The 143,782-nt window shown below is 37.4% G+C and overlaps 10 protein-coding genes and 1 long non-coding RNA gene across 12 annotated transcripts; 3 read left to right on the top strand and 8 right to left on the bottom strand.

The window, feature by feature from the left end:
- Positions 1-5,153: 5,153 nt before the first annotated feature.
- On the bottom strand, positions 5,154-6,125 carry LOC109064001 (odorant receptor 131-2-like). The gene has a single exon (XM_042711539.1). It carries the CDS (start codon positions 6,123-6,125, stop codon positions 5,154-5,156), a length of 972 nt encoding a protein of 323 aa, XP_042567473.1.
- A 30,005-nt stretch (positions 6,126-36,130) lies between these two features.
- Positions 36,131-45,414, top strand: st14b (ST14 transmembrane serine protease matriptase b). The gene is given in 20 exon segments (XM_042710898.1): positions 36,131-36,473; positions 37,424-37,583; positions 37,689-37,819; positions 37,917-37,987; positions 38,831-38,844; positions 39,978-40,148; positions 40,301-40,336; positions 40,421-40,655; positions 40,755-40,897; positions 41,615-41,712; positions 41,823-41,929; positions 42,512-42,645; positions 42,725-42,829; positions 42,942-43,049; positions 43,140-43,256; positions 43,478-43,600; positions 44,071-44,257; positions 44,332-44,612; positions 45,008-45,129; positions 45,226-45,414. Coding segments are annotated over 20 exon segments (2,601 nt in total). The 5' UTR covers positions 36,131-36,377; the 3' UTR covers positions 45,388-45,414.
- A 1,680-nt stretch (positions 45,415-47,094) lies between these two features.
- On the top strand, positions 47,095-60,345 carry nfrkb (nuclear factor related to kappaB binding protein). Its single transcript, XM_042710897.1, has 26 exons — positions 47,095-47,218; positions 47,726-47,886; positions 47,988-48,189; positions 48,272-48,399; positions 49,041-49,212; positions 49,295-49,399; positions 49,467-49,540; positions 50,472-50,556; positions 50,659-50,833; positions 50,923-51,034; positions 52,171-52,297; positions 52,441-52,518; positions 53,150-53,229; positions 53,309-53,355; positions 53,471-53,531; positions 53,643-53,817; positions 54,224-54,330; positions 54,407-54,530; positions 55,288-55,371; positions 55,522-55,726; positions 56,161-56,465; positions 56,593-56,801; positions 57,849-58,598; positions 59,315-59,421; positions 59,531-59,666; positions 59,771-60,345. The coding sequence occupies exons 2-26, from the start codon at positions 47,761-47,763 to the stop codon at positions 59,894-59,896; spliced, it is 3,900 nt and encodes a 1,299-aa protein (XP_042566831.1). The 5' UTR covers positions 47,095-47,218; positions 47,726-47,760; the 3' UTR covers positions 59,897-60,345.
- A 218-nt stretch (positions 60,346-60,563) lies between these two features.
- On the bottom strand, positions 60,564-62,207 carry tmem45b (transmembrane protein 45B). Its single transcript, XM_042710896.1, has 5 exons — positions 61,949-62,207; positions 61,522-61,725; positions 61,247-61,431; positions 61,018-61,160; positions 60,564-60,938 (listed from the first exon to the last, which is right to left on the bottom strand). Exons 1-5 carry the CDS (start codon positions 62,148-62,150, stop codon positions 60,821-60,823), a joined length of 852 nt encoding a protein of 283 aa, XP_042566830.1. The 5' UTR covers positions 62,151-62,207; the 3' UTR covers positions 60,564-60,820.
- A 2,354-nt stretch (positions 62,208-64,561) lies between these two features.
- On the bottom strand, positions 64,562-66,342 carry gng8 (guanine nucleotide binding protein (G protein), gamma 8). Its single transcript, XM_042711537.1, has 3 exons — positions 65,883-66,342; positions 65,102-65,215; positions 64,562-64,962 (listed from the first exon to the last, which is right to left on the bottom strand). Exons 2-3 carry the CDS (start codon positions 65,183-65,185, stop codon positions 64,834-64,836), a joined length of 213 nt encoding a protein of 70 aa, XP_042567471.1. The 5' UTR covers positions 65,186-65,215; positions 65,883-66,342; the 3' UTR covers positions 64,562-64,833.
- A 3,520-nt stretch (positions 66,343-69,862) lies between these two features.
- Positions 69,863-72,762, top strand: rfc2 (replication factor C (activator 1) 2). The gene is made up of 11 exons (XM_042710895.1): positions 69,863-70,002; positions 70,179-70,248; positions 70,340-70,381; positions 70,472-70,578; positions 70,717-70,818; positions 70,996-71,096; positions 71,253-71,410; positions 71,682-71,747; positions 71,842-71,922; positions 72,015-72,128; positions 72,483-72,762. The coding sequence occupies exons 1-11, from the start codon at positions 69,893-69,895 to the stop codon at positions 72,591-72,593; spliced, it is 1,062 nt and encodes a 353-aa protein (XP_042566829.1). The 5' UTR covers positions 69,863-69,892; the 3' UTR covers positions 72,594-72,762.
- A 1,447-nt stretch (positions 72,763-74,209) lies between these two features.
- On the bottom strand, positions 74,210-76,501 carry LOC109108253. Of its 2 annotated transcripts, none has more exons than XR_006153089.1 (9): positions 76,316-76,501; positions 76,133-76,175; positions 75,760-76,034; positions 75,478-75,506; positions 75,304-75,342; positions 75,173-75,203; positions 74,940-74,983; positions 74,613-74,672; positions 74,210-74,315 (listed from the first exon to the last, which is right to left on the bottom strand). It is a non-coding gene; the product is annotated as an uncharacterized LOC109108253 (long non-coding RNA). The 2 variants fall into 2 exon arrangements; XR_006153088.1 differs by having other exon boundaries at positions 75,304-75,339; positions 76,316-76,498.
- A 2,174-nt stretch (positions 76,502-78,675) lies between these two features.
- Positions 78,676-83,078, bottom strand: si:dkey-183i3.5 (uncharacterized protein LOC566445 homolog). The gene is made up of 10 exons (XM_042710894.1): positions 82,470-83,078; positions 82,140-82,351; positions 81,381-81,441; positions 81,210-81,305; positions 80,904-81,080; positions 80,158-80,283; positions 79,958-80,071; positions 79,721-79,827; positions 79,364-79,647; positions 78,676-78,959 (listed from the first exon to the last, which is right to left on the bottom strand). Exons 1-10 carry the CDS (start codon positions 82,998-83,000, stop codon positions 78,940-78,942), a joined length of 1,728 nt encoding a protein of 575 aa, XP_042566828.1. The 5' UTR covers positions 83,001-83,078; the 3' UTR covers positions 78,676-78,939.
- Positions 83,079-92,232: 9,154 nt separating this feature from the next.
- On the bottom strand, positions 92,233-112,665 carry ddx10 (DEAD (Asp-Glu-Ala-Asp) box polypeptide 10; the record flags this gene model as incomplete). The annotated part of the gene is given in 13 exon segments (XM_042711463.1): positions 92,233-92,456; positions 97,033-97,148; positions 101,891-101,947; positions 104,270-104,434; positions 104,509-104,619; positions 105,639-105,981; positions 106,749-106,837; positions 107,140-107,227; positions 108,932-109,033; positions 110,131-110,216; positions 110,426-110,587; positions 111,923-112,049; positions 112,469-112,665. Coding segments are annotated over 13 exon segments (1,845 nt in total), but the record flags the coding sequence as incomplete, so codon positions are not given.
- A 1,683-nt stretch (positions 112,666-114,348) lies between these two features.
- On the bottom strand, positions 114,349-136,461 carry dixdc1b (DIX domain containing 1b). The gene is made up of 21 exons (XM_042710893.1): positions 136,196-136,461; positions 129,893-130,022; positions 129,683-129,808; positions 129,349-129,598; positions 128,440-128,559; positions 121,171-121,277; positions 120,931-121,085; positions 120,751-120,840; positions 120,313-120,366; positions 119,365-119,415; positions 119,108-119,212; positions 118,949-119,002; positions 118,321-118,422; positions 117,600-117,671; positions 117,412-117,477; positions 117,172-117,333; positions 117,009-117,075; positions 115,573-115,681; positions 115,346-115,454; positions 115,010-115,089; positions 114,349-114,930 (listed from the first exon to the last, which is right to left on the bottom strand). The coding sequence occupies exons 1-21, from the start codon at positions 136,253-136,255 to the stop codon at positions 114,924-114,926; spliced, it is 2,076 nt and encodes a 691-aa protein (XP_042566827.1). The 5' UTR covers positions 136,256-136,461; the 3' UTR covers positions 114,349-114,923.
- A 1,819-nt stretch (positions 136,462-138,280) lies between these two features.
- On the bottom strand, positions 138,281-143,299 carry zgc:171740 (uncharacterized protein LOC795694 homolog). The gene is made up of 4 exons (XM_042710891.1): positions 142,849-143,299; positions 142,552-142,762; positions 141,465-141,488; positions 138,281-141,361 (listed from the first exon to the last, which is right to left on the bottom strand). Exons 1-4 carry the CDS (start codon positions 143,194-143,196, stop codon positions 141,177-141,179), a joined length of 768 nt encoding a protein of 255 aa, XP_042566825.1. The 5' UTR covers positions 143,197-143,299; the 3' UTR covers positions 138,281-141,176.
- Positions 143,300-143,782: the final 483 nt, after the last annotated feature.

The raw sequence follows: 143,782 nt of genomic DNA, 5'->3' as shown, positions 1-143,782 counted from the left end.
GGGTTGAGTAGGAATGTTGAATTTGTTAATGGTGTCCTTGTGGACATTCAGATTCAGGTCAGCTCCATAGTCGATCAGTGCTGTTAAATCGATGAAAGTACTTTCAGTAGCTAGCTGAATAGGAAGAGTCATTGATTTGGTTGGAAGAAGAGAAAATTGTTCAACACTCACCCGGGTAGTAATTTTGGTGTTCCTCCGGGCCTTGTGTGTTGAAGTCGTCGAGTTCTCTCCTCTTCAGTAAGTCTTGAGAAATCCAGTTGCATGGGCTCCTGGCTAGGCATTAACATGGGTATAGGAACATGGCAGAGCTGGTGTGTGGTAGGAGCCTGTGATGATTGGACAGTTTTCCCTTTAGGAGCATTCCTCATGAGGTAATCGATCTTAATAGCAAGAGTTATATATTCAGTAAATGAACAGTTCTCACCCTTGCAAGCCAGTTCAGTCTGTAGATCGATGTTCAAGCTTTGTCGGAACACAACCTTTAAAGAGATGTCATTCCAGCCACTTTGAGCAGCAAGCGTTCTTAACTGGATAGCATAATCTGCAGCTGTGCGGTTGCCTTGAGACAAATGAAGCAATTGTGTAGATATATCCTTACCCCCAGCAGGATACTTAAACACCTCTTGTAACTGTTTGACAAAGTAATCATAGGAGGTACACAACAAAGGGTCTGTCTCCCAGACTTCTGCAGCCCAATTGATCGCTTTACCAGAAAGAAGTGATATCAGAAAAGCACATTTCTTTTCATCTGAATAAAACTGTTCTTCCTGGCTAACAAAAAAAATCTCCACTTGACGAATAAAGCCCCAGCATTGCTCAGCTGAACCATCAAATTTTTCAGGCATAGCAAGTCTTACCGTCTGTGGTGTAGGAGAAGGAAGCGATCGAATGTATTGGGTCACATGCTCATTTGCACACTGAAGCTTGTTGAGCTGTTCTTGGTAACCCTTGAGCATTTCGCTTGGATAAGCGAAAGCCGCTTGACGCTGGGAAACTTCCGTTGGATTCAATGGAGGCGAAGTATTTTGTAATGAGGGTGAGGCAAAGGCTGTGTTAGAATCCATCTGCAGAAGTTTAATAAGCAAACAGTTCAACAATCCATAATGGGGGCAGAAATCAGAGTCGTGGTCACAGGCCAAGAAGTCAAAATCACAGTAATCAGTTCAACCAGCAAACAAGTACGAGGGAAATCCAAAAGGCAAAATCCAGAGAAACAGGCAATAAATCATACATGAAGCAATCAAAACAAGACAATGGAAACGCTCTGTAAGGCAGTGATACTGGCAATACTTCGCATAGGCCTGTTTGGCCTGACCATGCTTAAATGGCTGCCAAACAGGAAGTCAGAAACAGTCAGAACTCGAGCGAGGGCTCCCTCTGCTGGCGTGGTGTTACAATATGCTAGAATCATTATGACAAGATTTTTAGAGTTGTTGTTAAAATGTTTGATCACAAAGATGACTGCAGACTGCTTACTGCAGACTGTTAAAGGGGAAAGTAGAAAATAGCACAGTTGAAGCATTACGCTGAACTAAAGTTGAGTGGGAAAAAAATGAAGAAAATAAAAGATTAAAAAATTAAAAGATGCTTATTTCCACATTCCAATTTGTCCAGAGCACAGGCCTTTTCTCTGGAATCTTTCCTCTCTAACTTTCGGCCTGTCCTTGGCGCCAAGAGTTTTCACTCAGGTGGTCTCAGCCACCCTAGCTTCCCTTTCAGTGTGGGGTATCAAGATCCTGCCATTTCTGGACAACTGGTTAATCTGCGCTCCTTCTCTATATCAGGTGATCAGGAACAAAGAGGAGGTACTAGCCCATATTCAGCCCCTGTAGTTCACAGTGAACTGGAAGAAGAGCAGTATCCAGCCTCAACAGTAGGTAGACCTCCCAGAGAATAGTCATTTTGGAGAAGGCATTAAGTCACTTACAAACAAGCTGGTGACAGCTCATAGAGTTCAGAAACTGCTAGGAATAATGGCTGCAGCATCAATGGTGATTCCCTTAGGCATACTGAGGATACGCCAAATACAAAGATGGTTCAACTATTTTCATCTACACCCAAGAAAGGACAGAAAGATGAAACTATTGGTGACACAGGCCTGCATACGCGCCTTACTCCATTGGAGGGACAAGGATTTTCTTCGCAGAGGATCCCCTCTGGGCACTGGGCAGTCTTCCTCACAGAAGATCAGTGATAATGACAGATGCATAACTGACAGGGTGGGAAGCCATTTGGGAGGGCAGGTCCGTAAGTGGAACATGGGACCCCCCTTTGTCATCAGAACACATAAATTTGCTCAAACTGAGGGCTGTACATTTGGCTCTCAAGGGTCTGCTGCCGTTTTTACGCCACAAACATGTGCTAGTAAGAACAGACAGTACCTACGCAGTTTACTACGCAAGTCACCAGGGTGGGATGAGATCAATACGCTGCCTCCAAGTGGCAACAGATCTGCTGACATGGGCATGGCCACCCCTGTCTACATACCAGGTGTGGCAAACAGAGCGACCAAAATTCTGGCCAGAGTGGGGCCTCTCCCAGGAGAGTCACGTTTACACACAGTGGTGGTAGCCCAAATATAGGCCCAATATGGGACAGCCCAGATAGATCTTTATGCTTCCAGGGAAATGACCCATTGTACGGTATGGTACTCCCTCATGATGCAAAAGGGCTCTAATTTATCTACTCGCTCTAATTACTCCATAAAGTGGAGAATTTTTTCAGAATGGTGTTTAGGCATGAATTTCAATCCAACAACCTGCTCTGTGCCACTTGATCTTTGATTCTTACAGATTCAGTTGGATCAGGGCAAAGCAGCTAGTACAATCAGGGTTTATAGCTCATCTGTTTCTGCATTTCATAGGGGAATTTATGGCCAGCCAGTAGGTCCACATCCCTTAGTAGGTCAGTTTCTGAAGGGAGTTTGTTGCTTGTGTCCAAGTCGCACTTTGTTGATGGCAAACTAGGATTTGCCATTTGTACTAGACTCTCTCACTAAGCCCCCATATTAGCCAATGGCTGAGGAAGATTTAAAGGCTTTGTCACTCAAGACTTCTTTTGGCTCTCTGCTCTACTAAAAGGGTAGGAGAATTGCATGCTTTTTCCATCAGTAATGATTGTTTACAATGGAGGCCAGATGGTGCAGGGGTGTGACTCTGGCCTAACCCTGACTTTTTGCCTAAGGCAATTAATCCTCAGTTTAGAAATCAGGTACTGGAGGTGGTTCAGTTTTAACCCCTATCTTCCTTACAGACGGAGCAGGAGGGTTTGATCACATTATGTCCAGTAAGGGCACTACACACCTATATCAATTTTACTCAGAATATGAGGAAGTCTCATTATCAGCTTTTTGTTAGCTATAAAAATGGCAGAGTAGGGTTGCCTCTTTCTGAGCAACATTTGTAACATTGGTTAGTTGAGGTTATCTCCCATGCTTATATAAGGAAATAGTTGCTAGTTCCTCCAGGAATATGAGCCCATTCAACCAGAGGTGTAGCTACTTCTTGGGCTGCACTAAAGGGAGTTCCCATGGAGGAGATTTGTGTGGCAGCATCATGGTCTATACCATGTACCATGCTACAAAATATTACAGAATTGACAGTATAACTGACTAGTATAACACCTGTCAGCACTGGTGTTTTAATGTCTGTTGCCCAGCGAGGTTTGAATAGTAGTATGAATAGGAGTGACAGTCAGAGAGTGGTCGAAACAGATCATAAGTTATGGATATACCTATATATCTGTGAGACTGAAGGTTGATTGTCACTATCCTTGTCACTCAAAACACTGGGGCTTTCAAGGTAAAGAGAACGAGCCGTAAGTCAAATCCGCTTTTATAGCATGGCATGTTCCGCCTCTGGGGTCATGGGGACGAATTTGTTTACATTAGGTCTCGAGAGAAGGTGGAATGAAGGCTATCATTCTATTTAGACTGTATTGACAGTCATCCTACGGTCTCACAGATCCATAGTTACATCCATAACTTACGTAGTCTACTTTTTTTTTAAGCTTTTGTTGCTGCTTTGACCGAGTGTTTTACATTTTAATGGATTCGTTTTTTTCTTAGTGGAAGGTAAAATTATTAAAGTTTTATTTTTAGTGTTATTTTATACATCTTAAGTTTCAGGCAGATAAACACGCAGGTGAGAATTAACCTAAATTTTGGAAGCTTTTTTATAGTTACTGTACTGTAGAATGAACAAGTGAAAATTGCCCAGATTACACGAAAATTTATATTAAGAAGAAAAATACATTAATAGGGCAACAAAAGGTCATTATACAAGGTTACAGAGAATATATTGTGAGTAAGCTCAACTCTACAGACAAAATTGAAATATTAAACAAATCAGTGCGGAACTGTTTTTAGGATCATTCTATATATGTTAATTATATAACACACTGCTTTTAAGACATAAGCTCAGATAAGAGTGGGTTATTTATACATGAATATATGTAGTTTGTAGATACAAAAAGCCTAAAAGAGTCCTGGTTTAACTTTGTACAAGTGCATAAAATAAACTGTGTGCATGTTTTATAAAAATTATATTGAATATATGGCACTACTATATCTGTTTTCTTTTCTTTTTTTTCTCTAGTTTTTCTTGTGCTGCCAGGCATGTTGAAACTTGTGAACATCTGCTTTTATATGATAGAAAAAAGAAATTCAACATAAATAAAAAATAGTATGTTAAATTATGCACATATGTGTACATCACTGACACTTTTAACAATCTTAAAATATGTTTTGGCAGAGAGTAAGTTAATCTGAGAATTTGCTATGAATTGCTTGAGGGCATTAACAGGTTTAATCATTTAGTTATTGTAAAACTCCAACAATGCATTTGTATGCACCACTAGTCCTTCTGCAACATTTAAAAACCACAGTCAATAAACCAAACAAACACACATGAGTACAACATTTGATCATTTCTTATTTTTTTAAGATTAACATGGTGAAATAATTTAAAATGATGTATTTACATAACAATATTATATTAAATAATATATAATATATATATAATAAATAAAAACAATAATAATATAAATAAGATTTGTATTTATATATAAAACAACAGAACTATAATTTAATAAACATCCTTTCGATATTACCATTTGCATACCAAATTATTATTTCATATCCTTTAACAATACAATTAATGTATGATAACAGAGGGCCTTACTTTGCCTGAACAATAGCACAAAAAATATTTAAATAAGGGCCACACAGCTTCATCTCTCATACCATAGATCAGAGGACTCAGGCAACGTGGCAGAATAAGAACAATAAGATAATTTACATATCTCAGATTTATAAAGAGAGAAGAGCCACTTCCAATCACTGTGTATAGTGTTCTCTCTATTGTTGCATACAGGAAAGAGGTGAGACACAGTCCCAGCTGAATCAAGTGCAAGAGCACCGTTTTGAGGGCTTTCTTAGCAGAATCTTTATCAGAGGAAACAGACCTGGCTGTGATCATTATGCTAATGTATGTGAAAATTATGATCACTGCAACTGACACAAAATAAAGAACATCAAACCCTTGAGATTTATCTATCTGCCATTTGGCTATAAACAATTTCTCTAGTGTGCAGAATGCAATATCTGCTAAATAATTGGGGTTGACGACCAAAGCAAGAATAATGTCGGCTATAATATTTATAGAACTAAGAAGCCAGATGAATCCTATGGCAATTCCTGTCCTTTTTGGTGTGGCGATGTTGCAGTGCCTCAGAGGGAAGCAGATAGCCACGTACCGCTCCAGAGACATTAGTGCTAGTGTCAGAGGAGCATTAAAGAAAGTACAGTATGATATAAAGACTAACAGGGTGCAAATAGATTTGGGTATTGGAAAAAAGCAAAGAGCCAATGTGTACATAATAGTTGTGACCAGCAAAAGCACAGAGTCATTCATAAGCATGTGGCCAAAAAGAATGTAACGTGGCGTCTCATGGAATATGCGCTTGCTTCTTAGAGCAAAGAGCATCACACAGTTTACAAAACAGAAGAACAGAGATGTTAACACAGCCACTGCAGTTTCAGTGCTGGTGGCAGCATCCATGTCCAGCTTAAAGACTTGCTGATGAGTGAAAGACTCATCTCCAATTGTGCCATTGGACCCCGCCATAAACTGAAAGACAAGAAATAGAGAAATAATACTGATGAGAACAGTATACAGTGTAAATCATGCAGTTAGACTCTTGATTCTGCCCAAAGAATGTTTTCTATTATTCATTTTCATGAATTGAATTAAATGAATTAAAAGTTTGCAAGACATGACAGACCTCAGACACAAATGTGTTGCAGTCAGACATCAACCTTCTTTCTGCTCCAGATTCTGAACTTATATAGCTGTAATAGTATGAGAGGGATGGAGTGAAAGAGAGCTTGAAAAAAAAAGTGTTTGTGGGTGGAGGTTGTAATTCTAATGCATGCAATTGAATACAAAATTATTCATTAAAATTACTTTGTCATCAAATCAATTGGAGTGAATTGCAAATTTACATGAATTTTGGAATGTCTTAGTATTTGGTCTGTGTAAAACCTGATGGTCATGTTCTATAAAATGTAAATGTAAAAGAATAGCAGAGTCCACACCACAACAATAACAGCACAGAAGAATGATATTGGAATCACTTTCAGAACTTTTTTTTTTCAGCTGATGCACAATAAAAAAAAATTAAAGCCAGTCAGAATTCATACTGCTTTAAAGGTCTAAAGTGGCAGAGGACAGAACTGCAGCACGCTTACAATAACAAAACTTTGTCATGAGCCTGAAGAGTCCTAAAGATCAATATCACAAATTTGCTTATTAAATAGTGACAGAAATAGTGCAAACTGTTTATAATAAAAATTGACATCTTTGATAAATTATACAATTTTTATTTAAAGCTTTCTGTTCATTTACATACCATATATATATATATATATATATATGCTGTAACCTTGCTGCAACCTGACTATAATACACTGGGCACTAATACAGGATTGATGTAAATAGTGTACTACCTGACATCACATCACATCACAGACAACACAGCTGCTACTGACTGGAGAGAGAAGCAGAACGGAGGATTTATGCAAGTAAGGTAAGTTAATTTGCTTATTATATGTTTTTATTCTAGCGTATATGATTTTTAGTGTGGTATGAAAATGCAAGTTTAGGCAGTGAACTGAATGTTATAATCTCTTCCCTCAAAGCTGTAGTCGAAACTCGGTGAGTTAACCTCATCTTCTGGTACTTGGAGGGAGTTTATATGGAAAAACATTGTACATTTCTTTATTTCCCCATATGTTAAGAGTAAACAATGTAAAGATCCAGACAAAGCTGTGTGTTGGAGAAACTGCGGTGACATCAAAGTAAACCATTTTCATGTTTTTTGGAGCTGTACCAAAATTACACCCTTCTGGTCAATGGTGGTAAAAGAAATAAAAAGCATAACTGGACTGGACTTGCTATACGATTTCACAATAGTCTATTTAGGTAATCTACCTCAAGAGTTAACAAAATCAGAGAAGTATCTTCTGTCAATACTATTAGCTGGTGCAAAGAAAGCCATAACACGCAAGTGGCTGTGTGAAGATGTTCCCTCCAAAACAGACTGGTTCCAGATCATCACAGACATTCGCGAAATGGAAAGACTCACATTCTCAATAAGGTTGGCCTCGGACAAATGTAAACATTATTGGAAAAAATGGGACAATTATATGAAAACGAAACTCTGCCTTTAGATATTGACAAGTATTACTCTATTTTGTTATGCTGAAATATCAAGTGTAATAGTCTAATGGTATTGTGTGTGTGCAAACTAGATGCTCTGTGATTTTGTTTTTGTTTTGTGGTCTGCTGTTTTGTTATTTTTGTAAAATAACATTTGTGAAAAATAAAGTAAAAAAAAAAAAAAAGAAACTCTGTGAGTTACACTGTTTCACTGCTGCTCTCCTGACATTTTCACATCTAGTGAATTAGCTTAGGGTTTATTTAGACGAAACTAGAGTCGATGATTGTTGGAACTGTGACAAACCCAGATCGTTTTGGTGAGTTTTATTTTGTTTCTATCGAGAATGAAACTTGCTTTACTATGGTATGCGAAGTAAAATTACCCTGTTTGTCAATGGAGTCTGCTTTGAGGAGATTGATAAACAGCAGTTTGGGTTTAAAAAAAATTATATGTATACTGACACTGACAAAATTAGCACTTTTTTAGACATTTACCGTGCGCATAAATATATGGTGTGTCTCAATAAATTAGAATGTTGTGGAAAAGTTCATTTATTTCAGTAATTCAACTCAAATTGTGAAAGTTGTGTATTAAATAAGTTCATTGCACACAGACTGAAGTAGTTTAAGTCTTTGGTTCTTTTAATTGTGATGATTTTGGCTCACATTTAACAAAAACCCACCAATTCACCAATTCCAATTCATCTCAACAAATTAGAATACTTCCTAAGACCAAAAAAAAAAAAAAAAAAACATTTAAAGTGGATTGTTGGCCTTCTGGCAAGTATGTTCATGTACTGTACATGTGCTCAATACTTGGAAGGGGCTCCTTTTGCTTAAATTACTGCCTCAATTCGGCGTGGCATGGAGGTGACCAGTTTGTGGCACTGCTGAGGTGGTATGGAAGCCCAGGTTTCTTTGACAGTGGCCTTCAGCTCATCTGCATTTTTTTGGTCTCTTGTCTCTTTTTGTTTAGTTGATTTGTTTTTATCTCGTCACTTGTGTTCTCAGGTCTGGTGAGTTTGCTGGCCAGTCAAGCACACCAACACCATGGTCATTTAACCAGCATTTGGTGCTTTTGGCAGTGTGGGCAAGTGCCAAATCCTGCTGGAAAATGAAATCAGCATCTTCAAAAAGTTGGTCAGCAGAAGGAAGCATGAAGTGCTCCAAGATTTCTTGGTAAACGGGTGCAATGACTTTGGTTTTCAAAAAACATAATGGACCAACACCAGCTGATGACATTGCACCCCAAATCATCACAGACTGTGGAAACTTTACACTGGACTTCAAGCAACTTGGGCTATGAGCTTCTCCAACCTTCCTCCAGACTCTAGGACCTTGGTTTCCAAATGAAATACAAAACTTGCTCTCATCTCAAAAGAGGACTTTGGATCACTGGGCAACAGTCCAGTTCCTCTTCTCCTTAGCCCAGGTAAGACACCTCTGATGCTGTCTGTGGTTCAGGAGTGGCTTAACAAGAGGAATACGACAACTGTAGCCAAATTCCTTGACATGTCTGTGTGTGGTGGCTCCTGATGCCTTAACCCCAGCCTCAGTCCATTCCTTGTGAAGTTCACTCAAATTCTTGAATCGATTTTGCTTGACAATCCTCATAAGGCTGCGGTTCTCTCGTTTGGTTGTGCATCTTTCTCTTCCACACTTTTTCTTTCTACTCAACTTTCTGTTAACATGCTTGGATACAGCACTCTGTGAACAGCCAACTTATTTGGCGATGAATGTTTGTGGCTTACCCTCCTTGTGAAGGGTGTCAATGATTGTCTTCTGGACAACTGTCAGATCAGCAGTCTTCCCCATGATTCGACTGTAGAGTACTTAAACTGCTTGTTCACTGTCATAAATTGGGACAAGTGATTAGTCGACAGAAGAGACAGACGGCTGCACGTGAGTGTTTTGCGTACTACTTGTTTATAGATCTGCTGTTTGAATTATTACTTGCTGCTAGGAAGGAATATTTTGTTTTCTGCCTATTTCTACGTTTTGCATTTCCATGGGCGTTTGTATTCTTGATTGCACTTACTGGTAATTTTAATAATAATTGCCCTCAGCGCCCTTCCAGCATTAAAGTGTGAACTGTAGTTTTGATTTGAGGAATTGCCCTCCTATAAGCTATTGGCTGTGATAATTAGAAGGTGGCCACAGCTGTTTTCACTTTAGTGTATTAGACTGTGGATTTATCTGATGTCTGTGTGCTGATGTGGAAGCATCAGCGGAAGCGTTCAGCCCTCCTTGTGTTAAGACCAACGAGTGTAAAGACCTGCGACAAATTCACCGAGCAACGAAACCATCAAGGCACTTAAGTATATTTTTGATTTTCCCTATACTAACTATCCTTTTCTGTCCTCTCTTTTTCACCTCTATCATGTGTTTCCAAAACATCCCGGTTGTCTCTTGACAACGCTCTAACGTCACACGCAGATGGCAATGGAATGTTGCTGACCTGCATCCTATCTCTACATCCTTTACTGTACCTCTTTCTTTCTTTGTGGGTCTCTGGAATTGTCAGTATGGATTCGTCCAGAAGACTCAGCAACCCGAGCTGCTCTCTCTAACAATTTCTATTTCTCTCACATCCCCCGTCAGGTTGGCTGGGGTAGGGGCACTGGTCTGCTCAATTCTAACAATTGGAAATACTCAACCCACTCTCCCCTATGCAATTATAACTCATTTGAATCTCATATGATCACTTTCCCCCTCCCATCTTTCCTCCATAGTATCCTCCTCTCTTCCCTCACCTACCCATTTCTCATCTCTGGATGTGAATGCAGCAACTGACACTTTATGCTCTACTTTAACCTCTTGTCTAGATGACATTTGTCCTCTCTCCTCCAGGCCAGTATGGGCTGCCCCTTCTAACTCCTGGTTATCCAATGTTCTTCGTGAGCATCGGACCAAACTCAGGGCAGCAGAGAGAAAATGGTGCAAATCAAAAGATCCGTCAGACCTGAGGATGTATCAGTCTTTGCTTTCATCTTTCTCTGCTGAAGTCCATACTGACAAATCCAAATCCACAACAAGATCAACAGCACCCCAGGCACACATAATCTCTTAAAAACATTTAATTCTCTCCTCTGTCCCCCTCCACCACCTTCCACCACTTCTATAACAGCTGATGATTTTGCCACATTCTTCACAGACAAAACAGAACAGTCAGTAGTCAATTCTCATCCCAACACACACAGGACCTCAAACCAACCACACCCACCACTAAAACTCCCATCTTCTCCTTTTGTCCCCTCACTGAGGCAGAAGTATCAAAACTTTTTGTTTCTCCTCTCCAGCCACCCTACAACATGCCCTCTAAGACCCTCCTCGGGACTCGGGTAACCCCCCCACCTCACTGAGGCAGAAGTATCAAACTTATTATTTCCTCTCCAGCCAACCCTACAACATGCCTCTAGACATAACCTCGGGTCTTGGAAAAAGTAACCCACTAGCTCAAGAAACCTACATAATGTCTTGACATTAAACATTTCCTAGAAGATAATGAAGGGAGACGTGAAAAACGTAACATCGCGCTAGTTCATATGGATTGACTTTCTCACAGAAATTGTTTTTCGGCTTAGAGCACTGTTTAGTTAAAAGTAGAAATGTATACATCACTTTCTACAGATCATGTCTCTGTGTTGAGTCTTCACTGAGTTACCTTTCTCTCTCCTTCCATAAATAGCGAAAACCCTTGAAAGAGTTGTTTTCAACTAGATATCATTGTTTCTCTCACAAAACAACAAACTGGATGCTAACCAGTCTGGTTTCAGGAGTGGCCATTCAACTGAGACTTCGCTTCTGTCAGACACGGAAGCCCTGCGGATTGCAAAAGCTGATTCCAAATCATCAGTTCTTATTCTGCTGGATCTATCTGCTGCTTTTGACACTGTCAATCATCAGATCCTTCTGTCTGCCTTCTCATCATTGGTAGGTCTTTCAGGGTGGCTTGGGGAGGGGAGGTATCCAAAGCACATCAACTTGTCACTGGGTTTCCTCAGGGATCAGTTCTTGGACCCCTCCTCTTCTCCATTTACATGACATCGCTGGGTCCCATCATACAGGCACATGGCTTCTCCTACCGTTGCTATGCTGATGATACACAGCTCTATCTTTCATTTCAACCAGATGATCCAACAGTAGCTGCATGGATCTCAGGCTGCCTGGTAGATATCTAGGCATGGATGAAAGAATATCACCTACAGCTCAACCTGGCAAAGACTGAGCTTCTTGTCTTCCCTGCCACTCCAACTCCAACTCCATTTCTCCATCCAGCTAGGTTCTTCTACAATTACCCCATCAACTTCAGTCAGAAATCTTGGTGTAACCTTTGATGACCTGCTGACCTTCAAAGACCACATTGCAAAGACTGCTCGAGCTTGCAGGTTTTCATTGCACAACATCAGAAAGATCAGGCCCTTTCTAACAGAGTATGCGGCCCTTGTCATGTATAGGCTGGACTACTGCAATGCTCTTCTGGCTGGACTTCCATCAAGCACAATCAAACCTCTACAAATGATTCAGAACCAAAGACTACTTCAATCTGTGTGCATTGAATTTATTTAATACATGAGTTTCACAGTTTGAAGTGAATTACTGAAATAAATGAACTTTTCCACCACATTCTAATTTATTGAGATGCACCTGTAAATAACATATTTGCAGTCCACTTCACAAAATACGGCAACAGCGGCCACAGTCAGTAACTGAACTGGACATCTTTAATTAGTCAATTACTTAGACATGGTTGAGAAATACAGTTTCACTTGCGATGTAAATGGCTGGTTTGGGGTCAGAGATATTGGTACTGTCATGGCTCGAAAGAACAGTCAAGGATCCAATAGCAAGTGCCAGTAATGTTTATTAACATCCAAGAACAGAGGTAGTGTCGGTCCAAATGCAGCAAACAAAGTCAATACTTGGCTCGGCAACGCAGGACTCAGGGGCAGACAGCTAGCAGGAAACCAGAACACGATCCTCCTAACAAGGCAGACATCCAACCGGACACCGGAACTGGAGCAAGGGGAAAAGACGGCCAGTGCTGACCCGGGAACCTCCACAACCATCTGACAAAGACAAGACGGAGTGACAAACAATATATAGGACATTCTCATTCAAAACAGCTGGCGCTGATCAGCTCATCAGCGGAACACGAGCCGCGCTGATGAGCCGCACCCATTCAACCCACGTGCACCCACATAGCGAGGGCGAGTCAATGAATCCATGAACCGTGACAGTAAGCCTCCCTCCTAGGAACGCTGCCTGGCATTCCCCGACACCCTTACCTGTCGATTGTAATCATCGATAAGGGAGTGATCCAGGATGTCCCTAGCAGGAACCCAACTCCTCTCCTCCGGACCGTAACCTTCCCAGTCCACCAGGTACTGGAGTCCGCGTCCCCTCCGTCTCGAGTCCAGTAATCGATTAACCGAATAAGTAGGTTCCCCATCTACGAGTCGCGGCAGGGGGGGAACTGGGGCAGGCGGATTAAGGTGAGAATGAAATACAGGCTTTATCTTTGACACATGAAAAACGGGATGAACTCTCCTGTACGCTGGAGGAAGGTTGAGGCGGACTGCCACCGGACTAATAATCTTGGTGACAGTAAACGGGCCAATGAATTTGGGAGCAAGTTTATTAGAAACGGAGCGGAGAGGAATGTTCTTGGTTGAAAGCCACACTTTTTGACCAGCGACGTATGCGGGAGGCTTAGACCGGTGGCGATCGGCTTTAGCCTTGGTGCGCGCCCCCACTTGGAGTAAAGTCTCACGGGCTCTAGTCCATGTGCGGTGTGACACCTCTGGACGAAGGCGTGGGCGGAGGGGACCGCGACTTCGGATTCCAGACTAGGATAAATTGGTGGCTGGTAACCTAAACTACATTCAAACGGAGAAAGGCCCGTGGATGACACTGGTAATGTATTGTGAGCGTACTCCACCATTGAAAGTTGTTGACTCCATGAGGAAGGATTCCTGGAGACCAGACATCGCAACACCCTCTCCAAATCCTGGTTGGCTCTCTCGGTTTGGCCATTACTCTGGGGGTGAAACCCTGAGGACAGACTGACAGTCGCTCCCAGTAATTTACAAAACTCTCGCCAAAATTTGGACACAAACTGGGGTCCTCTGTCAGAGACCACGTCCATCGGGAGGCCATGTAAACGAAAGACGTGGTCTACAACGGTCAACGCTGTCTCCTTGGCTGAGGGTAATTTGGGCAAGGGGATGAAATGAGCCGCCTTCGAGAACCGGTCCACCACGGTCAAAACGACCCTATTGCCCTGGGAGGGCGGGAGGGCGGTGATAAAATCTAGCGCTATGTGGGACCAGGGTCTCGAAAGGGACAGACAGCGGTTGGAGTAGCCCATCTGGGGGTTGATTGGAAGTCTTACCAGTGGCACAAACCGAACAAGCCAAAACAAAATTGTGAATGTCCCGAGCAAGAAATCTACACCAGAATCGTTGCTTGACCAAAAAAGTAGTTCGATTAACTCCTGGATGACAAGCCACGTTGGAACAATGCCCCCACTGAATGACGTCTGACCGTAATCCCTCCGGCACAAATAACCGATTCGGTGGGCACCCGGGCGGAGGCGTTACCCCTTCTAAGGCTGTCTTGACCTTTGATTCAACCTCCCAATGTGAGTGTGGAGATAATTAGGGTCTTGGGTAAAATGCACTCGGGAGTAGACGGGCGTTCGGAACGGTCAAAAATACGCGATAAAGAGTCAGGTTTGATGTTTTTGGAACCTGGGCAGTACGAGAGCGAAAAATCAAAACGACCGAAAAAAAGTGCCCACCGAGCCTGCCTGGAGTTCAATCTTTTAGCGGTTCTGATATATTCTAGGTTCTTGTGAGTCGGTCCAGACAATAAAAGGTACCCCCGACCCTTCTAACCAGTGACGCCACTCCTCCAACGATAACTTAACTGCCAACAACTCCCTATTTCCAATGTCGTAGTTACGTTCGGCAGGCGATAAGCGACGGGACAAAAACGCGCAGGGATGCATCTTGTCGTCTGTGGGAGAACCCTGGGACAGCACTGCTCCTACCCCCACCTCTGATGCATCGACCTCCACCACGAACTGACGTAATGGATCAGGGGCTATAAGGATGGGGGCTGAAACGAAACGGCCTTTCAGTTTAGCAAACACAGCCTCAGCTGTGTCTGACCACCTGAACGTCGTTCTGGGGGAGGTCAAGGCAGTCAGAGGCGCGACTAGTTGGCTGACATCAGAGGTGTGGCTAGCTGGCTGAAGTTGCGAATAAAACGCCAGTAGAAGTTGGCGAATCCCAGAAACCTCTGTAGGGCCTTATGGGAATCTTGGCTTGGCCACTCCACATCAGTATTAACTTTGTCGGGACGATGTACCTTAGGAAAGTAACAGACTGTGCATGAAAAGCGCATTTCTCCGCCTTAACAAAAAGCCCATTCTCTAGCATCCTCTGAAGCACAGTCTGACGTGTTGAATGTGCTCCTGAAGAGATGAAGAAAAAATCAATATGTCATCCAGGTAAACATATATGAACTGATCTACCATGTCTCTCAACACATCATTGACGAGTGCCTGGAAGACCGCTGGGGAGTTGGAAAGCCCAAACGGCATAACCAAATATTCAAAGTGCCCCCTGGGGGTGTTGAACGCGGTCTTCCATTCATCCCCCTTCCGGATGCGAACCAAATGATATGCATTACGTAAATCCAATTTTGTGAAGATTGATGCTCCCTGCAACCTCTCGAAGGCTGAAGACATCAACGGCAAAGGATAGGTATTCTTGACCGTGATGCTGTTCAATCCCCGGTAATTAATACAAGGTCGCAGGGAACCATCCTTCTTACCCACAAAAAATAATCCCGCCCCGCTGGAGAAGAGGAAGGCCGGATGAACTCAGTTGCTAGAGAATCAGAAATATATTTCTCCATAGCCTCCCTTTCTGGAACAGAAAGTGAATATAACTTGCCCTTAGGCGGAGACGTACCTGGCAGTAAGTCTATAGCACAGTCATAGGGACGATGCGGAGGAAGAGAAGCAGCCCGGGACTTACTGAACACTTCCTGCAGGTCGAGATACTCAGGTGGCACGTTGGACAGATTCACTGAATTGTTGTAGGGTTGCTGCAGATGAAGATAATCAGGCGGCAGGTTGGAGAGATTAGGCATAACATGAATTACTCCAGCTGGACACAGAGTTCTGACCCCACTCTATCCTGGGTCCGTGTTTAGCCAACCACGGATGACCCAGGACAATGGGGGCGTGAGGTGACCGGGTGAGGTAGAGTGAAGTCCTCTCCGTGTGGTTACCCGAGGTAATGAGTGTGATGAGTCCAGTGATGTGAGTAATACCCGGGAGTTCCTGTCCATTAAGAGCGTGGATAGTGATAGGGCGTTCCAGCGCTGTGATCGGGAGGTGAAGTTTGTGAGCCAAAGAAAAGTCCATCAAGTTACCCTCCGCTCCTGAATCCACCAGCGCCTGGCCGTTGAAGGAACTGCCTGCCCACTGGAGTCTCACCGGGAGGAGGGTGGCGTTCGAGGGTCTGGTCATGGAAAGGCCGCCCGACAGTATTCCCCCTCCTACCGCCGGGCTTGGTCTTTTAACGGACAGGTAGAAACGAAATGGCCGGCCTCTCCACAGTAGAGACACAGACCCCTCGAGCGATGATGTTCTCTCTTTCCTCCCGGGAGAGCCGAGCTCGACCCACCTGCATGGGTTCAGGATCGTTAGGGGGGCTGACCGTGTTCACTCTCCTGTAACCCGAGAACTCAGCGAAATCACCCACAGGAGCTTGGTATGGTCGAGTCTCTCTCTGTTGCAGACGTGCATCGACTCGTAGTGCAAGTTCGACCAGTCCATCAAGTGTCTTGGGTAGTTCCAACGTATAAATCTCCCTTTGAACACGGTCAGCCAACCCATGCAGGAACATGTCCCACTGCGCCTCCTCGTTCCATTTGCACTCGGCAGCCAACGTCCGAAACTCGATGGAATAGTCCGAAACCGAGTTGTTGTTCTGTCGGAGATCGGCCAGTTGGCGGGCTGCCTCGCGTCCGGCGACTCCGCGGTCGAATACGCGGCTCATCTCCTGCTTGAGTGCTTGGAACGAGGAGCAGCACTTGTGTGTTGATTCTGCCACACCGCTGTTCCCCACAGAGCCGCACGTCCAGACAGCAGCGTCATAACTAGTGCCACCTTATTCTCCTCAGAAGAAAATGTCATGGGCTGCAGAGAGAAGTAAATCGAACACTTGGTTAAAAAGGCTCTGCATAAATTTGGTTCACCTGAATACCTCTCAGGCGTGGGAATGCGCGGCTCCAGCCGGTTAATGTTGAGATTCTCCGGGGAAAGGAGTGGGCGGGGGCGGTGCTGGCGCAGTGGGACCTCTCAGACGTTGTAATTGAGAGGTGAGCTCGGACACCTGCGTTACCAGAGCCTGTATCGCCCGACCCGAGGCTCCGATCTGTTCATCCTGATGATTCATGCGGGCGTGGTTACCGGCGAACATCTGTTCAAACCTTGCTGCACTCGCTGAATCCATGGTGTGGTCAGATGGTTCTGTCATGGCTCGAAAGAACAGTCAAGGATCCAATAGCAAGTGCCAGTAATGTTTATTAACATCCAAGAACAGAGATAGTGTCGGTCCAAAGGCAGCAGACAAAGTCAATACTTGGCTCGGCAACGCAGGACTCAGGGGCAGACAGCTAGCAGGAAACCAGAACACGATCCTCCTAACAAGGCAGACATCCAACCGGGACACCGGAACTGGAGCAAGGGGGAAAAGACGGCCAGTGCCGACCCGGGAACCTCCACAACCATCTGACAAAGACAAGACGGAGTGACAAACAATATATAGGACATTCTCATTCAAAACAGCTGGCGCTGATCAGCTCATCAGCGGAACATGAGCCGCGCTGATGAGCCGCACCCATTCAACCCACGTGCACCCACATAGCGAGGGCGAGTCAATGAATCCATGAACCGTGACAGGTACCATTTAGGTAACTATTTAGGCAGGAGACCAGTTGGTAGCTTGGTAAATGGCGATTGATAAAAATGATTATGATAATAAAAATAGGATTAGTGGTCAATTACTTTTATCAGTTACTAATGATCTATCAGGCAACAAAGACAAGTAAAATGCATGCCAAAATCTTCAGCAATGTCAAGCATAATATGATTTTTTTAAAGGGGTCATATGATGCCATTTCAATTTTTCCTTTCTCTTTGAAGTGTTATAAGCTCTGGGTGCATAAAGAGGATCTGTAAAGTTGCAAAGACTAAAGTCTCAAATCCAAAGAAATATTCTTTATAAAAGTTAACACTCGTCCACACCCCCCTAAAACATCTCTACGTCACTATGTGGGAAGATTTGCATAACGCCCGCCCAGATGTTCACACAGAGAAAGAAGGCCTACTTTTTATTCTCGTTGTAGTATTGTTGTTGCCGCTGCCATGTCGTATAGACACTGTGTGTTTCACTGTGAAAGCAAAACTACTTTGTTTGGCCTTCCAAAAGAGGACAATTTCCACTTCGTCATGCCTGGAGCTGATCCCTGCTGGTCGCTGAGGAAATACATCAACTTTGCACCGTGTTTCACCATGGGCGAAGCGGAGTCCAGCCGAGGTCATCACATGTGGTTGCCGCAAGCCCAACGGACGCTCCTCGTAGAATTCATCGGCCGCGCCATTCTCAAGCCGCCCGCCTTTGCTCACTCAAGCCAGCCTCCGCTCACTCTTGGCCGTGGTGTGTGACGCTGTTTCGTTGAGAAAGCGAAACTACTTTGTTTGGCCTTCCAAAATAGGACATGACTAGAAATCATGTTTATATCACATTTATAATGGGTTTTATGTTTATGTCTCGTTACTCCGGCCAGACAGGGCATCACAATATGTTAAGGGGCGTAACATTTCCGTCTCAAGCTTGAGGTATTCGGCCAATCACAATGCACTGGATAGCTGGCCGATCAGAGCACACCTTGATTTTCAGAGTGATGAGCCTTTTAAAAATTGACGCGTTTCAGAAGGCGGGGCATAGAGTAAAAACTATAATGTACAGTATGTGGAAAATAATGTGTTTTTTGAACCTTAAACCACATAAACACATTTCATAACACCAAATACACAAAATAATGTTCTTTTTAGCAGCATCATATGACCCCTTTAAATGACTTTGATTAAAAATGATGTTTTATTGGAGTGTATGAAATACACATGTTACATTATAGGCAACAGTATATTTGATTTTAGCCCATACATCATCAACAAGTAGGTTAACTTGATTTCTTGCAGCTCTGCAATGTGGTCCACTTGTCTTGGCACCCTGGGAAAGGCACTGCTGTCACAAGGCAGTTTTTTGTAAGTATTATTTAAATAATTATAAATATATAGTTATTTAAATATTTAATTTACAGTTGAAGTCAAAAGTTTACATGCACCTTGCAGAATCTGCAAAATGTTAATTATTTTTCCAAAATAAGAGGGATTATCATACAAAATGCATGTTATTTTTTTTATTTAGAACTGACCTGAATAAGATATTTATTTACATATAGTTCACAAGAGAAAATAATAGTTTTATTTTATAAAAATGACCCTGTTCAAAAGTTTACATACACTTGATTCTTAATAAAAACTTAAAAACTTTTGAATTCAGCTGTATTTATTTATTTTTCATCTATGCTACAAAACTTTCATTCACTATTTTCCCCATGCTGTCTGTTCATCTTTATTGGTGATGTGGATAACAGGTTTTGTCTTTGTTTGTTTCATAACTGTGTTTCAGTTTGACTAATGATGAAAAGAAATGTACTGGCAGACAGCGAGTTAGCAGAAGATTGGGATGGTTGTTAAGAGTGATGGCCATCAACCCTGCATGTCAACAACTTCATTCAGTCCAAAATGATGTTTAAATGGAGGACTTCACAGAGAGGGTCAGTGGCCTCTTTGCCACCACGCACATGACCTACATTTAGGGGCGACAGTTGTGAGACACTTCTTGTTGGTTTTGCTCATTTTTAAGATAGCTTTAATATCAAGCATGTGTTTATTTCATATATATTCTTTCACACTTAAAATGCTTTCATGGCTGTAAATTGTTTATGCATTGTACTCTGGGTAGCAAACACAGCACTAAAATATTTTGAAATGTTTTAATAAAAATACTTTTGTAAATATGTTTGGATTGCCTTTTAATTTGTAATGTTATTCTGAAGTATATAAGTATCACACCTCTCCGGGGGATTGCCACCTTGTCATGGTGGAGAGGCTTGCATGGTCCTGTAATCCCAAGAGCGATGCGGTGTGGAGCTATGCTCCTGGAAAGGTCACCCATTGCGGTAAGGTCAAGGGGAGGTTCCTTGATAAGGAGCAATCCAACTAAGACCTCAACGATGGTCCAGGCAAAGATGATGGCTGGCCTTACGGAAGCATCACAACAGCTGGGAAGGTGGACAAAGGCTGCAGCAGAAAAGGGCCCCCAGTCATTTTTGAACCATTTCTGTCAAGGACCGTGTGGTGACTGTCTGTAAACCAGTCTCTCCACGTTAAACAAAATCACGCACAGGGGTCCTCCTTGGAAACCACCTTAACATCCTGGTTAATGTCCTTTGGCGACCAGAGAGTGGTGATGGGCAGGATTGTGTGATCTGGAACCCCCTAGTCATAAACTGGCACATTAGGCGGTAAGACTCAGACGTCATGCTCTTGGAACGAGGCAGAAAGAGTCCTTCGGCAGCTGCAGCCATGACTGAGCAGCCCTTTTTAGGATCCACTCTTCTCACCCCACATGGGGAAGGGGCTTGAAAAGGTGTCCTAAAAATAGCCTGCCTCAAACCTCCTGACTGGATTACTGCGTCCATGGGGGATCACCATTTGTGGTCAGAAACACAAAACTATGAACTTTCGAGCCTGGAATGTGCACATACTGATGGATAGTGCGACCAGTGATAGACCGGAGAGCAGAAACGCAATTATTGCTAGAGAACTGAGAAGATACTGGATTGACCTCTCTGAAACCCATCTAGCAGACGAAGGACACCTGAAAGAGGAGAGAACTGTGTGGATGCTGTTTAGATTACTTTGGATAACATCTGTAAGGATGTGGGCACCTGAAAGAGGAGAAGGGGCTGTTTTAACGGGGTTCCCTTTGTTGTCGCTGAAAAGGGGGTTTCCCGAAGTTGCTGATTGGCTGGAAGTTCAGTAGTCGTTGAAGTGACGTCTTGGGAAGCCCGTGGTTGGGCGTTGGCTGAAGATGCGGAGTTGTGGGCTGGCTGAAGTTGAACGGGCACTCGAGGTCAGACTCGGAGACACGGCGTTACAAAACTTAACTCAGAACACGAACTCTCAAACGGAAAAGAAAAGAAGTAAAGTTTGACGAGACTAGGTGGTGTTTCTTCTCATCGTGGCTAAGTAGCAGCAGGCGTGCAGGCCGAAGCACGCTGGAACGGCGCTCGAAGAACGCTAAAAGTGATGACAAAGCATGACTAAAAGCTAAAGCTAAAAGCAAAGCTAAAAGCCGGCATGACTGATAGCAAAAGCTTGACAAAAGCTAAAAGCTAAAAGCAAAATTTGATGGTGTCCTGAGTATTTAAACTGGCCTTTTGGCCACACCTCAAATGTTGTCTTGACCAATTAGATACTGTCTTTTCTCAGGGTGTTGCATTGTCTGTCCCACCCATTCATAAATCATATGTTATCTTATCAAGCTCGTGGTCCGAATTTTCCCGCTCTTGCAGGGTATAATTTGGACATGATTCCTATAACAAGAATATGATACATTTGACAAATAACTAATGGTCAGAAACGTTTCAAGCAAGAATATTCGAACACACACATACTAAACATGAATATGATCCCTTAAGCTATTCAAGAGTTATTTAAAAAGACATACACAATAAGTGATTAGAAACATTAAAATCAAATGTGTCGGTTACATAAATGATATGGAGTTAAGCAATGGACTGATATCCATTTAGAAGTCTTTTTTGAGTTCATTTTGGTGCATATATGCATTGGAAGGCATTCTCTGTGCCATTCTGGGGAGTAAGGATATGTCCTGTGGAGACCAGAGGGGTTAACAGGTCTCCTTAGGAATTTCAGTCTGGTTTTGCTAGGTGGGGGGAAGTCAATCCAACGATCTTGTTTTCTCTGTCATGGCTTTACATGTGAGTCTCAGACTGTCCATCTCTTCGATTACTTGCCCCAAATTAGACAATCTCTTCTTCGAATTGAAATTGTCAATAATTGTTCTAATGGTGTTAATGTTGAAAGCTGTTCTGTGAAAGAGTTGGTTAGTTATCTTGGTTCAGACTGTGGTGCTAGGAGTTGATTTACAACATCCTGCCTTTCTGTGGAATTCGGCTCATGTTTCAACCAGGCTCCCGATCGAATCTTTAATTGGTCTGGTTCACGCTACATACCCCCCTTCGATCGGCGAGGTGTTTAGCTGAAGACATCGTCGATCGCTGGAGAAACAAAGGCAGAAGAAGCAGAGAAAAACACAGCAAACAACAAGACAACACCTCCATGACAGTTACTGTACTGGTGCAGGCATCAGGTTATTTAGGTACACGTGGTTAAGTTCAATTAGTCAGTGTAGTTTAGTACATTGAGGATAATTTAGATCATTTTGGAAATCGTTGTGTTTTATTTTGATTCGCCAATCAAATTTGTGGTTAATTTTGTTTGGTTCTTCTAGGTTGTCTTAATTTAAAAACGTTTACCGTTAATTTTCTAGTAACATCATTTGCAATGAAATGAGTTGACCTATCGTGCATGGAGCTCTCTGGCTTCCATTCAGTTTAGAGTGGCTGGGGGATATTAGGTGTGGTGAGTCAATCCTAATATCAGACCTTCGACCCTTGCAGGGTGTCTAGGTGTTTCACCTACTCAGGAAAGAGGGGAAGGAGAAGGATAGGTAAAAGAAGAACAAAAACAAAACAAAACAAACAAAGCTGCTGTGGGTTTTCCTAGCATGGCTTACAACAGCTGTTGAGCTAGGATGTCATGTGCAGCTAGTGTGTCATGTACCGTAACTTAGTGTCAGATGTTATAACCTATTGTGAGGATGGCTGCATGTTTCTTCATGGAGGGTATATGTAACTTTGTTACACTAAAATTTGTACATTCTACCTGTGGGAAGAATATGTTTGTTGAATGTGTTATCAGTAGATGTGGTTACCTCTGGGTGTAGGTAATGTTGTGTGTGTTAAAGGTGTAGTGTATGTGTGGTCAGATCTGTTTCAGTCTGTGTTGTCTCCCCCCTTTGCTTGTATGTCACTGAAGACTGGCTCTCTGCATCCTTGGCTTGGATGAGGGCGTGTCCATGGTCTAATGGGGGTCAGTCCAGCAAGGCAGGAAGTTCTTTAGCAGACAGTCGGAGGTAGTTTGGCATGGCTGTGTGAAGCTGTGTTGCAAAACTTTGTCTCCTATGTTGCACTCTTCTTGTGATGCCTTCTGGCTGTGGCAGACTTTCTGACCTTCTGTGCTCTGGTGGTTGCTGTTGCACAGACAGGAATGTGGTTCTTGGAGTTGGAGTTCATCATGACAGTTTGTTAGTGAGCGTTGGGTGACTGAGGTGATGTTCTTTAGTACCTCAGATTTTTCATCAACGGTTGGCCGTGAAAGACTTGTTCGTTCCGGGTGGTTGTTGAACAGGTGCTTGTCATCTCTGATGTGGTGTACCAGGTGATCAACGGCCTTCCGTTCTGTCGCTGGTCACAGCAAGCATGACTCAACTTTGTGGTCATAAGTGTGAAACTGGTCTTGAAGGAACTCTTTCAGTTGTCTCATGACTTGTTCCATGTCTTCTGATGGTAAGCTGTCATGTTCTTGTGAATACTCAGCACTGTGCATGTCTGAGTGGTGCTGAGGTGGGTTTCGTTGTCGCTTACCCACATGACTTGCTCTTGGATGAGTCAGGTGATTACCTTTGGATGTCTGGTTAGGTTTCCAGTTGTTCTTATCCTTTTGGTTTCTTGAGAAGCGTGGCTGGTCCCATGGATTTTTCCAGCGGTTGGGCTGAAAGCGGTTGTGGACATGGGTGTCATGTTCTCTGTGCTCTTGACGGAAGACTCTGGTGTTGTGATGCCACTGGGTGTCGTCCATTGCAAGGCTTGAGTCTTTGTTTACAGAGTTCAAGAGTGTGGATGTTTTGTTACCTTTCTTTGAGGCCATCTTCTGCTTGTTATAGGCCTTCTGTGTTAGGTCACGCAACTGTTGGATGGTCATGGAGTGTGGACAGGCCATGACGCCTAGATGGTGGCTGACTCCAGGGTGCAGATTCTTTAGGAAGAGGCTTTTGAAGTTCACATCCTTCAAGGTCAGGCTTGTTGTGTGCACCAAAGTAGGCTTGTCGGAGTCGGTTGTAGTAAGCTTGTGGAGTCTCTTGTCGACCTTGTTTGGTTTCCAAGGCAGTCAACAGTCCATGTTCAGACTCTGGGTCTGTAAACTCTTTAATTAGGACCTCACGAAGTCGCTGGTAGTTTGACTTTGTTTGACTGGGCTGTCGATCTAGGAAGTTTCGTACCTCTGGACTGGACGTGGCTCTAAGGATGTATAACCTGTCTCTGTCAGTCACATGAGGTCTCATTTCCAGATGAAATTCGATATCTTGCAGGTAAGCCTGGATGTCGTGGCCCTCTGTGGAGTTCGGGTTGAACCTTCTGATGTTTTCAGACAGCTTGTTGAGGTCTTTGATGGTCATCCCGTGTGCGGCTCTAAGGTCTTGGACGGGAGGTTTTCTTTCGTTGGCAGGAAAGGTTTGTGTGGTGAAGGCAGGTGAGGTTTTAGGTTGTGGCCCTTCGCTCGTTTCGTCATATGCCAGTTCTTGGATGTGGGACTCTGCTCTGCTCAGCAGTGATGAGGCTAAGAGAAGTTTCTCTTTCCTTGGCTCTTGTTTCTGCTTGTAAGCATATTGGAGTTCTTTTATGACCATGTAGAGCTCATCGTTGGTATCGTCTAGTTGTTGGGTCAGATTATCCATTTCAGTTCTGTACCTTTCAAGGTGGTCTTTCAAAGTACTGATTTTAGAATTCTTGTCTCTGATGTCATTCTTGGCTTTCTCTAGTAGCTGTTCGGCATACTGGAGTCTGTTTACCAGGTCTCTCTGGGCAGCTGTTGCATGTTGCTGGTTGAGCTGAGCTGCTGCCAGGGATGCTTGGAGCTTCTTAAATTGTTTCGTTGTTTCCTGCTCCCTCTCGTTGGGTGCTTTGAGTTGATCTTGAACTTTCACTTCCAGCTTGTCTATGCGACGTTGAGCACGTGTCAGCTCCTCTTGAAGGTGGGTGATGTGCTTGTCGCTCAGTTTCAGCTGGGTTGTGAAGGCATAGCTTAGGGAGCTGGTGATCTTGACTAGCTCCTCGTGGTTGTTGTTCTGGCTTGAATCTTGTGTCAGGAATCTTCTCAGGATTAGGATTATTATTAAAAATAATAACAGTTCAAATGTCTTGGGGGTGAGGCTGTCTGTCATGCCTCTTAGCCAAGTGTTCACATCTTCCCCATGGGTGATGGGGTCTGCAGTCTGCGGCATGTTGGCACGCTGGGGAGAAGAGAGACTGACACAGATCTGTGTGGAGTAAAAGCCTATGTGTGGTGGGACAACTAAGTGTTGTGTCAGTGATTGTGAACCACTAGTGAAGTGTGGTTATGACTGTGCTGGTCTCAGGGTGTCTAAGTAGACTAGAGATGCGAAGACTTTGTCACTCTAATGAGGAAGAGGAAAAGAGAGAAAGAGGTGAAAAACAAATTCAATGACAAGCAACAATTTCTGTTTTTCAAATGAGGAAAATTAATTTTTCCCAATTAAATGTTATCAAGAAGGTAAACAATATTATTAAATCTCTTGTTTTGGACAAAAGAATACAATAATAATGCTGATATCTCTTTCCTTAGTCTGACAGGATTGACACCGTACACCTTACAGTTGGACCGCTCACCAGGGAGGCTGCGAAGGCGACAGTTGTTCAACACGTATCTCTATTAAATTGATCTCAGCGTTGGATGAGATGCTAAAACTTGGATTGCGTTTCCAAATGTAGGGAGGTTAGGAAGAACAAAAGGAGAGGTTGATTACAATCAAATTCATAAGGGTGATTCGTCTTCTTTGACAAGATTGCGTATTTCATTGACTTAGAATTGATTGATGGTTCTTACATGTCCCTACAAATGTTAAAAGTGAAGAGGAAAGGAAAGGAGAGAGAGGACGGAGATGGTAAGTCTCAGTAGAGGTTATCTCAACTACGAGGAGAGAGCGTTGTTTTAGTTGCTGCACAACTAATCAAACAAAATAAAATTTAAGTGAAAGAGAGTTGTCTTTCTAATTTATTTGAACTCGTAGTGAGGGATAACAATGTCTCCTTTTAGGGCTCAGGTGTGTCGTTCCCAAGCTAGGATACACAGGAAAAGAAAAAGTAATAAATCAAATTAAAAATAAGCAAAATGGGCAAAATAAGCAAAAATTAATTAAATAAAGAGAAAATCTATAAATAAAACAATAGTGGCTAAGTGTATAACCAAAACAGGAAGAAAGAGGGGTAAAACGCAATAAAATAAGTACAAGTCTGAATAGAATATATTCAGATGGGTAATAAATAAATTAGGAAGAATAAGTTTAAACTTTCAAAGTTCAAGTCTTATTCGTACCTAAAATAATAAGGCCCAAAAAGAATACTAGAAGTAATGAGCATATGAAATGATCTAAGAGGGAAATCTGAATGATTCAAAATCAATTTAATGTTTCAATTAAATTTGGATTTGACACAATTAATAATTGTGAGTTAGTATTTCCCTTTCTAGTAAAATGCCAATAAATGGTATCGTGAGAAAAGAGAGAAATAAAAGAGAGAAAGAGACCAACAAGTGTTAGTTGAGATGTTTAAAGGGTTAAATCACTTTAGCGTTGCCCAAACAGACACTATTCAACTACTGGATGTTAATGCTAACGGCTAACCTTTGAGGCTAGTGGCTTTAGCATAGACTTCAATGTAAATACAACTGTTTCGTTGGCTTAGCAACACCGTGGAGTTTGTTTACACTAGCGTCGATGCACTGCGCGTGCGCAGTTCAAAGTTGCTCCGGAGGTAGGTTAAGACTTCCGTGTCACGGTCATAACTGTGGCAACCAAAACAAACTCTAGTGGACTAGCACATGAATCATTGCATTGCAAGTACAGTTAAGCATGTTACATGAAATGTCGGTGCATTTCAACACTGTACAAATAACAGCACCGCGTTTAGTTGGTTTTGCGATGTGGCGTTTAAACTCTCAGTTCGTATAGAGTTAACTTTAACTTAATTCGAATAGCAGCTTCTTGCTGTAGTTAAGGGAAAAGTGAGGGCGATCTCGGCGGATCTGATCCTCCGTGCCAGTTTCTCTGGACACACAAACACAACATGGTTTTTCTTCGCTGTTGGTACAAACTTAAAATTTACTTGATCAAGCTTTTAAAAGCACTCCCGTCACACTCGGACACACGCAGTGTTAAGCGAGATTGCATTCACCTTGTGAACAGGGAAACATTATTCTCTAATATTAACCCAGGGAGTTGAATAGCATTTGATTCGGCAGTGGAACACGCACTGGCAATCGAGCTATGAATAACGAGGCTTTGATAAATAGATTGAGGAACACGCTCAACACTATTCTTTATTCACCGATTTATTTCCCTTTGAATTAACGTTACAGCAGTTTAGCTCCGTTCAGCGAACGGTGACTGAGATTCCCTGCCGGGAGTATAGCTTTTGAGAGGCACTGGAACACGCAGTGAAATCAATTTAGCTATAAACAAGGCATTACAAAAATGAGGAACACGCTCAATTTCTACCTTATTGTACGATCTCAGACGTTAACTTTAAGTTCACTTACTGCCGTTTAACAATGAAGAGGCGGACTTGAGTTACAGCCTCCTCTGCGTTCATTCTATTCAAGCGGTCGCGCGCTGCTTACGTCACGGGTCACACACACACACACACACACACACGTCTCGAATCAGCTTCTCATCTTTCATCCGCAGAAACAGAAAAGATTAAATAACTTGGTTTATGCTCACAATTTAGATTAAACTGCCCGCAATTCTCTCCACCATAATACTGTAAGGGAAACAGGTCAATTTAGCTCAAAGGGAATCATTTAAGATTTTAAAGGGAATTTGAACAGAATCACTGTTTCACGGCTGATCACTGAAACGGCCAGCGATTCACTGAACGAGCCGTTTAACATCAAATCTGCGCTGGATATTAATATCCAAAGTATAGTGAAAACACTATTAATTAGCACAGTAACAAGATCGGCAGTTTAAGACATTAACTTGTGGGCACAAAACACAAGATACTTCTCTTTTCAATATAAATAAGGCTTTATTAGATAAATCTAAGACATATAAACTAATCTAACACATAAGCACACGCACTCACACATTCACACAAGTTGCAGGAGGATAGAACGTTAGGAAAGAGTGAGTTTAAGAGAATGAAAATGTGAAATCCCAAGTTTACAGCAATACGTGAAATTGCATAGACATGAACAACCATTTAATCACTTAATTAACCCTCGCACTGAGTTCCTCAATGAGGTTAAAATTATATTAGATAACACCAGTACAGATGTGTGTCTGGAGGTTACTTGCGTTGCCTGTTTAACGGGGTTCCCTTTGTTGTCGCTGAAAAGGGGGTTTCCCGAAGTTGCTGATTGGCTGGAAGTTCAGTAGTCGTTGAAGTGACGTCTTGGGAAGCCCGTGGTTGGGCGTTGGCTGAAGATGCGGAGTTGTGGGCTGGCTGAAGTTGAACGGGCACTCGAGGTCAGACTCGGAGACACGGCGTTACAAAACTTAACTCAGAACACGAACTCTCAAACGGAAAAGAAAAAGAAGTAAAGTTTGACGAGACTAGGTGGTGTTTCTTCTCATCGTGGCTAAGTAGCAGCAGGCGTGCAGGACGAAGAGCAGCAGGCGTGCAGGCCGAAGCACGCTGGAACGCGCTCAAAGAACTCTAAAAGTGATGACAAAGCATGACTTAAAGCTAAACTACAAGCAAAGCTAAAAGCCGGCATGACTGATAGCAAAAGCTTGACAAAAGCTAAAAGCTTAAACTTAAGCAAAATTTGATGGTGTCCTGAGTATTTAAACTGGCCTTTTGGCCACACCTCAAATGTTGTCTTGACCAATTAGATACTGTCTTTTCTCAGGGTGTTGCATTGTCTGTCCCACCCATTCATAAATCATATGTTATCTTATCAAGCTCGTGGTCCGAATTTTCCCGCTCTTGCAGGGTATAATTTGGACAATGATTCCTATAACAAGAATATGATACATTTGACAAATAACTAATGGTCAGAAACGTTTCAAGCAAGAATATTCGAACACACACATACTACTAAACATGAATATGATCCCTTAAGCTATTCAAGAGTTATTTAAAAAGACATACACAATAAGTGATTAGAAACATTAAAATCAAATGTGTCGGTTACATAAATGATATGGAGTTAAGCAATGGACTGATATCCATTTAGAAGTCTTTTTTGAGTTCATTTTGGTGCATATATGCATTGGAAGGCATTCTCTGTGCCATTCTGGGGAGTAAGGATATGTCCTGTGGAGACCAGAGGGGTTAACAGGTCTCCTTAGGAATTTCAGTCTGGTTTTGCTAGGTGGGGGGGAAGTCAATCCAACGATCTTGTTTTCTCTGTCATGGCTTTACATGTGAGTCTCAGACTGTCCATCTCTTCGATTACTTGCCCCAAATTAGACAATCTCTTCTTCGAATTGAAATTGTCAATAATTGTTCTAATGGTGTTAATGTTGAAAGCTGTTCTGTGAAAGAGTTGGTTAGTTATCTTGGTTCAGACTGTGGTGCTAGGAGTTGATTTACAACATCCTGCCTTTCTGTGGAATTCGGCTCATGTTTCAACCAGGCTCCCGATCGAATCTTTAATTGGTCTGGTTCACGCTACATCTGGAAAGGAAAAGCTGCTGATGAGCCCAAGATCCATGGTGTTGGAATTGCCATTAGGAACCAGCATATCAGCCAATTCTATGAACTTCCTATGGGGATTAATGAGCGTCTCATGGCCATCCGTCTGGTGCTTGCCAACAATCAGATAGCAACAGTTGTGAATGCCTATGCCCCCTGCTTTAGATTCTAAAGAGGAAGTAAAAGAGACCTTCTATGCCTGCTTAGATGAGACACTGTCGAGAATCTCCAAGGAAGATAAGATTATTCTCCGTGGAGACTTCAATGCCAGGGTTGGCAGGGATCAACACCTCTGGAAGGGCACTATAGGAATGGAAGGCATCAGAAACATCAACACTAGTGGAGTTATGCTTCTCAGCAATTATGTTAAGCATGATCTCATCATCACTAATACTCTCTTTCACCAAAAAAACTAAACAATTTTAAGGCATCTTGGAGACATCCCTGCTACAAAAAGGGGCATTTCATTGACTATGTTATTTTATGAGCCAGGGACCGCCATGACATGGACTTCACAAGGGCCATAGTCAATGCAGATGACGTTGGACAGAACATCACATCATCTGCTCCACAATGCCAATCAAACTCAAGAGGAAGAGGAGAATTTAAAAAAAGCAGATCCGACCAAGACTGAACCTTGACAGCCTTGATGAAACTGACACCCAGCAGCAACTTCACCAGGCTCAGAAAAAGAGTCTTCGAAGATCTACAGAGCTGTTGTCCTCCCCACCCTGCTGTATGGAGCCGAGTCATGGACCACCTACAGCAGGCACCTGAGAGCCATGGAACAACACCATCCAAGATCCTTACGAAAGATTCTGCGGATCAGCTGGGAGGACAGACGCACCAACATCAGCATCTTGGAGGAAGCCAACATGACCAGCATCACCTCTACTATAATGCAGTACCAACTTCGATGGATGGACCGTGTCATCCGTATGCCCAATACACGTCTCCCCAAACAGATCCTGCACTCTCAGTTAAGGGAGTAATTGGTGGACAAAAGAAACGTTATAAGGACAAAATCAAGGCCATTTTGAAGAAATTCCATATTACTTCGAGCAATTGGGAACACATTGCACTGGACAGAAGCTCCTGGAAGAAATCTGTGCAGGACAGTTTGAGACATTATATACATGTCAAGTGTATACCATGACGATCACATGTGCAGTATGGCAAATAAAAAAGAATGAAAGGAATGGTTACATATAAATAAACCTAAGAATAAGAAACTAAATTATGAATTTAGAGTCACATGTTAAATATAGGCCTATTTTTTATTTATAGATTAAATAAAAAAATATATAAAAAGGTTTATACAATAATACATCTTGTATGGATTTATTTTAGTAGGTTAATCAGATGCCTGAGGTCTAAGTGTGTTGTCCAACACAATAGGGCCACAGACAATAAATTCTGCCATATTAATATCAGAGGACTGATTTTGATTAAGAAATAAATATCAGCCCAAACAAAGTCGTGGCCTAATGGTTAGAGATTCAGACTCATAATCCAAAGGTTGTGAGTTTGAGTCCTGGGTCGGCAGGAATTGTAGGTGGGGGGAGTGAATGTACAGTGCTCTTTCCACCCTTAATACCACGACTGAGGTGCCTTTGAGCAAGGCACCGAACCCCCAACTGCTCCCTGGGCATCGCAGCATAAATGGCTGCCCACTGCTCCGGTTGTGTGTTCACTGCTGTGTGTGTGCACTTTGGATGGGTTTAATGCAGAGCATGAATTCTGAATATGGGTCACCATACTTGGCTGTATGTCCTTACACTTTCATATAAATAAATGCTGTATGGCTGTTGTGTTATTTAACAGCATGTTATTTAATGGAACAGTGTCTGAACATTTGGTAAAGTTATGGGGGGAACATTGTTTTGCTAAACTCTACATCCTCCTGAGAACCAGAAAAAATCATTTTGTAAATTTTTTTAATGTCATTACATTGGTTGGAGCATAAGAAACAATTGGAGAATTTTTTTTTTTTTTTTTTTTGAAAATATATTTTATTCATATTTTATTCCATGTCCTTTGTAGAGGAAGCCAGGACTAAGTTATTCAAAATAATAATAATAATAATAAATAAATAAATAAATAGACATGAGAAGGCATGTATAGGCAAAAACAATGTTTGAATTTTTTATTCACCAATCAGTTTTTAAATTTTAGGCTTTTTTTTAGCCAAACTGTACAAAAATGATTCTCAACTATGTTATGAAAGATATAACAGAATGATTTGATATGCTACTGTACTTCATGGAAAATGTTCATAAATTGGTTTTCCCATTCTATACAATGTATCTTTACATTGCATCTAATTTGCATATTAATGTGTTCTTGGGACACACCATAATGAAAAAAGAAGTGTAATAATGGGAGTAATAACTTACCATCATTTTCATAAGAATATCTCATATTTCATAGGAATATTGTTCTATAGTTTTTTTCCCTATTGACTTGATGTGTCTCCCCAAAATGCCTGATTTACATGGTGTTTGTCCTGGTGTCCTCTAAATTATGCCCTGTTTCGTAACAAAATTCATATTCTGATTTGAAACCCCATAACATTTTCTGAGATGTTTATTTATGACAAACAATTGGAAAATTAGCCAGATTTAAATGATAATTACAAAACATTATTATATTTACCTATGAGTGCTACATTTGATCATTCTGTTAAGATCAGTCATATTTAAAGAACAAGGAGAAAGTGTGTTTATGATCAAACCTCCAAACATTTGTTATCTCTAAAAAACACTGAATGTGCTCTGTACAGGACATCCAGACTGTGGCATGTATGGTCTCAGAGAAAACCACTAAAATATAATGTCCTCTACAGAGGACGAAAGTATATGCCTGGGTCCCAGGAGGATATTGAAAAGATAGATCAACAGGAAAAAACAACCTGGGCACAATTGAATCAAGTCTGTCCTAAACTGCTCCCTGATCTCCTCATTATGACATTTATGAATAATTTATGATCAATCTGTCTATCGAGTGTGTTGTTTTTGTGAAAACATGGCTTCCTTGGGGACATAAGCCTCTGTGTATCTGGAGCAGTCTTCCCTGTGAGCTTACCCATACAAAGACAAACAAACAAAAAAAAAAAAATTAAACATACATAAACAACCAGTGGCCAGCAGTTTGTACACATCCATATCCATAATCTGTAACTCAGAGATCCTTTTTCATGCCAAGAACCCCTGGATGTATAGAGCAGGCATGGAGCCGGTTTCTCTGATGCTTACTTTTAAAATACATTAAAATAATCATTATTGACATATAGGCCCATATGCTTTTCATATACTCTTTATGCTTTCAGATTTATTTAGTATTTGGTACCTTTTGTGCATTAACTAACATTAACAATGAGAAATATATTACATATGTTACAATATTCATTACTTTATTAACATTAGTTAATAAACAACTATACACGTAGTTCAAAGAATAATTCACCCAAAAATGAAAATCTACTAACGCTCAGGATTTCCTAGTAGTAAATGAATTTTTTTCGTCATCTAAACAGATTTGGAGGAATTTAGCATTACGTCACTTGCTCACCCATGGATCCTCTGCAGCGAATGGGTGCCTCCATAATTAGAGTCCAAACAGCTGATAAAAACATCACAAATAATCTGCAAGTAATCCACATGTCTCCATGAAAAACTGTGAATTTGTAATGAACTCCTTATTTGTAACTTTATTAACTGTGTATTTGTAATTAAGTCATGACATTGCCCTATCCAGTGAAAAAGTGAAAACACAAATGTACACATTAAGCTCCATTTACAAGTGAAAACAGTCCAAAAGTGTTCGTATATGTTGGTGGATTTTGATGTGAGAGGACAACTGCGGGAGGAACAAGGAAGCATTATATGGATTGTGGATTTTGACCAGAAGCAACAGTTTAAAGTTAAAAAGCCTTAATGATGGATTTGTTTCTGACAAACACACTTCTTTTCACTTCACAAGACATTAATTGATGGACTGGATTCACATGGATTATTTGTGGATTACTGTGATGATTTTATCAGCTGTTTGAACTCTCATTCTGACGGCATCCATTCACTGCAGAGGATCCACTGATGAGGAAGTGATGTAATGCTAAATTTCTTAAAAACTCACCTACATCTTGGACGGACTGATTGTGAGTAGTACATATTCAGCAAATTTTTATTTTTGATTGAACTATACCTGCAACTGTTCATTAGTTGATGTTAGCACAGGCCAGTTTAATAATATTAACAGATACAACTTTTGATTTTAATAATGTATTAGTAAATGTTGAAAGTGAAATTAACAGCCACCTCACTGAAGGCCCTTGCTGTAACTAGTTAGGAAAGTTCATTCACAATTTACTTAACAATGACTTATCAAGGGAATTACCTATACTTTTTCTTGACAGCATTGGACCTCAGTGAAAAGACTGTCTCTAAAGAGAAGCCTTGTTTTTCCATTACATGATGACATGTGTCACGGGCTTCCTCAGGACTGAAAGGGTAGAAAGATTTCAATAATTAATGAGTTTTAATGAGATGGTTCTAATGTTGATCTTAGGGGTGTTCTTCCTGCTCTCTTGTGTCTCTTTACTTAAATGTTTACTTAAAGTTAGCCTGTCCATCATCACCATCATCATGATACTGTGGTAATTAAACTTAATGTTATTAACTTTTGCCACATTCCACGTATACAGTGCACGTCTAACAATTCAAACAATCCAAGTTAGCTACATAATAATGACTGAATCTATTAAACTGATATTCAGTTAATTGTATTAAAACAACGTTTCTACAAAATGACAGAAAGAAAAGCTGAAAATCTCTTCCAGTTTACTTAATTTTAACACATATTGTAGTGTTGACTGCAGTTGTCAAGGTCATTTAAACCTATAATTCTATGAAAAAGAAAAGATAATTCTCAGAACAAATACAGGTGCATCTCAATAAATTAGAATGTTGTGGAAAAGTTAATTTATTTCAGTAATGCAACTCAAATTGTGAAACTCGTGTATTAAATAAATTCAATGCACACAGACTGAAGTAGTTTAAGTCTTTGGTTCTTTTAACTGTGGTACACATTTAACAAAAACCCGCCAAATCACTATCTCAACAAATTAGAATACTTCATAAGACCAATAAAAAAAATTTAAAAAAATTTTTAGTGAATTGTTGGCCTTCTGGAAAGTATGTTCATTTACTGTACATGTACAATACTTGGTAGGGGCTCCTTTTGCTTTAATTACTGCCTCAATTCGGCGTGGCATGGAGGTGATCAGTTTTTGGCACTGCTGAGGTGGTATGGAAGCCCAGGTTTCTTTGACAGTGGCCTTCAGCTCATCTGCATTTATTTGGTCTCTTGTTTCTCATTTTCCTCTAGACAATACCCCACAGATTCTCTATGGGGTTCAGGTCTGGTGAGTTTGCTGGGCAGTCAAGCACACCAACACCATGGTCATTTAACCAACTTTTGGTGCTTTTGGCAGTGTGGGCAGGTGCCAAATCCTGCTGGAAAATGAAATCAGCATCTTCAAAAAGCTGGTCAGCAGAAGAAAGCATTAAGTGCTCCAAAATTTCTTGGTAAACGGGTGTAGTGACTTTGGTTTTCAAGAAACACAATGGACCAACTCCAGCAGATGACATTGCACCCCAAATCATCACAGACTGTGGAAACTTTACACTGGACTTCAAGCAACTTGAGCTATGAGCTTCTCCACCCTTCCTTCAGACTACAGGACCTTGGTTTCCAAAGGAAATACAAAACTTGCTCTCATCTGAAAAGAGGACTTTGGACCACTGGGCAACAGTCCAGTTCTTCTCCTTAGCCCAGGTAAGACACCTCTGATGTTGTCTGTGGTTCAGGAGTGGCTTAACAAAGAGGAATACGACAACTGTAGCCAAATTCCTTGACACGTCAGTGTGTGGTGGCTCTTGATGCCTTGACCCCAGCCTCAGTCCATTGCTTGTGAAGTTCACTCAAATTCTTGAATCGATTTTGCTTGACAATCCTCATAAGGCTGCAGTTCTCTTGGTTGGTTGTGCATCTTTTTCTTCCACACGTTTTCCTTCCTCGAGTTGAATTACTGAAATAAATGAACTTTTCCACGACATTCTAATTTATTCAATGTATTTCTCTTTAGTTTATGGGAAACCATCGGTGGTCCCAAATAAACAGGATCTTAATGTAGGCTAAATTTGCAACCATAAAATTATCTTTGTATTAATTTTATACAATTAATTTAATTTAGGCCTAATTAACAGGTTGTTAATTAAAAAAAAAAAACGTTTTAAAAGTTTATAATACACTGTAAACGTGTGTGGATTGACAGAAAATATTAGACACTTCTGATCACTTTTTATCTCGTTTTCTGATTTATTTACAGATAATCTGGTTTTCTCACGTCACACCTGTGTTCTCGTCTCTACAGGAAGTAGGCTACTGCACATGATGTTTGAGACAGACTCACCTGCAGCGCGAAACTGGGATGGAAGTGAAAACTTACGATTTGCAATTACTATGTTTGTTTTTCAGATAAAAAACCCACATTAAAATCAAATAAACAGGGTTATATCCTCTCGGTGCTAAAGGATCATGTAAAACAGGTTGGAATGCTAGTTTCTTGCGGTTTCTCCAGCAGACACCTGCGCGCGCGTCGGTGAGTTTCGCTGTAGGTGAGGACAAAAGGCCGCCTGCATGACACATGAGCGGCAACACGGAGGACTGACAGCGGTCAGTTTGACAAATACATCGTATGACATGGAGCCACTCAGGTCTGGGGGGAGAATTCCGGTATGTTTTAAACGGAATATCTTTTTTTATATATATATATTAGTCCGCCGTTATCAGCTGTTAGATTTTACATTAAATAATCTGGGACGTCCTGTACAGTGCTGTTTGTTTTTGGTAATTTACACCGTTATGTGACTGGATTGTTCGGTTTTTATATTTTATATACATACATATGTCAATTATGTATCTTATAGTTATAATCATTCAGGTATATATATATATATATATATATATATATATATATATATATATATACATATATATATACATATATATATATATATACATAATATACATATATATATATATATATATATATATATATATATATATATATATATATATATATATATATACATATACATATATATACATATATATATACATATAATACATATATATATATATATATATATATACATATATATATATATATATATATATATATATATATATATACTATATATATATATATGAGATTTGATTTGTCTCATGTGTTTTATATTTTTCAAATTAATGGTTATATTGCTGTTGCAGTTTCACTTGCTTATGCTTATCAAGAGGTTTGAATTTTTGTTTATTATATGATTGACATGTTTTTAACCTGTTTTTTGTATAGTTGGCACTTGAGTCACGTGATCCACACATGCTTTTGCCAATGCATACTTGAATGGGGTGGGTTGTTGACGTTGATGAGCAAGGTGTTAGGTGTTCAGGATTTAGAAAACAGTTGCAATTGCATTAATCCATATACTCATACCAGTGATTCTGGCGCACTTAAGAGGAGTAGCCTGTTTTGACATGGGTGGTTCAAAATTGTGTCTTAGTCATGTACAGTACAGTGCCTTAGGGTAGTTCCAGAGCGTAACTCATGCTTTTTGTAACGGTCACATGTAATAAAAAAATAAACAAACAAGTGTATTTTACTTGTATTTTACATTGCTCTGTAGGACTATGGCTTGGACCAGACAGAGCAGTTTCTTCCAGCATCAGATGCAAAGAAGTTGCAGAAGAAGAGGGTATCGTTTAGGGCGATCGTGGCAATAGGTCTACCCACGGCACTGGCAATCATTGCATTAGTAACTGGACTGCTAGTGTGGCATTTCCATTGTGAGTTATTTTGGTAAATGGTTTGTTAGTGTGGCATTTCATTTGTAAGTTATTTAACTATTATACATAAAAAGTAAATATTACATTTGAGTGATTATGATAAAGACAGGTATAATGGGAGGGTGAGGAAGTTGTTCAGTGGTTATTTGACCATCTCCAGTCAGACGTTCTCAGATGCTTATGAAAACAGTAACACCACTGAATATAAAGAACTGTCTTCAAGGGTCTCAAGGCAGGTGAGGTGGTCATGTTTCCTGGTAATGTTTTCAGTTATTTTTTTTATTTACTTTATGTCTGCTTAAAACTTTGCATCATTGGACATTGTCTTTTCAGCTCAAAGGTATATACGGTCAAGTGCGCTTGTTGTCAAGGTACCATGTGGGGTCCAGTGTGCAAGGTTTCAGGTAATTTAAATAATTATATCATTCATGGGAGAAAATTATGGGTAGTTGACATGAAAGGTCAATCCGAAAGGTCATTATTTCAATTTCTCTTTTTCTAATTTTGGCATAATTATCAAATATGCATTTGACCTTGTATGACCTCATATTTATTGATAGACTGCACAGAGTGTTTGTGCTTTAGAAAACACATTGCAGGACTATTTAAGTGGTGATATACATAAAATATGAATTGTCTCTTGAATATTTATTTTCAAAGTCAAGGTCTTAACTGTCATTGTACAAGTAACCAAATTATTTTTCAATTTTTCTGGTCGATGCAGAATATTAAAATGAAAAATGTAACTAGAGAAATAAAAATAAGATTGAAAAATATATGAAGTAGGCTTCTGAACTCTGAAACTATCAATCTATTAGGGTATTACAGAATATGCCGGACTCATTTTACACTGTGAATCTCATTGATATTTATTTAGATTAGATTAGATTAGATTCAACTTTATTGTCACTGCACATGTAAGGTACAAGGCAGCGAAATGCAGTTAGCATCTAACCAGAAGTGCAATAAGCAGTAAGTACAGAATATACAAGGTCTACAATATGTACAATAACTATACAGATAAGTATTATGGACAAAATTTACAGATTTTAAATACTATCAGCATTGATATACAGATAGGTGTACTATGAACATATTATACAGATGAATATGTGAAGTGTATGTACACTATAGGCAGAACTATGAACATATGAACAATTTAAACTATTGCAATGGAAAGTAAAGTGCATAGAAAATATTTCAGTGTGCAATGGATTATTCAGTGTTCCTGGATGATGAACAGACAGTAGTGCAAGTAATAGCAAGTTTGTTGTTTTTTGCTTGTTGTAATAAATAAATAAATAAATCAGTCAGATGTAGTGATGAAGTGGGGGAGGAGTCTGTGTGTATGGTGTGGGGGGTGTCAGAGGGCAGAGTTCAGCAAGGAGACAGCTGTAGGGGAAAAAGCTGTTCCTGGATTCTGCTGGTCCTTGTGCCGGAGGCTCTGAAGCGCCTCCCGGAGGGCAGGAGGTTAAACAGTCTATGGTCAGGGTGAGAGGAGTCCTTAAGAATGCTGCTCGACTCGTACACAGCGTTTCCTCTGGATGTCCTCAATATTGAAGTGGTTGTCCCTGTGATGCGTTGGGCAGTTTTTCACCACCCTCTGCAGTGCTTTGCGGTCAGCCACCGTGCAGTTCCCATACCAGACTGTGATGCAGCTGGTCAGGATGCTCTCGATAGTCAACACCGGTAAAAGTTCACCACTATGGCTGAAGACTGTGGTTCTTCTTCAGTGTTCTGAGGAAGAAGAGGCGTTGGTGAGCCTTCTTGACCAGGCTGGAGGTGTTTGTGGTCCAGGACAAGTCCTCCCGTGATGGTGGTTCCCAGGAACTTGAAGCTGGAGACACGTTCAACAACCATCCCGTTAATGTGGATGGGGTCATGCGTGCTTCCTTTCTTTCTTCCTGAAGTCCACTATGAGCTCCTTTGTCTTTACTGGTGTTAAGGAGCAGGTTATTGTCAGCGCACCATGTGGCACAGGTGCTGTACCTCTTCCCTGTAGGCAGTCTCATCGTTGTCACTGATGAGGCCAATCACCGTGGTGTCGTCTGCAAACTTAATGATGGAGTTGCATCCATGCACAGGCTTGCAGTCATGGGTGTAGAGGGAGTAGAGAAATGGGCTCAGCACACAGCCCTGTGGTACGCCAATGTTAAGTGTGATGGTGGAGGAGCAGGTGTGGCCAGACCTAACATGCTGAGGCCTGTTGGTCAGAAAGTCCATGATCCAGTTGCAGAGGGAGGTGTTAATGTCCAGGTCTCCAAGTTTTTTGTGGTCAGCTTGGAGGGAATGACGGTGTTAAATGCTGAACTGAAGTCAACAAACAACATCCAATAATTGTTTTAATTATTATTTCGGTTTTAATTTTTTTCTGTTTATTGAGGGCTGTTTGATATGGTATCATCGCTTATTACCTGTCTGAGTTTAATGTGCCAGAGTCCCAAGTATCTGCTGTGGACGAGGCCATGGCATCCCTGGATGGGGTGGGAAATGCAAGGAAAAGCCGGAGGGGGTTTGGTCGCAGGACTGACAATAGCCTCATTATTGACGGCATGACATCAGGAGGTAAATCTACTGGAAGAGAGTTTCATATTACTTGCATAGTTTCAGTCTGTCACCTCTTGTAATCTAACCAGAAATGCAAAACTTCATTTTAGTCTAGCACTATTCAGTCTGATTGTTAACAGTCAAAATTCATATATTTTGGTGTATTACAGCTGTGGATGCTCGGTTAGCTAGCAGAAACCTCAAACGTGAGTAAAAGATACTTTCCTTACATTTAGATATTTATACGTGTTTATATCTAGGACTAGGATTGAAATTGTTTTGTCTTTTAGGATCTGTTAAGACATCTCATCATGCTCATGGGAACCAGACAGACATTATCCGGTCTCCAGGTTTTCCCGATTCCACCTACCTTCCCAACCTTTACACCGAGTGGCAGATTCGGGCTGACCCAGAGCACAGGATCAGATTGGAGTTTGACGTGCTAGACTTGGAGAAAGATTGTCGTAATGATTTCATCAAAGTGTACGACTCATTAGCACCTTCAGAGAAGCAAGTCATAGTGGAGTAAGTGTTTATATACTCTGTCATCTTCTTCATGACACAGTACACGTCTGTTTTCATTGTCTTTGTGATATGTGGAATCTAACAAATGTGTTCATGCAGGAAATGTGGATATCGTTTACCTGATGAGAAGCTAGTTTTCATCTCCTCTGGGAATGTCATGCTGGTTACGCTGGTTACAAATGAGGAGAAAAACTTCCCAGGCTTCAGGGCATTTTATTCTCAGATTCCAGCCAAAATTCAAGGTAGAGTTTATTGAGATATAATAAACTCATTAGGGTCCAAAGTTCACTTTTTGACTTTGTCAGCCATTCACAGATATTTCTTACTTGCCACGAAACTGTATTTTGCATTATTTTTAATTTTTTTTAAAAAAGGACTTACAAATCTGCATTTATTTTCTGAATTATTGTTGCAGTTTAAAATGACTTATTGTAAATATTATTATTATTATTAGTTTTAATGCAATTTATTCCTGTGCTAGCAAAGCTGAATTATTAGCAGCCATTACTCTAGTCTTCAGTGTCACATGATCCTTCAGAAATCTTTATTTGCTGATTTGGTGCTCAAGAGACATTTATCATTAATATCAATGTTTAAAACAAATGTGTTACTTAATATTTTTTTGTAACCTTGATGTTTTTTATCAGGATTCTTTGGTGAATGGAAAGTTCAAAAGAACAGCATTTATTTATTTGAAATAGAAATCTTAGAAAATCATAGAAAATAGAAACATTTTACTGCCGTTTTAGATCAATTTTATGCATCCTTGCTGAATAAAAGAACAAATTTCCTTCAGAAAAAAGAAAAAAAAGGAAAGTGTTGTATTGCAGTTCTTTATAAAATTACCAGCCACTTAGCAAGTAACTTACCAAAGCTTGTTGTTTAGTGAGTGTTGATTCCTATAGCTATAGTCTAAGCCCTATATTTGTGTTAAAAATGTCTTGTCACATTTTTTTTAGACTGTGGAGGGAGACTGACGGGGATTCGTGGTACCTTCACATCACCTGGCTATCCCTCTCATTACCCACCTCAGACTGACTGTGTCTGGAACATTGAGGTAAAAATGATTTGCCCTCAGTGCCATTTAACATCTCCTTCATCACTGATCTGTTCCTAACATTCAATCCCCTCACAATATTGTAAGTTCTTAAATGTTCTGTCCTTCAGGTTCCATCAGGAAAGCATATCAAGGTGAAGTTTGACAAGTTGTCTATACATAGCCCTGAACAAAACACCATCAGCTGTCCTGCAGACTACTTGGAGATAAACTACAGGTCAGATAAAAGTGTCATAAGAGTAATCATCATACTTAAACTTGAGTACATGTTACAAATTATGAAAAAGAAAGAAATATTTAATTTATACACCACTACTGAAAATCATGAAATTAATCAAAAGTGATAGTAAAAACATATGATGCTACAAAGGATTTCTGTTTCAAATAAATGATGTGCTTTTGAACTTTCTGTTCATCAAAGAATCCTAAAAAAAATGGATCACCGTTTCACAAAAATACTAAACTGTTTTCAACATTAATTATAATAATAAAAAATTATGAAAGCAGCAAATTAGAATTATTTCTGAAAGATCATTTGAAGACTGGAATAATGACTGCTGAAAATTCAGCTTTGCCATCACAGGAAGAAATTATGTTTTAATATATATTAAAATCAGGAAAAAATAAAAAAGTAATATTTCACAATAATACAGTTTTTACTTTATCAAATGCAGCCTTGGTGAGTATAAGAGAAAACATTTTAAAAAAAAATCTTACTGACCCTAAACATTTGAACAGTAGTGTATATTCTCTAAAAAGAGATTATAAGTGTTATTTGTTATTTTATGAACTGTTTTAGGATATGTGGGGAGAAGCCACCCAAAACTGTGTACACAATTAAATCAAACCAAGCTACAGTAAGATTTCATTCTGACATGTCTTACGTGAGCGAGGGCTTTTCTGCAGAGTTTGAGGCCTTTGAACCCACTAATCGTGAGTAATATACTGCTCATATCAGAATGTTCGAAGCCAGTACACCATGACAAAAATATCTAAAATCTCTTTTCCACAGCCTGCCCTGGGAGTTTCCAGTGTGACAATGATCTGTGTGTGTCCCCTAACCTGCAATGTGATGGCTACAATGATTGTGGAGATATGAGCGATGAGAGGGGCTGCGGTAAGTTCATACTATATTAATTGTGCTTATTCTTTGTATAGCTGTATTCTCTTAAGATACTATAATGGAGAGTCATTTGGCGTTGTCTTGCTTTCTTTACCCATGCATGCAGCATGTAATGAGACTCAAATAAAATGCAAGAACGGCTTCTGCAAGCCCAGTTTCTGGCGCTGTGATGGGGTGAATGATTGCGGAGATAACACTGATGAGGAAAACTGTGGTAAGTATGTGGTAAGCACTCAAAATCATGAACTATGGGAGCAAAAGTGATAGAAAAGATTTCAGGTTGTTTGTTCAATTTTGTCTGTAGGGAACTGCAAAGCTCAAGAGTTTAGATGTCGAAACGGCCGCTGCATCCCAGGACAGAAGCAGTGTAATGGCTACAATGACTGTGGCGATGGCTCAGATGAATCTCAGTGTGAGAAATGTGAGAACTTTCATTTAAGAAATACAAATGCCTTATTTTGACCTCAAAAGTACCTCTATTGTTTATATATACTTTAACATATACTGTAGTTACTTGCCAGCACTTAAATTTACCCTAGAGGTTACCATCATAAATATCAGAAGGTTAACAAAATAAATATCCCTGCTCTCAACATAAGCAGTCGCTATATTAAGTGACTCAGTTGCCTCTTTTATATCCAGCCATAGCTGTTCACTGCTCTGATCTCACATATAAGTGCAAGAATAACCAGTGCATTAGCAAGCTGAACCCTATGTGTGATGGAGAGACTGACTGTGCGGATGGTTCGGATGAAGCTGAATGCAGTAAGTCCAGAATTCCTCTGTCTTTCCGCTGAGAAATCATGTGGCATGTTTGTTCCTTATATTTTAAATTGTAATTTATTCCTGTGATGACAAAGCTGAATTTCAGCAGCCATTACACCAGTTATCGGTCTCACATGATCATTCATAAATCAACAGTTCTGCTGCTTTATATATTTTTTTGGAAACTGTGATATATTATTTCAGGATTCTTGAAAGAATAGAAGGCTTTAATAGAAATGTTTTATGTGGAATTGAAATCTTTATTATAAATGTGGAATATAATTTTTTTTTATATATTTTGTAAATTCTATATACGATGAATTGAATACCAGCTCCATTTTAATTGTTGAATAGAGAGCAGAATGTCAAAACCTCTGTTTGATATGATTTTCAGTGATGTTTCAAGCTAGATATGATTCATGCTATGAAAACAATCCATTAATAGTATATGTCTGATTGATTTACTGTAGAATGCGGAATCAAGGGATGCAAGTCCATTCGTGTCTGTTGGGTGTTGTGGGTTGGAAGGGATGGAGTGTGGGAGTGTGGGGTTGGCATGTAAGTGTAGACATGAGTTCATGTGTTTGTGTGGTCTGTTATCAGTAACCGCTGGCTGGTCACTGCTGCTCACTGCGTGCAGGACAATGAAAAGTTCAAGTGAGTTCTTATGTTGTTTGGCCCTCTCTTCCCCTCCTGCTCTGATCCTGACTGATTGTTTGTTCTTTTGCTAGATATTCCCAGCCTGACCAGTGGGAAGTCTATCTAGGTCTACTTAACCAGGGTGAGACTAGTAAGTCCACCCTAAAACGGGTAAAGCGCATCATTTCTCACCCTCACTATGATCACTTGAGCTATGACAATGACATCGCGCTGATGGAGTTGGACAGCCCTGTAACTCTCAGCCAGAACATCTGGCCTGTCTGCTTACCTGAAGCCACACATGACTTCCCAGCAGGCAAATCGGTCTGGATCACTGGCTGGGGCAAACTGAGAGAGGAAGTTGGTAAGTCATGTAACAACCTACACTTCCATTCAAAATAACATGTGAAAAATTACTGTTTTTACAGTTTGTGAAATGAAAATCCATCCATATCAGTTGTCTGATAAAAATAAAAGTGAGTAACCAAAAACATAAGTCCAACACAACTGCCAGACTGGGCAATTCAATTTGTTTTGCACCTTTATGCTTAGACCCTCTAGATAAACACACAAATTTAGTCAAGTGTGTCTAAACTCTAAAATAAGACATGAGCTGCTCTGTTTGTGCAAACCAGATAATGAGAGATAGTACTTAAACACTCAGGTTTGCAGTGAATGACACCGAGTACAAATTATGAGTATAATTTATTATATTTTTTAGTAAGATTGTTAGTTGTCTTTTAAATTGTTTTTTCGCTGTTTTATAAGTGTTTGAGTAGGTGTTGGTGAGGGTTGTTGTGAGCACTGTGTGCAGCAGGCTGATGGATGATGGGATAACACCACGCATGATCTGTGCAGGTGTATTGAGTGGAGGTGTTGACGCTTGTCAGGTGAAATGAAAGATCTTCTGTTTTTTTCACATTCAGATACATGTCATAGCCTTAGATTTCTCAGTAACACACATATATTCCTCATTCCTCTGCCAGGGTGACTCAGGTGGTCCGATGACTTCCACTGAGAGCAATGGCCGCATGTTTCTTGCTGGCGTGGTGAGTTGGGGAGATGGCTGCGGCCGCAGGAACAGGCCTGGCATTTACACACGCGTCACAGAATACCGCAGCTGGATCAGGCAGATGACAGGGGTATAATGTCACAATAGTGACAAGAAATGGACTAAAGCATGAAGGAATGTGTTTGGAGTTTTTGAGGGTGTTTCAGGAATTCATATTCATTGAGTTGTATTTCAGTTGCCATAAAGATTCCTATAATCAGGCCAAATGTCTTGTATTCTTGCTGCCTTGCTTAAGTCATTACAACTTAAATGCTTCTCAGGGATTTCTATAATGTAATTGTTGGCATAACGTGTTAATTGACTGTGTTTTATGTTTATTACATTATAGTTTTACATTTACATTTAGTCATTTAGCAGACGCTTTTATCCAAAGTGACTTACAAATGAGGACAATGGAAGCAATCAAAATCAACAAAAGAGCAATGATGTGCAAGTGCTATAACAAGTCTCAGTTAGCTTAATGCAGTACATGTAGCAGGGTTTTTTATATCATATAATAAATAAAAAGAAAACGAAAAAATAAATAAATAAAAAGATAGAATAGGAAAAGAATAGAGCAAGCTAGTGTAAAGAAAACATATAGATAGAATACAAAAAGATTAGAGAAGCTAGTTTTATCACCTTTCATACCAAACAGACTTCGTGATCATATCTGTGCACAAATGTATTTTATGACTAAGTAAAAGGAAACAATTTTAGTGTTTTCATTTATTATGTCCTGCTTGAATATTTAATTTTATTTGTATGCTGATACAATTATATAATTTCTGTAAACTTTGTATGTTATTTGCAAGTGTATTTACTGTGTGTGTGGATGAAAAATTGTGTTCTTACTCAAGATTTGTATTTTACATCCATTGAAATGTTGAAATGTTTTGTTCAAATAATTAGTATTTTTTTAGATTTTTATTTTTGCAATTTTGTTCAACTTTTCTATTTGTTTTTACTGTTATGTGTATCTGTGATTTAGTTAAATTGTTATTTTTTAAAAAAAAAATTTTTTTTTTTTTTTTTTTTTTTTTTTTTTTTATAATGTGCCTTGATACGGTGGATTCTTTAATAAACATTAAAAGGGAAATTGTAATCTGCTTTGTATTTGCTTATTTTTCATGCTGTGAATTCAGGGAAATTATGAAAAGTTGCATGAAATACATTTTAAATATAACAAATTTAACATAAAACAGAGGAAGAGGTTATGAAAAGTCTATAAAGATCACTGAATACTTTTAATGATCTAAAAGTATCTTATTTTTGTTTATATATTGTACAATGGTATCTATGTAATGCCTTATTTCTGTCCATTTCTATTATTAACTGTAATGTAAAGCTTGCAATTATTATATTTGCATACGGGTGTGAATTTAAAATCTGAATTAAATTCATAACTAAACTTGTGTTTTCTTATGGAGGATGAAACCTATGCAAATAATGTGGATGGCTGAACAAGTGCATTTTCTTCAGACTGCGGAGTCTGATATGAGCTTTGTTCATCTCTTTATACAAAAGCTATTATAAAATATGATTTTGAATTTTTAAAGGCGAAGAAATTTGGATGAAAACGTTTGCTTGTGTGTGATGTTTCATCTTTGCCTCTAGGTGTAGTGCAACAAAGACAAAATAGGAATATTTTCTTGATTCATTTCGTTAGCCTAGTTAATTATATATTTATTTACGCACGAATATATGGATTTGTCTTTATTCATTCATTTGTGTGTTTTATTTCATTATTTTGTACCACAGTAGCAGCAGTACCAATATTTTATGAGAAATCATTCTTTTGCAGAATTTACATCTATGAACGGATGTTCAGAATGACAGAACGGAAATGTGCACCAATGTTATTATCCCTACCGTCCTTGTGTGGAGCTCGCTAACGTATTCATTCCTAATTTTCACCAACATTAATGGTAAGATGCTTTAAATATTTACTTTATACACGTAAAATAGGCAAAAGAACATGATACATTTGGTTAATTACATCATAATGGATGTAAAGGCTGAATGGGACTGTTAGCTCGTTGTAGTAGCTAGTTACAGAATTAGCAACACATCAAAGATAGTTATTACATGTGGCTTTTGTCTTTTAGTCAAAATATACAGTTGTCACGGGAAATAATACGCGGTTTCATAGTTTTTCTATTTAAGATTCGTCTGGTTTGTTGTCCTCAAATGTAATACGCAAGCGAACATGCTAAACATGCTATCTTGACATTTTGCATGCATGCTGATTTTCTTGTCATCTATTTCATTATTACAAATGGTATATTAAATACAATTGTGTGAAATGCAGCAATTTAATAATGAGGAGATTTAATTACTAAAAGAACCCTGAAGTCATATAAAATACTGCTTTTCGTATGTCTTTAGACCTGTTTCCTCCTTAGTTGATAATATTTAATTTCGTAAACTCACAGATACGGTTTTTGCTGCTGTGAAGGGTTAGGTGAAGATGGATGCGTTGGATCACATGTTAACAGACCCACTGGAGTCTGGAATGGACCGGGATGGACGTGTGATGGAAGAGTGCATGCTGGGAAACTGTAGAGTCCGGGTTCCTGAAGATTTGCTGGAGGACGTGAGTTATTAGCCTTCTTGTTTATTATTTTATGAAAACATGAGAGTAAAACTAAAGCATCCATTTATCTTGTGTGCATTTGTGTCTTTGCGTGAGAGCAGCCAGAGATATTCTTCTCAGTAATGAGTGAGAGCACATGGACAGATGTGCTCACAGATGCTCAGCGGAAACATCTGTGTCAACTCCTGCCTCAGTTCTCCGAGAATAACATCTCAGAACAAAACAGCATCATCAGCGACCTTTTTAACAACCAGAATTTCTTCTTCGGAAACCCCTTGCACATTGCTCAGAAGCTGTTTAGAGGTTACTTTCTTTTCCTTTTATTTTCAACCATAGTATTTTTTTTTATTTTTTTTTGAATATTTGTTTTTTAATATTTAATTTTATGGTTACTTTAACCCAGAGGTGGTCAAGTACAGACAACTTTGTGCTAAATCACAGAAAAAAAGGCACATCTACTCCCTTCAACAGTACTACCACAAATTACTCAAACAGATCCTGGTTTCTAGAAAGGTACAAAAAAATCACAAACCTCACAGAAAAGCTAATTCAGTGGCATGGTCACTGTTAATCTTTCCAAATACACTGCTGTCCAAAAGTTTGGAGTCAATAAGTTTTTTTTTCTTTCATTTGTGAAAGAATTTAATACTTCGGTTCAGCAAGGAGGCATTAAATTGATCAAAAGTTAGTGCAAAGACATTTAATGTTACAAATCATTTCTATTTCAAGTAAATACTGTTGTTTTAAATCTATTCATCGAAGAATCCTAAAAAACAGTTTCTTGATTTCATATAATGTTTTTTTTTTAAATATTTTTTTCAATGTTTAATGTATTAATGTATGATTTTATTGATAATGAAATCAGCACATTAGCATATTAATGTTTTCTGAAGGATTACCACATTAATTAATTACATATTAAAATAAATGAACAGTTTTTTAAAATTACAATAATATTTCACAATATTACCATTTTACTGTATTTTTTTGTTAGATATTAATTTTTTATGTTTTAGAATGAAGAATGTTTGAGAAAATTAAAATTTAAAAATCTTAATGAAAAAAAATTTTGGTGATAATTGACTTTTTGGTTAATCCTCTACTGTAACTATGTAATCTACTAATAAATGCATATGATTTCTCTTGTAATGCAGGAGCTGCTGGATTTGGCAGTCCGCAGTGGACCTGAGCTTGCGGTAAAACGGCGGTACCCTGCCCCCTCTCATAAGGAGATGCTGGAGCAGAGGGTGAGACGTCGAGTGGGTCACATACTAAAGGATGTGAAAACAGAGTGTGGGGACAGTAATGTGTCATCTGATGAAGATGGTGGGTGTGATGCAGTGTGACAACATCTTTTTCAGCATGATTATGTGTTCATGTAATGATGATTTTATGTTCATGTAAACAGATACTGCCTCTTGGTTGCCTGTTCCTCAGTCGCCCTCCTCCCCAACGCAGACTGTCTCTCTCAGGGTCTTACCCAGCCTTTCTACTCAGGACATGAAAACCAGAGGTCAGTTAAAGCTATGGCTTTAATGTTATATGAAGTTATAAGGAGCTAAATGTGATTTTCCATGTAGACAAGCCTGAGCTGGGTGAGAAGGAGCTAAGGGCAATGCTGCACAGACACAGAGAGAAAAGAAAACGGCAGCCAGTAAGTTGCCTAAGGGGTCATTATTTTACTTTATTATTTTTATTAGTTTTTTCCCCTGATGTCCATTTATGATGTTAGTAAAGGTTTGATTTGGTCATATTTTAGTTTCATTTTAGTTCGTTTTTTTCCTACTACACCTTTAAAGGCACAATATGTTACTTTTGACCACTAGAGGTCGCATTTTAAGTCTAGCGTGAGTTTAAGCACTCTCAAAAAACTCCCCTTATAATTAGTAAAGCTGTCTATACACTGTTTGATGAATGAATCTCCTACTTACATCATACGTTAATTTGCACTTTGTTGTTTATGATGAGAGAATTCGTGAGAGTGCAGAATTCAGTCAGCGAGCGATGATTGGCCATTGCGTTCATAAACTCAACAGACTCGTGTGTGATTTGTTATAATGTGCAACACTGTAAAAACACAGAAAAAGAATCATGGAGCAACATTAAGCAGATCTAAATTTAATGCTGCTGACAAAACTTTTCATTTCATTTTCATTTTTTTCGTGACAGCCGTAATGGATTTAGTTTACCTGTACAGCAGCATTTTTGTCCACGTGTGTTGCCATAGATTCTAAAAGCAGAAAGCGATAGCGTGGATATCACATCATTGATAGGAGACAATGAACGGGGACGAGCAAAAAGTTTTTTCAAACTGGGGTCCTGGGAACTCAAGGGGTTCACAAGGGAGTGCTAGGGGGTCAATGAAAGAGTTAATTAAATAATGAACTATGATAAAAATAAGTACATAGGCTACATAAATAATAGTACTTCTGTAACAGTACATTATGTAGTGAGTAGAAAATGTAATGATGTAACATAATAGGAACTGTGGAGCACACACACATATTGTGTGCTAAGATTGACCCAAGATTGAAAAACATGGCACTAAAAGACAATATAGATATAAGTAATGATGTCATGTTTAGGATCACCCTGACCTGATGACCTCCGACCTCCATCTTGGTGATATCATGTCACGAGTCAATATCGGCAGAAAAGGATCTGTTACAAGTGAGAATTATATGCTTAGTTGTTTCTCTTAATTATGAAATGCATTAATTATTGCAGCTTGTTGAAATCTACGTGCTCAGTGTCTGTGTTTTTGGCATGTAGCTGTCTTTGACCTGGCTTTACCTAAGAAGAAGATAAAGGAGGAGAGGAGGAAGAAAAAGCTGCGGCCTATAAAAATGGAATCCGAGGAGATCTGCGATGTTCAGATGTCGGCAGCTTCCGTGAGCTCAGGTCTTGCTGATGTCCCCTCTGCTCCTCCACAGAGCGTTAAAGAAGAGTAGGTCTTTCTACAGTACATAAGATACTCTGATCAAAACTCTCAGCATTTAAATATCTCACACTCGTCTGTTTCACTCTGTACCAAAGGCCCGTAGATGAGTCCCAGATGAGCCCTGACATAGTGGAAGAGATAGCTATGAGCTTTTTTCATTTGCTTGAGGACATTCTCAGACTGGAAAGTCTAGCAACATCCTCAACGGTACGTGTAGCACCTCCGTATACCTAGAGTATTGGTCAAAGATTTAGACACATTTACTTGTTCTGTCACACTTCAGTTTGGTGATCAATTCTCACTATTACCTTACTTTTAACTAAAAATTTTGTCTCAATAAACTCCTAATTTGCTGCTTATGAATAGATAGTAAGGTAGTTGTTAAGTTTAGTTATGGGGTAGAATTAAGGGATCTAAAGTATGGTCATGCAGAATAAGGCATTAATATGTACTTTATAATTACTAATAAACAGCCAATATGCTAGTAATATGCATGCTAATATAATGTTGCCACTTGTTCTTTATCATTACAATCTTCCCCATTTTGTTTAATATTTAAGTCATCTGAATTTATCACAAATGGAAGTATGGGATATATGCAGATACATTACCGTTTAAGTTTAATGCATAGTAAGATTTCTGTAGTAAGAGGTTTTATATATATAAATCAGCCTATTAGAATGATTTCTGAAGGATCATGTGACACTGAAGTCTGGAGTAATGACCGCTGAAAATAAATCTTTGCCATCACAGGAATTAATTTCAATTTAAAATACATTCAAATAGAAAGCTTTTATTTTATATGATTTTTAAATCTTGATATTGATGTTTTTCTGTATTTTTAATCAAATAAATGCACCCTTAATGAGCATAAGATGCTTCTTTTTAAAATATTTTAAAAAATCTTACCAACACCAAACTTTTGGTATGGGAATTATGCAGTGAAGCAATTAAAAATTGCAATATATTACATTCATCATGCTTTGGCTCTGCACAGTCTTCTTCATGAGGTGCATCCTGGGATGCTTTAACAGTTTTGAAGGACTTAACATGTATATTGGCCAGTTTTTGCCCTCTTGTCCTTTATTAACTTGTCCAACTCATCCATTTAAAATACTTTTTACTTTAAAGTTGTATATAAAATAATACATAGGCATAATTTAAATTGCCAAATTAATTTCAGCATTTCCTTTAGACCAAAAGGCCTTGTAATCATGAGAAATGTCCATTCAGTCAAGAGTGTCCAAATTTAATAATGGTGTTTAATAGTATATCACTGACCTTGCTGCTCATCCTAAACATGAAATAAGTGTTGTGATTGCCCTGTTTACTGTTGCTCTCAGGTGGAGGAGAAGGTCCAACAGTGGCAGTCATCTCCAGCCAGCACACTCAACCCCTGGTTCTCTATGGCCCCCTGCTGGACAGAGTTGGTAGTTCCCGCTCTACAGTTTCTCGCTGGAGAGAGCAAAGGTGTGCCTGAATTATTATAATTATGATTATAATTATTATTTTTTTTTAATGAAAAAATCCTTGAAGCTGTCATTTATTATTTATATTTTGAATGGTGCATGTTGATATTTAGACTTGTGCTTGATGTCTCTGTTTCCTGTCAGCTGGTGTAATGGCTCTGCCTACTGGCTTCGTACCTTTTGTAGAGTTCAAGGAACTTTCCCAGCAATGGAAATGGATAGGTATGATGCTCTCCCCTATTTTCCTCTGCTTGTATTCTGCTGTTTTTAAATGGAAACATAGGCTGTTTAAATGTATAAGGTTGCATAATACACTATCATTCAAAAGTTTGAGCTTGGAAAGTTAATTTATATTGGAAGTTTGGGGTTTTTTGTTTTTTTATTTTTTATATTTTTTTATATTTTTTTTGTTTGTTATTTTTGTACACAAATATAAATGGATTTTTTGTACACAAATATAAATAGAACGCTTTTGAATTAGTTTTGTTCTAAAATATTTTTGGAATGCATATTAAGTGTGTAATATTCTGTTCTGTTTTTTTTAATTGAATTGCAGTGATGAGTAAGAATTAAATTAATCAAAAGTGACTATAAAGAAATGTAATGAATTCTTGCTGAATAAAAGTAATAAAAAATTCTTAATGAGCAGTTGTGTATACTCCATTTTTCTTTTAAAATCGGGTTAGAATATTGCTTTTGTAAAGGCATTCAATTTATATTTGTCTAAAAAACAGGTGTCTTTCAGTTCAAGGGGTTTTTAGATCATGTGTAAATTCATACTTTTCATGCTCTGGTTCATTCATGTATATCAAAACCACCAGTAGTGTGCATTTCTTTACTCTGATGTGTACAGGTCCAAGTCAGGAGGTAGACAAAGATCTAAGTGCCCTGTGCCAGTTATGGCTGGAGTCAAAGGATCATGTGATTGTCAAGGTAGTAAATGGCTTATATGCTTTTTCACGATGATGTAATGACACACTCGCTGATTTCTGATTCTGTGTTTGTTTTACAGCAAGAGGGAGAGGAAACTGCAGAGCTCACTCCTCCAACACCCAGAGTGTGGGTTTACTTAACCATAAATGGCATATTCGAACAACAATTGCTTTGTCTTTTTTAGCTGAGACTGGTGCACACACGCATGGCATTTCATGTTGTTTTTTCTACTCTTTATTAGGTGGACTGACTATGTGGTGAGGCCTAGTACAGGAGAGGAAAGGCATGTTTTTCAAGAGCAGGTTAGTGCTTGGCATGCTGTCAAACCCTTTTTTTTTTACATTGTTGCTCTGCTTTTGGAATGTAGTCTGTTATTATTGTTTCAGTCATTATGTAGTGTTTGTGTTTTTTAGGAGCAGCAGCGTTATGATCAGCCTCATAAAGCCTTCACTTACCGAATGCATGGCTTCGAGTCTGTGGTGGGACCGGTCAAGGGAGTTTTTGACAAGGAGACGTCACTCAATAAAGCAAGAGAGCATTCTTTACTGCGGTCTGACAGACCGGCCTATGTCACCATACTATCTCTTGGTAACCACTGGGTCCTCTTTCTTTTTGTAGTTCTCTTAGGAATGTATTTTATTGACATGGTTTATTAAACCATGTCAGTACAAAACATTATTCATTAAGATCCTGTTTTAATAATAGTAATAGTTCCTAAAAATAATAAGAAGAGTTATCAGGGACAATTCACCCAAAAAAGAATTAGTCCCTCTGAAGTCATTCCAAACCCATTAGAGTTTCTTTAGTTATTATGACAAGAACAGTCAGTAGAAAGAAGCTCAGATGGGTTTGGATTGGCAAGAACCATGTGAATACTGAACCATTATTCTGAGAAGGGGAAATCAGATTTGAATGATATTAAATTGAGGTTCACAGATTTGAATGGTCTTGAATTGAGGTTCAATAAAGAAAAATGTTCTTTTTGCAAAAACAGTGCGAGATGCTGCTGCCAGGCTTCCAAACGGAGAAGGTACTAGAGCTGAGATTTGTGAGTTACTCAAGGACTCCCAGTTCTTAGCCCCCGATGTCACCAGCGCTCAGGTGTGTTTGATGTTGCCGTATTTACTATTATAACACATTAATCACTGTCACACTCACGCATTTTGTCTGTTTTTAGGTAAACACGGTGGTGAGTGGTGCCCTTGATCGCCTGCACTATGAGAAAGACCCTTGCGTGAAATACGACATCGGCCGCAAGCTGTGGATCTACCTCCACAGGGACCGGAGCCAGGAGGAGTTTGGTGAGCAACCCTGTAACCAATGCATTTACATAAAAAGTCAAAAAGGTTTCATTTTGAGTATTTGTGCTTGTTGTCACACTAATGAATCCCATTCATATTGCCCAACAAGTAGAACAGGTTTAGTACTCTGAGATTCGTATCAGGTTTGTATATGCTGCTATTGGTAAATACAGACATGGCAGGATGATACCAAACCTTACCAGTGTAATTTTTAATATTTCTTAATAGCTTTTATTTTTATATTTTCGGTTTTCATTTTGATCGTAGCTGAAGTTCATTCATTAAGTTAATTAGTTTTTGATCATTTATATTTCTATTTAGATTTTTTTTTTTTTTATTGCAGTTTTAATCATTGTTGCATTTCAGCTTAATCATAAAAATGTTGCCTTAGGAGCTAACTAAAATATAAGTTAAAAATAATACAGTTTTCATCAAATATTTATATATATATATTTTTATTTCAGCTTAATTTCAATTGCCAAAAATTATTTTTAATAATTGCAGTTTTAGTTAACAATAACAGTACTGCATCAAACAAGCTGGATGTTGTCATAGAGTTGGACATTTCTCTGTTAACATTCCCCAGCTAAGAGACACAGCCCTGCACACCAGATGCTTCCATACTTTCTCCTGATTCTCAAATAACTACGCAAATAAAGGATAAGAGCAAAAGTTGCCTGGAAAATTGGCTAGTTACATGCTGGATTTAATGTTAAATAGATCCAGATAATAAACATGAACATCTCTCTTGAATCAGAGCGAATACACCAGGCACAGGCTGCAGCTGCCAAAGCCAAGAAAGCTCTGCAGCAGAAGCCCAAACCAGCACCCAAACCTGTAAGTTCTTCCAAAGTCATCCATGACATTGTTGCCTCACACTAATTTGAAATGTAAAGTGTCACTCTTGGTCCATGCTGATTTGCATCAGCTGTTGCATATGTTTATATTTTTTATGTTTGTGTGTGTTTGTGTTTGTTTTTGATGTAGTGAGGTGGTGGTAAGGGGAGTGGGAACGGTGCTGCAGAGGCTGGTCAGAGCTCAGGGAGTGAAGGAGTAGCCATTGCAGCCGCCAGCTTGTCTCAGACTCCCTCCACCCCTACACCAACCACACATGGAACCCTTAAATCACCCCTCCCTTCCACAGCAGCTACTCCAACCAAAGCAGGTGCCCCAGAGCCCATCAAAAACACTCCAAGGTCAGTAGCTGATAAACAACTGAGAAGAAATTTCCCTTAGGAGCTTATGTGGGAATTTGCAATTCCTTTATGGTCTTTTAGTCCATATATGAAAAATCTTGTCATCATTTTTTTCAACTTCACAGTATGTCTTTTTCAAAACCCATTTGACTGACTTACATCTGTGGAACACTGAGGAAATTCAAAATTAGAAAATTCCAAAGAATGTTTACACAACTAAATTCTTAGTCTTTCCTTTTCTGTTTAAGTCATGCAGGTTTGAAAACAACATGAGGGTGAGGAATTGTCTTTTTTGGTTGAACAATTTCTTTAACATGTATTTCACAGGGACAAATTCAGACAAACTTTCGATAAAGTTAATTCTTATCTTACGGATACAAATTCGGCCAAAATGTTGGTTAAGTGACGCACCTGAAATTCAGCTGTACTGTTAGTCACATGCTCCATTCTTTATTATTTGTGTTTTATTTGGTGTCTCCTCCTTCCATGCCTCCATTAGGAACGTTGCTATCTGCCAGTCAGCCTGGCCCACAGGTTTCCCAGCAGGCCTCTTCGCAGCCTGCAGCTCGGGTAGTGGCACACTCTGCTGCCACTGGTTCTCTGCCTCAGGTGCGAGTTGTCACTGCTCAGCCCGGTCTTCAGACGTCCTCTGCAGGCCAGGCCGCCACATTAGTGCATCAGAGCCCTCACCACATCAGGGTGCCGGTCACTGTGGCCCATGGAAAGAGCATCACGCAGGTGCACTACAGTATCTCAGATTACAATAATCAGATTTGTGTGTTGAGTGTTTTATGTGTAGTTTATGTGTGCAATCTGTCCAACTCTATTTATTGTATTAGATTTTTTTTTTTCTTTGTTTTATGTGTTGGTGGTGACTCTACCGCTAAGAGGCCAGTCTGCAGGAAGTCCCATTCAGGTGCAGGCTTCACGTGGTCAGGCCAGTCTTAATGTTCCAGGTCTTGCCTCTGCGGTCACAGTAACCAAACCTCAGACGAGTTCCCCTTCCAGCCCAGCACACAACCAAAGATCGTCTGCAGTATTGCAGAGTGTCAGCAGCCAGAATATTATCAAACAGGTACAAACTGCATTAGACTCTGTTTACACCAGGAATAAACAGTGGATGCATGATATATGGGAACTATATTGGTTATTGGACAATATTAGATATCAGATGTTGGATATCTACATGATATGTGGTATATTGGTTATTTAGAAAAACCATTTTTGCTCTAATTTTACTACATTTAACAGTAATACTATAGCACTAGAAGTTGCAAAAAAAATCTGTGAAATTTTATTTTTTAAGAATACAGCAAAACCACAGTGATGTGAACATGTTCTAAGAACAAAAAAAAAGTATTCGTAAGAAAATGTTATTTTAGTGTCCTTTTCTATGAAATTTTAAGAATGTATTAAAATTGATCATTAAAAGTATTAACATCTTTATAAAAATATTTAAATCAATCAGTATATAAGCATATAATATATTTATAAATAAATATCCATTTTTCACACTGTAAATTACAGTGCTGATGCCTAAATTCACTTGTAGCATTTAAAATTATTGTTTTTAGTATCAAAATATTTGAATATCAGCCATTTACATTTACCATTTGAAAAATTAAGGAGTTTAGTTTCAAGGATTGATGGCTTAATATCTGGTAATAATAAAAGAAAAATTAAATATTTTAATTCAGATTTTTAAATTGTTCTAAATCTGATGTTAGTTTAGGTGAATGTAAGTAAAAAAACAATGTACTGTCTGATAGACATGCCTTGACGAAAACATTTTGTCTGTTTGTTAAGAGACTTTGTGGAGCTGTAAAAAATATTAATGGTCATTTGAATAGCATTTACTAGTAACAATTATACATATATAATATATATTATATATACCCATATATATATATATTAAATTCCTCTATATATATGTATAAATTCCTCTTATTTTATTATAGAAAAATGCCAATCTTGGTCATTGAATGCATTTTCCCTAAATGTATATATGTGAAAATAATTATTGAGTTTTTTTTAGTTCATTTTATTTTATTATGTATGATAAACGGAGGATATTATCTGTTCTATTTCCATGTTAAATCTCATTAACTTTTGTTTCAACCAGGTTGCAATCTCTGGTCAGTTAGGTGTAAAGACCCAGAGTGGGGCAGGGATCCCTCTCACTGCCACTAACCTCCGAATTCAGGGGAAGGATGTGCTCCGCTTGCCCCCCTCCTCAATTACGACCGACGCCAAAGGTCAGACGGTACTACGCATCACCCCAGACATGATGGCCACCCTCACTAAATCTCCAGTGGCCACTGTCAAACTCACTCCAGACATGCTGAGCAGTGCTACAAGCTCTAGCAGCAAGAGCATCTCTGCCACACTACATGTGTCTCAACCACAGCCCTCACCCCCTGCCTCGAGCAACGCTGCATCTGGGACAGCTGAGAATCTGGTTGCCAAAGCACCCACCCTAGTGAAGGTTCACCCCGAGCTGAAAGCCGCCTGTGACACCACCATCCGCCTCATGCCCGCCTTGGCCGTCACTATGGCTGACCCCAAGGCCCGCACATTCTCCACTGTCACCTCGCCTGACTCTAAAGCAGGCACCACTATTCGAATAGTGCCAAACCTTGGTGTGATCCCTCAGAAACAAGGTCAGACTGTCTCAATCAGCACAACCACAAGTACAAAGCCTATCACTGTATCATCAGGGGCGGCAACTGTTACCATAGCCACTAGTGGAGTGGGAGGGGCTAAAGGGGTGACGCTGGGCCCTGCAGGCACAGGCTCTACGCTTTCTCTGGGCACTGCTGCGGCCACGGTCAGACAGGTGCCGGTCAGTGCTACTGTAGTAGCCTCACAAGCTGTAAGTTTATATTTTAGTATATGATTCATTTCATTAACACCTTTCAATATTAATGAGCATAACAGAAGATTGTTCAAAAAGCACTTTTTAATTGGAAAAAAAATATTTTTAGTAAAAGGTTGGGGTTGGTAAGATGTTTTTAAAATCATATGCTTATCATGGCTGCATTTATTTGATATTTGAATAATGTAAAAGCAGTATTATTTTGAATTAATGTGAATAAATATGAAATGTTTTTTTTTTTTTTACTTCAGTATTCTTTTTAATATACTAATGTGTGATTCCTTTCTTTGATGGCAAAGCTAATTTTAACAACCATTATTCCAGACTTAAGTGTCATGTGATCTTTCAGAAATCATTCTAATGTGCTGATTTGCTGCTCAAAAATATTTTTGATTATTATCAATGTTGCAACCATTTTTTTTTCAGGATTCTTTGATGAATAGAAAGTTAAAAAGAACATCGTTTATGTTAGTATTAATATAAAACATTAAATCTAATAAAATATGTACTGCTTATTATGGTAGCACATCATTCACCTAGCAAAATGCTAAGTGATATTTGATACTGGTTTTGTTCTTTTGTTGCTCCCTATAGAGTGTTGCAAATCTGGGGTTTAATTTCAGTTAGGATGCTGCCTATCAATGCAGACTTTGGAGCAGAGCCACTGTCTGTTGTGCAATGATGATTGAAACTCTAATCTTTGCTCTTTTCAGGGGAAACTTCCCACAAGGATAACGGTGCCTCTGTCTGTCCTCAGCCAACCCTTAAAAAATAAGAGTGTGGTCACTACTCCCATACTTAAAGGGAACATAAGCACCAAGTGAGCATTCTGTTTCACCATCTAATAGTAAACAAACAGCAATCTTAAATTGCATCCTTTTTAAGTTCCCTATCATTTGTTATGTGATGTATTTGTATTTTTTTTTTTTTTTTTTGTTTTCAGGGATGTGGGTTGTAATGTTTTCCTTGCTGGCATGCAAGAAGTTGATTGCTGGGAACAAGCCTGTCAGCTTTGTGACTGCTCAACAGCTGCAGCAGCTACAGCAGCAGGGACAGGCCACGCAGGTTGACTCATCATACTTTACCAGCTCACTTTTAAAACAAACTAAAACTGGTCTTACAAGCCAAACCATTCATGTGAGTTAACTGATTATGTTTCTCTGCCCTAGGTTCGAATCCAGACGGTATCGGCTCAACAGCTACAGCGCACAGCCACCAGCTCTCCGAAATCCACAGTTTCGACGGTGGTGGTCTCTACTGCACCCTCCCCAAAGACAAACCCAGACCCTCAATGAGAAGTACAATAGTTAAAAGGTCATAGCTCTAGCAGTTTCTCTTCAGATAAAGATAAAACATCATAAAAATAAGCATAGTCCTCAAAACAAAAAGAGCCTGCTTTCCCACGAAGCTTGCGTATGGGCAAAGCAGTGTCAGATTCCAAGTGCCGGTCTTGTCCTGATGCAGCATTTCTGTAACTTTGTTCCCAGCATTTCAGATATATGTTGAAAAGGGAAGTTTGATTTGGATGCTGATATATTGTAAGGGAAGTATGGTATCAATCTATGATCTTAATTAAAGTGAATGGTTTTTCCCTCTAGAAGCTGTTGACATGTACACAGAGGCAAGTTTGTTTATTTGTACTTTTTACATCATATGTTCCTCTAACGAAATGTAATTTAACAAGTACTGTTTATATTCAGTAGCCAGTTTGTGTTATGATAAATAAACGATTGTGCTAAACAAATCAAACAAAAACGACTGTTACATTAACTCATCCAAACCGAATCTAGGGCTTAACCCTGCATTTGAATTGTGTATATGTAAAACAAATAATTTGCCCTTCGTTTACATGATGTGGTTTGGTGTGTAATGTGTATAAATGTGAAATGATTTTATGTTTTTGTATTTTTTTAATTTTCATTTCATTATAAAGCATGAATTGGTCAGTAACATGAAACAGGTATTTAGGAGTGAATATCATTCAAACGTGTTTTATATCCTGAAAGAATATCATGATCTATTCTTTACCTCTAGTTTGGCAAATCTCAGAAATGTCCAGGTGCTTCTGACACCTGTGACAACCACATTATTTACAAGTCCATTTGGATGTGATATTTTCAGCATAAGCACTTTTGAGAATCTTTTGCAGTGAAATGATGCAAACATAAGCTCATATAGTCCTATTAGAAAGACAGTTTGGCAGTCATCACAGGCTCTCACTACTCTTCATCTGATTCTTGGAGCAAAGCCTTGTGGGTGCTAGAATCTGAGGCGGCACACTTTCTGAGGCCCATCTCCATGTCACCGAGCTTCCTTCCTTCACACCATTTTGAAGACCTGGAAAGATCATGGTTGCAATGTAAGCAAAATGATATGGTGGAAGCTTTTTGATTAGTCGAAAATGGTGTCCGCTCACCAAAAAACTCCACAGTAGCAGATGCCCACAACCAGCAGAGCCACAGCGTAATGCCAGCAGAAGCACATGGTGATGAACATGATGTTATCATGTCTGTCCAGATCCCACTCTTCTCCATTTAGAGGATACAGCACAAACCCGATCTGAAACACAGCAACATATCTCCATACTGTAATAATGTAATTTCTCATTTTAAACCAGATTTTTCAACACCTGATGTTGTCTTTACCTGATAAAACCATGTGCCTTGTAGAATGGCCAAACTGCACCTAAGAAGTTCCAGCACAGTGTTATCTCGCTTAAACACCTCCATCATTGTGCTGGCGGCTCCACCAAACACCGCAAACAGAAGCAGAGAGTGAATGTGCTGGTCCAGAGGAGGACGATTGTGGACATGGAAATAGAAAAGGAACCCTGGAAGGGAGAAGCGAAAACATTTCAGGAAGCTCAATGTGGGGATATCGCTGCATATTCACTTCATAAATGGCTCATTTTGCTTAATACCTTCCACAAAGAGAGCCAAAGAAAGAGAGAGGCGGTCAAGACCAACTGGCGCGTGGCGAGAAGACGTGCTGAGAACATCTGCAATGCCAGCAATACCGAAAAACAAGTACATGGTGCTGTGCTGCCAGTTCATCAGCTTCACCCAGCCGTTCTGATACAGATGTGCATGAGGGCCATCAGGCACAAACTGCTCTGCCATGATTCCTGGAGACAGATTTCAGTGTAAGCTTCACTTATTTTTAAAGAAGCAGATTAAATTTATTTATTAATACAATTTGAAACATAGGGGAAATGTATGTATACATTTAAGTATATGTTCATTTTATTAGCACAGTGAATATTTTACCTCATGCCATCCTCATTCTTTTACTATTATATAGGAAATTGAAACCAAGATAAAGCTTTGTGTATGTGATTTGCAGCTCACCAGCAAATGCAAAAAATATCTTCAGAGCTCCTTCGATTAAATCTATGCGGCTATTGAGTACAGTGTGCATTTGTCTGTTTCTGTCCCCATGTTGCCTCTCTTTTTTCCTCTGTATCTGTCGGAACGGGTACTTTATTGACCACCACAGGCCAAACAGCAGGAAGAATGTACCAGGTAATGCATGTCCCTTAAAGTTGGCCATTCTACCCCTGGAAACGACTGTTTGCTATTAAAGAAAAATGTATAAAATGTAAATATTTCAATGTCAAATACAACAAAATACATAAAAATAGCCTCCAGTAACTAGAATCTTGTTTAAAGCTGGCTTTTATAGGACCTGGACATTAATCACTGTGTCATGCAAACCAAAGTTCAGTATGATAAGCCTTTATTACTTAAAGCTATTACAACAGGAAGTTCTCTGATAAAAATTAAATAAAGAAACAAATATGTAGATATGAAAAATGTTATTGATAGCAATGTAGATATTGGATAATGTTATTGTGGTTAGCATTTTATAGGCTAAATTTTTTAAGAGTGTGTGATATTTATCAGTGGAAATAGTTTTAGGGTTGCATAAAATGCTTAGACTAGTCTTAAGAAGTTGGTCATCTCCTTTTTTCTTTAAGACTGGTCATAACTTTTCAAAGTCAGTTATAAAAAGGGAGAATGGTCTAATTAATTTGAATTAAAAAAGTAAGTCTGGTAGTCTCTTGGCTGGTTAAACTAGTTATTAAGACACAGTCTTAACATAGTGGCTATGTCTATGCAGCTGGCCCCTGGTTACCTGTTGGGATCCATATCAGCTATAAGTAATTTGTCTTACTTCCAAAGCTCTTTTTTAATAAAGATCAGACATAGTTCAATTCCTATAATCCACTTTTAGTCTTGCTGCACCCCTGACGCACCAAAACCCCCACACCTTTAAACATGAAGCATCTAGGGAGTTCTCCTTGTCTCTGTCACATTTAGCTTGACGGTTCATGTCATCTTCTGTCAGTGAGGTTGGAAATCAAGTTTTTCCCGGTAGGTAAGATGGCACTTTTATTTACTCTCGCGCGCGTGTGGGAGAGTTTATTGTTTTGCAAATGAATCAAGTCGACTATTGTCTCAGCGCAGTAGTTTAGCAGAGTTCTCCAAGGAGCCCATTAACCATAGCAACTACGTTACTGGATAAAATATAACTAAAATACTTATTGTTACTAAAATTAAACATGCGGTAGCCACTTTCATTTAAAAACAAAACAAAACTGTAATTAAAGAAAATTAATTTCTTGCTTGATTGAAAGAGACGTGATTTATGATAATTTTACAGTAGTAACAATAATTCTAATTTCTGGTATTTTGGCGAAAAGTGTCCTAAAAGCCTACTAAATGTAAGAAATTGTACAGATTTAAATAAATTTTGAGATTGTTAGAGCTCGAGACTTAGTATTAGTATTCATATAGGCTAGTCCATAAAATAAATCAATAATTTCTGGTACGAATTTCCATAATTTAATTGTGTAGGCTACCAAACGATGAGTTGAAGGTGTAATCTTGTTTGTTTAATGTAGATTTTATTTTTAATGTGTTGTATCTTGTTTGTTTAGGTGCTCTTGTTTGGTTCTTGTGTTTGTTGTATCGTAGTTGAGTGTCCTCAAAAAGCGCACCTGCTCACCTGCCTTAGGTTATAAAATATAACCCCGCCCCTCTTGTGCTTGACTGACAGAACGAGCAACTTAGAAAAGATGACCCCGCCCACCTGATCCCTTGGTTAGTGGCAACTTTTCTGCGTTTTTCTATATGCAGCTGCTTTGTTATTTAAAAAAATATATATTTTTGTGTTTGTTTTCATATTGTTACATAGGCAGCATTGTAAAATATATAGCCTAAATCTTAAAAAGATAGTTAACACAAAATAATGGTAAAAAATCTGTTTAGGTATGCAGGTTTTGATGAATTTGTACAGGAAAGGGTAATGGATGTTAATATATAAACCATTCACGGAAGCTGATACACTAGGACATAAAACAAACAAACCTTAAGCAGAATGAACTTTGCTCACTCTAGTTTTATTGCTGTTGTGTAGGCTGAGCAACCTAACCAAACATTCATTGCAGCTGTATGGATGAATAGAGAGTAGCAAACATTTTATAACTGTAGCGCCACCGTGAGGAAAAATAATATATTAATGAAGGCTAAATTATTATCTAAACGATGAACTGGATGAATGAAAATTCCAAAACACAAAGAAACCTGTTCTTGTAGCCTAAAACATATCGGGACATGAAGAGATTATTCACATTTATTAACATTTAAGTGACATTTATGAAATCAAACGAAACATTTGGCTTTAAGTAATAGTTCACCCAAAAATTCTTTCATAATTACTCACCCTCGTGTCGTTCCAAACCAGTAATGACCTTCGTTCATCTTCGGAATACAAATTAAAATATTTTTTGATGAAATCCGAGAGCTTCGTGGTCCTCCATAGAGAGCAATGCAGCTGAAATGTTCCGAGATCCCAGAAATGTATAGGACATCGTTAGAATAGTCCATTATAACATTAGAGAAAAATTGTTGAATAAATAGAATAGTCCATTATAACATTAGAGAAAAATTGTTCACTGATGTCACATGGACTATTTTAATGATGTCCTTACTGCGTTTCTCGGTCTGGGTCATGTGCATTACATTGTTCTCTATGCAGGGTCAGAAAGCTCTCAAACTTCATCAAAAAATATCTTAATTTGTGTTCCTAAGATGAATGAAGGTCTTACAGGTTTGGATAGACATGAGGGTGAGTAATTAACCTAATGACAGAATTGTAATTTTTGGGTGAACTATCTCTTTAAGATCTAAGGGAAAATAATACAATATACCTTGTAGCCTATATATAGCATCTACAAAACTGTACAGAATATCTTTTTCTCTCTGAAGGGGTTTTCTGAGGATGGTACGGGGGTCACCAGGGGGTCCTCTTTTGCATGGGACTCACAGTAAGCCATCAGCTCAGCTGCCGCTTTAGATACCTGTGCAAAGAGATACATACCATAAATGTGCCTTTCTGTGTATTTTCTTTTACTCTTGAATAATTTTAAATAATTTTGTGATCGAGTATGTTAATGAATAAATCTAACGTAAATTATTTAGCATAAAAATGTGTCTTACCATCATCCTGTCAATATTAACTTCCAGTTTCAGTTGTTCCACTGTTTTTCGTGCATCTGCAATCTTGGCCATGTTATTAGACATTCTGCTCTTTTGTAGACACCAAATTAACCCTGCAGGAATACAGCAAAACCAACCCCAGGAGAGTCCAGCTAAATGCATCTGGTAGATAACAACTCACCTCCAGTTCTACAGATGTCTGATGTTTTAGTTCCCTAAGAAGACAATGCTATTTGCTCCTCTAGGCTTTTAAAGTCATCTCTGTTGCAGTAATTGTTTTGCTGGGTCTCAGCTGGTTGTGCTTTGGTTGAGGCTCAGTGGGAGAGGTGAAACAGAGGAGTGCAGAAATCCTCTAGAGACCACAAATAACCTGCTCACTTATTAATATAAAGTCATATAATATGCTTCACACTTTAACATTAAAGTGACAATTGCACAAAATTCACAGTTTACTTTAAGCTCAAAAGCTGAACAATAGGCCTATGTTGTCTGAGATGTTCTATTGAAATGAATGGTTTATGCATTTTTAGAAAACTTTTGAGGGGATTTAACTTGTTTCTTCATAAATTTAGCACACAGAAACTTTGTTACTAGGAATATATTTCCATATGGAAATCAAAGCACCACCAAAATTTTAATTATACAGTTGCAAAGCAATGTAATATAATGTGTCATAACTGTTTGTCATATTATATTACAGTTACTGTATATTACATTATATTGCAAAACAAAACTTTATCTATTTTTAACACAGCATGCTGTTTATATATCTTAATGACTTACAGCTGATCCAGATTTATCCGTGATGCTGGCAGAAGAAAAGTCTTGTTATCGTAGATTGTTTGTTGTACACATCACGACCTGCAGGACTGAATGAAGAGATAGTAAGGAGTGGAGGGATGGGAAAGGCTGCCGCCTCTCATATTGGGCTGAAGAGGCAAGTCACAGGCTTCATGGGGTGTGACCTTCAGCTGAATATCTCATTCATGCATAATAGCGTACTGTATGAGTGATACCTGCCACCGCAATGAGCTGCACTGAGCTATTATGTTGAGTAAAAAATTGCTGTTTCAACAGACAGATAAAACATTCATAAATTATTGAACTGAAGAAGATCAGATAATTAATTCAAGATTGTTACAATAAAAGAGATCTTTTTCATTCTTCGTAGAGTATATAAAAGCCTGTGGTTTGGGCTAAAGTGATGATTTTCATGCCCTCCTCCATCAAATGTTTGCAACCTGTCAAGGTTATTAGTCTTGCATGTGATTACTTGCACTATTGTTTCTCTTTATTTATTTTTTCTTTATTGATCTTTTATTATTTGTGAAAAATAAATATTTGCACACTAGATTAGCATGTCCCTCTTGATATTAATGCCACCCAGAGGACTGTGACACCAGGAGAGAAACTGAAGCTGTGGTTAAGTGTTTCAGTTCTCATCATTAATACCTGGGGAAGGATTGCCTGTTGAGCTCACTGCAGGTGGCTCAAAGCTCTTCTCCAGGGCTTTAATGTCAACTGGCTCATTAGCAGCTGTTCTCAGACATGATTTATTGGTCTACATGTTAGTGCAGATGTGTTAAATGTAGCTAAATCCAGCACTGAATTAGGTACCGAAAATTCACTACAACAATCGGCTTTGGCGTTTAAATATTTCATCATGACACTGGTGGATCACTTAGAGTAAGGGAGGAAAAGAAAAAGAAAAAGAAAAAGAAAAGAAAAGAAAAGAAAAGAAAAGAAAAGAAAAGAAAAGAAAAGAAAAGAAAAGATATGCATAGAATGGAAAAAAGAATAATATGAATGGAAAAGAAAAGAAAAGAAAAGACACTTTTACGTAGTCATTTCCTGATCCTCTTTGGCTCAGTGCCTTATTGTAAATCTATGTACTTAGTATATTGGGATAAGCATTTAAGAACTTGCCTTTGCAAGGACTACTGTTGTAGTAAAATGTTTGCACACATGTTATTTCTGAGTAAGGTGCATTTAAAAAATCTAAATATCCTTAAAACATCAATTTAATTGAGTGTTTTAACGTATTTATATAATTCTATTTTTCTTACCCCACTGGATTTTTTTCTCCTAAAGTTGTTTTACACATAAACATCACAAAATGTTTGTTTCGATTTATGCTTTAAACAAGAAAAAGAAAAATTACTTAAGGACATGAAGTAAAAGTTGTTTTTTATTTTTGCTTTTTTTTATTTTTATTTTTATTTATAATTAGTGTAGTTTTTTTGTAGAGATGTTGTTGGTATAAATCCATGAAAATATGAGATATGAGAGGCTGAAAGTTTTATGTAACAGTTGCAAATACTGTCCTAAACATGCTGTAATCTGTTTTTCATGAATGACTAGATGCATGGATTATCTACATTTTGCACTTATATATCGTTTTAGTAATGTTGTTTGGAATTTTTTTGATGTTTAAGTAGGTTTTGAATTTGTTAGAAATGATGTTGGGTTTTTATTTAAGTTTTAGAGGGATTATGATTGCTTTATTATGTGTTTTGTTTAATAGGTTTGGTTAAAAGGTTTGTTTGAGAATTTGAATGCTTTTTGAAATATTTTGAGATTGCTTTTTTTGATTTTTTTTTTATATTTAATTATATTAAAAAGGGTCTTGAATGTTTCTGCATCACGTTCCTGCAGAGATTCCCTGCAGCAACATGTGGTTTAATTCACTTGCAGAAATCAAGCAGAATTACATAGAGCAGATTTTAATAATTACATCTGAAAACACAGATTTGCAAGGGTTACAGCTGTTCTCTTGTGTCATTGACATTCTGTGTTAATGTCCTTTAAGTCTCAGCCTTCTTCAGCCTTCATGATTTGTCTAGCATGTGCAATAATAGTATCCTCTTCATGTTCAGTGAAAAAAGATCTTTTGCCCTGACTTATATACATGAAGTTTCTCCATACAAATGATAAGTGTGAGAAACATCAGATTGTCCAACAGACTCTGTGAAGTGTAATTTTCATTCAAATCATTGAAACATTGATGGCTGATCTAAACAAACAGTAACATAAGCTTTCAGGAAGCCTTCAGATATTATATTCATTGTGTGTAATTGACACCTGAGACTATATTTCACATAATTTAATATTCAGTCATGCAAAACTATAGGCTAATTTATTCATCTGATTTATTTCCGCAAACATTTTAGACTTGTTAGCCACTACTGTTTTAGCATTGTTCTCATTCTGTAACTGTGTACAGTAGCCTAAAGAAAATTCTTCATCAAAATGTTGTTAGTGTTCTTGGCCTATTAAATTGTTGTAGAAAAATATGTTTTGTGTTAAAGAAGACAATAAACAACTTAAATTAAACCTAAAAATGTTACATTTTCTTTTCTTATTTGTTCAGACTATGTTTTATAATGTTATAGTTTTATGAATAAGAAGATTGATTGCACAAGCACTGTCAGACTGATTTGTGGGATATATGGCCTACTGATCTCCACAGCTCCGCAGCTTTTATTTGCACATGCAGGCACAGACAGATCTGGTTGCGATCTGTATCTACAGTACTTGTTTTTGGTCAGCCATTGTTTATTCAGAGCAGCTAGTAAAGCTATTGTCATCTTCATGGTTTCAGTCTCTTTAGGGATCATTGTCCTACATTTAGATGCAAAGAGACAATCTGATCCATTCTTTTTTTTTTTTTTTTTGTGAGAAACTTCGGATTGGCCAACAAACCTTAAAAGCAAGATTTTTTTCATTCATTCATTCATTCATAAATAAACAGTGTCTATCATTTGTAATATTTGTTCATAAACAATGTTAAATTTGTTCAAACATTGCGTTAATTCAGAAATATTTTGGTGTAAAATACAGAATTTAAAATATATATTTTAACATATTATCTCAAGCAGGAGTATATTTTATTTTATTATTTTTTATGAGATTTTTCCATTTTCCATTCCAGTTTGTTAAGTGCCAGAATAATTTTTATTATTATTTTTTTTTTAAAATAATATGATTATTTAATTAATATATATATTTTTTAAATCAAGATTTTTTTATTATTATTTTTTTAATAAAGAAAAATAAAGAATTTTTTATTACAAAATATGCAGGTACAAAGTATCACATACAAAGTTTTTTAACATAACAATGTTATTTTGGAAATCTAGAACATTTCCAGCTACATATTACAGAAATACAAACAATTTTGCATAATGTATCATTCCCACATAAACCAAAAAGGAAGGAACAAAATAAAAGAAAGAGGAGAAAAAACAGGTATCAATTATGGTACATGAAAGATCTTATCATATTGCTTCAAAAAAGAAGTACAGTTTTTATTATTAATTATTTTTAGTGATTTGATTAAATGTTCTACTTCACATAAGACATAAGAAATATTTGTTTGTGAAATTAAAATTTTGCCACAAGCATAAGAAAGTAGATTCTAAAATTTGTTATTGTTTAGAAAAACAATAGGAACTCAAATCATTCCAGAACAGTGATGAAACATTACATGAAAATAAATAAATAAATAACAAATGTATTTACTTTCATTTTGACAAAAGGTGCATATACACAATATTTCGACACACCTGCGTTACAAGTGTATATTATACAAAATACACTTCTCACATATTATTGGGTATGCAGTATCTATATGGTAATAATAACCATGTTTTTCTCCACTGAATGTTTTTTTTATTATAGAACCCCTTCTATGAATTATAATTTCAGTTTGTTATGTTTGAGGGTTATTTATTTATTTTAGTTATGATTTTGTTTCTGTGGTTGCTGTTATACGTGCTACTCAGAGGCAACATGGATGTTGACATGAAAGAAGCAGACATTGAACAAGGTCAAGCCGAAGGACCGCCTAAAAAGGATGATACTGCACCGAAATCATCAACGAATGCTTATGAACTACCATGGTACTGTTTGTGACTGTTTGTAAGCGTGCTGTTGTGGTGTTTGAATGACTTTAATGTCGCTAAAGAGAGCGAGGCTGCAGATTTGTGTACAGAAGCTGAACTGCCAAGCTCGTTTCTCTGCAGCCGCATGCGCACTGTGATGAATAATTGTGATTTAAACGTGTTTTTATTTCCAGGGTTGAAAAATACAGACCTCTGAAGTTGAATGAAATAGTTGGAAATGAGGAAACTGTCAGCAGACTGGAGGTCGGTGTGACATACATACTGATTTGCCTGAAGTGGTCAGGAAGGTTCTGGAAATACTAATGTTTCCTCTTTTGCCCTGTTATTGTCGCAGGTGTTTGCAAGAGAGGGAAATGTGCCCAACATCATCATTGCTGTAAGTTAAAATATGCTTTCACAACCAGGTGGCATCTGAATTTACGTACATGTCACTATGCATTCAAATGGAGATAATGTTTGTTTTTAGGGTCCTCCTGGCACTGGAAAAACCACCAGCATTTTGTGTTTGTCTAGAGCTCTTCTTGGTCCAGCCATGAAAGATGCTGTGCTTGAGTTGAATGCCTCAAATGACCGGTAAGAAACGTAAGCTGAAGGGATTGTACAACTAATGAGTGTTATTAAATTGGTTTCTGCACATCCAGTGTTTTGGATGATTATATTCTTAGGTTAATGTCTGTTAATTAATGTTTAATTGTCTATTATTCAATTTAGTGGAATTGATGTTGTGAGAAACAAAATCAAAATGTTTGCCCAGCAAAAGGTCACACTCCCTAAAGGTCGCCACAAGATCATAATCTTGGATGAGGCTGACAGGTAAGAGTAATCGTTTTCTTAAAAATCTAGATTTTTTTATTTAATTTTTTTTTAAATTTAATTTACATATTAATTTTAGAAATATTTATTTAAAAATGTGTAAATTATAAAAGTTTTAAATTTGTAGATTTTAAAAATGCAAATTCATGCAAATATGTTTTTGTATTTTTACACCAGCATGACAGATGGAGCCCAGCAGGCTCTTAGAAGAACCATGGAGATCTACTCCAAAACCACACGCTTTGCTCTGGCGTGTAATGCATCAGATAAGATCATAGGTGAGCAACGTGGCACATAAAACAAAAAATGCTGTTTATATTAGATTGACATTTAAATCTTTGATGACATGCTTCAAATGAACTAGAACACTGAAGTACATGCCAGCGTACACCTAAAACAGAAGTCTTTCAGTTTATCTTCTCATTTGGTTGCAGAGCCCATCCAGTCCCGCTGCGCGGTGCTGCGTTACAGCAAACTCAGAGACGACCAGATCATGATGCGTCTGACAGAGGTGGTTGAGCAGGAGAACTTGCATGTCACCAATGACGGCCTAGAGGCCATCATCTTCACCGCTCAAGGGGACATGAGACAGGTCAGATCAATTATCACTTCTATTTTTATGTGTATATTCTGAACAATAATACAAATAATTTATATTCTTAATATTATTTTGTTTACCTAAAATGTTAATTTATGTATTGCATATGTTAATTCATTTAATTTTAATAATTAACATTAGGTAGGAAAAAAAAAGGTTGTTATTAATATTGTTGTTGTTATTATTGTTAATATTGCAATGTACAATAACATTATTAATATTAACCTTATATTATATTTTTGTCTTTTTTATATTTATAATTTAGGCTCTGAATAACTTGCAGTCAACAAATTCTGGATTTGGTTACATCAACAGTGAAAATGTGTTTAAGGTATTTTTGGATACATTTTATTTGTCTATTGATTAGTTGTAGTTTAAGTATTATGGATTTTATTGGTGAAGTACCAACAGTGTTGCTTCTGCAGGTGTGTGATGAGCCACATCCTCTGCTGGTTAAAAGCATGCTGGAGCACTGTGTCAACGCCAACATTGATGAAGCCTACAAGGTACCACTAAACATTTGCCCTAGAAAATATTCAGGATCAGTTTCAGAAATGGCAGGTGCTGGGTAAGACAGAAATGATGTGTCTTTCTACAGATTATTGAGCAGCTTTGGTCACTCGGATACTCTCCAGAGGACATTATTGGAAACATCTTTAGAGTGTGTAAGACCTTTCAGATGGCTGAATATTTGAAGCTGGAATTTATTAAGGTGTGTATTGCCCTTCTAGTAAATGCTAAGAAGCATTTACATTTGCTTTAAGCTTTTTCTATATATTGCAATGAAATCTAACACAATAGAGGCAGCATCACACAAATGTTTTCACCTTTCGATGTGAAAGTATCATATATGAGTGATTTTACAGAGATAAAACAGTCATTGTTATCTGTTCTCAACATTTCAGCCCACATGAGGTGACCTGCTCTATGTAAAATAAATTAGCTTTTTTAATGTTATGACATAAGTGTTGTAATGTGGGGAAAATTACTTGATTAAAAACAAGAAATGATGTTTAGAAACCATGTTTATTTTAATCACACTTGAACTGGACATTTGAATCCCCAGGAAATTGGCTACACGCATATGAAAGTGGCAGAAGGGGTGAACTCTCTGTTACAGATGGCTGGACTGTTGGGTCGCCTGTGCAGTAAGACAGCTGCACCTGATGCAAGCTAAAGACAAGAGATGTTATCAAATGATCACACTTCAGCCTCATTGTTCTTAAAGGGGTCATATGATGCTGCTAAAAAGAACATTATTTTGTGTATTTGGTGTAATGAAATGTGTTTATGTGGATTAAGGTAAAAAAAAAACACATTTTTCCACATACTGCACATTATTGTTTCTCCTCTATGCCCCGCCTTCTGAAACACGTCGATTTTCACAAGGCTCATCTCTCTGAAAAGCGAGGTGTGCTGTGATCGATGTGCCAGTTGTCCAGTGCTTTGTGGTTGGTTGTGATTTGCCTAATGCGTGTTGGGTGAGACGGAAATGTTACGCCCCTTAACATATTGTGATGCCCTGTCTGGCCGGAGTAATGAGACATAAACATAAAACCCATTATAAACGTGATATAAACATGATTTCTAGTCTATTTTTCTTTTGGAATGTAAAAACAAAGTAGTTTTGCTTTCTCAATGGACCAACATCACACACCACAGCCTTGAGTGAGCAGAGGCCAACGGCTTAAGAACGGTGTGCCAGGCGGATTCTACGAAGGAGTGTACATTGGGCTTGCAGCAACTACATGTAGACGAGTGTTAACTTTTATAAAGAATATCTCTTTGGATTTGAGACTTTAGTCTTTGCAACTTCACAGATCTTATTTATTCACCAAGAGCTTGTAACACTCCAAAGAGAAAGGAAAACTTGAAATCACATCATATGACCCCTTTAATCTCCACAACATGTACTAAGATTTTTTATATTTTGGGAAAAGAAAAAAAATCATAATTGTAAAAATGACAAATTGCATTAATAAAAATGTACAAAATCCTTCTGGTGTTTGTGAGTGATGGCCTGTTTTTGGTATCAAAGTACCTGGCATAGTAAAACTAATGCCATTTACCTAATGAGAATTTGAGGCAGTTCTAACAGCCCAATTTAACACACACAATTAAGTTCATTCCAACAATCAAATTCCATTTTGTATATGTCAGATATAGTATGGCAGAAAAAGTGACCGTTCTAGAGGTTTCGATTTCAACCTAGTGATGCCAATGACCATTTTAGAGCCAGAGGGGAAAGCATTATCAAGAGCAGATGCAGACACCAAATTACACCTTATGCTTATTTGTATATAACGTTCTCCCACTTAAAGCTGCTTCTCACCCCGATAGCTTTTTCACTCACTTGTGATAAAAGGGGCAGGTTTAGTCATCTGACTCATTTGTCACACCTCTATGAAACTGGCTTAAAATCTTCATTGTACAGCTCTTTATGTGTAGCCCTCATGTTTGTGCCTTTGTTGCGTAAAATATTTTAGACGTCTCATAGTTCATAGCATTTATGCATTCATTGACGGTTAATTAAATCATTGTTTATTGATCAGCAGAGATGACTACGCACATCCACACTTAATCTTATTTGACTACTTCAAAAGGTCAAGTAGTACACTTTTTAACACTTTAATTAAATAACATTAAATGCCACTAAGATCAAAATGTGAAAATCAAAAAAAGTCTTGGAATTCTGATACAAAAAAAAAATATATATCATTCCTTTTCACTGTGTCATATGGTTATAAAAAAATGGTTAATATGTATTAGGGTGGAATATAATGTTGTTCTGATTTGTATAATGGTTCATTTGTGATTTGTTTTATCAATGCTATTGGTTTAATAATGAATATATTACCATCCTCATTTGCAATGTCCCAGTTTACATAATTACAGCTATCTGCAGAAACATTATCAAACACAATAATAAGCAAAGGAACGTTTTTATAAAAATCATATAAAGTAAAAAAGTTAAAATCCCAAATCGCTCTCAATCTCAAATGTATATATGTTTTAAATCTTTTTTTAAATGTAAAAAAAAAGAGAAAAATTGTCCTACAATTTATATAATTTATATATTGTAACTCAACTTTGTTATATAGTGATTTTTTTCATGTTATTGATGAAAGCTATAAAGAGGTACCAAATGTAATTTTCTAAACTAATTATAGATATGAGAATTACTGAAAACACCAACCTGAGTCATGTTGCACTTTTTTTGTTGGAAAAATATTCTCGTATGTTCCTGGATCTCCTTCTAGGGAATGTGAATGAAAAATTTCTTTAAAAGAACTGTTTTAAGCATCTTGTTCATGTATGCAGTAAATCGCACCAGTAATGGTGAGCAGCTTTTGAAATAGACACTCTGCATTTATCATCTACAGGTTTATGAAATGTTTACAGGTTTCTTGGTACTCAGTTTAAAATGTGTCACTTGACCTCATTTTTTCCTGTGAACATCTGAAGAGAGTGAACCGTGTGAAATGGTTGCATTAGACAATGACAATTATCAGCACACATTTACCTGTGTCATCATCGTTTGCATAAATTGAATTTGGAATTGGGTCCCTATTAAAAAAAATGTAAAAAACAATATGCGTATCAGATGCAGAATGTAGAATAATCTTTAAAACACTTAGCTTTTATAATCAAAGTTCAAGCCAAGTTGTAATCAAATTTTGTAATCTAAGTCAGTGATTAGTATCTTGTAGACTTGTTTTCCTCATGTATGGTAATCATATGAAAAACAAGACTCACACATATGTTGGTTCCATGATGCCATTTTTTACTGTGGAAACAAAAAGATGCATTACTGTAGGTTAGTTTGTATTTAAAAATGGCTTTCATCAAAAGTAACATCTTACGACTGCAATATCGGTGACTCGTACCATCTGGAAGGTTTTGATAACTCCAGTGGATGTCACCTGCTTGGAAACAGTCCAAACGAAATAAAGAAATAAATCATTAAAAATACTAAATATCATTTTAGAAAAATACATCTTAAATCGGTACCACAGTGATAACAGTTTAAACATTGCAAATGTAAAAAGAAAAATTCTTACTATTGACAAGCCTGTTCATCGTTGACAGCCTGTGAAAATAAAATTGATCACAATTTCCTTCATTTTGATCTTTCATTCATGATTATTAAGCAAAGACGGCAGTTCATTTTATTCAGTTAATCATTACAGCCTCTGAATGCTTTCAGTTGTGTACAAAAACAGTTCCCCTCACCCAAAATAATATGATATATAAGATAAAGTTTAAAGTGGACATGACTATAACAGTAATAACACTAAATAAACAGCAAGTTGCTGCACTGACTACAGCTAAAAAGATCTCACCTTGATGTTGAAGGCATCTCTCTTTGGTTTGGTCTTAGGGCTAAAAAAAAAAAATAGACATGATATGAATAAAATCGCATTCTTGGCTAATGATGAGCACATTTTGAATTTCTGCTTTCCTCTGACAGAAAATGTGTGTGAAAGTAATAGTTTTGCATTCTGAAGGTAAAACACTGACACTAAATCTAAGTCTAAAATGAGATGCATTTTCCCCTCGGAATGTTTAAATACCTGTTGTAGGTTTTCTGCAATCAGTAAATTTACCGTCCTGATTGCTGAAAACAAAAAATAATAACAATTGTATAAATATATAAAGTAATTGATTAATTGTTATTAATTAACATTTATAAGTATATAAAAAATTTTTTCTTACAAATCATCTTGGTCATACAGGTCATTGTCCTCTTGTCGCATAGCTCAAAATAAAAATACAGCAACATTAGACGACAAAGGCAAATATATGTATAGGGCACAATTAAGACTTTTTAAGCCACAGCTGAGAAAAACAAACAGCATTTTTTGAGAGCTGAAAGTGTTGTGATGTCAGACTACTTACAAGATTTCTTTCTGCAGCACAGACAGAGACCATAAACACAACCAAGGCAGGTCAAAGAAATGATGGCAAGGAGAACTCCTTGTTGGCTTTGGACGTCAATCATACCTTGAACAATAAGATTCAAAAGATTTCCTTAGAAAATATAAATTCTCTTCTATCTAATTTGACACTTTCAGAGGTTTACAGTTTAGTGTGTATATATATATATATATATATATGTTTATATTTTTGTGTGTATATCATATATATGTATTTTTATATATATTGGAGTATGTTATCTATTTGCAGAATGTTATATATTTATAACCGCTATTACAGATTTGAACAATGTGTTAGTGCACGAGATAAGATTATTAATACGCAAGATGATTCAACGTGATAGTGTTCGATGAAGCACCATGTCATGTCTCAGTGTTTGAAAAACCTTCTTTTTTCATCATCAGGTAACTGAACAACAGGATGCAAGATGTTAACATCAAAAGTTATTTTTTTTTATTTCTTCCTTTTTAATTCATATCAGGTCATTTAATGTTAAGAATTCCCCCATATTACATATTAAAAAGCCTAAGCAATTCATACAAGTTGCACAGTTTTCTATCAATCATAGTGATAGTAATTATGAAGAGTATTAGTAAGTGAGCCGTTACCTTTAACGAGTAATTCATCTTTTTCTTTTATTTGGTTGAAGTTGTCTGAATTCATATGAGGTATTAATGAGAGCAGTCTGAACCTGTGTGTTTCCTGTTTCAAACTGAATGTAACCACATCCGTGCAGCACCATGCCGGACACCAAGACGAGACCCCCACAAACCCACAGCAACACATAAGACACATAGAGGTAAAAACTCCCGCTTCAAAGTCTGCTCGCTACATGTGTGTTCACTGTCATACAAAATGTCAAACCTTTGAAATGCAGCCCCGTCATAAGCATTAGGTGACAAACTGTTGCAATCAGTAGCATGTAGAACCTGGTTGTTGTTTCTTCAAATACAGCAGAATGTGATTTCAAAGAGAAAATCAAAGGCTGAGTCTTTCAGACATGAACTCTTAGAGACTGATTTTATACGCTGGAGGGTCTATTGAAGCTAATGAAGGCTAGTTAATGGTTGCAAGACTTAGCATTTAAATGTGTGAATGATGTTTCATTATTTAGGGTTTATGACATTTGGCTTCTGAGTCTGTAGGTGGTGTGTGGGTATGTTTTTTCCACTTTTTATGCGTTTTGTAAGATTGTTTTCTTACTACAACAATGGTATACAAAACAGTTGACAAGGATCTTCATTTTGAGATATACTTAATAATGTTATGCTAAGAGTGTTATAAGATTAATTGTTACGTTGTAATTCAATTCATTAAAAGTCCATGTAATATTGTATGCAATATATGAACTTTTTTCAAACTAAATATAAAATAGTGCACATGTAAGATACTTTTTAAGCCACAGCTTACATGTGTGTTAGTGTTCAAATCTAGAGGTGATCGAGCTTTCACAGTAGCCGCACCTAAACTTTGGAACAGAACGTATCTTTTCTCCTGTGATGTTCTCTATTGCTTGGTTTTTTTTAATCCCCTGTTTTACATCTTTTATGTCTTATGTTGGGTTTTATTTGTTTTTTTAATATTTTATTGTAGTTTGTTGTGCAGATTGTTGGTCTGTTGTGCTTTTTTTAACTGTTGTTGGAATTGTGCTTTATAAATAAAACTGAAATTGAGATATATTTGTATAGAGTATATTTATTTCACAATATGTAGAAAATATTATTTATATTTATTTATATCTGTAGATATTTTGGTAAAATTTTACAATAAATTTCCATTTATTAACATTATTTAACTACATTAGTTAACATAGAACTGACAATAAGAAAAGGTTTTTAAAAGCATTTATTAATCTGAGGTAATGTTAATTTCAAAATGTACTAATCTATTACTCAAATTAAAAGTTGTACCTGCTTATATTATTTAATGGGCCTGAGCTAACCTGAACTAAAATTGAACTAATGTAAACAAAAAAGAATAAATACTGTAACAAATGTTTTGTTCATGGTTACTTAACATTAGTTGATGCATTTATTAACATTAACTAATGGGACTTTATTGCAAAATGTTACCAACTTAAAAAAAAAAAAAAAAAAAAAAAATAATCTAATATATATATATATATATATATATATATATATATGGAATATATATATATATATATATATATATTACATGGAAATGTTATATATTTTTGCATATTAAATTTTTAAAAGACACACTTTATCGTTATTATATGATGTCAATTTAATTTATCATTATTAGAACTGACATGTGATTGACGTTATCACATGGAAAGATCGAAGACCACTGTGTTTTTCCTCATTAATAACCAAAATTTTTATTTTTTATTATTGTTGTAGCAGGAAGTGATGCATGGAAATCCAATACAGACATTTTGATCTGGTTTTCAAAATACTACAGAATTTGGAGCCTCATCGAGCATCATTTTATTTTAAATGAACATGATGGTGCGGTAATAATGTGTGAACTTATGGGGGGTGAACTTCATGAAGCGTCCTCGCTGACCCATATGTGGAAGCTCAGCATTCTGTTGTGGCTTGAAGAGTGGAGGTTGTGAATCTTCAGTAAACAGTGGATGACACTGAGTGAAAACAATGGAAAGTGTGACTACAAGCGAACATGACATTTCATCATGAACGTCATTTTTACCATTTAAGCTCTGATACAGTGATGAACAGTATGTAAGTGGTACTCCTAAAGTCTGAAAGCACTAGTGAAATTGTTTTTCTATTTTAATACAAATGTTTATATGATCACGTATATCTTTCTTTCTTTCTTTCTTATTAATATTATAATTTAATTAGTGACTAACACTAAAACGGATCATTAATACATCACTCATTTTCCCTTCTTTGTTTCAAAATATTCATAATGTTCAGGAACCTTCTTTTATTTACAGCTTTCAATTAAACTTTAAAAATCAGTTTTTGGCCTCAGACTTCAGGAGTGAACAGTCTGCACGTGTATGTGTATGAAAGCACTTACAGGCACTGCTGCTCAGGCTGGAGGACATGTAACTGCTCCCTGCGCTGAAGGAACTTCCTGCACCTGCTCCAAAGCCCAGTCCTCCACCGAGTCCCAGTCCTAGACCCCCAAGACCACCTCCTAGGCCTCCGCCCAGCCCAAATCCACCTCCAAGACCTAGACCGGCACCTCCACCCAAGCCTGCACCTCCTGCACCCAGGCCTAGACCTCCTCCTCCAGCCGCTGCTCCTCCTCCGACTACAGTCTTAGACATGTGCACCGTGACACCACCTCCAGATTTCAACCTGGTCCACAAGACAGAAACAATGTGATTGTTGAGTGAACAAAATCTCATCTACTCATGTTAAACCTCCTCACCTGTTCTCTTCACTGTCCAGGAGTTTCTTATAGGCTGTGATTTCAACATCCAGCGACATCTTGCTGGCGAGAAGCTCCTGATATTCTTGACCGTAATGAGCAATTTGCTGAAGAAAAAACCCATTTAGATTCTAAGACTGAGTGACAACCTATGTTATTTCACTTTTTATTCATTAAAATTAACAACTTAATAATTAACAGTGTTTATCATTTTGTCTTAATTGAGTTATATATTACCTTTCTGAGATCATCAAGCTGGGATTTAAGAGTAAGAACCTGATCCTGGTATGTTTCTGTGTGGGAGCTGGAGTGAACTTCTGCCTCCTCCACCTGAGACTCCAACTGCAAGTTCTGTCAATGGAAAGGACATGGGTTATTCACAGGAACTTTTAATCTAAGGGGTTTAAACCCTTTTTGACAGCATAGTAAGTGCTTACCAGAGATTTGAGCCTCTCGATCTCCCTCTGCACAGAGTCAATCTGTAGTTTGTAAACCCTGAGCTCTTCCTTGGCTGAGGTGAGTGTTTGAGAAGTGGGGTGAGAGGATACAGACATCATGGAAAGCTATATAGCCAAAAAAGAGAAATGACCTTAGCCTTGCCCAAGACGTGTGGTGAGGCTACTGGAGCTGCAATACAAGGACTCGCCACTTGGGGGAGACAGTTCATAAAAGATGAATCGAAACTCATGCATTATCATCAAAAAAAATTCTAATGTTTTATAATCAGCAAAATGCTCATGCATTATCATCAAAAAAAATTCTAATATTGTACATATTAATATTTAGCATCACATTACAACAAGGTTCTTTATGTTTTTAATAATTGAATCTCGGTTTATTTTATTTTATATTATATCTAATACATTCTAATATAATAGCATTTTTATGTTATATTATTTAATTAGAACAACATTGTTAATCTTTTTAACCACAACACATATATATATATATGATTTATATATATATATATAGATATATATATATATATACAATTTAAATATATATGATATCATTTAAATACTATATTTTATATAACCTCATTATAAATCTATTTAAATATTAATAAATGTTATCATTAAATATTGTTAATTATTAACTAATGTTATATGCAACCTTGTTGTGCTACTGCTGTACAGTACCGAATATTCTAAAGCTTGCATATTAAAGAGCAAAGGTTTCATACACTGTCCTGCACTGAGAGGAGGGCGTCCTGCTTGCTGCGTTGAGCCAGGGCTTCATAGTGAGCTTTGACTTCAGTCAGCGCTGAGGTCAGATCCTGTGCTTGGGCTGCGTTATCCACTGAGATAGACACTGCTGACTTCACACCACCAGTCACAATGTTTCTCACCTCTTTCACTTTCTAACACACATGCAGATAGACATAAACAAGCTAAGGTCAATGAGAAATGAATGATCCATTTGAACACTACTGTAATAAACAAAGGCATGTTGAAGTAAATGGAGGCATAGAGGAATCCTGCAGACTCACAGCGTCATACACCTGCTTGGAGAGAGCAATCTGATCCTCCAAACCACCGATGCTGGTTTGCAACTCAAAGATGGTAAGGTATAGATTATCCACTTCCTAATGGAGGAGAATTCATGAGATTCATTCGTTTGTAAGCCATAAAGTACCGTCCTGATGATGTATGTTTTGTACCTCTTTCAGCGCAGTCCAGTCAAGCTCCAGAGTTTTGGTTTGAGCAGTTTCCTCATCATACCTGAGACAATAAAGAAGGAGAGAATGTGCAGGTACATCAGTAATTGTCCTCTTGTCTGGTCCTTTCTTACCCAAAGGATATATTTTACATGTGACAATCACCTAAGCAGGTGGTCAGAGATATCAAGACCAATTTGAGAAAGTTTAAATGCCTTCACATACTCATTTGTACAATTACTTTGGCAATACAGATGAGCACTATTCATGTCGAGTATTAAAATCAAACCACAAAGTGCCAATAAGAAGGCAGAACTAATATCGTTGAGCAGCAGTTAAGTGGAATATAATTACAAATGTGTACTCAAATGTAATGAAAAATTTTATTGAAAGATAAAGAGGCTTCTAAAAATGAGGTTTCTTTAATGCAATATTTTAAACTAGCTTTCAAAAGTTTGGGGTTGGTATGCTGACTTGGTGCTTGAGAAAAAAATATTATTATTATGAATGTTGAAAACAGTTGTGCTGCTTAATATTTTTGTGGAAACTGTTTTTTGTTTTGATGTTGTTTTCAGAATTCTTTGATGAATAGAAAGCAAGAACGGCATATCCTTTGCAAAATTATAAATATCTTTACTGTAATAATTTAAGACATACTTAAAAATCTTACTAACCCCAAACATTTGAATTGTATATTTTTAAAAATATATATGTTTTTTTAATTCTTGAATGTACGTTTCTTCAAATATTCTATGGACTCACCTGGCCTGAACATCCTCAATAATGCCTTTATAGTGCTCAATCTCAGCAATGATGGCCTCTTTAGTAGAAGTGAGGCTGTCGATCTGGGATTTATACGTTCCGATGGCAGAGGTCAGAAGGATGGAAGTGCTGGCAGGTCCACCCTGCTCTGGGTTAGTAAACATGGAAATTTTGGCTTTTAGTACTGCATTGTGCTGCTCCAGAGACCTGGCCTGTGAAACAAAAATGTTATAGTCATTAGAACCTTATTTGTAAAAGCATTCAATAAAGTATTTTCTATTTACTGATTATATGTTAATCTGACATAGCATGATATTTGTAAAAACCCACCTTATCAATGAAAGATGCAAATTTATCATTGAGGGCCTGCAGCTCCTCCTTTTCTTTCATGCGTATGACCTGCACTGTGTCCAGTGATGGGAGTGTTGGGTCGATTCTGGGCATTGGAGCGGTACCCGCGTCCACTGTAGTGTTAGAGCTGATGAAGGATGGGTTGAAACCATAGCCTCCGATTTTAAATACTCGGCCCCCTAGATGGGCTCTCAGCGGAGCCACACCAGCCCTGATCCCTGCTGCTCTGGCACCGCCGGCTCCCAGGCCAAAGCCTCCACCGAGAGCAAGAGCACTGCCGCCGAGGCCCAGTCCTGCTCCTGCACCAGCTCCAGCCCCAAAACCTACACCCAAACCTCCTCCCAGCCCGAGACCAGCTCCTGCTCCACCCCCTCTCGCCAAGCCAAGTGAACGGGACAGAGCCGAGCTAACACCTCCACTGCCCCTGGCTCCGGAGAACAGACGGTTGCCTCCATAGGTGGCTCCAAATCTGACGGCTCCCCCACTGATATGCAAGCTTGACTCTGTCATTCTGCACTCAGAGCTGGGGTCCAGGTCTTTGCCGAGGAGTCCTGGTGCTCAGTCAGGATGCCTTGATCACAGTTTGTTCTTTAAATACCCAGCTCCTTGAAAGGCCGCCCAGAAAAGTTCACTATAGCTGTTGTTGGTGAATGTCATATGTTCCAACAGACAGACAGGTGAGCGTCCCCCTTCAGGCACTGATTTCTCTCCAACATGTCTGAGGTAATTTAACAGCCTTGGTATGTGGGATTGAGAGAAATACAAACCCTGCAGCAACTGTGTGCACATTTAAAGAAGAGTATAATATGACTGGAATTTTCAAACTCATTTTATATTAATGTATAGTCTACTTCTTATTATTGTTGTAGTTGTTGTTGTCAGTGTTCAAAACAGTTTTGTGTTTTTGTTGTTGTATGTTTTGAGAGGAGTTTTTTGTAAGCAGTTAAGCAACATTCTTCAAATATTCTTTAATTAACATTCATGAAATGCTCATTCAGACTTATCTAGTATTTAATACCGTACTAAAAACAATAGCACAACAACATTATTTATACATCTTTCATTGAACGTTTCTCTGAAACCTTTTAGTTGGATGTTCATCTAATGGTGGTTCAGAGAACATTCCAAAGTAACATTTCCATAATGTTTGCAAAAAGATTAAATGGAATGTTGGATTAATGTTGTCTCTAGTATAGTCCAAATAAAATGTCTTTTACAGTTTAAAAAACTGGACGTTTTGAAAACTGGGAAATTTTGTTTTGTTTGATGTGGTGTATTAACATAATGGGGACATTAATGACATGCAATATTATAAATGCATTTATTGTCACTTGATCATTTTAATGCATCCTTGTTTGTGTATGTTTAAATAGAGTATCATATGAAAGGGTGTCATATGACATTTTTATTTTTTTATTGTTTTGTTTTATTATTGTTTAGTCTCATTTTTATTATTTGTTGGTAAATGTTGTGATGGTTTGTGTTTTTTTGTATTTTTTTGTACTTTTTTTTTCAGGATTCTTTGATAGAAACTTGAAAAGATCAGGATTTCCTGTGCAACATTACAAACATCTTTACTGTCACTTTTGATCAATTTCATGCGTTCAGGATTTCATGTGTATTTTTTGTAACTTTTTTTCTGTTTCTTTTGATCTTTTTCATGCAACTTTTTGTTTAGTTTTATTCAAGCAAGAACAGGAGATATTGTTACTGAGCTGACAAGCCTGTAAGGAACCTGTCATAAATCAAGATGGCTGTGACAGTGAGAGGCAGGTGAAATGTATTTTTTTAACCCAAAGGGTAAATTGGAGTTACTGCAAAATTGCTGACAGGTATGCAGCGTGCTGTAACAGCTTCCAGAGTGTAATGCTGGGTCACGCTATATTTTAACTGTTACTTAATCAGTTTAGCTGTATCATGGTAAATTGCTGACAGTTTACCTTAGTTCCAGGAATTTCTTTATTTAATTTTTTTTTTTTTTTTAAATAAACAGTTACAATAAGACCCAGTCTCTTTTAACAACAAAATGCATATGCTAGAGTCAGCTGTGTAAGACATGAAAAGTTATTGTCCTGACCCTGATACAGCATCCAGGAGATTCCATGCTTTTATATCTTTGGACATAGTCAGCTGAGATGGAAAATCAGCCTCTTTTTTAATCATTGTTTCACCAGTATTATAAGGTTATTGTATTGGAAAACTATAATTCTGAGATAACTGATGAAATATTAGATTATTTGTGATGATTAATTCTTTTATAAATGATTAATTATTGGTTCAGTGTGATCTCATTTAAAGATAACACCCAGACTATTAAGAAAAGAGCAGATTTCTGTCTGGAAATGGTCTTAAACTGTGCTCTGTCATGCTTTCCAATTAACAAGATGCAAATGATTATGAGATGATCTGCAGTTTGGCATGGATTATGCACTGAAACTTTGCCAGAGGAAAAACAAAGGCTTTCATGAGTGTCCAAGCATGTGCTCACTGATACAGAAGACTCCAGAAATACAGAAAATAGTCTTGCACAAACATTGTGTATAAGATCCCATAAAAAATGTGGCAAAATACAACAATGTTCAATTCATCTGCTGGATGTGTAGTCAAATAAGCTTTATTATTTACATGTAAGTCATCACAACCATTAGAGTACATGTTTTAATAACATAAAAGAATCAGAGGTATAAATCTGAAAGAAACATCTAACCAATGATCCTTTAGATCAATGTGCTTTATTATTGGTATGATTAGTACATGGTTCTGCTGAATGCTTGGTTATGGATGTGGCAAAATCAAGTGCATAGGTTAAACCGAAAGTTGACTGACCTCTTGTCTAAGCTCTGTAATATTGTTTCACCTCAATTACAAATAAATATACAGTCTGATAATAATAATTACTATTTTAACCATAAAATAGTAACGTTCCACACTCTTAAAAATAAAGGTTTCAAAAAGGGGGGTTTTGCAGTGATGCCACTGAAGAACCATTTTTGGTTCCCCAAAACCAAAAATTTTATGTTTTTACAGTGTGAAGGACATTTTAATAATCTAAAGAACCTTTTTACACCATAAAGAACCTTTTGTGGAACAGAAAGGTTTTATGGTTCTTCATGGAACATTAATTGCAATTAAGGAACTTTTTTTTTTTTGATTTCTTACTTCATTCCCCTCCTGATTAGAGAAAGTTAACCCATTTAATCCTAAATTCTGTATTACACTCCTTGAATAGCCCAATGAACAGCATGCATGTAAATACAATTCCCAAATGTTGGCATTGCAAAAAAATAGTTGCAAACAATAAAATAACATTTTAACATTTTATTTTAATATTTAAAAAAGTCATATATTTTATCGGGTAGTTTTGGAAAAAGGGAAAATGTAAAAATGAATTAATATTACTTTGTATTTCATTAAAGTAACAATACCTTGATATGTACACTACTATGATGCGATTCAAATCAGTTAACTATTCAAAAGGGACTCTTGTTTTCCCAGGGGGCAAAAACGTGACCCTCTCAAAAGAGCAATCTAAATCTTACATTAATAACAGGTCATTTTAAATTTTATCATGGAATTAAACCAGAGGTCATGTGACAATTACATCAGCCATGTAAAAATGTTCACATGAAATCAAGACAGTCTGCAGTTTCATTTATTGCAAGAAAAACACCTCAACTACTCGTTTAAAACCATTCCAACTCAAAAGTGCATGTAATTTGAGGGATTAAATGGGTTAAAGTAGTACAGAGTAACAATCAGCACCTTGGACAGCATCTAGAGAGAATCCCAAATCAAGATTCTTTTCAAGCACTGGCCCACTGTTGTGTTTCACCATCCATTGATTTCCATTTATAATGCATTCAACTCAGCTGTTCTTAAATTAAAGGACAGTCATTATTCAGATACTGTGTAAAGTCCACCATACGATGATTTTAGGAAAGTCCAGTCGCATCTCCCAATGTAGACAAAGCGATTACAGATGCCTGCTCATCTTACATATTTACAAAGACACAGAAATGAGAAAGACCTCATTCGTCCCGTTGCGAGGAGCCTGTAACTCCTTCCAAAACGACTCCGTCGCGGTGTTTAGCGTCAGTGTTTGTCGGCGGATGTCGCGGTGGAGCGGGGCGAGCGACCACGGAGCGGCTCAGCGCGGGCTTCACTCTTTCCGGGATAGAGGAGCCACAGTTATCCCGCTCATATTCCTCCTGTGCCCTCAGCATCTTCCTCTTCTTCATCTTGCTTTTGCGAAAGTGGTAGGTGGTCAGTGACAGTAATATGACCCCTATAATGACCATTCCCAGCACCAGAAGCGCCACAGTGGATGAGAAGGGCTGGAGCACGTGCTGAACTTTCTCCGCGCGCGTCCCGTTAGTCTCGGTCGCTCCGTTAAAAGCGCCCCACGTAATCTCAGACGTCTTCATTATTCACAATCCGTGAATTCAGCTTCACAATTCCAAGAGAACTGATTAGAAATATCCGTTAGTCGTTGGATTTATGTCAGCCAGTTAGCCATCTCTTATGACAGCCCTGAAAATAATTCAAAAAGGAGAAAAATGAGGATGTTTCAAACTTGAAATCCGATTTTTTTTTTACTTAATAGACAACTAAATTTCCTTCCGGAAATAAGATGAGCTACTTAAATGTTTTATCCGTACCTGATGTAACAGCCCGGTCCCGTTCACTGAATTGGTGTGGAAGAAAGGTGTTGGTTTGGAAAGATGACTTCCCACAGTCTCTGACGTAGCCTGTATTCATTACGTATTCTGCGATGCGAAACTTCTTTTTGTTGGTAATGTTTTTGTTTTTTTGTTAGCGCTGTATAATACATGTGTTGTTTTTTTTTTAGTACATATTTTTTACAGCGTTGCAAAACATTATGACGTTATAAGCAAGTCCCCTTGCCACGTTTTAAGAATATAGTCAACACGATTATAGAACTTTATTGGAATATAATGTCAAAGTTTTTTTGTTTTTGTTTCAACAATCTTTAGTGATTTAAGGTGCTATAATGTATAATGTGAAATTTTAATGTTTATTGTTTATTTTGTAATTTGTCAAAAGTGCCTTACCTCAGAAAGCCGTTCTGTCAGACTCCCAGTGCGCGCCCGATTGAAAATCTCTTTCATTCACGTTTAAGAATAACCACAGTTTACTTAAGTGATACCTCTGGCAGTCTGGTAAAATGTCTTAAATTTGCCTTTTAAGTGTGTATAAGAGTTGTTCAATTCAGACTTCACGTAACAGTAGCCCAAGAGAGCGTTCTCATTAATCTCGCGATTCAGTGCGTGCTCCCCTATCATTTTTCGCCATTTATTTTTAATGACGCATGAGCTTCGGACTGCTCACTCGGCCAAATAAACCCCGTGAGAAGGAACATTTGGAGCACCAAAGGCTAGTGAATCAATGAAGTGCTCCAGTAAAAACTTCACTGAGAGGAATCGGGTGGAGATGCATGTAAATGAGACAACAGCCAACAATAACAAATCCCCAGAAAGACCAGCTAGAGAGAAGGTGCTGTCCAGTGCTGAAAATATACTTTAGCTGTAAATTGCATGCGTGCATACATCACGATGCATTTTCCTTTTGAATAGGTAATTTTAGTGTAAATTTCTTTAGGGTTTAAAAAATTGTATCAGACAAAGAATATCCAAGAAATTTCATAGTGATATACTGTCACTGGGCTGACAGTTTACATTTCATTGCTAGCCTAGTATAACCTAGCCTTCATGGCTAGCCTTCTCGACACTACAATTGTTTACTAGAATAAAATAATTTTCAACAAAGACCAGGTTTTAAATAATCAAAATTGATTTTAACAGGGACGACTATTTATCCTCAGGTAAAGATACAAGATATGATTTTTTGTTTCTTCATCAGAACAGATTTGGGGAAATTTAGCATTACAGTATATCACTTGCTCACCAGTGGATCCTCTCTGCAGTGAATGAGTTCCATCAGAATGAGAATCCAAACCGCCTTATAGAAACATCACAATAATCCCACAAGAAATCGACACAACTCCAATTCATCAAATAACATGAAAAGACATTAAAAGCTGTTTGTGTAAGAAACAAATCCATCAAGTCATTTTAACTTTAAACCGTTGCTCCTGGCCAAAATACGATTCCATAATCTTTAATGAAGCTTTGTAAAATTAAAAAGTACATCACATGTTGTTCTCTCCCATCGAAACCCACCAATATATTAGTTTAGAACTGGTGGTAGTTTGGAATAGTTTGGAACCATAGTTTGGAAATGGTGCTAGATCTGTGCATATTTCTCTCCTGATTCAGACAAGACTACTTATTCACTGCAGAAATCAATATTATGAATAGAGATATGCTGATGACTGTTTAATGGAATCTAATCTGTACCTCAGGCTCTTCACTGTCCACACTGGGTCTCTTCTTTGACACAGGAAGAAACTTTGAAAAGTTGTTCTTATAATCTGTAACCTCAAGCAAGGTAAAGATGCTAACCTTTAAACCCAAAATGGTCCTGTGATTGTCAGGCATTTCTTCTCTAGTGGTCATGCCTACCTTATCTGAAGTCAAGTGACAGCTTTCACCGTTTCTTCACAGGTCAGACAGCCCTAGACACATCTTGAAACTAGAGCTAAATTGCCTTATAATCTTCACCTGGAACAAGAGCCAATAAGCAATTCAACCACTTGGCAATGACCTCCCAATACATTATAATTAGATGTTAACCCATTCACCCCAGCCACTATATACATTATACAAGTAAAAAATGGGCAATTTAATTCTCATATTCCTTATAATTTTCAAAAATACTGTCACCATGGGGAAATAGAAAGCTATGATCCAGGGAGTATAAGAGATAAACAGCGCCTTGGGCATCTCATTACCTCTAGGTTGTGGTTAATTATTTGTTTTGGATAATAATATCAGTAGCGCTGGAGCTGCTCTCTTACACCAGATCAGAGACACCAGATGTAATAAATCTAAGCTTTTCCATCGCTAATGACAACATGGCACATCTCATCCTTTCCCAAAAGGCACTGCAGTTGATCCATTCTTTATGACAGAGGAGCCACGGTAACATCAAGCTAGAGACATCAACTAGCATGGAATCTTCTCAACTACATTGTAGCTTCATCTTTAAGGTGTACTGGAGATACCCATAAAATACTACCCATCACTTTTGCTTCCTTTAGCCTTAAAGGAATAATTCACTTAAGAATGAAAATTTGCTGAAAATGGACTCTCTCAGAACATCAGAGATGTACATTTTGGTTGTTTCTTTGGAAATGATTCTGATAAGTTTAGCATTACATCACTTGCTCACCAATGGATAATCTGCAGTGAATGGGTGCCGTCAGATTGAAAGTCAAAACAGCTGATAAAAACATCACAATAATCCACAAGAAATCCATACAACTCCATTCCTATTAATTAAAACTCTTATGAAGCATTAAAATGTTTTTAACCTCAAACAAGCTCTCTATCCATAATATTGCTTTCTCCAATGAAAAAGTTTTCTTTCATGAATCGGGAGAGAAATATGCACAGATCAAGCACTGATCCACAAAAACAGTCGAAAACCGTTCTTTTAAAATGCCTTGAAGGATTTGTTTCTTACAAACATGCAGATTTTCACTTCACAAGATGTCAACTGATGGACTGATGTTTTTATCAGATATTTGAACTTTCATTCTGATGGCACCGATTCACTGCAGAGGATTTATTGGTGAGCAAGTGATTTCCCTTTTTTTCTGTGAAACATACAAGAAGATATTTATAACAGACTGTCCGAGCTTGTCTCTTCTATACAATGAATGTGAATGGTTATCATGGCTTTATCAAAGCAACATTTTAAGTGAATAATGACTTCGCTTATTGTGCTATTTTACTTGTAATATAGTGCTCAAGATGTATGGACTACCATTATGGTAGCCCATACATCTTTTAATGTAATTTTAATGTTGCTTTTTTGTCTTTTTTTGGTCTTCACCCACTTTTATTGCATGGAGAACTGCTAAACTTCCAAAGAAAAAAGGCACAAAAGTTCAGAATGACGTGAGAATAAATTATGAGTATTTTCAATTTTGGGGTAAGCAATTTCTTTAACAATCCTTCTTTGTTAAGCAAAACAATAGATGCAATCTGAATTTGTATAATCATTAACATGTGCATGTACATTAAGCTCTGGGTGCACAATGCTACAGAGTAATGACTGAAGGGCTACATACTTCTCAGTGCTGAAACAGTCATTAGAGGGGAGAAATAGCACCAAGGGAAATAGCTTTCCAGGCAGGATGAAGGCGCCTAATAAACTCATGCCTGTGATGGATGACTGCACACACAAACCCAGAACACAAAGAGAATATATGCAGCCCAGTCATATACAAACACAATACATCAAGGTGCATGCCTGTCACATCCACCACAACACTACGAGTACCGCCTGCCTGCAGTTGTTCTGTAAAGGTGATAAGAATCAAAGATGAATAAACAAGTCCAAACTACACAGACTGATTAAAAACAAGCCCACTGTGAAATGAGCCATTCCCTTTCATGCCTCCATCATGTATGTCCAGTATACTGGATAGCACAATTATATGTGCATTAAAAGTGTCAATTTAAGTCGTCATGAAATCAAAGGGAAAGTTTCTTGGCTTTTAGTACAAATATGTTAGCCTAATATATATATGCATGTATGTGCATGTATGTGTATATATATATATATATATATATATATATATTGACTTATTCACATTACAGACTTGAGTATAAAATATCTCAATACTTCCCTAAAAGCGATGACTAACTTTAGATTTTTATTTTCATCCTGTTACATCTCATTACTTATAATTAATAGTTTAAGTATGTAAACTTGACCGGCATATATTTCTGAAAGATTGGTACACTCTTTTCAAGCATAACTCAGTGCGGTACTGTGTAACAGGAATGACCCAGGATATCTATGTTAAACAATGGCTGTAATAACATAATGTGCATTGAAACCCATGTCATTATGGAAAACCAGCAGACAAATGAGAGTGGGCGAATGATTAGCTCTCGAGAACGCTTCGAGAAGGTGTTAACAGATCTGACAAAAAACAGTTCTGGATAAGGTCACCATTGCACAATGCAAAGTTATGCTGGTGCTAAACGGTGGCTATAAACCCAATCCAATCCCCCACCTGACATGGGCCAGCTTAATGCAGATAACCAGACAGTTCAGAAAGATGGATTTGTGTTCAATAAGAGGCAACAGTCGCAAAACCAAGCTTTCTTCGAGAACCCTCCATTTCTATTTCCACCACAGACATGAGGGAGAGTAAATCACATATTAAGTGACGGTTCAATGTGACAGGAAGGCAATATTTAAACCAGAAATAATGAGAGCAGTTAAACACAAATAGGTTATAGATGGCACCTGGCTGGGACTTCCCAGTGGTTCAGGATTGACATCAACTGTGCTGCTTTTTTGCTTCACTGCAAAACAGGTGTTTTTAGGTAATTCTAGGCTGTCTGGCAAGACGGCACACGAGAATTCAATTCCTGTCTTGAGGAGGAGAGGATGTAAAGAAGGGAAGAGGCAGGAAAGGAAATTATAACCTGCACTCTCACACAATAAATCACATAAAGATATGTGCAGCAATGAATCTTAAAGTCACTGTAACAATCAGGATACATTTTATTAGTCGAGAGGCATTTTATAAACTCGACATACAATTACAAGGAATGAGAAACTCTGGAGGGGAAGGTGGGTACAGGGACCTGTTTCCAAAGGAACTAGCTGTGACTGCCCAATAAATGCAACACAAGCTCCTCGTCTTCAGCCAGCGAGAGGCCAGTGTCCAGAGGAGTTAGTGTGGACTCTTTCCTGGGCTTCTTATTGCCCACATGTGTCTGCTGTACTTCATCATCACTATCATCATCCTCACTGCTGTCGCTGCTGAAACTTCTCTTCCTGCCACCTCGGTCTGATGAATCGCTGCAACGACAAAGAAGGGTCAATGCACAGATGTAAAGACAGATGACAAAGGGAAGATTGGCTAGATATATAGTGAAGAGTGTCATACGGTAAGCTTATTAATCTAGGAAACGGCACACATTTTTGTCATGTAATCATATACTGTTGCTTGCGAGTCAGAGATGCACATGAGAAAAATACATTTTAAAAGTTAATTTTCTTCATGTCAAGTGTTTGTTATCTACACCACCATTCAAAAGTTTGTGGTCGGTAATATTTTTTATTTATTTAAATGTTTAAAAGTAGTCTCTAATGATGGGAAAACTGAATAAAAATTTTTTTATTAAACTTTTTTTTTTCCAGCAGTACTCCAGACTTCAGTATTACATGATCCTTCAGAATTCATTGTTACATGCTGATCTGGTGCTAAAAAAAAAAAAAGGTTGTACTGCTTAATATTTTTCAGGACTCTTTGACAAACAGAAAGGTGAAAAGGACAGCATTAGTTGAGATAGAATTTTTTTAAATAAATTTATTAATTAATGTATTAATAAAAGTATTAATTTCTTTACAGAAATTACTGACCTCAAACCTTTGAATGGCACTATAAGCAAATTAATAAAAATATTTGTAATAAACATTTTTTCGTGTTTCACTACATATGGTTTCTGCAGGATTTTAAAGCTCAAATTTAAGACCTTTTTTAAGACCTGCACAAATAAAATTAATACCATATAAGCAGGGAAGGGCAGTATTTATGGTAACATTAAACTGTAAAATGTTTTTGAAATAATAATTTTGAACAGTCACTTGCTTTGTTCCTGAATGAATCAGCTGTTTGAACAAATCGACTGAATGAATGATTCAGTGGCAAAGACAGTGACAGTGTTAATATACCTAAATGCCACTCAAGATTAATTTTTTTTTTATATTGATTTAATTTGATTGGGAACTTATGTTTCCTGATTGTGTCTTATTATACTTATTGAATATATTGTTACAATAAAAAATTAAAAATTACAGTTTATAAATTACACAGGGTGCCTTTGATCTTGATACCTAAAAAAATTGTTTAAAGGAAACATGAAATAAGTTTAATATTATAGATTATAAAGTTTCTTATAATTAAAGGGGTCATATGATGTGATTTAAATGTTCAAATCTCAAATCCAAAGAGATATTCTTTATAAAAGTTAAGAGTCAACCACTCCCTCCTAAAACGCCTCCTTTAAACACGCCCCCATATGTCTACGTCACGATGTGGGAAGATTTGCATAACGCCGCCCAAATGTTCACGCAAAGAAAGAAGGCGTAACTTTTATTCTCGCTGTAGTATTGTTGCTGCTGCCGCCATGTTGTGTAGACGCTGTGTGTTTCACTGTGAAAGCGAAAATACTTTCTTTGGCCTTCCAAAAGAGAACGATATCCGCTTCCTCATGCCTAGAGCTGATCTGTGCTGATCGCTGAGGAGATACATCTGTGTGTTTGCAGGGTAAAAACATGGGTTGATTTTCACATTGGTTCAATCAAAAACAGCAGCTCTGCCAGCAGGAGGCGCTTTTGAAGAGGCAGAAATATAATTGTTTCCCTGGTAACAGCAGAGCACAAAGCAGTGCAGCACCAGACTTTGAAACGTGCATCGCTCACGTCACATTCAGCCATATTGCATATTCTTGTCTTTGTTGTCCCCAAATTTAAGACCTCTTGAAATCATAATTAAGACTTTCTTGTTCCATTCAAGACTTTTTATGGCCTTAAATTTGATACAGCTAATGTAAGACTTTAAGAGTTTTTAAGGACTCGTGGAAACCCTGCTACATTTAAATATTTTGAATATTAAAGCTTGCTAGAATATATCTTGGGTATCTTTAGAAAAATCTAAATAAAAATGTGTAATGGGATACTGCAGTATTGAAGTGTTTTTGTTCATACTTTTATTTAAAAACATATTGCTTTAAAAAAATTTGTTTTTCAGAAGGCTTTTTAATGGCTTTAAGTTAAAGATGTTCTTTTTGAATTCCAGCTGATAGGGAGACATCTTAAAATATAATTAGGCATATTTGTTTTAACTGCATCTAATTTCCTTTTGCCTAGAGGACAACTTGAGTAAAAGTGGCACAGCTTTCTGCATCCTATCTCCTACTTGTAAAAACAAGAGATTCCTGGGATGTGCTACTCTTACTTGATCTTTAAATACAACAGCAGCTTTCAGCTGTCGATCTGAGACAAAATGGAATAGATATGTGCTGAGATGGGAAGGACTTTCCTTGAGCTACCTGAAACTTCTTTGGAGAAAAACAAGGCACTGAACATTTCCCATAGGACCACTGATGCACCAAAGCATTTGTGAAAGCAATCATCTGAGATAAATCTAGGAGGCGCTGACAATTCCAATCAACAGCATGCACTGCATTTTAAAGACATCTATGTGCTGTTGAGGTGAATCTGTTTTTTAATGTACCATCCCATGAGGGTGACCTGATATCCAATGCAGACAATTCCTAACTTAATTAAATGAGGCTAGTATAGTGCATTTCTACATCATGACTCAGGATTAGGGATATGGAACACTCACCAAAAATGAAAATTCGGTCATCATTTACTCATGTCTCAGGGTTTTGTTGTTTCTATTTGAATGTTTTGGTCTATACAATGGAAGTCAACAGGCAACAAAACTTCAAAATATGCTATTTTGTGTTCCACAGACGAAAGAATGTCATACAGGTTTAGAATGACATAAAGGTGGATAAATGGCAGAATTTTCATTTTGGGTGAACTATCACAAGGAACACTATATATACAAGAAAATCTATATCTTCTTGTTGGTTGTTGATAGGGCTACACGATTTGGGGGAAAAATATTTTATATTTTTTTAAATAATATTTTTTGACAACAGCCAGTTTATTTTAAGTAACCAAAACTCTGAAAAGACCTGAAAATACCGGATCATGAGCTGTTTGTGTGTAAACACAGTACCGCAGTTCTGTGATCATGAGCTGTTTGTGTGTAAACACAGTACCGCACTTCACTCACGATTTGAATATTTATTTATATATTGCAATATTGGTTTTCATTTCAATTAATCATGCTGCCCTAGTTGTTGGGTCCCCCCTATGATCTATTAACCGCTGCGACAGGATCAATGAGTCAGTTAAACTTGAGAATGAATCATTGAGAAGAGAGTTGTAAATGAATAATTCAGAAATGTTTTTGACTGGATTGACTGATTCACTGAAAAGATTTATCATTCAAAAACACTGATACCTTCTCACGAACCTTCACAAATGGACCACCCATTAATTTTACTGTAACTTAGCATTCATTGCAACTACACTCTCCCTTTAAGGAATATTTCCAAAGATCTGTACAGCATCTTGCTATTCAGGACACAAAGCACTGGCAGGGGCAGAGGTGAGGCAGGGCCAATAAGATCCCATTAGATTTATGGGAGGGGGGTATCTGTCAAGACAGCAAAGGAGGAAGACAGGTACCACAACATTAAAGAGCTCAGGGTTAGTGACGCCTCTGGCTCCAGTCCCGAACACCAGTCTTCGATATGACGGAAGGGAAAATGGGCGAGTGAGGCAAAGGAAGAGGAAGAAAGAGAGAGATTTACAGCGCCGGAGCCTCTCCTGCATTCAGTAAGTGTAGCCATGCAGTAAACACACCGCACCAAGTCATTAATCAGAGCCGCTGCTGCTGTCTATGCCGTATCACCTGCACTGCTACACCCAAAGTGTTGTGTGTGTCAGTGAGTGTCCTTAATGTGCGTACATGGATGAATGACAGAAAAACAGAGACATAAAGGTGCAGGCTGACAGATGGAAAGAACAACGACGATTGAGAACAAAGGACATGATCGGGTTTTGCAATAGAGGACTGAATGAAAGACGAAAAGCAAGTGTGAGAAAGAGAGGGTGAGAGAGAAAAAAACAACGCATAACGTATGGTCCTGCCTCTCACGTTAAATCTAGATGTAATTATGCATTTTATAGATTATCTACAGCCAGCTAAAAGATCTGTGCTTAATGCTGCCATGGGGAAAATGAATCATCATGAATCATTCTCCCCTGTAGAGGGATACCTCTTACGAGAGGCAATTCTGCAGCGGACCTCAGTACAAAAAGAACACCGGATCAGCATGCCTGAGCCTAATCGAACGCTACAAACTCAATACAAGCAGAGAGAGCTGAAAAAGCACAGGTGGTAATTAAGTATCAGAAGAATCAATTCCTCATTTCGAAATAATTATGGGCTCGTGATGTGGTGTTGGACTGATTTGCTTGATTTACTGGTGTAATGGTTTTCCACTAGCAAAAAGGCCTGTATACCTCCGCAATGCACTGATAAGGGGAAAATATTATATTTGGTTCGACGATCAAATATAGGTATTCAGTTTGAAGCTGTGTATAATTAGAAACTTTGTATTTTAGAGGATCACTATCCTTTAGGCCACGTCCTGTGCCTTTTTAACGCTCCTAGCTTTTCATGAAAAACTCAATCAGTCTTCATTAGAGGTTTGAGATATGAAATTGCTGCACGACCTCTGAAAGTGATGAAAGTCGTTAATGTTGTTTGCAAAAGTTTTACTCTTACCCTTCTTCCTCCTCAGAGGAGGACTCTGAGTTGCGCACTTTGTCAGGGTCAGGAAGTGTGCTGGGGTCAAATTCTTCATCGGCACCTTACAGATATGCTACCACTTCCTCCTCCTCCTCCTCATCATCATCATCAGCTTTCTTTTTCTCCTGTGTGACAGAAGGAAGACTTAAATTACATACTGTACTTATGCATTGTTAATACTGATTATCTGATATCTTATATGATTGCCCCTTTTGCAATTAATATTTTCTTTCACCATTAAATTTGTTGATCTAAGTCTGTTTACACCCGTGATGCCATCTTAGTGGCCGTTGCTAAATACAGATGTATCTGGGGTCCAAAATGATTTGTGATCCCATCTATTTCAGGTGAGCATATTGTAAGCAATGGTTGATTTATATATGAGTAGGCAGTCATTCAGGAAAACTAAGGTTCACTTAAAGTGGGAACTAAATGTCTTTTTACAGTCAAAAAGAATTGTTCATTATCTATACCAATATCATGGACCATAAGCATCACTTGGCCACTGAGTGTAGTTTGGGCTCCTGCTCAATGCATCCTGTAAATGTTGTCATATACACTTTTAAAAATAAAGGTGCTTCACGGTGCCATAGAAGAACCTTTTTTGTCTAAATGGTTTCATAAAGAACCTTCAACATCTGAAGAACCTTTACGTTTCACAAAAGGTTCTTTGTGGCAAAAGAAGGTTCTTCAGATTATAAGAAGTTGAGAAAGAGATGGTTCTTTTAAGAACCTTTGACTGAATGGTTCTTTGTGGAACCAAATATGGTTCTGTGAAAAACCTTTTAAGCACTTTTATTTTTAAGAGTGTAGGTAGGCCTTTGTCTTTCACACTTTCAGTCTGTTTTTCTTAATTGGTAAAATGCAATTTTATAGGAGTTGAATCATGTAGACAACATGTTAAGTAAAAATATAAAAATGCAATAGCTTATAGCAAAATGCTCCTCTTTACAGTTATTTTTCTAGCTGACTGATGAGCTTTTGGACACCGAATGGTTATTCTGAGGTATATTACGTTGCAATGTTTACAAACTTTACACGTTTTCCGCAGTTTGAAACACCGAAAGAGCTTTTACATGAGACATTTCAGTAAGTTGCACTGTAGGCTCTCTTATAAAATAGCCTACCTTTTGATGTTAATTCATGTTTATTATGTACTATAGTAGCAAAGAGAAAGATTAAATAGGTTACTTGGCACTAAACTGAGGCGCTAAAGTGATAGCGCCTGCCGCATTAAAGAGCAGCAAATAATGAAGTGCCTAAGATCTTGTTAAGAAGAAGCCATATTATTATTTATGATTATAAACGAGAATTGTTAATGATATTGCCAATATCCACACAACTGACAGGTTTACCTGTTGTAGTTTGTTCAAGTTGTGCATGAAATAGACGCTGTTTTTCTGCACTTTCACTTCTTAAGTCTCCGTAATTTCGATCTCTCTCGCGCTGCACAACTGAGGATGGTTTGAAACTCTTTTTTTCCACTAAAACTTTGATGCGCATCATCTCAGTTTAGTATGTGAACATAGCAAAGGATGCGATCACAAAAAGAATCAGGAAAAAACGCATTACATGCAAGTTTTTAAGTTATAATGTGAATACATAGGCCTAGTCGCCACTGGTGACCTCAGCAAAAACTTCACTCGCAATTTAATATTTTTGGTCGCAAATGCGACCATTTTAGTCACAGTTTGGATTCTTTTTTCTTTTCTTTTTTCTGTAAACACAATAGAAAATATTTTGAACATTGTTAAAAAACAAACAGTTTAGATTCCTATTGGCTTTCATTGTATTTTTTGTACAATGGAAGACAATGGGAACCGAAACTGTTTGGTTACCAACATTCTTCAAGATATCTTCTTTTATGTGAGGAAATAATGACAGAAAGTCAATTTTTAAGTGGACTATCCTTTCAATTTTGAAGACTAAGTAACTTATACCATATCTACCCCTAAAGGCTCCATATTAGAACTTTAGTGTAGTAATCTTGTAAAATGTGTAATGTTAAGGAACTTCTATGTAGTGTTTTTTTTTTTTTTTTTTTTTTTTACATCTGTATTAACTGAACTTTAAATAACAAAACTGAGCATCTGAAGGGGTTCTGCAAGAGCCGAGCAACTGACATTGAGAAGGCTAATAGATCGATCTTTCTAGGTACTGTACTTGTGGCCATTAGAGTTACTTTACATCCCATTTAATGGATACTATCTCCCTAAATATAAGAGCTCTTTGATCATAGAGTGTCCTTTTCCTCCAGCGACAGAGGTGGAAGAATCGATTCCAGCCCTGTCTTTGTTCATTAAAAGTTTCAAAAACCTAACAGCTCAGACCCTGGGCTGGTCACAACCAGATTTATTTTCCCACTGGTCTGCTCCACCTCCAGACTGACTTGCTGTGCCCTCAGGCAAGATTCTTAATCCTGGTACGGTCTGCGGGGTGCGGCCTGACCCCGTGTTCTGACCTTTTCTTCTTTGGTTTAAAAGAGAGAAAAACAAATACCTGTGACCATGGCCACCTTGTTTCTTACACAAAACACCATAAATCTACATCCACATGGTGTAAATTCACAGGTCTACAAAACTATGCACATCAAAACAGACTACCCACATTGGAATAGGCTGAATTGTCTGTGCCAGGCTAATAATGTGGTATAATTTATTTCAGATAAAGGAACAAAATGAAAATCATATAAAATGGACTGTGGTTGGTCACTTTACAGGTTGTCTTCATGTCTAAGTGGGTGGTACTTGGCCAGAATAATCTAGTGTAAATCAGCCTTTTGCTGTCAAAGATTTGGTTAGGGGGACCACGTATATCTGTGCTCAGACCTGATATGGGGTCTGTTCAGGTACAGGATGCTCTGCATTCAGCGGTGCTTCTGTCTGTGTTGTAATCTAATCCTGCTTTGTAAGACCCATTTGAATTCTGCTGACAGACCTGCGCTTTGAACAGATGCGTCTATGTGTGCTGAATAACACCAGAGAACGAGAACAGCCATAAATGAGGGATCAGTATGAAAGACTCTGGAACAGGGCTCTAGACTTCAACCATTTTTTGAGGATAAGTGAATTAAACTTTGACGTGATCGCATTTGTGCGAGTGCATGGTCTCCTCTGTTCCAGAGCTTCTGCTCTGCTCCGCTCCATACAGTGCGCGCTGCAGAGCTGCAGCACTGTGCAGTAAGAGTCATATTTTACTGATCACGTGAAGAGACTGATGGTGCTTTTATTTTTTTAGAGTTGGAGGGATTATTCACTTTTCGTTATGGTTGATATTTTGCTGATGACGTGAATCCTAAAAAAAAACGTTCATTCTGCATCACCCCATCTAGTGCTCACTCGATCCGCTCCTCTGCTATCAACGAGAGGAATGTTAAAAAAAAGGTGCGCTTGTTCAGAACAGTTGGGTTCGATCCCCTGTTGGCTGTGCTGATTTAAAAATAGCAGTTCTTTTGTGTTTGTGTCGCAAGTTCAGTGATGCATGTAGTGACGATTCTCTCCGGCCAATCTGTGATCAGCAGGTTTTACATGTCACGTTTAGGTAATGGTATGGTTCACTTGGAACCTCAACTGAGGTGGTACTAAAATAAGTACCAGGTACTGTATCCAGTGGAAAACCCCCCAAAAGTGAACCGTACCGAGCCATAATGTGCCGTACCATGCAGTGGAAAAGCACCATGAGAGAGCCAGTTTCAGTATGAGTGCTTCAAGTGTATCGTCAATGGAGCAAGAGCACAAAGGTGCACATGGCAAAATGATGCGAATACTGAGGAAGCTATGTCAGATGGATTTTCTTTTCAAGCGAAACGTAAAAGTATTCTACAGTGTTTGCTAAAGTTTCTGTAATTTATTAGTTGATATATACTGTAATGCAGCATGTGGTGTACGCCATGCCTCATCTTATTCGTTTTTGTTAATAAACATTATGTAAGCTAGTTTGTCATTGTAGCAACTAGTTTTGTTGTTGTGCTTTTCATCAAGAATAACAATGATCCATCTTTCATGCCTTTGATTTAAGTCTTAAAAAGTGAAAGGTGTATAGATGTAAGCACACCTTGGTAAGCATAAGAGACTTCTTTCAAAAACATTTTAAAAATGTTACTGACCCCAAATTTTGAAGGTTTTTGTAAACGAATGGTGGTACGTATATTAAAGGGGTCATATGATGCCCCTTTAACGAATATCTCTGTAATGACTGTCACTGATTAAGCAACAAGACTCTGAAGGGTCCATCTATTTCCTCAAACTTCTCAAGAGCAGCACCAAAAGAAGTGAAACGGACAGGAAATGAAGCTGCACTGCTATCTGTTGCAGGATATGCTGTTAAAAGGGCGATTCAATAGCTCTCTAAATTTATCTGGACCACGTGTAATGATGGACAGATCGACCACCAGTCGGGCTGTTAAGTCGAAGGAATGAGTGAATGCTAAAAGAGTGCTGAGATTCATTGTTAGGGTGGTGATGAATAGTCACACGTTCTTGGACAGACTGCTGCATTGATCAGATGACAAACGAGAGGAGAGCAGCAGCTGCATTTCCATATGGATGCGCAGAGCTCAATCCCCCAGTGAGGACAGGCAGAGAGAGACGGGACACATGACAGCTGCCATCCTGTGAATTACACGTTGTCTACGGGAGGGAAAGGCCAGAGACTGAGGCGCATCTCTCCCCTCTGACTTCCTGTGACAGGAATTCCTCATTTCAAACCACAAACCATTTTATGGATCTTTCAAATCCTCGAAGTTGCTTTAATTCACAAATATGTTACCGGCTCTCATCATTAACATCCAGTTAGTTAGAGCTTTCGAGATGACTTTGAGCTAAGTTTGACGTACCTCTTTATGCTGTTTGTTCACTTTCCTTCGAGCTGCTTTCTCCTTCAGTCTTTTCTCCTATTGAAAATGAGGGAAATAAAGAAATGACTTAATAAATAGGTGCTCAGGTACTTATATTTGGTCACGCCACAATCTCATAAACATGTCAGACAGCAAGGAGTTGAAATGATTACACAGACTCGGGGAAAAGAAAGCACAATTTAACTTCAGTGCTCTGAATTTCTTTTGGAGAGAGAATGAATAGGAATTTATGTTTATATTGTGTCACTTTCCAATATGAAGGGCGACTGGACTGCCAGACACAACTATACACATTACTAGTGACTCACAGATGTCTGGGAGACAGGAAATATTTAGAGGTTGAGGGTTGTATGGAAATCAGAGCACTGAGAGTGTAATAAAACCAATGTCAAGTGCATTTCATTGGCTTTTCATTACTCTCTAAATGTCAAACGACGCTAAATGTGGAAACGTATCCACGGGTTTACTTGGATACGCCATTGAACAAATATCAGTGCCACAAAATCAAAGTCAGTGACAGTGGTGGGTTGCCATTAAATATTTCTTAATATATTGCATAAAACATACAAACTAAGAGTTTTTTAAGATGGAGATCTCTTTTATCAAAATACTTCATTTCAAATAACTTCACTACTGGTTTTGAGCAGATATTACAATGTTTGCCATGGCTGTTCCTGGTTGCTCTTATAAAATGCAAAAGTGATCATTTATTTAGAAATATTTCAGGTGTTTCTTCCGGTGTTATTTTAATTGCAAGTGACATTTCTTTTTTCCTTTTTTTTGCTTTTAGTTTTAGTTAATTATAATAGTTTCTTCAATTCTTTAACAAATAAAAAAAGCTATAATTAATAAAGTTTAAGTGTGATCCTGACCTGAGCATATTTGAGAAAGTCAGGAACACTCTTCTATCTAAACAACTCTATAAATAGGTTATTATCGTCCCACAGATCCGCAAGAACACTGTGGTACTGTATGAAACTATATTCTCATTTATAAAAGTATGCAGAAGTTTGATATTAATGGCTTATGAGGTCTAAGGTCTAAGCGTACTTTTAAAGTTAAACTTTACTGACACTTCTTGATCACATAGAGTTGGTGACTTGGCACGCATCACATATGCAGCAAAACCCATCAGCGGATTTAAAGGAACAGAAAACCCCCTATGCATGATGTTAGTCTCTGTAACTCTCAGGATTCAGATACAAATGCTGTTCTGCTGGAGTAATAAAGACTCCATGAGAGAATATGAAGCACAAAGGCACCAGCAAGCCTGGTGTGTCTGATTAATGAGCATGTGCACGTATCTGATGGATTACTGGGTAGCTGCCTCTCAAAGTCTCTGACAGCACAAAATACAAAATCAAAATAGATTAGGATGGTGAGGCTTTTCACAGGAACGTTCACAGACACAAGACAATGCTTTTCAGAGAAAAAAGAAAAAAAAGAGTTTTTACTGTATGCTTGTCTGCATGTCTTGACAGCAGAGGCAGGATAAACTGGTAGGAGAGACTGGCACCAGCATGTTATTATTTTAGTTTTATCTTGGCTGACGACTGAAAGATATAAAATGTACTTTCCTGGGTTAACATGTGAATTTTTTTTAACTTAACATTTTTAGGATTTAATTAATTATTTATTTTAAAATAAATTTTTAGCCCTTGTGTTCATGTGAGCATATTGCAAGCTCAATTCCCGCAATTCCTGTACACTATCGTTATAAAAAAAAGTGGAAAACAGCAAAAATCTACTAAAAACAAACTTTAGGTTTAACTGGAGGTCACCAAAACAGGACATAAAGAACATGGTGCTCATCTGCTCTGTGTCCAGTTATAGAAATAGATCCCATTACTTCTGTGCTTTCTCACTGAGCTACACACTCCCAGCGATCGATTTCAAAATAAATAAATAAATAAACTGAAAACTGCATCAGACATAAAACTAGGGATGCACTTCACCATACTTTACTCTTAGCGAGAAAACACTCTTTGCTGGAATGACGCAAATAGTGTGATTTTTCTGGAGAGCAATCCTTTAAAAGCTTGTTCAATACTCAAAAATACAGTAATAAGTCAGAGGCCCAATCTCAGCACTCATGCCTGGAGCTTCAAGCCATGCTGCCTGCTCAGGCATCTCAGTTATTTCGATTTGCCTGAACCTGCGAGAGCACCAGCCACAGGGCCAGAGTGTCTTTTCGATTGCCCATTGCCCTCAGCTCCTTCAATATTACTTTAATCTGAACACCTGGAGCTGAACACGATAAATAAAGTGATTCAAAGAAGCCTTCTGATTCAAGGAGGAGCTACATGGACTTGGCATGAACCAGGAGGATGGAAAATATGATGGTATGGTCTCTCTCACCCTATGTTTCTCCTTGATTTTACGACGGTACTCGATCTTGTCGAACTCCTGGTCTTCCTTGCGAAGCCGCTCTTTGGCTGCTTCCATGTTAATGCCAGATGTCTCCTCGTCCTCCTCTTCATCTGGTACCACGGTCTTTTGCAATGGAGGCCACTGCTGCACCACCTGCACACATACATCACAGCTAATTTACACTGCTTTTAATGACTCTTCAGTAATGTGTTTCTGATAATACAAACCTCTCCCTCCTCAGTGAAGATCTTCTTAGTGTTGACCTTGAAGTTTTTTTTCTGTATTTTCTTTGCATCTTTGAATTTGGATTCCTTGTTTCTTATTGTTGGCCTTAGCACCTGTGTCCTAAAGAAAGAGAAAACTATAACTATAAAAGCTGATTTTTTTTTTTTTTTTTTTTGGAATGTCTTTACTGTCCTGTTTGGTCAATTTAAAGAATCATTATCCTTTAATATAATACTACTTATAATAATTTTTTTAATTAATCATTATTAAATAATAACAATAAAATATACCATTATATTAACACAAATGACAGCCTTTATTTTGGCAAAGTAGCTGTATGGAAAGTTATAATTGTAATTTTTTGATATTTTTTTGAATTGATATTTTTGATTTTTTTTATGTTTTTTATTGTTGTGTATATATGCAAATCAGGCAATTTTGACATGACTCAAGGGTCTGCGTCTCTCATAAACTTGCCAGGTTTGCACAGGAGTCATGTGTCTCAAAGGCATATTGAAAGGAGTGTTACATAATTTAGCATGTCTTCATATCTGCAGGCCAATTAAAATAATGCGCTTTGAATGCAAAGTGCACAGAACTCGAATAGAAGCTCTTCTGAATCACAGTGCAATGGGGTCACAACAGCCGAGATGTTAGAAGGAAGATTCAAGATGGTTGTGAAAAACGCATTTATAACACAAAGATAAGCTGCATTAATTATTTTCCATGTTTCAAGTTGAGGATAAAACTGAAGTGTGTAATTTGTATTCAGACCTTTTTATAGATTATTTGTGATTCTGTATTCTCAATTAAAGTCCTGCGTTATGTTAAAATAGATAAAAATGATGCATTCAGGAACGTCCTGTTTCTGCATGGCAAAATGTGACTATTATTCTGTTATAAAGCCAAAAGTATGTGGAAATTTTTTTCTAATTAATAGTTTGGGGTATTTCAGTCGCACTTATTACTAGCAGGTGCATAAAATCAAACATACAGCCATGAAATTGCCTTAGGCAACCATTTATATTGAATTGGGACGCCTTAACTGCTAATAATTCCTGTGTTCACAAAGCACAGCCCATCAGAAATGTGCAATAACTGTAATTACACCAGATGTATGTTGTTTATTTACCTCATCATCATCCTGGCTCTCTTCATTGATATTGAACACATCTTTACGCTTGACAGTCAGTAGGTCCTGTTCTTTCTGGTCGTCTTCATCCTCCTCATTATAGCCACATAGCAGAGCTGCAGGCTTTAATGACTCCTCCTCATCATCATCCTCTTCTTCTTCCTCCTCAGACTGTGAGGATTGAGACTTAGACTGCTCTCCTTTGAGTTGAGCTTTAAAACTCTTCAGCTCATCTTTAGACATGTTTCCTGCAGCACCACTGTCATCCTGCGCCACTCCACTCTTCTCTTGCTGGGCCTTGTTGAGGAAATGGACCTGCGGCGCCACCACCAAACCCAGTGACCTGACAGTGATGAGATCATACAGCTTGAATGATCAAATGCATTTTTTGCCACGTTTATAAAGAGAGTTGCAAACAAAAAGTTTATTAAAAATAAAATGATTCATAAATTTTTTTAATAAAAAATATATTCTATAATATATGAAATGTACATTTATAAAACGTGAAATGTTTTTAAATTAACAGTTATATGATGTTTTAAAAGAAAGTAACTGTTTAAATATTATTATAAATATAATTGCGGAATATATAGTGAGTGACAGATAATTTTTTTTGCCACTTTTTATTTCGAGACATTTGCAGACAGGATTTTTTTTTTAAGGCTTATAAAACATAAGGAATTTATATAATATTTGTATATTTTTTATATTAATAAACAAAATTTTTCAATAAAAGATAACAAATATGACCTTAAATATGACTGCTGAATATAAAGAGACATACAGATCTTTTTCTATTTTTATTTTTTACTAATTTTAGGTCCCTTTTTTGACTTTTATAAATAAAGACAGTTCCAACCAGGATTCGGGGAGCCGAGAATATGGACACTTTTTACTAGACTAATGAGTTATAAATAAAAAAACAAAACAAATGTATTAAACAGTCTCTGTTTTCATATGGTGATGGTTTCTTTTTGGATGATTTAATTGTATAATAATGACACATCATTTGAAGTCCTCAAGAGTGTGTTCAAAGAGGACACACATGGCTTACACACAAACACATTTACACAGAGGACTGCTGGGCATTACTTCACAGCATCCACTCACATGGCATATTCTGGGAGTTTGAGCTGGAAAACATCAAAGACGTCTTTGTTCTTCATCAGATAGACGGAGCGGAGGTAGGACACAAAACACTGCCGTTGAGAGGAGGGGAAAAAGAGAAGAGGCATTACAGAGGATAAAATCTGAAAACTTATCCCTGATAAACACATTAGGGAGAGTGCACTAGCAGGCGATCATGGCAGCAATTTGCCCGATTACATTTCATGCTGTTCTTGTCTCTATAATGAGCCTCACAAAGCTCAGCCCTGAGCGTGAGGCAGACAATCAGATTATCCTAAAAGCATGGCTCTGCTCTACAGTATAGCATCAGCCTTTAGTGTTTGAGATGAGGTGTGACAGAATGCACAGGAAGTCAGGTGTCCTCAGGCCTTACCCTCTGTGCTCGTTCCTTCTGCTCCTTCTCCTGTGCCAGGAAGGCCTCCAACTTCTGCTGGACGGACACCAACTTCTCTGGGTTCACCCTGTGAATGAATTAAAACATCTGATTAAGTGGGGATAGTTCAAACAAAATAAAAAAAGGCCTTGTTTATATCTGGTATTAACATCTGTCAAGTGGTCAGTGCTGGTGTAAACAGGGTACAATGACAATATATGATGTTTTTGTGTAATTCCGAGAGCTCTCTGACCCTCCCATAGTCAGCACATGTACATACGAACCAAAAATCAATTCAAACGTACAAGGACATCGATTAAAAATAGTCCATGTATTTTTCTCAGTGGGTCAACTGTAATTTTAAAAAACTATGGGAATACTTTCTTGGGCACAAAAAAACGAAAATAACAACTGTATTCAACAACACGTCTCCTACGGTTCACCATGGCACCATTTTGGATGTATGTTGTTCTGTGTCAGCTGCACTACGGCAACTTTTAGTTCAGATCAAAGCGTAAACAACATATCCGAGTGACGCAGCTGACAGAACAGCATACGTTGTTTACATATGTGATACTCTCCAAAATGGAGCTATAGGGTGACACAGAGGAGACAAATATTTGAAGTCTTAAAATTATGGTTGAATCTCTGATGTCACATGGATTATATTAATGATGTCCTTGCTACGTTTCTGGACATTGATTGTGGTAGTGCCCTTGCTGTCTATGGGAGGGTCAGAGAGCTCTCAGAATTCATTAAAAATATCTTAATTTGTGTTCTGAAGATGTAAACAGGGTCCAACATATAACGTCTACAAAAATGGCTGCTGAACATATAGTGAAATAAATTGCTTTAAATAAAAGTGTTGAATTATGGAATATGCACTAAATAAACACAAAAGTATTGGGACACCTGACCATTACACCGACATGGATTTCAATGAAATTTTATTTTAAAGAAAAGTGAAAAAAGTGAAAAGTGATGTGACGTGCCCAAGTGTGGTGACCCATACTCGGAATTAGTGCCCTGCAATTATCCCATCCAAAGTGAACACACACCGTGAACACACACACACCGTGAACACACACCCTGGCAGTGGGCAGCCATTTTTTGCTGCAAAATGTTTAATCTGCAATTATCCCATCCAAAGTGAACACACACCGTGAACACACACACACCGTGAACACACACCCTGGCAGTGGGCAGCCATTTTTTGCTGCGGCGCCCGGGAAGCAGTTGGGGTTCTGTGCCTTGCTCAAGGGCACCTCAGTGGTGTTTTTTATAATGGAATATATACTACATGAACAAAAGTATTGGGACAGCTGACCAGTACACCAACAGGTATTTATACAGACATTAAAATGGAGTTGGTCCCCCCTTTGCAGCTTTAACAGCTTCCACTCTTAATGGAATATATACTACATGAACAAAAGTTGATGCAAACTGGGGGAATTTTTGCCCATTCAGTCAGGCACTGATGTTTGTAAATGCAGTTACAATGTGGAGACTGTGACTGCAGCTGCATTCTCACAGCAGATATCACTGATCATAATGATCTCAACATGATCACATGCAATAAGCTGTCATCTTTCATTCTCAGCATGCATGTGGCTTCCTTTATTATTCACAAAGACCATGGGTACAGTCTCTGCTAAACACTGATGAACCAGCACCACATGTCACACACTACAACACTGACAAAACTACACATTATTTCCAGGCTCATCTTATTTTCACTGCAAAACTGACTGCGTGCAGTCACAGACTGAGAGGAAAGGAGAGATACACTCACTTGATTTTGTTAATGGGAACTTTCTTGTCTTGAAGCTGTGCAATCATGCCCTTCTCCTCTGAGGGCAATAGGACAAGGAGAGCTTCGCCCCCCTCCTTATACCTGCAGAGAAAGAGAGAAAGAGAATGTGTGTGTTACAGGAACATTTCACTCAATGTCCTCACCTGCAGAGAATTATAGATGGAGAGAAAGAGAAAGAGAGAATTTGTGTGTTATGAGGTCAGAATTTTCCTTTTTTGGTGAACTATCCCTTTAAGGTCACACTAGGTGGTCTGCTGCAACACAGGACTCTCACACAACCGTTTCTCTTTTTTTAAATGCTCAGCTCAGTGAGTGTTCGTGTTTAAGCTCATGAGCTTTCTGCAGAGGGTGGTGATCTATGAAGGGGAGTTACTGAAAATATTGATTCCACACTGAAAAGACAAGTGTAGCACAAGGAAAAGAGAGTGAAGCTGGCAGCTGGGTGGATGGCAGGTGTGTGCTTTCTCGCTCTGAGCGCTGAGAAACTTGACATGTTTCTGTTGCTATCCAGTGCCTAATACTTGCCCTCAAGGTAAGACTGTAACAAGTCAAGCCATAGTCCAAAAATGGAAAAACTAAATAGCTGAGCTGATGTTAATCCATCATGTGTCCAGTGTAAATAGACAAATCTGTACAGTGTTAAAATATTACACGCAAGTGCATAATTCCAATTAATGTTCCCTCAAAAAATTTTCTTATGCCAGACCTGTACAGCACACACACAAAAAAACTTTTAACTTTAATGTGCTATTTATATTTGATTTGACCCTTGATATCACTTACAAAAACTAACCACTTGATTGCTATAGTTAAACTATGCTAACCACAAACTAACCAATTTTCGTAAGGGGTAACTAAATTATGCCCATTTTAGGTTACCTGAGATTTTTTATTAGAAATAAGAATCTGACTAAGAACAGTTAAATTCTTTATAATAATATAATATAATCTGCAAAAAGAGGCATCACAGCTTAGAGGGAACATTGAAATCCAATGTAAACATTGTTTCCAAATGTATTAAATACATGGAAGTGATGAGGAATAGATCAAATCTGCCATCTAGTGTTACAGATAAAACACTCTTGTGCAAAGGTCAAATTCCTGTTAAGATTTTTACAATGCTTTTTGAAAAAATTAACCATCACTGAATACAGAATACAAAGTTGAGCACTGGTTACCTGGCTGTTCTGCCAACTCTGTGGATGTATGTGTTTGCATCTTTAGGACAGTCAAACTGCAGCACCCAGTTCACTGCAGGGAAGTCTAGGACCAAGTATGTTGATGTTTGTGTTTGCATCTTCAGGACAGTCAAATTGCAGCACACAGTTCACTGCAGGGAACTGTCAATCAAACAGAATTATTTACAGGATATGCTGCTAACATGCATGCAAATAACATATTAAACTGATAGCACTAGCAAACATTGGCAAATCAAATATTAAATTGACAGTACTTAAAACATTTGCAAATCAAAAGTCCTCTGGCAGCGATGTCTGTGGCGAAGAGGACGGCTGAGGTCTTGCGGACAAAGTCATTATAAACCTCCACCCTCTTCATTTGCTGCTGTTTGCCATGCAAAGCAAGTACGGAGATACCCGGACGCAACCGGCAGAAGACCCGGAACAGATACTGAACCTGCTCATTATAAACCTCCACCCTCTTCATCTTCTGATTTTTAGTAACAGAGATACATTACAGTACATAATAGAATAATGCTAATAGTACTCATAATAACTATCAACAGAAGAGTTGCTGTAAATTAAAATATTATTTCAAAATGTTACTGTTGTACATTACCGGATAAAAGTTTGGTAATTGGGATCAGAACGATGTTTAATGTTTTTTACAGGAGTTTCTTATGCTCATCAAGGCTGCATTTATTTGATAAAAAATACAGGAAAAAAAAAGTAATATTGTGAAAAATTATTATGATGTAAAAAAAAAATTCTATTTTAATATACATTAAAATCTAATTTATTCCTGTGATGCAAAGCTGAATATTCAGCATCATTACTCTTCGGTGTCACATGATCCTTCAGAAATAATTCTAATATGCTGATTTATTATCAGTGCTGGAAATTGTTGTGCTGCTTAATATTAATTTGGAACCTGTGATACTTTTTTTCAGGATTCTTTGATGATTATTTATTTTTAGATTTGTTTGTTTGTTTTGGGTTGAAATCTTTTATTTTTTTTTAGGGTTTATTTGATGAGTTTTGGGTTAAGTATATTTTTATTTTTTTTTTTTTTGAATGTTTTTAAAATTTTTATTCAGCAAGGATGTGTTAAATTGTTAAAAAGTGATAGCAAAGATTTCTATTTTTAATAAATGCCATTCTTTTAAACTTTTTATTAATCAAAGAATCCTGAAAAAAGTATTGCAGTTTACAAAAAAATATTTGGCTGTTGCCAACATTGATAATTCTAATAATAATCAGCATATTAGAATGATTTCTGAAGGATCATGTGACACTTTACACTGGAGTAATGGCTGATGGAAATTCAGTTTTGCATCACAGAAATAAATTATATTTGAAAGGATATTAAAATAGAAACCATTAGTTTATATTGTAATAACATTTTGCAAGATTACTTTTTTTTTTCTGTATTTTTGATCAAATAAATGCAGCCTTGATGAGCATAAGAGACTTCAAGTCTTACTGATCCCAAACTTTTGACCGGTAGTGTAAATGCAACCTTAGTGAGCATAAGAGATTCAAGAACATTTTACAAATTAAGTTTATTTTTAATTAAACATCTAAACAATTTTAAAAAATCATAATAACATTTCAAAAATAAAAAAAAATGTCTGTTTAATTCTAATTTTGTTTTAAATAATAATAAAAAATATTAAAAAATAAAAAAAATAATATTATATAATTTTTACTAGTTGTTTCAGACTTTTCAGACACACTGCATTCTATGAAAACAGACACTGAGATGTACTACAGAAATAGTTTGAGCTGTTACCTCTTTGCAGCAGGCAAAAAAGACTATGATCTTCTTCTTAAGGTGACTCCTCATAAACGAGAAGAGCATGTTGACTTTCTGATGCAGCTCACACACAACATAGTTCTGTTGCAGAGTGGCTGGTGTACTGCAGAGAAGATCAGTGTTTAAGAGCTTCATGTCCATGTTTTTAATTTCTTGTTGCATTTAAGGTATTGATTAGTTATGTTAGTAAGACATTTTAAAGAATGTTGGTAACCAAACAGTTGCTGTATGTTTAGATAAACATATTTACTTACCAAGATATATAAGAATTCATATTCCTCAGGTGGACAAAATGTCCACGCAATAGAAAAAAGTTTTGCTCGGCAAGAAAAAACAATTAGGGGGAACATTGTTTACCAACATTCTTCCTTTTTTTTTGTGTGTGAAATTCATACAGGCTTGGAACAACATGAGGTTGAGTAAATGATGGCACAATTTTCAATTTTGGGTGAACTATCTCTTTAAGAGCAGGCTCACAAACACAGATGGCCAACACAAATCACTATAAAATCATGATCTTACCTGAACTTAGCCTACTCATGAACCCACACATACTCTGGGTACTTCAGGCTCAGTCTGGCCAGATCTTTGATGGACTTGGTTTGAGTGGCAGAGAAGAGAAGGGTCTGCCGTGTTTTCGGAAGGTTTTCAATAATGGCATTGAGTGTGTCGGTGAAACCCATGTCCAGAATTCTGTCAGCTTCATCAAGTACTGCCACGGAAGAGGAAGTACATCATGTTATTTAAAACAACGGGATGAAAATAAGAAAAGTAAACATATATGAACTACCATTCAAAAGTCTGGGGTCAGTAAATTTTCTATTCACTGACAAAAATGTACTGCGATTTCCACAAAAATACTAAGCAGGGCAACTACTTTCAGAATTGATAATAAGGATTTCTGACTGATCAATGGGATTTACTTTAAGATTTGATGATGGGGATTTATTTTTGGTATTGATAATATGGATTTTTGATTTATCATGATGTCTGATTTCTTTACATGCCGAATCAAATGAATAAAAATTGTTTAAATGTAAAATTTTTGTGGTGTTTTTTTTCCCACGACTCAAGATCAACTGACCAACAATTAAAGAGTTTGTTTTGTGTCACTAGTAAAATATGTGCTAGTAAAAGACTAGTAAAATATGTGCTGCTTTGAAATGTCAAAAGACATTATTCGAGTGACTGATCTGTCAAGCCAGATGCCACAACAGCTGCATAACAGGTACATAAACACAAGGCAACCCCTAGAAGCAAGTACTGCACGAGACGTCAAACATGCTTTGTAATATCAGCCTCATGATATCTCACCTCCGAATATTTCTTCACCAGCTTCTGTATGTTTTCTCTCTCCACCACCCAGTCGCGTTTCTTAGTGGTCTTTTGAACTCGTTTGACTCGTTTCTTTGTTTTGTTGTATTTAAAAAAAAGTGAAAAATATTTTTATTACAGATTTTTTGACAGACTTTTGTTTCCTAACCACTTCTTTAAATTGACACAAAACGCTTAATAGTAATTAAATGTGTAACAATCAATAATAAAGTTTATTAAAAAAAAAAAAAAACCTTACATAGTGTATACTGCTTCAAACTGTTTATTTGCAAACCAAAAAAACATTCTTCTTAAACCAGCAAAGCAACCAGCAGTAATCAGGAGGGTAAAGCAGAGTTTCAGTCGTGGCATACAGTCGCTTGTATCACCATCCATTGTGAGTGAACACAGTTCTTGTTAGCTATAGGATTCTCTGATGAGAGTGATTATATGCCTTTTTTGGATACAAAGGGGACATTTTCATATCTTTAAAATATTATTCAGTATTTATAGGACATCATTTATACAGTGTAAAGGCACTATGCCTCGCTCTATCTCTGAAATATTAACATATTTACATAAATATAAAATATAGAACAAAAATACAAAAGGCAAACCCGGTCACCTCTCTTTTGTATTCCAGGCACTTTCCTGTAAACTCAAATCATTGCAGCTGAATGGCACATCTGATTACCAAAATTACATTTGAAAGCCTGCAGTGATGATGTAATATATCTACTGTGTACTACATTTTATGTTGTGCTATGGTCAAAATCATGAGCTGTAATTTCACCACATTTATGGCATACAGTCAAATCTTCAGTGCCGACTCTTAGCAGGCATGCATACAAAAAAAAAATATGAACTATAATAAAAACATATAAATACCTTTTTGATTATTTTTATTAAGTGTGCATTCATAGGGATATTTATTGAGTGATATTGTATGACATTATATGATGTAAGATAAAGACTTTTTGAATGAAATGTTATATCAAACAAGCAAAACACTTTTTTCATTGGGGATGTGTGTAAGTTTTTTTTTAGGGAAACTCTAAGATAAAAAACTCCTTTCTGCTCTATATTTACATACATTTACTGCTTCTTTCTTAAGATTCATAACCACATTTACACAAATACTCTTGCCAGTCAAGATTACCTAACTTGTCTCTTTTCACTGCAAAATTATTTCAATTTTGGTTCATCAAAATAAACAAAAAAGTACTCTGGCAGAATCTACTTTAAAGCAGGTGAACTGAAAAATCCAGCATCTCATTACAGTAAGAAACAAAAGGCTCCTCCGTCACAGTGAAGAGTTTGTCTGCTCATAAAGCATTTACTGGAATGGGTGTCTGTTCTATGGCAAGACCTCTAAAAGAGATCAGAAATCCTGTTCTCCCATCCTCTGTATAGTTATGCTTGAGTAATACTGGTCTGGGCAGGACGGAAGATGGGACTTTCTCAATCTGGTGATCCTTATGATGATCCTCCAAGTCCTTTCAGGTTTATTCTGCTGTTCAGCTCATGCAGGATAGAGTAAAGGTGGGTGGGACTTTTTAGGGCACTAAAGCGCCATCCTCTGTACACTTGAGTTACAAATCAATGTTATTCCATTTTGGCACAGATGTCTCTATTTCCTTTGACAGCTTCTTGCTGACTTGTTTTAGGTCCTGTCGAGGAAAATAGAGAGAGTGAGTTTCAAATGGTGACAAGCAGATGTAGTACCTGCTGTAAGGATGCATGCAGTACCCTCTTTGCCCATGATCCTCTTCTACCCAGGCTACGATCTTCCCTTCCCAGCCAGGCACCACTGCATCATCCTGGAACACCTGGGAGAAGCCATAGGTCTTTCTTATACATTACACAACATATGTAACATTTTATTTAGATTTAATTTAGCTCAGTTTTTCTCAACATTTTTAACTTAAAAGTCCCTACTGTTCAAAAAAATATTTAAAGAACCCCTTCATAATTGAAAGTTTGCTGGGGTCCCCTAATGGGCACTGGCCTTCTGACTGAGAACCACTGATTTAGATGCTTGAATGTATTGAGAAAATATCCTGTTGACTGATAATGTGGCAATACCTCTTCCTTCACAGTGCCAAACTCTGGATCCAGCGCTTTAAAATGGTACCGATAATTGCCTTCCCGATCAACAGCAGCCTTGAAGTCTCGCAGGGTGACCTCCCCAAGCCTGTTGACATAAGACAATGAAAAATTTCATAGCACATGTCTATGTGATTCCAGAGTTTAGTTATTTAAGGTTTAATATATTCTCAAGCCACATATATGTGTAACAGAGTCTGACCGACCTCTTAGGGATGTTGATCATGAATGGCGTGAGGGAATGGTCAGTGAAGTACAGGACTTTGGTGCATGCTGAAGAGTTTAACGCAGGGCTGCTCTGAGAATGAGCCATTTCTGTAAGAGAGCAGAGGAGATTCTTCACTTTAGTAATGTTTTAAATAGGGATGCATCGATACCACTTTTTCCAGAGCAAGTCAGGTACCCATACTTTTATATTTGGAACTTGCAAATACCGATGTCTTTATTTTCATTGCATTTGTAATTTTTAGAAATATTGGGTACAGAAACCAAAAAAAAAAAAGGAAAAAAAAGAAAGAAAGAAAAAGAATCACAGTTCATTTAGTAAACAGATATTTCCTTTCATTATCTTCACACTTAATTATACCTGTTAAAATGTTCTGTAAAAGCTTTTGTTATTTTCACTGTTCATTTTATTGTTCTGTGGTATTTCATCTTTAGTTTGTGACCCTGGACCACAAAATCAGTCTTAAGTCGATGGGGTATATTTGTAGTAATAGCCATTTGGACAACTTTAAAGGCGATTTTCTCAATATTTAGATTTTTTTTGCACCCTCAGATTCCAGATTTTCAAATAGTTGTATCTCGGCCAAATATTGTCCTATCCTAACAGACCATACATCAATGTTTTCAGATGATGTATAAATCTTAATTTCGAAAAATTGACCCTTATGACTGGTTTTGTGGTCCAGGGTCACATTAAATAGTGCATTAGAGCTGCTCCATTGCAGCGGCTCAGTACTGTAATCACAAGGCGTTTTCCTGTAATAATGTATAACCACTCGTTATACATAAATCTTTTAACAGCGTTAAACTTTGACTGCTACTTACATTTTTTCTTTAAATAAAGTCATGTTTTTCTTGACGTTTAAAAATGAATGTTGTTTATAGTGAATGCCCCTATAATTTTTGTTGATTTTTATATTTACGATTCAGTTTTAACCAAAATGATGAATGTGCCAAGTGAGCGAACAGCAGTCAAGATCATGCAACAGAAGTGCATGCGCTCTCTCTCTCTCTCTCTCTCTCTCTCTCTCTCATTACTGCCAAGTAACTTTAGTATTACTTTAGTATTTTTGAATGTTTAACATTATATTAATTACATACATCTACTTCAGAGACATCCTTAATCTCTAATAACTACATTCTGCTGTCTGTTGTTCTGTTGTCTGTTTCTTTGTCTGGACACAACACTGTTCACGTGTTGTGCGGTATTGGTTTTTGGTATCGGAGCATTTTAATGAGTACTAATATGAGTACAGGAGTGCAGTATCGGGCCTGATACCGATACTGGTGCATAGTTTAAAATAACCAGCAATATACCTAGTGAGAAACCACACAAGTACAAATGATGTTCATTTTTATTTTAATAGTTCCGTCATTTCCTGTACTGAGGTGTTTTGGGATTAAGATGTATGCTTACTTGAAGTAGGAGGCCAGGAGTCTCGATCTGAATGAGATGCTTTATGTCCTGGAGATTTGCCTCGGGTCTACCAAGAAACAGACTAATTTGAGAACAGAATTCTGGGATACTGTAGATCAGGTGCAAGACCTGCTGTGTGAGGATGGATAAACATTCCTCATACCCTCTTCTCCTGTTTGTGGCGTGCTTCCAGGTCATAGAGGCGATCCATCAGGCTGGCCACACCTTGCTCAAGGGTGTCCAGAGTGTGATGCTGAGGGTCGTGACCTCCAAAGCTGTTCCTCAGACTACGGAGAGCATCTCTTACTAACTGCAGCTCCTCAGCCTACAAGAGACACAATTACATATATCTCTATAGATATAATAGAATATATATCTAAAAAAAGGCTTCAGGATTATTTACCCCATAGTGTGGTTTTGATGTTGTGACGGGTGGGTGTGAGTAGCCATTGTTTTGCGAGCCAGGAAGCTGAAACAGATGACAGCGTGACAAGTCTTTACATGAAAATTATGGAAGCACTAAACACACTCTGGAATATGTGAAAACAAACAGCTGTGGGGAGAACTGTGTATTATTTATAGGTGTGTTACCTCCTCTGTCTCATGGCTCATTAACTCTTTGAGAATACTCTCCTTGTGCTCCAGCTCCCTCTGCAGGCAAGCCTGAGAAACACAGAAACATTCTCATTCACACTGACCTGCTCTATAAAAGCAAGTGCAGAAGTCTTAAGCTACATAATGAGCTAAACAGATAAATTATTAGGGCTCAACAATAAGGATTTTTTTCTGCTGCGGTGGTGAGCCCTAGTGACATTTTTAGTGCAGAAGTGTTAAGATAGATAATTAGATAAACATATAAATTATCCATGTTTTTAAAAAGTTTCAAAAGCATTAACTTTCAATTTAACATTTATAGAATACTAAAATTTTATGCAGTATATATTATGAATTATTATATATTACATATTGTAGATATTAATATTACTTTATTAATGACACAAATTTACAAAAATAAATTTACATTTAACTTTTACATTTACAACTAGAAGCATTTTTGATTATAATTTTTTATTTGTATACATATATTTTAATTATATATTTATTACATATTTTATACATTAATATTGAATGAGAAAATGTACGAAAATGTTAAACTTATGTATATATATTTTTACATTAAATACTAATTTGCAATAATAGCTGTACATTTTAGTTGACATGCATAAAGTCATCAACAAATGATTAAGTATCCTGCATTTCCATTCCCATCATGCAGTTCTCCTTCACAGCTGCTACGGTAGTGGAGCTCCACTCCCATCATGTGGTTGTTGTTGATGTCTGTTATGTTGGTTGGTGGTTGATTCTGCTTGGGCTGTTGCTGCTGCAGAAGTCGATCCTTTTGGCCCAGTTCTTTCTGTAAGTTTATTTGTTATAGGAAGAGATGTGGTATAACTAGCAAAGCTTTATAATGAAAATCAGCATTTGATTAAAAAAGCATTCTTTAATGTGGGGGATACTTCATTCTAGCTTTTTAAGATACAATCTACTCATACTTTAAAGCACAACTACAGTCAAGCTAACCTTTTGAAAAATAAGTTAGCTTCACTACAAGCTACTAATAAAATCTAGTAACAAGACTGAAGCTTAAAAGTATTATATTTCTAAATGCATAACTATCAGATAAAAGTTTCCTTTTTTAATTTCGCAATCAGAACAAATTAATATAATGTGACAAACAACAAGAATCTCAATTAAGATTTCAACATTAAACATGAATTACCACTAAATAATATCAATAGAACTAGAAAACATTATAAATTATATAAAACAACTGAAAACACACTAATGAACACTTACAGTAGTATTAGAATACATACTATTAAAACTGGTAAAATGCTTTTGATAAACACTATATTTTGTGTATACAAAACAAGACATGCCTTATATTCGCTGAGAAGTCTGTTCCTCTCTTCTAGCTTCCTCTGTAGCTCAGCCTGAGAAAATATACACAGATAATAACTGACAACTGGTCTCAGATATACTATAACTGAAACAAAATGAATATGCATAGCATAAAGGTCTCAGTTGCATGTGCTCACACTTTGTCCTGCCAGCTCATCTTTGGCCATACTGGTGCGCAGGAGTTCCTGTTTGAGCTGCAGGACTGAGGACTCCTGCACAGCCATTCGCTGCTGAAGAGCATCCTGATGACACAGGAGGGGGTTAATCAATCTCAACTCACGTATCTAACTTGTTTATATTAATCTGAAATATTAATGCGTTGAATTCTTCATTATGTAAGTGTGAGGGTCTTGTTTTTATAGGCATGTGGAGTTTGGAGGTATGCAAGACTTACTTTCACTCCCTGCAGGTTGCGAGCCTCCTGTCTGAACCTCAACAGCTCCCTCTGCATGTAAATTTAATATAAAGAAGAAAAACTCAAGAGACTTTACAGCATGAATTGGTTATAATGATATAAAAAGACCAGCACATACATAGTAGTAACTATATAGTTTGTTCTGTCAGATCAACTTGCACTGGCTAAAAGGGTCATTCATCCCTTTAGCTTTCATCTGGACAACCTCCTGTTGCAGGGTTTCAGTCACCTCCTTGCAATCTCAGTGAAAATTGGAGGACTACTGCCAGTTAAATAGGGTTTGTCATATAATTAAGGAAATTAGCACCAGGTGCCAGATTAACATTAATAACCATAAATAGGACTAAGCAGTGACATTGGAAATTATAGGTTGTTCTTTAATTTTGACCGCCACTGTGTGTGTGTGTGTGTGTGTGTGTGTGTGTGTGTGTGTGTGTGTGTGTGTGTGTGTGTGTGTATGTATATATATATATATATATATATATATATATATATATATATATGTTCATATTACAATAATACATAATATTACAATTCAAAGTATGTACTGTATTTAATATATTTTAAAATGTTTGTTATTTTTATTTTTAGGTTTTATTGTTTTTTTTATTTTTAATTTTAATTTTTTTTTTCATATTTTTTTTAGGTGATTTTTATTGTGTGCTTTTTTGGTGATGTAGATTAATTTCATATTATAATCAATGTTGAAAAAATATTTCCAGTATCTTTGTGGAAACGTGATTTTGTTTTTTCCAAGATCCTTTGGTTAATAGAAAGTTCAAAAGAACAGCACTTATTTTAAATAAAATTCCTTTAAATATTATAAATGTTTTTATTGTCATTTCTGATTCACTTTATACTTATGAATAAAAGTATTACATTCTAAAAAAAAGCCCAGCCCAGAACAAAAATACTTTGAAAGCCCACCTTTAGTTCTTGACTCTCCTCCATGCTCTGGTCCAGGCGACTTCGTATTACAACCTGTAGCACAACAACAAAGATTTTTTTTTTTGCTACTTTAGAACAAAACCACCATAACTATTACGCTAAACACAGAAGGAACTGGTTTACACAACAACCTTACAGAACACAGAAAAGAAATGGAAGAGAGAAACAGACACTGTTGGAGAGCAGGAGAGAAACCGATACCTGCGTCTCTCCCACAAACAAAGCAAAGTTCACTGTGAGAGTAACATGATCTGCCCTGACAGAACTTAGAGAAAGAGCAGGAGAGAATGTGAGAGATGGGGGGAGGGAGGGGCATAGGAAGTCACATATTATCAAGAGGGAGGGATATGCAGGATATGGAAGAAAAGAGGCCAATTTGGGGTAAAACACAACCGTGACAGAAAAAAATGTACGCACCAGTTGCTGCTCTGCATTTTCAACTCCCTCACCCAGACTGAGCGACACCTCCTGCTCATCCTCAGGTAATGAACCGTGGAGAAGGAGGGCCTATAAAACACACAAAAACATCTGTTATATGCCACAAGCTCTCTAGAAGCAATTCAAACTAAATTAGGAGATGATATATGTTATTGTCACCTGTAGGCTGGACACCATTTTCCGTGCCTCCTGCATCTCCCTCTCCAGTTGCTCCTGTTGCTCACATAGTTTGTCCTCCCAGGTGCAGCCACCAGCTAGACCATCATGCCCCGAGACAATGGCCTGGTCACACAGGGCCAATTTCACTGTGTCCTCTAATGGTAAACAGAGATAGATCATGACTGCTGTATGTGGACGAGACCATCAATGTCCAGATGACTGATTGAAAGGAATCAATACCTGACTTAATTGTTTTCTCCCTGGACAAGGTGTCTAACAGTCCTGCCTTCACGTCTGATAGGCTGATAAAGTCTTTGGGAGTGTGGGTGGGGCTCGGTGAACTGAGGCTGTTGAAATAAACCAAAAACATACTGTTATTGATGTTGGGCTAAACTTTAAAGTCAGGTCAACGATTGTCTAACACACAGCTTTTTATTGTGCTGTATTTATATATATATATATATATATATATATATATATATATATATATATTATATATATATATATATATATATATATATATATATATATATATATATATATAAATTAAATTAAATTAAATTATGGCTCATCCTAACAGTATCTTTTAATTTAAAATATACTTTAAATAGGCAAAGTGCAGCGTACACTTCCTTCTACGAGTTTGGAACAACATGAGGCTGGGTAAATGATGACAAAAAGTTTTTTTTGTTTGAACATCCCTTTAAATGAATTCCACTTATTACAGAATTATCATGGAGGTGTTCAAAGAGTGATTTACAATATCACAAAGACAGATGCTTTTGTTGTTTGTTTATCAGGTGCTGCATCTGGTTTCTCAGAAAGGCAGAGCTAGATAAAAATAAACAGTCCTGAAGCAAAGGAGGAAAGTGCCTTTTAAAACCAGTTGCCATGGAGACCTTTTGCAGATATGAACAGCCAAGTCTGTCAGGATCTGCTCTTGTGTTTGATCTGATTCCCTATCAATAATGCACGTTAATCCGTTTCAAAGGCACAGGCTTATGAGCCAATGTCTTGCATGCATGAAAATTATAACACCTTCAGTTTGAAAATTACAATACAGCATTTCTGTATCAGTGTCAAACATGTGTTCTTAAATATACAGTATTAAAAATACAGGCTTTTCAATGACACATTTGCTTAAAAAAAACATTGTAAAAGCATATAATGTAAATTGAGGTTTAATCCAAGTCTCCTGAGGTTGGAAAGTCAAAGTTTTGGAATAATGGACTTTAAATGTTTTTTTCATTAAAAATATCTTTATTTGTGTTTTGAAAATGGGTCTTATGGGTTTATTATCTCATGGGAACTGTCTTTTTCTGTCAGTTTCAGTTTTCCCACATGCATTAGACTAGTGGAAGAGTGAAGGCCTGACACCACAATGTCTTTCAGGCACTGGAGCGTAGGATACGGATCTAAACTAAGCTCATGATGGGTCAATCCAAGTGCAGCCCTGGCAGATTTGTCTGTGAGGGGACAGTAAAAGCTTGCAGCTCCAACAACCTCACTCTTTCTCGGTCTACTACCTTGAGGCATGCAAATTTAAACCCTCCCGCATCAATTGTCCTCAAACTAAGTCACAAAAATGAAAGGACAGTCCTGCACCCTTTGACACAAATGACCTTCAGATTTGACAGAGTGTGACGATGCTGTCATTATCAATGCTGGACTTATATATTGGGGAATAAATCCCATCCACCTCATGTTGCATTCACTTACAGTGACATTTCCACCAACACATAGAGCGAATGGATCTTACTTGGGTGACCTTTGGAGGATTCATGTTTACTTTCAGACAGATTTAGGCCCGGGGTTTCCCCATGTCAATTTGCATTGTGTGGATTTGGTGCAGTGCTTCAATAAAAAAAAAAAAACAGGAGGAGCATATCATGCCTGGAAATCCAAACATTTTTGAGCTCTGCAAATGATTAGTGTTCTATATGAGATGGATGAAGACAAAATGCTAAGGCAGTCATTTTAACAAAGCAACAACGCTTTCTCTCAAAAGAAACAGAGCACTTGTTCTTTTTCTTTTTTTGTTTAGTGTGTATGTTGTGCTGGCTCTCATTGTCCTAATCCAGGCTGCGGAGCGCAGAGATCCTGAAAGGGACGGCCCGTCGCACTCCACATTACTCGCTTTGTTTTATTTTTCTCACGTTGTGGGGAGGGAGAATTGAGGGGACTGTTCTCTTTCAAAACCAAATCTAGACCCCCTCCTGTTTGTGACCCACACAGACACTAAAGACCTTCACTTTATTCAGTTCAGTACTCCACCGTTTCTTTTTTTTTTTCAGTGCTGCATTTGCCAAAGAAAAACATCAATTAATAGATGGACACCAAGTGAACAAACTCATGTGATCTAAACTAAACTGGAAAAATCCCTCACTATTTATTAAGAGTTTTGTTCTGATCTTTGAACCAGTGTTCTAAAAACAAGACTCTATAAACAATGTGTGTATTGATGTTCAAAATTTTTTAGTAGTTTAATATTCATCTTGATAGTTTTTCATGAATGAAGCCCGATGTGAGTGTTGATGTGAGAGATAGTAAAAAAATAAATTTTCCTGACAATTCTAGGGTGGTTCCCAGTGTTTGTTAGGGTCCTTTTTAGTGTGTTGCTATGTGGTTGTTTACAGCAAGAAAATGTATTTTATATATATATATATATATATATATATATATATATATATATATTTTAAGAAATTCATAGCGAAGAAATGCAGCCTTGGTGAGCATAATGACTACAGTCATAATTTCACAACTGCTGATAACCAACAAACTGCAGTACGTATTGTGCATCCATTAAAGTCCAGAACAGGTTACACATGGATGTTTAACACTTAGGTGATGTTTTAAAAGTGAAAAGTAATAGTGATGCAACCACAAGACACTTAAGGCCCGTTCATACCAAGAATGATATCTATAAAGACAACTATAGCAATAACTATATTAATATCCGCACCAAGGCACGATAATGTTCTGCTATTATAAGCGCACACTGCATTTATGTCGTCTGCCACTTTAAATGTTTGAACTCTTTAAAGCATGATGGATTCTGATTGGCTGTCAATGTTTTTAATGTTTATTGTTTTAAAAAAAAAAAAAAAAACGTTCTGAAAATGATTCCCATGGCATTGTGGTGTGGACTTCCCTATTCTCATAGAATAAGAATGATTATTAAAACTTTATAGTTCTCATTACAGTTATCGTCCTTTGTGTGATTGCTGTGAGCTTTTATTTGTATGTAAAATTAGTTTGAGTGTATGTTTTGTGTATGTTTTAAGTGGATGCCCATGGGACATGTAATATATCAAGTACTGTCCAAAGTGCTAAAGCATTTCAAATGGCCTTGAAGTGTACAATATCAGCAAATGCTGTTGCTGAAACATCCTTTATTCATAGCAAAGATGGGTGGAAAACGACAGCTAGAGAATGACTGACTGATTCCACTGGGATGGAATCAAAGCGAATCCACAAAGCGTTCTTCTAGTTATAAATAAAGATCCGCTATGGCTGTTTTCTCTGGATGAAACATGTGCCTGTGCTAAGATCCTTCCTATGCAAAGTGTTCTCACCATTCTTTTTGAAATGCAAAACAAAAAGAAACAAGTAAAATGTGCTCCATTTTTCATAAGCTACTGCAGCATGCACTGACTGGGTTTTATATAACCACTGATTGAATGCAGTGGGAACATAAAGAACTGTTGCTGTATGGTGAAGCCTGCTCTGATGATTCAGTCTGGCTTCAGAATCCCAGCAGTAAACCCAATAATCTCTTTAACGGAGCTCGCTGTGATCCTCCCAAAACATCTTCTCCCCTGATAAATATTACTGGATCTCAGAACATTTTCTCACATCTCCCACACACTCGCATATCAAACCGCAAAAATGACCAACAAGTGATCCAATGCAAATAAACAAGTTCTGCTCTGAGATTCTAACATGAGATTATTCAGTCTGAAGGGTCATTAGATGATTCTCATGAGAGCTTATCAGATGCAACTGTCACAAAACCAGGAGTCATTTGGTGGGGTGGCAGGAAGCTCATTAAAATGTATTTATGCTCCAGTGTCAGTAATTGGGCACAGGAGCCAGTGTTATTTAAAGAAAAAGGTCCGCAGATGCAAAACGTCAACATAATGGAAATTCTCGGCTGCCAAGGTGAGAGTTCAAGAATTATTTCACATCTGGGAGGTTGTTTTGAAGAGAAAAGGCTGAGCAGACATATCCGGCATTCTTTGCACTGTTGTAAGGAAAACAAACTGCTTTGCAACAAAACAAGAGAGAAATATTCTTCACATGCATTCAAGGCACTTCAAAGTGTCTGACTGAGTGGAATATTGTGCTCTGTGTCAATGACAGATGGCAATGACACAAAATTTGATCCTAAAGCACAGCACAGGTGGCACTGACATACAGTAGAAAACATGATCGAAATCTTGTATGTGAGCTACAGTAGAAAAGTAAATTGGGTCAGATCCTCTAAAGAACCAACTGCCAACTCCTTCGCATTCTGATAGCTTTTTTTTTTGTGTGCTTCTAATGGCTGTCAATGTGAAGCTTTTACTGAGAGGCATAGGACAGCATCGGAAAAAGTGAGTTGGTGAGTGAAATCTGAGTCAAACTTGACTTTAATAAAAATATACAGTATATATATATATATAGCTAAAAATACTTGCAAATATGCTTGTCATAGACTGCTGAGCGTTAAGTGATTATTGAAGGGACAATTTACCCCCCAAAAATGGAAATTCTGTCATCATTTACTCGCCCTTAAATTGTTATAAACCTGTTATAAACTTCTATTGTATGAACAAAAAAATAGAGACATCTCAAAATATCTTCATGTTCCACATAAGAAATAAACCCATTTAGTATTTTGGAGCAACATAAGGGTGAGTAAATCAACTATTCCTTTAAAACATCACAAATATGCTTTGATAGTGTCTTACCATTTGATTTGTTTGGCTCCCATTTTGGCACCCTCTAGAAAGTTTCTAGCCCTCTGCACCACATTTATTCATCCATAGACCATAAGGAAGTCTAGACATCAGCATCGTTCTTACAGACAACTTCTTTAGAGTCCTGCCTCAGCATGCAGTGTCTACAGCGTTACCACTCGTTTGCTAACTAGCTCCTTTTAATCACCATGTTTGGAACTGACAGCGGATCCTATCTGTGAGTTCAAAGCCTCTTCAGATGCACCTGACGTTGTCCATATGGAAATACTGTTTTCAATCCGTCCACGGTGACAGGACAGACTGAGTAACACTGCTCTGTTACCAAGGCAGCTGCATCCTGCTCCCCTCCTCTCCTTCTCTCTGGCTGTGAGTTGGGCTAATTATTCTTCTCAGTTCAACCTGTTCACAGACGCCTCCTTCACTTCATAAAGCTCTTCATTGCAGAGATCCGCTTGTCCCTGTCTAGTTCTCGCGCTCCCTCCCTCACTAGCTCCTCTTTTTCTGTGCGGAGATGTTAGACTCGGTCCGGCCTTCCTCTGTTTACCCTCCCCCTCCAGCCCTCCCTCTATTTTGTCTTCTCTCTCTGTCCTGCCTCTCTCCCCATCTGTTAGGACCGGTATTTTGACAGAGGGGGAGCTGGTACAGGACTGTTTGGCTCAGATCTGCTTTGGACAGTTTACTACAGCATAATGCATTTCTGATTTAACACAACATTCAGACATAACTTTTCTTTCACAGAGGGTAGGCATAAAATAATCACAAAATTGCTATAATTACATAGGATTCACACTTATTCCTGTGATGGCAAAGCTGAATTTTCAGCAGCCATTACTCCAGTCTTTAATGTCACATGATCTTTCAGAAATCATTCTAACATGCTAATTTGGTGCTCAGGTGGTTTTTCTTTGAATGATTATTTTTTGATAATTTGGTGCTTAATATTTTTTTTGATGATTATTATTTTTTTTTTTGATTATTTGATTAATGGAAATTCTTTTGCCCATATTAGCTAATACTGTTTAATTAAGCACAATAAATGTACATAATATGTAAACAAGTTGTTTTACTTAAAATTCTAACAGTATTTGAGAAAAAAATAAATTGTATTGTTCATTGATTTGGGGTGCTGGTAGATTTTTTAAATTATTGAAAGGAGAGCAGACATAGACTTAGGCTGATTTATCATCCAAGATGATATATTTGTCTGTCACTAGTACTCTTTATTTAATAGTACTGTGAAAAGAGAACTGAATAGTACAGTGGAAGAGAGAACTGATTATGTTTGTGACATTGTGTAATCCAAACTTGAACAAGCACTGCAACATCTCTGGCAGAATGGAAATCTAAAATGATCTCTTCGCAAATCAATAAAGGTGGACAACATATGCACAATGCAAGCAAAATGCTGTCTATCATGGCAGAAAAACTGTTCTGTTTAGATGGATTGCAGAGGTATCATAAATACCAGTCTCGTAAAAAAATAAAGAACAATCTGCTGAGAATCGCTATAGTGAGATCTTCAATTGTTCTCCTTTCAATTTATACATTAAATGGTCAATAAAAAATTGAACAATTTTTAAAAGCATTTAAGTTTAAGCATGACCCAAATGTATCCTCATCTCGAGTCCTGACCCTTATAACCACTGTGACTCTTACCTAACCTACAGGGCAGTGATCTATCCAGATCTGTCAAGTTAACACTCATCAAATGCCTCTTAATTTCAGTCCAAGTCACTGACCTGACAATGTCTAAGAATGGTTTCCTGCATAACTGTTTCTTCATTTTAAAGACATTTCTGTGAAACAAGAATTAATGACTAAATGTACAAATGATGTTCTTTTTGATAATCAAGGTATTGAATCAGCTCTTCCAGATAAAATCATAGCTGATGCCTCACATAAAAGAGCAGTCACACGTTTTCTGGTCTTCAGTGGCAAAGCATGATGATGCCTTAAAGAAAGCCTGTGGGCAGGAAAATCTCTGGCCTTATAAAACAAGCAGTGAGAAAATCCTCGTGACAGCCTCCTCCAGCCTATCTATGTGTTCTACTCTCATAAAAGCAGAGAGAATGAAAAAGGTTGTGATAACATGTTTGTGTAAATTTTGTAACTAAGAGATGGCCTGCAATGTCAACGTGATTTGTAAAACTGAAGCAAACTATTCACAGCTGAATGCATTCTCAACTTACAAGCTTATATCTACAGCAACATCCTTTTGTCTATTAATATGCATTTTCACTAATGTTTTGTTGAAATTGTGATTTTGATTAAACGCTTTTAATGCATTTTAAATATTAATTTAGAAAATGTCCAATTTCTCATTATCTTCTTTCTTTCAGTACTTAGAATTGTGTAAATGTTAGATTCACATTTCCAGCTTTATGAGCTTTTCCAAAGAATTTGGTTCCAACAATTAGATTTTTTTTAAAGATGACTTTTGAAAGCAGATCTAAAATATCTTCTGTATATTCAAACTATTAGTTCATTCTGTTTAAAGTAATACACAGACTAGCTGCATTCTATTTACCCATCAATATTCAGAATTTACCCAGTAGATCTTGCTTCTGTCTCCTCTTCAAATGTCCCTTTCTGCCCCTCGTACTGCTGAACCAATGCTCGGACACTCCTGCAGGGGTTCTCACTGTCCTCCTCGCCACTGCAGCAACGACTAAGAGCATAAAAAAAATAATACAGAGAGATTAGAAAAGGTAAACTAAATGGATTAATAACTCTCTCTGAATACATATTTTGAATCATTCCGCGCTGTTTCAGGCTTACATAAAATATTTTCAAAAGCTCCAACAGAGCACATTAGAGATCATTGCTCTCTAATGAGAACCACACCATAATTATTGCATACATTTAGATTTGAAGATCTGATTATCAATATGCTACCTCTGATCTGAACTGCAATTCCAACTGACAGCAGCAAGAGGGCAGTGATTGGTCAGTTTTTTATCCGTTTTTTTTTCATCATTTATGGCTTGTTTTTTTATTTGTTATATGAAAGGAGAAAGGATAACACTAATACCTGAAGTCAAACAGACCGGAATTTATGTTTTAACTGATAACATTTCACCTGTTTTGTGAATCTTAAGAAAGATTCGATTTAAGATGATGATTTGTTCATAAACTGGACATAGTTATTTCTCTCTTGAACTTTCATGAAAGCACCAATGAGAGCTGGGTTGGATGTGGCAGGAATTTTACTGAATAATGACTTCTATTCCAGCCTGTTCCACAAAGTCATCTAACCACATGAGGGTCAGTAAATGACAAAACTTTTTTTTTGGATGAATCTGTTTTATAGATCTTTGAAGAAAAGCTAATTGACCCTCTAAAAATGAGGAGGAGATTTAAGAACAGGTGGACTCTATGGAAGCAGTTCTACTTAAATGAATAGACATTTACAAAATTCTTTTGAAGGAGGTAAAGGGATGAATGAAGCTACATGTACCTCCATTCTTGCCTTAGATGAAAAACGGAGCGGCCAGGCCGAGAGGCATCCTGCCTGGCTGCTGCCAGTGCTGCTGCTGCATTCTGGGCCATGGCCATGGTGGAATGAGGTCTGTGATTGGCTGAGGAGCCAGTGGAACTCCTGCCTACGCCAGCTCCAGCTCTGTGACTGGCTGATGCGGAGGGTTTAAAATGTGCAGCTAGAGCGAGGATGAGCCTCATGGCGGATTTGAGGTTCCCCTCCACAATGTCTTTGAGTACAGAGAGAAAGAAGAGATCTTAAATAAGCAGTTTTATCAGCTTAACCATGATTAAGTGCCTGCTTTGTAACTCACCCCTGGCAGATGTTTGTGGCATTCTGATCCGTTTGGATGATACAAACTGCAGAACCTTTTCCACATTCTGCTTTCTCTCCTGGTCATTATGTGGCACATAATGAATGCCATCCAGCAGCTCACCAGCTGCCAAATATATAAAACACATCTCAATACAATGGCTTATTATACAGTCCTGCAATAAAAATGTAATATGATGTACAGGCTTACCCACTATCTCAATGAGGTGTGCTAGAACCACACCATCTCTGAGATCCTGTCGTAGATCACTCACAGGTTTCAGTTCAGGCTTCTTTCTCAGCTGTGCATTAACCCAAGACACATAGGCAGCCAATTGCTGCTAGAAAGACAAACATTTGATACAGGTAAGTGCAAACTTGGTTATAGTCTAACAGCTCAAGAGTAGATTGTACTTCTGATTTTTTTTTGCTTGCAAATATTTTACTGCTATTTGACTGCTATATTTTATGTCTGCATTTATTTGGTCAAAAATATAGTAAAAATACAGTAACATTATAAAGCAAACAGTGAAATATTACAATTTAAAATAACTTTTTTTATTTGAATACATTTTAAAATGATGCTATGATTGCAAAGCTGAATTTTCAGCAGCCATTATTCCAGTCTTCAATGTCACATGATCATTCAGAAATCATTCTAATATGCTGATTTGCTGCTCAAGAAACATTTCATATTATGAATGTTGAAAACAGTTGTGCAGCTTAAAAGGGTCATATGATGCGATTTCAAGTTTTCCTTTCTCTTTGGAGTGTTACAAGCTGTCAGTGAATAGATAAGATCCCTAAAGTTGCAAAGACTAAAGTCTCAAACCCAAAGAGATATTCTTTATAAAAGTTAAGACTCGTCCACACCCTCCTAAAACACCTCGTTTAAACACCCCCCCACATGTCTACATCACTGTGTGGGAAGATTTGCGTAACACCGCCCGAATGTTCACGCAAAGAAAGAAGGCGTAACATTAATTCTCGCTGTAGTATTGTTGCTGCCACCGCCACCATGTTGTGGAGATGCTGTGTGTTTCGTTGTGAAACCGAAGCTGCTTTTTTTGGGCTTCCAAAAGAGGACACAACTAGAAATCAGTGGTTAAGTTGTATTTCCAACAATGTTCCAGAACAGTTCAAATCAAATATTTGTGTGTGTGCAACGCATTTAACGGAGGACTGTTTCCTGAACCTACAATGCCGGCTGTTCTGACTCCCCTGTAAGTATGTTTTCATATTTTAAAAAATTTACCACTGATGATTCAAACGCGAGTTTTGAGCAGTGTAGAGTAGCGCTTGTTGTTTGTCCTTTCTCCGATCACAAATGCAGACAAATGGTTTTGTGTTTACGTGAAACGAAACGCAATGCGTAAAAAGACAAAATCCCCACTGGATGCAACAAATGCCTTGCGTATTGTTTTTGTCTCGTGGCGCCGGGACACGGCATCACAGTATGTTAAGAGGCGTAACATTTCCGTCACACACTTGAGGTTTTCAGCCAATCACAATGCACTGGATAGCTGGCCAATCAGAGCACCTCGCTTTTCAGAACGATAAAATTTGTAAAAATCGGCACGTTTCAGAAAGGTGGTGCATAGAGGAGAAACAATAACGTAGTTTGTGGATAAGAATAGGGCTGTGCAATAAATCGCATTCGATTGTCATGCGCATCTCGTCAGTAAAGCCGGTGCTGTGATTAGTAGTAAATTAGTGGTCGACCGATATATCGACAAGGCCGATATATCGGCTGATATTTGGCATTTTTCAAATATCGGCATTGGCCGATAAGTTCTTCTGTTTAGCCGATGCATTCATGATGGGACTTTTATTTTGACACACACAGTGCTCACATTCTCCCTCTTGTTCACTGTCGTTGTTAACAGTTCTGTCTAATACGGATAGATGTCTGTCTAATAATCAGATATAATGGTTAAACTAAGGAATTAAAATGTATACAAAAAAGTATTATTACGATTGCTTTTATATTGTTAGTAATAGAAAGGCAAACATTATAATACTTTCTCATTTGCTGTCAGCATTCAGCAAATATGCTTTTACATCATTTAAACAAATCTTTGAATGACTAATGAACATCTAATTTCAACAACCTTGCAAACTTAGTCTAATCCAGCTGTGAGATCTTATGAAGTGTGGATGTGTGTCCTGCATGTGTTCTCTGTGACAGTCGGTCCATGTGAATTGAATGCTGACAGGAGGAGAGTTCAGCTTCACTGACATGCCCGATCGACAAACTTTAAACTTGTGATTTCAAATTATGCTGTGCTTCATGCTTTTGCCCAATGTCATATTCATGTCATTTTCACTGTGTGCTGTGTGTAAAATGAGTGTTACATTGGCTTTATTTGAAAAAAAAAATTTGATTCCCAATGCACACAAACTTCCCAGAATACTGAGTGCCCTGTTGGTTACAGTTTTTGCTTCCTTTTTATTTATATTTTTATTAAATATGTGTTTATTTGTGAAAAATACTTTGTCACTGAAAGTATAAGCATGTTTATTTTACACATTTTTTTTACCCATTTCAGATGATTTAAAATTTCTTAAATACAATGAATAAAAATTTAATTTACAAATTTAAGGTAAGTGGTTGCAATCTATATATTTTAGCTACATTTAGACAAACAAATTTAGTTGACTAACTTAAATATAATATATATATATATATATATATATATATATATATATATATATATATATATATATATATATATATATTAAATGTAGCTAAAATAAAATGTTTGCAACCACTTACCTTTAAAAAATTTAGTATACATTTTTGACATTAAATAAAATTATATCGGCTTTATATCGGCCACCCTGCTTTCCAAGATATCGGCACCCGCTGTTAAAAAAACAATATCGGTCGACCACTATAGTAAATCACCATCACCTGCTTTCAGATGGAGCAGCATTTACTACACAGAGCCGTATTCACTGACAATCGAGGCAATATTGCATTCATAATCGAATGCGATTCATCTGCGATTATGAATGCGATATTGCCTAATTGTCAGTGAACTACGGCTCTGTGTAGTGAAAGCCGCTCAATCTGAAAGCAGGTGATGGTGATTTACTACTCATCATGGGAGCGGCTTTACTGACGAGATTTAACAATCGCATGCGATTAATTGCACAGTCCTAGATAATAATGTTTTTTGAACCTTAAACTACATAAACACATTGCATTACACCAAATACACAAAATAATGTTCTTTTTAGCAATGTCATATGACCCCTTTAATATTCTTCTAGAAACTGTAATACATTTTATTTTAGGATACTTTGAGGAGTGGAAAGTTCAAAAGAACAGCTTTAAATCAGGCTGTCATACAGCTTAAGCACAAATCACAAGTCTCAAAGGAGCCAATGACTCTATGTGTGCTGTTAAACTGCATACCTCCCCTGGAAAGACAAATGTTCCCCTGTTCCATCCCAAAATGAAAATTTAGTCATTATTCACCTACCCCCATGTCGTTCCAAACCTGTAAAAGCTTAGTTTGTCTTCGGAACACAATTTAAGATATTTTGGATGAAAACAGGGAGGCTTGAGACTTTATATCTTAAATTGTGTTCCTAAGACGAACAAAGCTTTTACAGGTTTGGAATGACATGGGGTAAGTGATTAATGGCAAAATTTTCATTTTGTGATGGAGTAACCCTTTAACTGCTGATGGTCCTGGTGGAGAGGTTATGCAAGATATGCCTGTGTTGATATCAGCTAGGATACCCATTGTCAAAAGAAATTTATGCCTCAGTGCTCAAGATGCACCTGCTTTGACAGAACAAGTCCCTCCTCATTCACCCCGGCCGGTCAGCCTCACCGGGGTTCAACAGTGTGGATTAGTCTGACTTGCACTTTCTCTGCCATGTCACAAAAGGACAGCTTAACTCCCCACGTTCACGCTTCCTCTTCAGCAAATACATGTAGGAATACAAAGACTGCAGTGAGGTTTGCCGCAGTCTACCCTTTGGCAAATGTGCTGCGATGTGCAATTTTTTTCCCCCTTAAATGCTGAAGAATGAGAGATGGCAGCAGAAAAATAAAATTAAGACTAAACAAGTACAATAACTGACACAAAAGCACTATAAAAGTATCATAAATGTTATCCCTATGACTTGTTCACTACATTTTATGTCTTCTAAAGCCATACGATGACTCTGTCTGGGGTATTCAGAGCTTTTCTTTTTAAACAATTCTTATATGTGACACACTACTAATTAAACAGATCTATTTAAAAAGATCAGTAAGATTTAGATTTTTTAAAGACATGCATTTTTTATTCAGCAAGGATGCATTAATTTTATCAAAAGTGACCGTTAAGATTTTTTAATGTTATAAAAGAGTTCGGTTTCAAATTAATGCTGTTCTTTTCCACTTCCTATTCTTCCAATATATCATGTATCATGGCTTCCACAAAAATATTAAGCAGCACAACAACATTGATAATAATAAGCATGTTTATTGAGCACTACATCAGCATAAAATAATATAAGACTTCTTTACCAACTTTACCGACCCCAAACATTTAAATGGTGGTGCATGACTGAAATTGAACATGCATGACATGAAGTGTCACACCTTTACAAAACACACTCTGCTATTAATCTGGAAGACTGTGGGGAAAATCTTTCCTGAGCCTCAACCTACCAACCAACGTCAAGTTCACATCATATGCCAACATGTGCACCAAAACCCATGCACACCAAAATAAAGAAAACAAAATGAGCTCTGCATGTTTTTCATGAGGACTCTTGATGCATTTATTGATTTGCCACATGGTGGGCTGACTAACACAATGCAAGCTTTGTCTGAAGCATATCTGTCTCACTACAATCTAACAGTGGCCCAGAGTGACAGGCTTCCCAGTGAGACCAACTAACACTGAGAGCTTTTAGCACAAATGCACTGTAAGATGCTTGCTGACCGTGCCGTAACACTGGAAGGTAGCAATAGTCCTGCACAGCCAGCTTTACAAAGGAGCTGTCTGTCCCAACAGCGACCTGACGGACGGATACATCTCTATCACTGGAGTCTGCTGTATTCTCACCTTATACACTAGGTAAACAGTCATAACAAAAAATCAATGAGTGCTTGACAGTTTAATAGTTACAGCCTGAGGGCAGAAAGATGTAGAAGCACTCTGTCTTAGGAAACATCAGTAGGAATGTCTGCTGATAGTGCACGTGGTTATAGAAATGGCATAATATGATTAACACCTCCTCCCACACTTAGCACCATTTCTAAGAGCATGATATAGTTATCTCCACAGGTTAAAAGGGCTTTAACACTTATTTAATGGTAGTACCTGCATGTAAATTATATGAGAGTTAAAAAACTACTGTGTTATTCTAATGAAAATATAAACTAATCCAGCACTATACACTTTTTTTTTTAAATGTCAAAGAAAGCATAGCTGACTACATGTACAGCACTATGTCTGACTGTGTCTCAAAGCCTCAAAGTCTATTTTTGCTGCCAAAAAATAGTTAAGGTTAGCACCTCACTAAAAAAAAAAAAAAAAAAAAAAAAAAAAAAAAAAACTGACTGTGCATCACGTTGTTTTACAGCGGTCAAGACTATCCTTTTCTTTGTTTGGACTGTTACTGGCATTTTACTGCTAACTCTTATTGTGAAAACTTGGGTGAAATATGGTTTATAGTTTACTATTTTTATTTAGCATTTTCATTCATCATTTCCTGTTTCAATGTTTATTTAATATTTTCTACATTTTCATAATTTAAAAAACATTCTTGTCAACAAGATTTATGCAATTGTGTTTCCTGTTTAAAATCATATAACACATATAATAAACATATATTCATATTTGTGTGGCATTAAATAGGATTGTGTCTCCTTTTACTTAACATCTGTCAACACTCCTTCGCTGTTTGTAGGTCTTATAAACTTTCACTCAAATCAAACAGATTCATTACTGATAAAATAGCACATGTAAAACATTTTATTATTTATAATTTTATGTAAAACATTATTTTCAAAGCATTTCTGCAACTATAATTCTTACGAAAACGCATTTATACACACACGCGCGCGCACGCACACACACACACACACACATACAGTATACATACTTATATATATATATATATATATATATATATATATATATATATATATATATATATATATATATATATATATATATATATATATATGGGATTTGATTTAAATAGCCTATATAAATGCAGAATGCAAACATTGACTATAAAATAACTTGTACGATGAAATGGATCCAGTGCATGAAATACTACATTCAACAGAACCTGGTAACTGTTGTTCTTCAGTAACAGCTCACAAAAGGTGTAAACAATACAATGCCTTCGCACTCTTCGCAGTTTCTTGCGTAAAACGCCTGTTGCGACAGCTACTGCTTTTGACTTTTTAGTGAGCATGGACTTGTCAGAACCTAAATGAGCAAATGAAACGAATGCACGAGTAAACAGACATGAGGGTTTAGGAGTTCAGTAGTACCTCATTGGGACCCTCCTGCAGCACGTCAAGCAGATTTCCTTTAGACAGGGATGAGATCATTCTTTTGACTTCTCATCAAGGTGAGAGGAGAGCGAGGGGAAAATGTTAACGGGCTTAGTCAGCGAGAGCGTTTAACCGCATAACGGAGGAACTGAGGTAACGTAAACAAAGGAAACTACAAAAAAACCATCAACCAAGGCGATGGCCATATGTGCCACCCCGTTAGCTCGCTAGACCTGAAACAGGATACGAGCTGGACGCGGATGGGGAGAGGCAATGCGCATGCGTTCGCAGCAGCTGCTCCACGGTCGTTATGGCAACGCTTGAGCTTACGTCGGCTGCTTTCCTTCTCTAGCTTCTGCATTGTGTGAAGTATATTGGTGTGGGATCGTGAAATGCACATTATAGTGCACATTATAATTATAATTTAAAGGAACTCATTTTTAAGTTAAGTTAAACCTTTTTGAACGCAAAGTACAGTAGAGGTGGTATAGTGTGGTTATCATTATATGTGTTCTGTCTTTGTTTTTTCATTTCAATTTGTATTTATCTTCTTGTGTTTTCGGAAATTCTATACCCAATTTATTCTGGCTTTCATTGTGTACAGACACATAACACCACATCCTTCCTGTCTGCCTCATGCTTCCTGCTTCTGCCTCTACACTTTTTTTATATACAAAAGTTAAACTTATAACAATTAGCTTTATATAGCTGCACTGAATTATATATAATAACTAGATTTTTTAATAGTTGTTTCTGAAATTAGGGCATATTTTGTGTATTTTTTATCCATTTATTTATTTTTTAATTAAATGTCTGTGTCTCCCTCTGCTGTAAGAAAGGGAAAAACATTATTATAAATAGCCAATAATAATAATAATAATAATAATGGCAATCTTGTTGTTGTTGTTATTATTAATATTATTGAAAAAGCATTTATTATAATTTTTGAAATCTTATTAGTGGGCATCCCAAGCATAAAACAAATATGTTGTATAGTTAAATAAATGAGCTCTACCAAGCCTGTGGCTTTTTATAATTTAAAATGAAATTTATCTATTTTGTTGTACAAACTGTGGTATATAATATGGCATCATTTTATCATTTTCATTCATCATTTAAATTTAAAACTTTTAATATTTAACATATTGAATACATTTCTAAGCATTATTTCTACAACTTTACAGTTCAAATCTTCACAGACCTCATAAAAATGCACAGTGTGGATCAAATATAGCACAAATTATTTCATTAACATTTCTATCACATTTCAAGCTTAGATCCTTTAGGATTACACCTGTCTTCCACTTCTGAGGCTTTTATGTGATCATCATAATTACAGATTTCTCTACAGATGGTGAATGCAGCGTCTTGCTGATCTACAAACTGATAAACGTTTCATTCGTTTTGACGAAACAGTTGATAGAAAAATCAAGTCTCTCCCTAGAGATTTTCATCACTCAGATTAACACTTCAAGACACTAGTATTTACTTACGACTGAACTTTACAAAAAGAGACGAAACATAAATACTGAAACCTGAAACTCGTAAAGACAAGCGGCCTCTTATCATTAAAACTACGTTACTTAGCGTTAGCATTCATAACATGCTATCAGAAAGCAGTTCTAAAGTTTGAGCGACCTACCTTAGGTTTCTCCCGAGTTCTTGACGATATCATTAGTAAGTTTGTGAATCCACATTCATGTAAATATAGTTATAAATTTCCACTAGTAGAAAGTAAATCACAGCAGCAGACTTCTGAATCTGCACCGGTCACAGTTTCTATGGTTACCAGAAACAAAAGCACGTGCGCGAAACAGCCAATCGGTTTCTCTGATTGACGTTAGAGTGGCTTCAAATTTAATAGTGCAAGTGTTTTGAATCATCACTGTAGAGATAAAAGGCTACCTTTATCCTATATTGTATGAGTTGATTTATTTTCGTATTAGTGAACTGTGTCTCCCCCTGCTGTAAAAACTACAAACTAAAGTCAATTTTAATGCAGTCATAAAACAGAAATTTCTATATTTGGCTATATTGAATCAAAACCGAATATTTATTAAAATAAATCCCAAGTGACACATATTCAGCTCTTGTAGGTTTGTTTATTAATACTAAAAAAACCAACAAAACAAAACAAATATTTGCACAAGAACAACCATATATAGTAACAAAATCTAAAAATATATAAATTTATCGATAATTATAAACCTTATCACCTTCCAATGTAGTGTTTTACAGGAATACAGCATTTAGCACATCAGGCTCACTGCATATTAAAAGACAATATTGGCAATATGACATGCTAGTTATATGATTAATGTTAACTACATCCGGAACAGCGTTTGCGTTATCAGTTGATTTGATTATATTTCATAGAGTTCAAAAGAAAGTCACAGTCTCAAAGAATCTAAAAACAAACAAAACCAAACAATTTACAAAACAATACACAAAAGATAATACAAAATCCAGTGCCTCCTCTCAACCTGGAAAAGTTCATTCAGGCATTTCTAAGCACCTTTCAATACTCATTTTCTTTGCTCATGCATGCAGAGCTCTTATATTTTTTTGCCCTCATATTCTTATTTTTCTTTTTCTTTTTGTAAATAAATATGTGTGTAGATACACATCCAATGTTTTACTTGACTAAACAATCTTATTTCTAATTGCACACAATTTCTTAGTGCTGCATTCAATGTAGATATATTTGCAAAGACACTTTAGCTTCCAAATAATGCAATATTTAACTTTTTCACACTTTTATGCTTTAATAGAGCTTTAGATAAATTTGTGTAGATATTTAAATCTCCAGACACAACCTACTGATATTTCAAGGGATATAACTCCACTTGGCACATACACACACACACACACACATATTTGGGCACCTTTGCTATTACATAAATAACATAAATTACTTAGATTTTGACAAGAGGTGTATACTTAACATGTAAAACTCATCCTGCCCATTTATTTGTTTTTTAACTAGAGATGTTAATGCACAAAATGAAAGCTCCAAGCACCGCATGAACTGAGCAGAAGTTTACACCCATCGCTTAATTTTTTTGCTACGCGCCTGTTCATCATTAACTTTTTAATATATTGTGAGGTGTTTATGGACGTTCATGCTGGGTTTGGACTGACTTGACATTTGAAATGACCAGTGAAACAATGACAGTGAGTAATCGAGATCTTTTAGGTTTTATCATGTGGCTGTTTGATTGTTAAATATGCAAATACATAAAACACAAAGCTATCAAAATATAGAATATATACAGGTTGCATATCCTGTCAAAATTCTCCTATAATAAGTGAGAAAATCCAAAAGATTGAACCTTTTAAGCCAGATATCTTGTTTAGAAATCATCTGTGTTTTAAAGATGTGATAATGGTTTAGAAAGATCTCGGTGTCATCTACATTCAGCTCAAGAAAGCATGGAATCAGAGATATGCATCAGACGAAGATTTTTTTAAATGAAAACATTCCTATATAACCACAATTATGATACATTCGTAATCTTGCTATTTATATAATTAAAACACCATTCCTTCAGAAGTATGAGTATTCAAGTTTAAAAATGAGAGATTTCAAGATTTTTTTTTTTTTTTTTGAAAACATTTACAGTTATGATTATCACTCTGTGAAAACTTTTTATTAGGTTAACACACTTTATCATACAACAATAAATGTAGGCAGTAATGAGCACCTTGTGACTAACACTGACTTGTCAGTATTACTAGTAATGGTGGAGAACTAGCCACCGGTGTAATAAAAAGATGAATGTACTGAAGCAAATGTCAAGACAGAAAAGGTTTCTTGGCAGTTTGGAAGTACTGGTTCTGCCTAAAATATGGAATCAAGACCAAAGTATGAGATAGTGGAATGGTCTGTGATCTATAAGTGCACAGAGCTTGGAAAATAGCACCTACTCACTTGAAACAAGTACCAATACTGGTAGTGTGCGTAATTATTTAAAGGAATAGCTCAGCTAAAAAATGAAAATTTGCTTATAATTTCCCCATCCTCAGGTCATCCAATTTGTAGTTGAGTTTGCTTCTTCATAGGAACAGATTTGAAGAAATGTATCATTACATCACTTGCTCACCAATGGATCCACTGCAGTGAATGGGTGCCGTCAGAATGAGAGTCCAAACAGCTGATAAAAAATCACAGTAATCTACAACACAACTCCAGTCGATCAATTAACATTTTCTGAAGAAAAGTTGTGTGTTTGTAAGAAACAAATCAATCATTTGTAAGACTGTGGTCTTGTGTATTACTTTTGAATTATTGTGATTATTGTCATCGGCTGTTTGAACTCTCATTCTGACGGCACCCATTCACTGCAGAGGATCTATAAGTGAGCAAGTGATGTGATGCTAAATTTCTCCAAATCTGTTTCTATGTAGAAACAAACTGGGTGAACTTTTTCTTTAACCAATAGAGGAGTGGCTCCTGAAGTGGTCACATTATAGTGATGATTTAACTGCAATGGTGAACTATTGTACAGTCTTAAACAAAGAAACAACATGAGAATCAGTGCTCCAAATAAAAATTAGTCAACCATTTTACCCAGTTTTCACATCCCAGAAATGTCCAAGTGTATTTCACCCCTTTAAATGTGTTATTTATACTGATAGACACACCTTTAGGGAGTCTTAAGTGACGTCTTAACCTCTAATGAACCTTTTCCTTTAAACCTTGTTTGCTTATTATTTACACACTGTGAGTAATGCAGATATCGTAGGATGATATAAAGAAAAAAATCCTTATAATTAACAAAAAAGTGCAAAAGTCAACTAATGAATTAAACACATCACTTTGAAGCCACACCTTAACACTGTTGCAATTAAAAAACAAATAAGTGCACATTTAATCATGTAAACTTATAAACAATGCAGCAAAATGAAACATTATCAAAAAATGTGAGAAAATGTAACAACCTGTAGACCTGACAGTCTGTCTCTTTGCACCTGAATTTCACGATCTGAAGACATGCACGGCTCGAACCACGTACTGTCGGCAGATGGGACACTCGTTCATGCGTTTTCCGCACTTGCTGCATGTGACCATGTGGCCGCACTCCAGCAGAACGCAGTCAATGGGAGAGTCCATGCAGATCTTGCACAGGTTCTCCTCCTGGCCGCTGGGCTCAGCAGGATCAGCTGGAAGAGTGGTGACAGATTCAATTATCAGACACAATTTCGGGAACTGTCATTTTTAATATAGCATTTTGGGGCTTTTTGCTACAGTATCCATAAAACATACCTGCTTCTGTTTTTGTATTTGAAACTGAAAGTAAAAGAAAGTGCAAGAACATCAATTTCAGTAAATTTGAAGAACAACAGTATATACACTAAAATGATTTAAGTTACAGTACTGTTCAAACGTTTGGGATTGGTAATAATCAAGTAAGACTCATGCTCACCAAGGCTACATTTATTTGATCAAAATACAGTACAATCAATAATACTGAGAAATATTATTACAATTTAAAATAACTGTTTTGTATTTTAGTATATTTTAAAATGTAATTTATTCCTGTCATGGTGAAGCTTAATTTTCAGCTGCCATTACTCCAGTTTTCAGTAGCTTGCAGTGTTGCCAAGTCCGTGGTTTTCCCGCAGAATTGGGCTACTTTAACACTTTTGTCACGGGTTGCTTTTTACGTCCGCGAGTTGAAGCGACTCCAATAACATGATATTTATCCCATGGAATCTGTATTTTATCAGGGGAACGCCACCAAAAAAATTGTATTTTTAACCCCTGGAACGCAATTTTTAACTGGGGACCCTCTTGAAACACGATTGGGCTAGTTTTGGGACAGTTTTCTAGTTTTTTAGATTGGGCGGGTTTTCTTGTGAAAACCTGGCAACCCTTGAAGCATGATATATTTCATGATTTTCATGATTTTTACATCAATATTGTATGTAAAATATACAATATATATAATTATATATATATAATTTTTTTTTTATGAATGTTTGTTGTTTGAATTTAAATATTTTGTAACATTATTAATATCTTTACAGTCACTGATTGCATGCTGGCTGAATACAAGCATTAATTTCTTTCAAAAAATCTTTCTGACCCCACAAACTTCTAAATTGTAGAGTATATAAACTAGTATGTTTTTTAGTTGTCCATTTATTATTACACACATGCTAAACAATAACATTAATATTTCTGTAAAACATTTAAATGTGTTTTAGAATTTCATTATTTCCTTATAAATTAATTAAAACAAAGCTTAACAAACAAAACTGCAATTTTTTTGGTTACCAGCCCAGGTCTCTAAGCACCAGGCAACACTATCACTGTGATGGTTTCACAGTGTTCATGCAGAAAGATGTACCCAGGTTGTGAAGGTCTTTCTGATCATTAAAGAGGTGGGTGACCTTCTCCATTAGTTCCCATTTCTCACAGCAGCCCTGGTAGTTCACAAAGTTCCGTGCCAGAATCTCCTTCAGCTGCCGCACGCTGAGGCCTTCGATGTCCTCCACCCTGCTCAGGTCAGACAGAGAGGCTCTTCTGCTGTGCACCAGCGTCTCTTCACTGTCTGTGGACTAAGTGAAGCGCAGATAAATCACAATTATATCTGGACAAGAGGCTACTACTACTACTCCAAAAATACAGCATGTTCCATCCATACCTCTTCCTCATCATCCTCATCATCATCTTCACCCTCCTCATCTCCATCTTCTTCCTCCTCCTCGTCACCCTCCTCATCCTCCTCCTCTTCCTCTGTGAGGGCTTCAGATTCTGCGAGAGGATGGGAAGGCAGAGAAGGCGCAGCCGGCTGTGATCGGGATTCGGCACTGCCGCTGCCCCTGGGAGTTTGTTGAGCCAGCACCAGCTCCACCAGCTCCTCCTTCTCTCGGCACATCTGCGTGGGGGTTTCGTGCAGGTGGAGATAGTCACGGAGGTCCTTCACCTTCAGCCTCATCAACTCTGCCCGTTCAAAGAAGGTGCAGTGGAGCCGCTGACAGGTGTGGCACATCCGCGGCCGGTGGTTTATCTGCACCGAGCAGCGGCTGCAGAAGCTGTTTTTGCAGTCCACGCAGACATGCTATGAAATGGATTGAAATCAGCCAAAAATGCTCAAATCCAATTAGAATTTATCTGGGCTTTTTGCTTTAAAAGTTGTTTTTGAGTTGATTTTACATTTGTTGTGGACCTTTCTGTTTAAAAGTGGAATTGGAGTGGATTTAACATGTGTTCGGGTGGTGCTGGGAGGGGGCTGGAGCCCGAGTTTGTGTAGGCCTGGTGCCATGAGCTGCCGTTTTCTTCCACGGTGGCGGTGATGTCCACACAGAGCAAGCTATAACATAAGGTCTGCACAACCCATCCTGCTCATACAACAAAGTATTACATACAAATATATAGACAAAAATATGTGTCTAGTTATTCTAAGATTGGATTATTTATTCTGCGAGTATATATGTTTGTATTTGCTATTAATTAATTCCCAAAAGGAAACAAAACTCTAATGTGTCACTCTGATGAAGGATTTGAAGAAGTGACCCTATTAAATTAAGCTGTATATGTTTTAAGAAACATTTCAATATTGATAAACCAACCTAACT

Source organism: Cyprinus carpio, chromosome A21 (assembly GCF_018340385.1).
Source record: "Cyprinus carpio isolate SPL01 chromosome A21, ASM1834038v1, whole genome shotgun sequence".
Lineage (NCBI taxonomy): Eukaryota > Metazoa > Chordata > Actinopteri > Cypriniformes > Cyprinidae > Cyprinus > Cyprinus carpio.
Note: the sequence above shows the minus strand (reverse complement) of the source record. Positions and strands in the feature narration are given on the sequence as shown.

Bases quoted from the DNA above. Each gene is read 5' to 3' on its own strand.
- LOC109064001 (XM_042711539.1), bottom strand. From the start codon at position 6,125: ATGGCGGGGTCCAATGGCACAATTGGAGATGAGTCTTTCACTCATCAG.
- zgc:171740 (XM_042710891.1), bottom strand. From the start codon at position 143,196: ATGTGCCACACCTGTCAGCGGCTCCACTGCACCTTCTTTGAACGGGCA. The intron at 142,763-142,848 runs GTATGGATGGAA...CGCTTCACTTAG, and splicing joins ATGAGGATGATGAGGAAGAG to TCCACAGACAGTGAAGAGAC. The intron at 141,489-142,551 runs GTACATCTTTCT...TTTTACTTTCAG, and splicing joins GAAAGACCTTCACAACCTGG to TTTCAAATACAAAAACAGAA.
- rfc2 (XM_042710895.1), top strand. From the start codon at position 69,893: ATGGATGTTGACATGAAAGAAGCAGACATTGAACAAGGTCAAGCCGAA. The intron at 70,382-70,471 runs GTAAGTTAAAAT...GTTTGTTTTTAG, and splicing joins TGCCCAACATCATCATTGCT to GGTCCTCCTGGCACTGGAAA. The intron at 71,411-71,681 runs GTCAGATCAATT...TTTATAATTTAG, and splicing joins CTCAAGGGGACATGAGACAG to GCTCTGAATAACTTGCAGTC.
- tmem45b (XM_042710896.1), bottom strand. From the start codon at position 62,150: ATGGCCAACTTTAAGGGACATGCATTACCTGGTACATTCTTCCTGCTG. The intron at 61,432-61,521 runs GTATTAAGCAAA...TCTCCCTTCCAG, and splicing joins TTTGGCTCTCTTTGTGGAAG to GGTTCCTTTTCTATTTCCAT. The intron at 60,939-61,017 runs GTGAGCGGACAC...TGATCTTTCCAG, and splicing joins TGCTACTGTGGAGTTTTTTG to GTCTTCAAAATGGTGTGAAG.
- gng8 (XM_042711537.1), bottom strand. From the start codon at position 65,185: ATGTCTAATAACATGGCCAAGATTGCAGATGCACGAAAAACAGTGGAA. The intron at 64,963-65,101 runs GTAAGACACATT...CTCTTTGCACAG, and splicing joins TTAATATTGACAGGATGATG to GTATCTAAAGCGGCAGCTGA.
- nfrkb (XM_042710897.1), top strand. From the start codon at position 47,761: ATGGATGCGTTGGATCACATGTTAACAGACCCACTGGAGTCTGGAATG. The intron at 47,887-47,987 runs GTGAGTTATTAG...GCGTGAGAGCAG, and splicing joins CTGAAGATTTGCTGGAGGAC to CCAGAGATATTCTTCTCAGT. The intron at 49,541-50,471 runs GTAAGTTGCCTA...TGTCATGTTTAG, and splicing joins AGAAAAGAAAACGGCAGCCA to GATCACCCTGACCTGATGAC.
- si:dkey-183i3.5 (XM_042710894.1), bottom strand. From the start codon at position 83,000: ATGACAGAGTCAAGCTTGCATATCAGTGGGGGAGCCGTCAGATTTGGA. The intron at 81,442-82,139 runs GTGAGTCCATAG...TTATTGTCTCAG, and splicing joins ATTGAGGATGTTCAGGCCAG to GTATGATGAGGAAACTGCTC. The intron at 81,306-81,380 runs GTACAAAACATA...CTCCTCCATTAG, and splicing joins ACTGGACTGCGCTGAAAGAG to GAAGTGGATAATCTATACCT.
- dixdc1b (XM_042710893.1), bottom strand. From the start codon at position 136,255: ATGATCTCATCCCTGTCTAAAGGAAATCTGCTTGACGTGCTGCAGGAG. The intron at 129,599-129,682 runs GTGAGTTACAAA...CTGTACTCAAAG, and splicing joins GCCACAAACATCTGCCAGGG to ACATTGTGGAGGGGAACCTC. The intron at 115,090-115,345 runs GTATTGCCACAT...GGCTTCTCCCAG, and splicing joins TTGGCACTGTGAAGGAAGAG to GTGTTCCAGGATGATGCAGT.